Consider the following 121,896-nt stretch of genomic DNA (forward strand, 5'->3'; position numbering starts at 1 on the left):
CCTGTATTTAGAAAGAATCAATGTGCCTCCCTATAATGGATGTTTTGTACATATTTGGATTGGACCTGTTCATAAATAGCTTATGCGGCCATTTACCAAGAACATCTGCGAATATCATACACAAATCAAAACAGGTATGCCATGGAACTTCATAGAAAACAGAATGGAAAGGACTAGTGCTCGATTGTGAGCCATCAGAGCTCATTGCAAACCAGTAAGGAAGTTTTACACTATCTCTGTATATCTCCTGAAGTGGATGTGCTGGATAAACTGATGCCAAACTCAATACTAAGAACATGAACCATAGTAAGACTACCCAATACAAGAACAAGCCCCAACAATGAAAATATTTTAAAAGGATGTGGCATTCCCTCTACCAAATCTGGTGACAGGTCTTGGAAATGAAATGTTAACTGTTTCTCATTCTACACATGCTGCCTGACCTGCTGAGGACTTTTACCTCAAGCATGATTTTTTTTTAAATTTTCATCTCCTCTGGCATTAATCTTGTTGTATGGTTGTGCCATCTATCACCTGGGTAACATCGGTGATCCTGTTAATTTCCTAAAAAGTTCTGCAGACTGAGCCCTTGGTGAATTCTGCAGAGCACTTGATGAATCGGCTTTTTGAGCAGGGTGTGACTGATCCTTACACCTACTGATAGCGTAACTTCCTTCAGCTCACATGTCACGGACATAAAAACACTTGGTGGTGTTCCGTGGGGCTATGTCCTTTCTTGGGAGGCCTTGTACTCACCTTATGTTCCCTCCATCCCCAAAAAAGAACACAATGGAGAAATGTCATCAGATTTTCAATGTCAAATATCTAGGAAGAAGTGAGAACTTAACTTTTATTTCAAAACGTTAGGGACAACCTCTGACTTTATTTAATTGCGCATCTGATCTACCTCTGATTTTGCTGGCTGGTATTTTGAGCAATTACATGGGCACTCTATGTTCACAAAATTTACATCCACCTCCCCAGCTCCAGGCTGCTTGCTAATTATCATAATTACAGTGTAAAGCCACCTATAATTGTGCATTTAAGTAGCTTCATATCTCAGCGGTGGGGGGGGAAACATCACAAATCACATAAATCTAATCTATGGTACTTAAAATCAACCAGCCCCTTTTGAAAAAGAGTTGCACTGAGACTAAAACAGGTCCTAGCACACAGAAGACTGGGCTGTTGCTCCAAAGTCAAGCTCAAGCCCAATCACAGTAGTGAATTTAAATTCAAAAACTTAAATTAATATGCAACTAGGAAGTTCGTACTAATAGTAGCAACTATAAAGCTGCCAGAATGTCCTTCAGCCAAGGAAATCTATTGCCTTGGCTTTGTCTGCTCTACGTACATCTCCAAAACAAACAGCCCTCTAAAATGGTCTAAAATAACTCTGTCCGAGAAAGAGCTGAGGACAATGAAAATGCAAGTTTTGCCAGTATACCCATGTCTAAGCGATGAATAAATAGAATACGAGAAATTGTCCAGGGACCGATTGAAAATTGAAGTACAGCACAGCATGGAGAAGGATTTTGATGAAACATGAGAGGCCATAGTAGAGAAGGCTGTTAGAAGAAAAGATGAGTTCTATCCTTAGAGGTCCTCCTAACCCCCAATCAACAGACAATAGGGCCAGACGACATTGGTAACCTATGCCATGGATGCAATGCTACATGGACAAAGATAGTGAGTGCTTCTTGAAATGGAAAACTGCACTGCTGGACTCAGAAACTCTGTCATTTACCAACCACTGTTGTCTATCGCTACTCATTTCTAATGCTGATATGCAATAATGACAAAAGCCTCACACGTACATCGGAACTGAAAGCTACAGGAGCTACCTGGCAGAGGAGTTCCACCTTGCTCACATTCTATAAACTATGCAGAGCTTCACATATGCAGTTGTCATTTGTCACCACACCTCATCACAACTCTACCGTTGTCTTTTACACTTTATAGATATTCATTGAGCTAGGAATGGAAGGGTTATAGGAGAACAAGACAGTGATGAACAAACTTTGCCAATTGACTTCATACATGCTGTTGTAAGGAAGGATCTGAACAACTGTGGACTGTACTCATGGCTGGGATGGCAGAGATACAAACTCCTACTTTGCAAGGTTACATGTAATTCTACTGTAGAGAGTTTAGCTAAACTCTTCGAAGGAGTATACTACAGGAAGGATAGTATGTGTGCACAGATTAAATGTTTGGTGTATTAATAAGCTTGCAAGAAAACATAAAAGTAAGGTCAAAGAACAGGGGTGAAACTCAGCACCAACCTTGCATTGGAAATGGTTGTTTTGTAACTCCAAAACATACAAAGTAATTGGAAGGAAAACAAGGGATGTGAGTCTTAGTTCATTTTTACTTCATGCACACAGAATATACTATATGACTACAATACAGACATCCACAGCATAGCAAATTTTAAATTGTCCCATTCAGGCCTAAAGATTTAATCACTGCAGAGCCTTTCTTACTCTTCTGGGATAATGTCTTTCCTGACAAGGGTGATCACTCTGCTAGGCAGATGAGACTTTAGACTCGGGACAAACCTTTCCACCAAGTTATTTGTAGCTGACTGAATAAATCGTGTTACCATTACAGCAGGGACTCGCATGAACCAGACCATTGAAGATTTAAAGGTGAAACTTGCAGAAAATGCAACAATGTAGGACATACAAAGAGCACATTGGGCAAACAAAAATAAATGGACTGCACAGATAAGGGAAAAGATAAAAAATCAAATTTCAGTTTCAAAAAGAGCCAGACATGCCTCCATAGAGACGCTGGAATTTTGTTCATGCTCACTGTTATTTCTGATGCAACTCATTTATGTCTCTGCCTACCGTTTCCATTGATACAGCTATTTCAACTGCTCTTTTAAATATAAGTTGTGCTTCAGTTAGGAGCCATTTTGAGTGCTTTTTTTGTAAGATTCCAAAAACTAAATGATAAGCATCATTAAGCCCATTACCACACTGACAATGCCGACAATGTTCAGACAACTTCTTCAGTTCAGACACTTACACTAAAATTGACTTCTCTTCCTTTTGATTCTGCTTATGAAACTTAAAGGGTTCAACAATCAACAAAGTTTTCAGTTCCAAATGTTCCTGCACTACTTTCACGATATCAGCAAAGCTCATTTTGGCTAATTTGGTAGGAGCAGCTGAACTTCAAAGCAGACTGTATGCCTTTGAACCCAATGCACTCAGTAAAGAAGGGACTTGTTTCTCATTGGCTATTTAACTTGCTTTAAAATACTGTTCAATCCATTCAGTATATATTTTCTGTGTAATCTTCTGTGTCATCAAACTTGTCAATCTTTCCAATGTAGCCTGCCACTTCTGCTCTTTTTTGTTATTACCCGGTACTCACTGTTTATCAACCCATGAAATTAGCCTGTTTTATTGCCTTCTTTTTAACTTGACTGAGTCTCACATGCTGTGCTTTCTTTTACTGAACTCTTTCTCACTGTGCTTTTGTTTTAACTCAAACATCTCACTGCACTTCAACAGGTAGTTATCTCAGGGTTGTTTTAAGCTTCCTTGTTGCCACTGTTATATTTTGCAACTCTAAAACATAAAAAAACTAATTGAAAGGAAAACAAGGAAGCCGAGAGATGCAAGTCTTATTTCATTTTTACTTTTAAATGAGGTGCACACATCATCGCCTGGTATCATCATGACGTGTACAATGCAAATATTTTTTCATATAACCCATAAGGAATTATTTAAACAAATAAAGAACACTTACTCAAACAATCTGTTTACAATATTGCTCAAATATTAAAATATGATATATTAAAAACACAACAGAGATGGCTCAGAACTGATTGTCACTGGACTGGATTTCACTGTCAGCCAGTCAGCAGTTCCATGGAGGACCACTGATCACCACAATGCCAAATAATGTGGCACTATCCAAAATAATGTGTGAGTTCCATTGCTTAATGAATTCAGGGGCTGCACACAGTTATAAATGACACACATTCATTTTAAAAAGGGGTCATTAACCTTCATTATAAAGGTAAGTGAGAATAAGTGGGTTGTCTCTTAAAAAAAATTCTGTTTTATTTCCATATGTCCTTAGAACAAAAAAATACTAACCCTTTGAAATTTGAAACCATGCTAGTTCATAGATCAATCCTACTCTCTAATTTATTGTTGTAATCTAATATTTAAATTCATTTATACAGGTTAAATGATTTAAATTTCATTTATATTTTGTTAATAATTTAAATACTTAAATTATCTACATTTTTCTACACCTGTTTCTAAGTGTCTCTGATTGTAGAGACATTTGAAAACAATGAGTTCTGGTAAGTCAAGGACAAGGTCTACATCACCTACAGCTTTGTCAAGTCTCATGGTTGACTCTGCTTTGCAAAATAATTGAGTCTACAATGTCAACAAAGTCTCAGATCAGTCCAGCTACCTGGCTAATCTGGAAAGAACTGAAGTATGGGCTGGATCAAGTTCGATCTAAACCATCATATCCAGCACAGAAGTAGCAAGCTCCAATCAACTCCATTCTCCTGTCTTCTCCCAGCAACCTTAGACATTTTTACTCATCTAGAACCTAGCATCCGGTGGCAATGAATTACACAGATTAACCACCTGCTGGTGAAAGGAATGTCTCCTCATCTCTGCTCTGAAGGGTTATCCTTGTATTCTGAGGGGGTGCCCTCTGGTCCTAAGCTCTCCCACTATTGGAAACATCCTCTCCATGCCACTCTTTGGGCCTAGGACCCAATTGCTTCCATCATACTGATATGGTGAAGGTTAAGCAGAGCCCCAAAGTAATTCTGTCACACCATCTGCAGTCTCCTTCACTGAAAGTTAGCCATGTATTAACCACTGAGAATAACACTAAGTAGAGACAGATTGGTAAGATACCCAGAAGATAAGTAGTAAAGGATTAGAGAAAAATAATTAGTGGCAGTCATTTCTGTGTAACGTTAAGCAAAACTGACTTACAAACTTAGAAAGGAATGTTTATTTAATGTTGGCTTTCAATTTTGCATTGAAACTTTAGGATGGTCACTAACAACTGTAACAAAAGGAAGATAAAGAGTGAAAAGGAGGTTAGGATTAACATGGCACACAAATGTTTTACTACCAGATAGATTATTCTGCTAAATCTTGCCCCTCGTGAATCTTAAGAGCATTTGGTGACCACTGCAGGACACCAGCGGTATCCAAGGAGCCGCAACGTTGCTTCAGTATACAAAATTATGTACATTGATCAATGTAACTTTCACTATATTTAGGTTGTCAATGTATAATCGAGTTGCACAAAGTCATTAGCCTATTTACCAGAGAATAATCCTTTATGTTTCATATCTCCATTTGTATTTGCCACTAGAAAACTTGTCAAGGATGTTTTCAAAACCTCCCTAAAAATATATGCAGCGCAAACTTATTTGATGGATGTGGTGTATATGGCTCAAGTAAGCTGTTTGATGAAGGTCCTTAGGCTCATTCAGAAAGGAAGGAGGCATGGGATCCAGGGAAACTTGGCTGTGTGAATTCAGAATCAGCTTGCTTACTGAAGGCAGAGGGTGGTAGCAGATGAAACATATTTTGCCTGGAACTCAGTGACAGTGGTATTCCACGGGGATCTGTTCTGGGACCCTTGCTCTGTGTGAGTTAATAGTGAGGAAGTGGAAGAGGGTAGATTAGTAAGTTTCTAGAATATACAAAGGTTGGTGGCAGTGTGGATGAAGAATGTCATTGGGTACAATGGGACATTGATGAGATGCAAGCCTTCTGCAGAGCTGGTACTCACACTTGAAACACTGAACACATTGAGCAGTATACAGAATAATGCAGATGAACCTGTAGTGCAGTTGGAGATTGGCAGATCTGACAAGGGCATCTCTGAATCGTGGCTGGAAGAAGATCATATTTGGGAGCTCAACATCCAAGGATACACATTGTATCAAATGGACAGGCAGGTAGGCAGACGGTGTGGGGTAGCTCTATTAGTAAAAAATGAAAACTAATCCTTGGAAAGAGATGATATAGGATTGGAAGATGTAGAATCCTTGTGGGTAGAGTGAAGAAAATGGAAGGGTAAAAACATCCTGATAGGAGTTATATACAGTCTACTGAACAGTAGCCAAGATGTGGTCTACAAATTACAACAGGAGATAGAAAAGGCATAAAAAAAAGTCAATGTTGAAATAATCATGGGATTTTCTATATGTAGGTACATTAGGAAAATCAAGTTGGTGCTGGACCCCGAGAGAGGGAATTTGTAGAATGCCTACAAGTTGGCTTTTTAGAGTAGCTTGTGGTTGAGCCCTCTAGGGAAGAGGCAATTCTAGATTCAGTGTTTTGTAATGAACCAGATTCGACTAAGGAGCTTAAGGTAAAGAAACTCTTAAGAGGCAGTGATAATATGATAAAATTCATCTGGCAGGTTGAGAAGGAGAAGAGTAAAGGGAATTACAGAGGTAGGAGAGAGCAGCTGGTCAAAGTTGATTAGAAGAGGTGTCACTATTAGGGATGACAACAGAACAGCAATGGATAGTGCTTTTGGGGGAAATACGGGAGGTGTAGGGAAGATACATCTCAAAGAAGTATTTTAAAGGGAGGATGAGGCAACCATGGCTGACAAGAGAAGTCAAAGACAACACAAAAACAAAAAATAGTGGGAAGGTAGAGGATTGGGAAGCTCTTAAAAACTGACAAATTTTAAAAAACCATAAAGAGATAAAAGATTATATATGAAGGTAAGCTAGCCATTAATGTAAATGAGTACTCAAGAAGCTTTTTTCAGACATATAAAGAGTAAAAGAAAGACGAGAGTGGATATCGGACTGCTGGAAAATGGCAATGAAGAGTAGTACTTGGGGGTCAAAGAAATGGTGGAGGAACTTAATGAGTATATTGCATCAGTCTTCACAGTGGAAGACAATAACAGAATGCTAGAAATGTGAGAATGTCAGGAGCAGAAGTGAGTGTTGTGACTATTACTAAGGAGAAGGTGCTTTGGAAGCTGAAAAGTCTGAGTGTAGATAAGTTACCTGGACTAGATAGGCTGCACCCAGGATTGTGAAAGAGGTAGTTGAAGAGATTGTGAAGGCATTAGTGTACAATGTCCTGTGTATGTTTCTCAAAATGGCTTCTTTGGTTTGTTAAGAGTAGGAATGCTTCTTTGTCTGATAAGTGTTTCTCTCACAGTTGTTTAGCTTTAGACTTGCTGATATGGGGATTGTATTCATTTGTTAACCAATGGGGAATGTTATTTTGTCTTGTGAGGCTGGGAGCTTGGGGGGGTTTCGCGGGTTTTCAGGAGAGTTGGGAAGAAGACGCCGAGGAAGGTGGACGTGCGCTGCACTGCTTGGTTGACCACCGGGGGTGGTTCCAGGTGCGAAGACGAGGAGGTCGGAGGAAAGTGACGAGGGGTCAAAAGGTTCGATGGTTGAGCTCCAACGATGTGCACTAAACTGACTGAACTTTGATAAGTTGGTGCCTTTCGCTTTTTCCTTTCTTTCATATATATTGTATTGCCTAGTACTCTTTTAGTTTTAGTAAACTCTTTAAAGTGTATTCCATAACGGTATCTGGTGTGAGTTTGATATTGTGTGTGTACATGCGGCATAAACTTGATTCCCACAGCACCTGCGTGTATGGGAGGTGGGGTTGGTGAGTGGCTGGATCTCCTTTTCCCCTAGACATATACCAGCCTGTTGGGTAAGTGTTACATTTGTGGGGGCTCATCCGGGATTGGATTGTCAGGGGCTGTGGAATCGTGCAGGCAGCAGAGCGGAGATGGATAGAGATAAGATTGTTAACTTGTGTGAGTTGGAAAGTGTACCGGTGCAGTATGCCTGTGTAGTGAGTGGAGTGGATTTTCGAGATTCGGGAGACGCATTAGCGCAGGGGTTACGTTTGGTGAACGGTATTGGGCAGGTAGAATTGGTAGCTAGACGGTGTGGTAAAGAGGTGGAGTCTAGCTGGGTGTTGGTTCGTACGAGTGCTGACGTCATGATGTTGGAACTGCCAGCGACGGTCAGTGTTCCGGGGGAGGCGGGGCCATGGGGGCTCCGCACTCTCTCCGAGGATGAGGATGAGGAGACACTGGAGAAGGGAGGCGGGACTAGGCCACGCCCCCCAGGTAGGGGGGAGGCCTCGGAGCTGGCAGCCGCACTTAACTCCCTGGTGGGAGTGGCTGAGAGGCCACGGCTGAAGCTGGGGGTGTTCTCCGGAGCCAAGCCTACTCCGGACAGGGAGGTGGACTATGAGACCTGGATCGAGCATACGTCTTTGATGTTAGAGGAGTGGCCAGGCTCGGAGGAGGAGAAGAGGCGGCGATTGGTGGGAAGTTTGAGGGGTTTGGCAGCCAAAACAGTCCGGGAGTTGAAAGCTGAAAAGCCTGGGGCTTCAGTGGAGGAATGCATAGAAGTTTTGGAGGGAGCGTTTGGGTTTTCAGGGGAACCCTGGCTGCTTTTAGCAGAGTTTCAATGCCTGGAACAATGGAGAGGGGAAAAGCTCTCCGAGTACATATTTCGGATGGAGGGGATGCTCTCGGGGTTGCGGCGCTGGGGGGTAGTGAAGGTGCCTGACGTGGCTAGCGTGAGGATGAGTCAGATATTCAGTGGTGGCTGGATGGAGGACTGAAAACCCCCAGGAGAGTAGGGACACCCCTCTGGAGGGGAAGGACAGGGGAGGTACTCACTCCAAGGGGCGACCAGTGTAGTGGGTTGGGAGCGGGAGCCGTCCTGGGAGAGGAGGGACGGCAGGCAGCGTGTGCTTTAACTGTGGGAAAGAGGGGCATTTCAGGCGGGACTGTGGGTGGCCAAGGGTGTGCTATAGCTGTGGAGAGGAGGGACACTTTAGGTGGGATTGTGAGAGACAAGGAGTCCCGCGGAGGGCAAGCCCCCCTGCGACTAAGAAGGGAGAGGTGTCAGGAAACTTAGGAGAGGCTCAGTGAGGGAACAGACTGGAGCCTGTGGAGGAACACATTCCCAGAGATCAGCCGAGGGTCCACCGGGTGCCCAGGCCTCTATTCCGAATGGGCTGGTAGAACCCCATCCCAGTGTGGGTCTACGGATAGAGGGAGTTTACGCAAAAGCTGTTCTTGATACGGGATCGCAGGTGACCTTATTGTACCGGTCTTTCTACAACCAATATCTAAAGCATTTGCCCGTAACCTCATTTGACGCCCTGCAGATTTGGGGTGTGAGCGAGGGTGATTACCCGTATGATGGGTACCTATCGGTGTGATTGGAGTTCTCGGAGGGCGATGTGGGAGTGTCTGAAGCTATTGAGACGTTGGTGTTGGTGTGTCCTGACCCAGTGGAAACCGGTGGTGCTGGCTTCCTGGTGGGGACTAACTCCCCCGTTGTGCGACGGCTCCTGGGAGCTTGTAAGGAGAAAGGGGGGAAACACTTTCTGGAGACCCTCTCGGTGCATCCAGTGTTTCGAGCAGTATTCGAAGAAGGGGTTGCCCCCAAGGGCTGGACCCGGAGTGTAAACGAGGGATGGTGTGGTGTACTCAGGCGAGGCCCAAGGTGATTTGACCAGGGGAGGGAGCACTCGTGATGGGGACCCCCAGATTCCCCGGAGTGCCGACGGGCAAAGGCCTGTTAGTAAACGCCCCGGACGATCTTGAAGGGGAGACATGATTTCCGGCGGGGGCGCTGGTGAAGCCCGAAGTGCAGAGACCAGGGGTGGTACATGCGAGGCGTATAACCATAAATGTCAGGAACACTACGGCAAGAGAATTCACCTTTAAGAGGGGAATGTCGCTGGCACATCTGTTCCCAGTGACGGTAATGTCTAGCACACCAGTGAGGACCCCTAACGGGGAGGGGTTGGAGCATCAAAGGGAGCTGACCGCTGAAGTCTTTAACTTCGGGGATTCCCCTGTGTCACCGGAGTGGAAACGCAGGCTAGTGGAAAAGATGCTGAAGATGGAAGCTGTTTTTTCTCGGGGCGAGTTTGATGTGGGCTGCTCCAAAAGCACTCGCCACACCATCCGGGTGACGGAGGACACCCCGTTCCGACAGAGATCCCGGCGGCTGGCCCCGGCAGATGTTGAGGACGTGCGGCAGCACTTGTGCATGTTGAAGGAAGCTGGAATCATAGCTGAGTCTCAAAGTCCTTATGTGTCCCCAATAGTGGTGGCACGGAAGAAGAATGAGCGAGTGCGCATGTGTGTTGACTACAGGACTTTGAATCGGCGAACTGTCCCTGATCAATATACTGTCCCGAGGGTTGAGGACGCGCTGGCCTGCCTGAGTGGAGCGAAGTGGTTCAGTGTGCTGGACTTAAGAAGTGGGTATTACCAGACCCCGATGAGTGAGGGCGATAAAGAGAAGACAGCCTTTATCTGCCCGCTGGGGTTCTTTCAGTTCGAACGAATGCCCCAGGGCATATCGGGGGCCCCAGCCACCTTCCAGAGGCTCATGGAGAGAACTGTGGGGGATATGAATCTGTTGGAGGTGCTGGTGTACCTGGACGATTTGATAGTGTTTGGATCGACTTTGGAGGAACATGAGGAGAGGCTGTTGAAGGTGTTAAGCCGGCTTAAGGAGGAAGGGCTGAAGCTTTCCCTGGACAAATGCCAGTTCTGCAAGTTGTCGGTTAGCTACGTTGGCCATAGCATTTCGCAAGAGGGAGTGGCTACTGATCCAACCAAGATAGAGGCCGTGACCACCTGGCCGAGACCCCAGAAAGTGAGCGCTCTGCGCTCATTTTTGGGGTTCTGTGGGTATTACCGCCGATTCGTGAAAGGATACGCCAAAATGTGTGACCCGTTGACTCAGCTGTTGTGTGGATATCCCCCAATGGGAAAGAAAAGGAAGGAGGACCGGAGGCAAGACATTGGAGGATACTGAAACCCGGCGGAACCTTTTGGCTCGAGATGGGATGATCGATGTGAAGAGGCATTCCGATCTTTGAAAAGGGCGCTGACCCAGGCCCCGGTGTTGGCTTTTGCCGATCCCCAGAAGCCATATGTGCTGCACACGGATGCCAGCCGAGAGGGTCTAGGAGCTGTTCTGTACCAGGAGCATGGCAAAGTACTGAGACCGGTAGCATTTGTCAGCCGAAGCTTGTCGCCATCTGAGAGAAACTATCCCACTCACAAGTTGGAGTTCCTGGCGCTGAAGTGGGCGGTGGTGGACAAGTTGAGCGATTACCTGTATGGAGCCAAGTTTGAGGTGAGAACGGATAATAATCCTCTCACTTATATCCTGACTTCGGCTAAGCTGGATGCCACAGGACATCGGTGGCTGGCAGCCTTGTCGGTATATGATTTCAGTCTGAAGTACCGCCCAGGAAGCAGGAATGTCTATGCGGATGCTTTGTCACGTCGGGAGCCGGGGGAACAGGAGAAGGACGAGGAGTGGGAGAGTGTCCCTGCCCCTGGAGTGAAGGCGATATGTCAGTTTGCTATCACCGTGAAGGCCAAGGGAAGAGGAAGGCTGGAGTGAGCCGTGGACCAATTGGGGGGTTTTGACGACGCCATACCCCTAGCTTACTGTGACCTGACCGCACTGCGGACTAAACAGTTGCTGGAACTGAGTCCGGGGGAAGTGGCAGCTGCTCAGCAAAATGACCCAGGTCTTGGCACTGTGTGGAGAGCGGTAGAGAAGGGGGAGGTGGAGTTGGCTGAGAAGGAGTGGCCTCAGTTAAAGTTAAAGACCAAATCTTGTACCGGGTAATGGCGCCTCCGGACCAACCCCGCCGTTGGCAACTGGTCCTGCCGGAGAAGTATCGGCAGACTGTACTCCAGGCCTTACATGATGATTCTGGACACTTGGGGTGGAAAAGACCTATGGATTACTCAAAGACCGGTTCTACTGGCCCCGGATGAGGGCCAAACAAAATCAGAGGAATAAGATGCGGTATGACCGAAAGGTGACGTTTGTCCAATTATTGCCGGGTGACCGGGTCCTTTTACGGAATTTAGGACTCCCTGGTAAGCACAAGTTGGCAGATCGATGAGTGAACAGCCCCTATGTAATAGAGAGCCAAATGCCGAATCTACCAGTTTACCGGGTGAAACCTAAGGATGGGAATGGGCCTATCAAAGTACTCCATCGGAATCACCTGCTGCCCCTGGGTCAAGCGGTGCGGGTGGACAAGGAGCCAGAGTGGGAGGCTGTGCCTAGTACAAGGACTCTGCGAGGGCGCAGAGCGAGGGAAGAGGCCGCTGCTGAAGAGCGGCGACGGGTCCCTAACCCGGGAATGGATACCGATTCGGAAGATGACGACTCAGATGAGTGGCCCCTGTTCCCATTCGCTGGCGCTCCAGTACCAGAAGAGGAGGCTCCTGGCCCTTCCCATACTGAGTTGGGTAAGAGGAGGGAAGGTATTGAGGGTCAGATGGAGAGGCAGCCAGCGTTGGGGGGAGAGAGGGTGGAACCCGAGCGTGAGCTGGAGGGTTCTCAGGTGAGGGGGGAACCCCGTGAGGGAGGGAGTGAGGATCTGACAGGTAGACCTGGGGTGTCCGAGGCAGAGGGTTCACAGGTGAAGAGGGAGCCCAGTGAGGCGGAAGGGTCGGCAGAAGGGGTACGGAGATCTCAGAGAAGTAGGTGCCCCCCGGTGCGGTTGACATATGTGGTACCAGGAGAACCGAGTGTGATTTCTACTGCTCTGGGTAGTTATGTCGCTGCTTTCTGCACCTGGGTTGGGTTTTGTGTGTTGCAAGAAGCTTTGGGGAACTCAGGTAATGACATTTGCTGATGGGGGGAGAATGTACAATGTCCTGTGTATGTTACTCAAAATGGTTTGTTAAGAGTAGGAATGCTTCTTTGTCTGATAAGTGTTTCTCTCGCAGTTGTTTAGCTTTAGACTTGCTGATATGGGGATTGTATTCATTTGTTAACCAATGGGGAATGTTATTTTGTCTTGTGAGGCTGGGAGCTTGGGGGGGTTTTCACTGGTTTTCAGGAGATTCGGGAAGAAGACGCCGAGGCAGGTGGACGTGCGCTGCACTGCTCGGTCGACCACCGGGGTGGTCTCAGGTGCGAGGACGTGGAGGTCGGAGGCAAGCGACGAGGGGTCAAATGGTTCGATGGTTGAGCTCCAACGATGTGCACTAAACTGACTGAACTTTGATAAGTTGGCGCCTTTTGCTTTTTCTTTTCTTTCATATATATTGTATTGCCTAGTACTTATAGTTTTAGTAAAATCTTTAAAGTGTATTCCGTAACGGTATCTGGTGTGAGTTTGATATTGTGTGTGTACGCGCGGCATAACCTTGATTCCCACAGCACCTGCGTGTACGGGAGGTGGGGTTGGTGAGTGGCTGGATCTCCTTTTCCCCTACCAGCCTGTTGGGTAAGTGTTACATTAGTAACGAGCTTTCAATTATCACCAGACTCTGGAACAGTTTCTGAGTACTGGAAAACTGCACACATCACACCACTCTTTAGGAAGTGAGGAAGGCAGAAAAAAGGAAATTATGGGCCAGTTAGCCCGACTTCAGTAATTAGACAGATGTTGAAGTCTATCATTAAGGATGAGGTTTCAGGGTACTTGAAGGCACATGATAAAATGGGCCAAAGTCAGCATGGTTTTCTAAAGGGAAAACTTTCCCTGACAAATCTGTTGGAATTCTTTGAGGAAATAACAGGCAGGATAGACAAAGGAGAGTCAGTGGATGTTTATTTGTTTTATTCAGAAGGCCTTTAACAAGCTGCCATACATGAGGCTGCTTTACAAGATCCCTGGTATCACAAGAGAGGCACTACCATGGATGGAGGCTTGGAAGAGCGGCAGGACACAAGGAATGGGAATAAAGAGGAGCTTTTCTGGTTGGCTGCTGGTGACTAGTGGTATGCCACAGGGTTCCGTGTTGGGACCTTTACACGTAAGGTGTCAATGATTTGAATGAAGGAATTGATGGCTTTGTGGCCAAGTCTGTAGACAATATGAATATAGGTAGAGGACAGGAAGCACTGAGAAAGTAGAATGCCTACAGAAGGAATGAGACAGATTCGGGGAATGGGCAAAGAAGTATAGGAAAATGCATAGTCATGCACTTTGACAGAAGGAGTGAAGTCATGGACTATTTACTAGAAGGAGAGCAAATTCAAAAAAAACAGATGTGTGGAGGGCCTTGGCAGACCTTGTGCAGTATTCCCTTCAGATTAACTTGCAGGTTGAGTCAGTGGGAGGAAAGGTAAATATAACGTTAGCATTTATTTTGAGAATGTTAAAGCAAAAATGTAATGCTGAGGCTTTATAAGGCATTGGTCAACCCACACTTGGAGTGTTGTGAACAGTTTTGGGCCCCTTATCTAAGAAAGTTGGTGCTGGCATTGGAAAGGGTCCAGAGGAGGTCTACGAGAATGATCTCTGGAATGAAAGGGCTAAAGATGAGGAATGCCCAATAGTTCTGGGCCTGTACTCACTGGAAGTTGGAAGAGTGAGGGGTGATCTCATTGCAACCTATTGAATATTAAAAGGTTGAAATAAAGTGGATGTGGAGAGAATGTTTCCTATAATAGGCAAGTCTAGGACCATAGAACACAGCCTCAGATTTGAGGGACAATAACTTAAACCAAAGATGAGGAACAAATTTCTTTAGCCAGAGGGTAATGAATCTGTGTAATTCATTGCCACAGATGGTTGTGGAGGCCAAGTCGTTAAGTATACTTAAAGTGGAGGATGACAGGCTCTTGACTAATCAGTGCGTCAAAGGTTATAGGTAAAAGGCAGGAGAATGGAGTTGAGAGGGATAATAAATTAGCCATGGTGGATCAGATTCAATGGTACAAATGGCCAAATTCTGCTCCTATGTTTTATGGTCACACGGTCACACATTGTCCCATCTGTGACAAAGTCCACTTAACCCACAACAAGCAAGAGAAAATCTGCAGATGCTGGAAATTTGAGCAATACACACAATGTGATGGAGGAACTCAGCAGTCTGGCAGTATCTAGGAAAAAAGTACAGTTGATGTTTCAGGCCGAAACATTTTGTCCCGAAACATGGACTGTACTCTTTTCTTAGTTGCTGGCTGGCCTGCTGAGTTCCTCCAGCATTTTGAGTGTGTTGCTCCACAATAGGATTAATAGATGCTTTTTCCAGACTTTAGAATTTGACAACTACTTTTTCTTCGTTACAATTAAATGTCATCTGTTTTACTGTTTTTCTGTTTACTCATTTTCACTGCGAAACTGCTGCCTAATTTACATATTATTTCCAAAGCTTTCTATTTTTATTCCATCCTTCCACCATATCTCAGTTTCTTTATTAATATATCGAGAATGCTTGCTTGGGTAAATTCAAATGTCAATGCCCTGTGACTACGATAGTCCAGAGATTTTAGTTTGAACAATTAATTAAATTATATTAATTATTTTTAACTTGCTACAATATTTTTCAATGTTTTCTTGATACTCATTCAAAAGTCTTCATTGTGGTTTGGTTACATGCCATCTTGTGTTGCTGATAAACATTTTCCACATTTAATAGCAAAAAGATTTACCTTAGATTTCCATGTCAAGCTTAAACTTTGTTTAGTATTACAAGAGTTGTATCAGGTGTTCAGCTTTGTGTTTCTGACAAATTCAGATAACTAATATTTTAGTGACAGAAGAAAATAAACTGTAGGTTGCTGTCTAACAGTCTGGGCTAGAACTGATGTACACTTGTGTAAGATAGAGCTTGACTTCATTTGCTTTCTTCCCTGCTACTATCAAATAGCATGTGGGCCATCACAATCTAGAGTTAAAAATGAAGAACTAGCCCTAGTGAGGCCACTGCCTAAGAGATACGTAGGTGACACAGAATCATATCCCATATGTCAGAAAATAAATTCAAGGAAAAAGATGAACAAGCAGCAAACAAAAAATCTTTGGTAATTATAATGAATGCAGCCTTAAAGATAAGTTCATGGTCTTTCAAAACTGATTAGGCTCTAATTTCTCCTGTATACAATAATTTGACTTGCCTCCATATATCATTTCATACATTTATTTAATTTTGTACACAAAGCTACAGAAAATAAAACAATATTCCACACAATCAAACAAAGCTCCTGCAAGATATTCTTGCCATTTGTGGTTTCTGTCCGGATGCTGAATGTACTGACCAAAAGCGGTTGTGTTTCTTCAATTATAAATGGAGCAATAGGTAGGAATTTTGGATTTAATAATGACCAGACAATCCTGCAACAGAAATAGAAAATCAGAGTAATGTTTTAAACAATTACGCCTTTTCAGTTCACAAGAGTGAAGCTTCAGCCAATGCCACTTCACAATTAATCAGAGATTGAGGAAAATTGTAGGGTTACAACCCTCTGATTTTGTACCACTTACTTGCTAACTTCATAAGATTACGAAGCACCGTACTAATTAGGAACTCACTGTGCTAGTTCTTAAAATACAAGACTATCTTGTTTATTAATCAAAAATAAAAATCACGTTATAGCATAACTGTCAAATGTTCTGATCAAGGGTACTCCAGGTACTTTCAATACTTTTCAGGCTCCAATTTGCAGTATGTATAAAAAAAAAACCTTGGATGTTAGAACTTGTTTCCTTTAATGGGAATAAAGGGGAGGAAGAAGTGAAGATTGAACTGGACTGGATCATCCTGCAGCTTGGCTCACTATCAGGCGTTCCCACTGAACCCATTTTTTTCCGATGCAGAGGGCTGAATGAGTTCATTGCTCCCATATGATGGGACAATAATGAGGCAGGATGGGCCCTTCAGGGCACATTGAGGGATGGGTGCCCAGAATGCACCAACAGCTTTTGACAGTCTGAATACCAAAGATATTATCAGATTTTTTTTCTTCAATTTATTTTCAGGGAAATGAATGTCACAGGGAGTAGCTTTTGCTGTTATTCTCCAAATGCCCTTGCAGATGATGTTGACTTGCTTATTTTGAATTAATGCAGTCTTTTTCCTCTGGAAAGGTACTCCCAACGATGTTGATAGAAAGTCACCAGCTTTAAGAACTGTTTACAATGAAGGGATGGGGGTGCATTCCTAAGTCAAAACAGTGTAATTCATGACAGAATCCTGCAGAGGGTGGTTTTCCCATCTGCCAGTTGCTCTTGCCCTTGATGGTAGAAGATATGGGCTTGGGAAGGTGTTGGTGGTGTAGCCCAAGTGAGTAACTGCAGTACATTTTGTAGGTGGAACATGCTACACCTGAAATGGCCCTGGTTAGCAATAGTTTTTGAATATTTTAAAACCACACTTGCCAGACTAGTGAAAAGTATTTGATCTCAACCTGGTTTGTGCTTTGTGGCCTTTGGGTACAAGTAAGTGAATCACTTTCTGCAGCATACACAGCCTCTAATTTGCTCTGGTAGACACAGTATATTAGGTGAGTTTCAATTCTAACCACCAGTATGCTTATGGTGGTGGAATCTCATCGATAGAAATGCGATTCAGTATCATCAGTGTTTGGGTTCTGTCAGCAGGACGTCTACACCTTACTGCACGCAGACCTGCATTGCTTCAAATCTTTATCAGGGTTTTAAGAAGATGGAACTCAATATTATGAAATCATTAGCAAAATCACAAGTTAAGAGTGTAATGGAATTTTCTCCTTTTTCCATGATGAATATAGGGTGGGTATCAAATACAGGTATACCCCGCTTTTCGAAAGTTTGCTTTACGCCACTTTGCTTTTACAAAAGACCTACATTAGTATCCGTTTTCGCTAACCGAGAGAAATCCCAAGATTTTCGCTTTTACAAAAAAAGGCGAAAAACGAAAATAGCGTTCAACGTTTGTTTTGCAGCGAGCCGTCAAAGAGGCAACGATAAGTGAAATTACACTGTACATACATTATTTCTACTTTATATAGACTGTGTATTTATCATATCATTCCTACTTTTACTATATGTTAGTGGTATTTTAGGTTTTATGTGTTATTTGGTATAATTTGGTAGATTATTTTTGGGTCTGGGAATGCTCAAAATTTTTTTCCATATAAATTAATTGCTTCTTCGCTTTACGCCATTTCGGCTTACAAAAGGTTTCATAGGAACGTTCTACTTTCGGATAGCAGGGGGAAACCTGCATTGACCTTGCCTGCAATGGTCAGATCCTGAAAATGAATAAATAAAATATCAGGCTGGGGCTGGGAGAAGTAGCTTAAATGGAAACAAAATGTTGAAGAACACGTAAGTAAATTGTTAAAAAAATCTGCAAAGAATGTTACCATTGCAGACAAAGCAGTGACTATGTTCATCTAAACAGCACATCCCGTGTAAATTGCACAATTACTGGTACGTTCTGTTCACATGGAAGATCACTCTTGTGCCTGGGGATGAGACTATAATATTATGCACAAGCCTCCTCTTACATAAAGGATTATCTACTGGGCTGAACAATGGTGGTAATAGCATGTAGCTGGAGGAGATTTTGAATCAATGTCACTTTATTTAGTTAAATGACCAAAGCTTAAACTAAAACAGAAAAATATTAGATATTTCGTGTTTCATCAGATTAGACATCCCATTGCCTAAAACTCCAGATTTTTATTAGTTTGACTAGACTTGCCTTTAAAAGGATCATGAGAGACTAACGGTTGCAGCTTGGACTTGCACACAATCTGCAACAATTACCTCTTTGGCCCTAGAATGCGTAATGTAATCTTTCACATTAACCTTTATCCAAACAAAACTGGCTGAATCATCTAAATGTAACCATTAAATAACATTCAATTACTGAAAAGAACAAAGACAAAATCAGGGACTTCTGAAATAATTCAAGACTATACTGCATTCTGGTAGTTGGTCAAATGCTTCACATTAACAATTACTTAATACATGACCGGCAATACTAGAATGAAGAAGGAGTCTGCACAAAATATAAAGTGGGTAATTTTGAATTATTCTGTATCTGGCCTGGCAATAAGTGGGCTAGCTGAAGTCAGTGTGAGGTTTAATCCATTTACATGCTGAACCTCATTAACATGCAGGGGATGTTCTTAGCCACCTACAAGTTAGGAACATAAAGGAGAATTCTGAAAACCTCAGAAAAATAATTGGAAAAGATGTTTTCATTTTGGGAGTGGTGTACAGAGTATTATTTCAAGGGTAACTAATTTGCCTGCTTAATGCTGAGTTCCAGTGGTTGTAGCACCTGAAACTTGGTGCAATGGAAGGGCAAAGCTAAATAGTCATTCAAAGAATCTCTTAGGAAAGTGAACAGGAATTACTTTATGCATTTCTGGCAGAATCCTTTAACACCACCACCAATGTTCTCAGCAGAATGATGGTAAAACAAATGTCCACCTGAATATACGAGACAAGGTATTCCATTCATTTGAAACTTGCATGACAATTCAACCAATATATATCCATTTTATATCCACTTCTCAGAATATTGTATTTTAGCACAAGTTACAAACTCCCTTCTTCAGGAACAAATAATGACTTTTCATCCCAAATTATACTTTTAGAAAGCAAACACGAGGAAATCTGCAGATGCTGGAAATTCAAACAACACACACAAAATGCTGGTGGAACACGGCAGGCCAGGCAGCATCTATAAGGAAGAAGCACTGTCAACCTTTCGGACCGAGACCCTTTGTCCTGATGTCTCTCTGAAGCTTCCGACTCTCTAGGCCACTCAGCCCCACGCTTGGTTCGAGCAGGCTGAGGCCCAGTTCAATATCGGAGACATTACAGCCGACGCTACACGGTATTACTACGTGGTCAGCGCGCTTGACCAGGAGACGGCAGGCTGGATCATCGACGTCCCACACCAGCCACCAACGGAGGACAGGTACACTAAGCTTAAGGAGCTCCTGATCCATACCTTCGGACTCTCCCGCCGCGAACGGGTCGCGCGGCTCCTTCACATGGACAGCCTGGGTGACCGCACGCCATCTGAGCTCATGAATGATATGCTGGCACTCATGGACGGCCACAAGCCGTGCCTTTTATTTGAACAGTTGTTCCTCGAGCAAATGCCAGAGGCCATTCGCCTCCTCCTCACGAGTGAGGATTTCAGCGGCTAAAGCAGTTGTCCTTTGGCAGAGCAAGCAACGTGGAGCAGCCTCCATGGGCCAAGACACGATCGCGCACCCCAAAGCCCAGGCCCCGCAACCAAAGCCACCGAGATGCACGGGGGGAAAAGACGATAGTTCAGAACAATGGTTTTTCTATCACCAAAGATGAGGCTCAGGAGCACGTCGCTGCCGTCCAGCATGTGCTTTTCCAGGAAACACCAGGGCCAGCCGTCGCTAATGGCTACGACAGCTGGCCACCGAGACAGCCTCCTGTACCTCTGGGACCGACAATCCGGGCAGCGCTTCCTGGTAGACACCGCGGCCGAAGTCAGCGTACTCCCCCTGTCGAATATAACCACTTGTAATGCGGTCCCAGGCCCCGAACTCACCGCCACAAATGGCACCAGTATTTGGACGTACAGCCTGCGAACTACCGCACTGCATTTCGGGTCCAGCTATTTCACTTGGACTTTCACGTTGGCAGCAGTGCCACAGCCACTACTAGGGGCAGACTTCTACGAGACAACTGCCTCTTGGTCGACTTGAAAGGCTGGGCATTTGGTCCACACTGAGACGTTCCAGCTTTCCAGCTCGGAGAAGCCAAGCTACCGGCCCTCCACCTGGATTCCGTGACCCTCTCGGGTAATGAATTTGCCAGGGCGTTGGCGGAATTCCCCTCCGTAGTCACCCAGCAGTTCTCCACGGCCGACCCCAAGCCATCCCCATGCAAGGACCGCCGCTGCACGCCTGTGCTCGCAGGCTCTCACTCAACAAGCTCCAACCTGCCAAGGAGGAGTTCCGTAAGATGGAAGAGCTGGGAATTGTACGCCGCTTAGACAGCCCGTGGGCATCCCCGCTGCACATGGTGCCCAAGTCCACAGGAGGATGGAAGCCCTGCAGAGGGCTCAACGACGCCACAACCGCCGACAGATACCCAGTACCCCACATCCAGGATTTCACGGCAAACCTGCACAGAGCGACCATCTTCTCCAAAATCGACCTGGTCAGGGGATACCATCAGATCCCAGTGCACCCCGACGACGTGCCCAAGACAGCCCTCATCACCCTGTTCGGCTTGTTCGAATTCCTGAGGATGCCTTTCGGTCTCAAGAATGCAGCCCAAACTTTCCAAAGGCTCATGGACTCGGTGGGACGCGGCCTGGATTTTGTTTTCATTTACTTGGACGATATCCTGGTGGCTAGCAGTTCGCACCAAGAGCACGTGGCACATTTGCGCCAGCTCTGCCAACGCCTGAGCGACCACGGACTGGCAATCAATCCAGTGAAGTGCCAACATCCGGAGATCGACTTCTTGGGCCACAGAGTCAACCGACATGGTGCAGTTTCCCTACCGGACAAGGTCCAGGCCATCTGCCAGTTCCCCAAGCTCAGCACGGTCAAGGGCCTGCAGGAGTTCGTAGGGATGGTCAACTTTTATCATTGGTTTGTGCTGCCGGCGGCCCGCATCATGAGACCCTTGTTCAGCCTGATGGCCGGCAAGGCCAAAGAAGTGGCATGGGACACGGAGTCCACAGAGGCGTTCGAGCAGGCCAAGAAGGCTTTGGTGAAGGCGGCCCTCCTAGTGCACCCGAGAGTCGATGTACCCACGGCACTCACAGTTGATGCTTCCGACACGGCAGTCGGCGGAGTCCTGGAGCAGCTCGTTGAGGACCAGTGGCGACCACTCGCTTTCTTCAGCCAGGGAGGGTGGCGGTTCGCACAGACGGGTCTCGAACCGCCATCGGGAGCCGCAGGCAGACACGTGGCCCGCTCGGGGCGGACCTTCCGGGGAGGGTCTGACATCACGTCCGCCCCGCTGGTCGCAGGGACCCGTGGGAGGGGAGAGTTAAGCGCGCGAGTTTGAATCAGTAAAGTCATTCCGAGTTCAGCTCTCTCTGCCTCCGTGTGTTCCTTTCGTAGCGCTTTGCACGCGACTACAACTTAAGTATTAAATACACAGATTACCTATCAAATGTACCTGCTGAGTTCCTCCAACATTTTGTGTGTGTTGTATCAAATGTAATATTTAAAACACAGCACCTTTTTGTTTCTAGAATCTCATTTATCTACCATGTCTGGATATCAACTCTCATTCTCTCTTTGTAAACAGCACACAAGCATAAAATTAATTATTACCCAACTTTAAACATATAGTAGAAGTACATAGAATGGCACAAGTAACAATTGATGTCAATAGATCTCATTCATGGATAGGGAATGGCCTATCCCTATATCTGACAAAATACATCTTCAACTATCTGAAATCAGGGCCTGCAGTGGGCATAGGCATCGATTCAATTTTTAAAAAAAATTGAAATTCAACATTTCTGTCTGGTTTCAAAACACCTATGGGTGGCAAGAACAGAGAATTTTGTATGCTTACAATTAACTAAGAATTTCAGTCTGAAATCTATAAAGCAAGGTAAGATAAAGTGATTGAGTTTGTTTGAAACTATAGATGAACAAACATACCTTTCCACCATGTTGTTCGAGTCTTTGCAGGGCATCTGTGATCAGCTGCTTAAGATTTTTATCCATCAGTCTTTTTGACAGCTTAATGCACATTAAGAAAAATACATTGAGTTGTAAAATTTGGAATGCAATATACTCAGAAACAAAGACTACAGTGTAAATAAAAGCTCCTAAAACTCAAGAGAGGTCCAAGTTGACTACTTAAACAGTCCTTTAACCCTGTTTAATGGGAACAATAGTGGCAAAACTACTGGTTCATTGCCCCGTGAAACCAACAGCAACTTGAGGATTTTTGCAAATATGTGTCTGTATTTGGAAATCCAGCAGTATTCATGATCTCCATTTTCTCTAAAGCAATCGAGTTAAAGTCACTTGTCTCTAAGCCATTTATCAATGACTGCCACTTCATAGTACCCCGAAACTCTTACTACATAGTAACAAAATTTCAGTGAATTTCTAAAATGGCATCCCAAACCATAATTACCACCTGGCAATGTACTTGAGTCACCTAAATGCTTAGTAATCCTTTACTTTATGTGCTAGAAACAGTTCAAGGAAAGCTACCAATCCACGCACACCTCAGCGTTAAGCAGTGCCTCAGTGTTGAATTTGGTATGAAACCACATTTCAAAAGACCTTAGCAAGGGTAGCAAATAGTCTCAACAACTAAGACATGGCTGGAAATCTGAAAAGAGTATCGTGACAAGAAAACCCACAAATACTACTGTAATATAGTAGCTCAAAACATAATGACAAGGCAGAAGATAATTATGGAAAATGTTTCTGTACTGGTGCAGAGAAACATTAATAAAAAAATAATCAGGAATTCTACAAGAAAATATTAAGACTGAAGAATGGGAGTGTGAAAACCTACTGCTACAGATCAGATTGATACAATCTGGATAATTTATTTAACTACTGTACATTAACTGTGCAAATACTACTAGTGATTAAAATGATCTATTCAATAACTGTATTTAAATTCTGTAAAATATTGTCTCCTGTTCTTCCTTAGCAGGCAGATATTAAGTAGTTAAGTCATCACATCTTGAGTTAATCCCACTTGCAGGCACGAATCCAGACATATGGGCACACTACATAACAAGTACATGGCAATATGGACACAGCATGGAATCATGGGAGAGACAGCATGGGTGATAATTAATAACAACTAACCTGATAATTTGAGGTCCACCAAGCTGTAAATCTTTCATAAGATATAAACCTTAGCCAACTTTCTTTAAACTTTTAATACTGGAACTTCTAAAATTGCAGCTATGGAGTTACATGGCCTGAAGTGCATTTTTGCTGCTATTATCCTCTCATTAGCATGCATGCACCTATTGCGTAGGCTGGCATATTTATTGGTAACCTAAAATGCGACTGAAATTTATTGTGAATTTTGCAGTTGGTTGGGAAAATGAGTTTCTAGGTCTGTTTAGTGTAAAATTCATGAGAAGAATTAACAATGTTAAAACACAACAGAAGTCATACCAACAGCCACTTTCTTAAAGCACAACTCCAAATACTTACACTAGTCAACAAATGTTTAAGATGATCATTCACAGCAGGGCCAACAACAGCACTTAACTGGACTAAACCATGCAATCCCCTCTCAAACACCTCAATGTCTGAATGTGCCTTTAGGGAGAAAAGTAGCAATTTTAGAAACATTCACCAACTGTCGAGATCGAAAATTTATTAATATTTATCAGCACCCAACTCAGATTGCATGCCAATGTACATGCATGATCAAAAGCTCCTTACACATGGTTAAAATGTCTTCTTCACCCTCATACAGTTATAACAGGAAGAGTGATGGAATTGACAGTATTAGAATGGAGTCTGTAGGTTTCTTTGTTGGTATTCATGTCTTTGGCCCTCCCAATATCCATGTGAGGAATCTTAAAAGGGACAAGCAATTGTGGTGAGGCCACTCTGGATGTCATTAACGGAAATATGGAACCATATAAAATACGGATGAGAAAAGAGAGAGATTGAAAATAAATCCTTAGATAGTATCCCAGACAGCACTATCTAAAGGAGAGCTGGATTTATGAAAGCACACTAGCTCGTCTCATACCTTTATGAGAAGGTACAGTACTGTGCAAAAGTTTTAGGCACATATATATAGCTAGAGTGCCTAAGAATTTTGCACAATTCTGTATTTGTCAACATGGAGCAGAGAGCAAGTTTATAAATCTGGTGAAGCAAAGGATGTTGGGTATGGTGAGGGAGGAGTGCCACAGGAGTGGTCTGGGACAGGTGGCAGAGGAGTACCAGGGGAAGGGGTTGGCACAGGTGCAGACACACACAGCCCTGACACAACAGACAAGATCATTTGATTCCAAATAATTGGCTTACTGATCATTACAGATCACCTCTGTGATACCTTGTGTTCCCTCCCCTCTCCCCCTTTTCCCAACTATGATTCCCTCTTCCTGTCCCCTTCCAATCTCAGTCCACAACAGAAACCCATATCAGAATCAGGTTGATCATCACTCAATATGTAATAAAATTTGTTTGTTTTTGTGGCTGCAGTACAATGAAATACATAAAATTACTAAAGTACTGTGCAGAAGTCTTAGGCACCCTAGCTAAATATATATGTACCTTAGACTTTTGCACAATACTATATCTGTGTGTCCTTTAGCGAAAAGTAAACACCCACTCGGGTTGCTGTGATGGGAACTAAGTGAACACTGCTATCCTGCTGCAAAGGTCAAATGCAGTCATTTGCTGTTGAGGTTGTAATCCTGGAGAGAATTCTTAGGTTTAGAAGATCTGTGCAGCAAAATTATGCCACAAACTGAGAAAAGAGATAATTACAATCACAAAGCTATGAAAAAGGGTAATGGTAGTTACTAATTTTAAGTTAATGCAACATTAATGTTGTACTTGTGAATATTTTAAGAGTTTAACATAATACTTTGCAATGAAGCCAAATTTTCTGTTAGTTCACATCCCAATTGCAAAGAAATATTCCCTACAAAACATATAATGACTGAAAAGAAGTATGTCTGTTATTGCTACAAATCAAAATTTTCAATTGCGAAAGATTCACTGATAACTTACCAGAGCAGCTTTTAACTTTGGAATCACCTTTGGAACCAATGGAATAGCTTTTTCAGCAGCATCTTCAACCTCCAGCAGTTCTTTGAATCCTTCTTTGGTTACAAACGTGTAAGGGTGTTTTGTTTCTCTTAATCCCTATATAAGGAAACAGGCAAATTACAAAGCCAAATGCTGGTGTTTCCCAACACAATCTGCCTCTGTCTTTATAATACAACAACCCCACCAAGTGGTCAAAAACTATTTCATAACTTTAAGTATTACAGCAAACAATGCAATATCAGAGAAATATCCAATAGCAAATATCACTAGAGTGTTAATCTATTGGAGTGTATTTAGGGTGGAGGATAAAGATAATTCTTAGAGCATACCAGAAATTTACCCTATGTTTTTAAACCACATGGTGAAGGCTTGTAAATTGTAATCAATTTGCCTGAAGGAAACACAAGTAAGAAATTATTGAAGATCGGGGAAAGAGGAAAATAAAGACAAGCTGCAACTGCAAGATAAAAATCATCATTGCTATAAATCCAGAATAAAAGAGAATGCTTAAGATGTTCAGCTGATCAGACAGGAACTTTAGACAGAGAAAAACAGAGTTAGTTACATTAGAATTGGCCAGTTCTGGAGAAGTTACCGGTATTTGTATCCTGAAGGTTCCAGTTTCCCTGGTTGGAAGACAAAGTGCTATTCCTTAAGCTTACACTGGGGTACATTGAAACTGTGTAAGAGACCAGAGCCAGAAGTCAGAGTGTAAATGGGATAGGCAGTTAAAGTCTCTGTCAATTGAAAGCTCAGTCACACGAATGGAGAACACATGGAACAATGGCAACAAAATATCCGAACTCCAGTCTCATTATTCACAAGGAATGAAGAACATCAATTGGAAGTAAACTGTCGCTTCATCTGCAATGTACTGTATATTTGGGTACCGAGATAATGGGAAAGGAAGACATAAATAGGCAGATGCTCTGCCTGCTGAGCCTGTAAGAAGTTCTCATGTTGAACTTCTTCACTTTACCCACCTCCTCTTGATCAGGTTATAGCTATAGGAACTACCATTGGTCCAAGCTACACTTATTTCTTTAATGGAAGTATAGGACAATTTTCATTCAGCTTGGGACTCCACTCTCACACTTTTTCTGGTACTTTGATGATTTCACTGTCACTGTTTCCTGCACTCAAACAAAAAACTGAAAATTTCATCTCTTTTTAAACATGACCCATCCTCTGACTCTTCCTTCCCTTTCTGGATCTCACCATCTCCACCTCTAGAGATCTGTTACCAACCTGCAGACTCCTGTAACTACCTCTTATATTTTCTCCCACCTTGCCACTGCTATAGATTCTGTTCCATTTCTCACAGCTTCTACATATCAGTCATTAATTAGTATAGATAAAATGTTTCACATAGATACTTCTCAAGTATCCTCCTTCTTCTTTAACTTATCCTTCCCCTCCACTGTAGGTGATAGAATCCTTAGCTATATCTCATCAATATCCAGAACATCTGCTTTCACCCCTCTCCTCCTAAATAAAATTAGAGTTCCCCTCATCCTCACTATCTGCTTACCAAAAGATCATCCTTCACAATTTCTGCCAGCTACAGTAAAATGTTCTACAGCCATCTGTGCGCCCTCATTAATTCATCAACTGAATGATTCAACTCATCATACCCAACACTGGTCTCACTTGATCAGTATTATCTTTCCTGTCCTATCTTCTCTGCAATATAAAACCAACTTCTTTTCTCATTTTCCCCCAATTCTTTGAGCTTCCAGCTGAAATGTTAACTGTTTTCCTTGGCACAGATGTTGCCTGTGTTGAAAACACTTACTTGGAGTTCTCAACATTTTCTGTTTCTATTTCACATTTCCCACACCTTTCACTTAATGTGATATGTTACATAGGCATAGGAAGAACAAATCCTCTTAATATTTAGCTAGATCAATAGCTAAATATTAATTTACATCTTTTTAATTAACTGGCTGCTTAACTGCTTCTTGTTCATTAATATTTTATCATTTAATAATTCCTAACAGATTAACACCTGCTTCAGCTGTCTCAGACCATACAATATATCTGTGTATATTTTTAAAACATTATTAAAATCATCTTAACAAAATGTTACTTAAAATATACTTATTTGCTTAAACATGATTAAAGAAAAAAAACAAATTTTTCCAATTCAATTTTTATCCTAGATCTAGATTCTTTAAGTAATGTTTCTGATGCTACGACACAAAAAAAGACAGTGATAACATGGGGGAATTCTAACAAGAACCCCGAGTACAGTTGAGCAGCACAGATGTAGAATCATCTGTCACATATCAATTCTCACACTTCAGCACACAGCAGTGCATGCAAAGATTTTCAAGACTTAACTGATAGATGGTGATTCCAAATGGAATTTGCCAATCTCTAAATTTGCCGATGACACAACTGTTGTTGGTGAATTTCAGTTGGTGATGAGCAGGTGTTCAGGAGTGAAATAGATCAGCTAGTTGAGTGGTGTCAAAACAATGACCTTGCATTCAACATCAGTAAGACTAAGGAACTGATTGTGGACTTCAAGAAGGCGAAGTCGAAGGAACACACACCAGTCCTCATTGAAGGATCAGCAATGGAAAAGTAAGTAAGCTTAACGTTCTTGGGTGTTGACATCTCTGAAGATCTATCCTAGGTCAAACATATTGATGCAATTACAAAGAAGGCACAGCAGCAGCTATATTTCATTCAGAGTTTAAGGGGACTTGGTACGTCATCTAAGACTCTCACAAATTTTTACAGATGTACCGTGGAGAGTATTCTAACTGGTTGCATCACCATCTGGTATGGAGGAGCCACTGCACAGGATCGGAAAAAGCTGCAGAAAGTTGAGAACTTAATTAACTCCATCATGGGTTCTAGCCTCGCAAACATCAATGACACCTTCAAAAGGCAAAGGCAATCTATCATTAGGGACTCTCATCATCTAGCAAATGCCTTCTTCTCATTTCTACCATCAAGGAGAAGGAGTCCTAAGACATACATTCAACCTTTCAGAAACAGCTCGCTCTCCTCATTTATCCAATTTCTAAATCGACAATGAACCCATAAATACTATATCACTAGTTTTCTTCTCTCATTTTTGCACTATTTATTTTTTTGTACATACTTCTTATTGTAATTTATCGTTTTTAAATTATTGTGTATTGCAATCTACTGCTGCCACAAAGCAATAGATTTCACGACATGAGCCAGTGATATTAAACCTGATTCTGAACTCCAATTCCAGTCCAGCAAGGTTTATTTGAAGAAGCTGTGATTTGTAATTTCAGGTAAATCAAGTAAAGAACAGAAGGAACTATAATGATACCAAGAGACTCAGATGCTCAACCATTCCATGAAGCAAACTATTTTAATCAGGAAAAATACATTGAACTAAACTACAACATCTCTCAACATCAATCCAGGGACTTGATGTGATCATTCAGAATGCAAAAGTACACTTGATAAACAACAATGGTGCCTCAAGGAACCCCTATTACAAGCTTATCTGTGGAATGTGACATATCCTGATGATAAAGAGTTTTATTTTCAAATTAAGTTATGACAAATAATCCAACTCTTGCAAAAAGCAGATGGAGGAGCATCTTCCTGTATATTCAGGGGTCAAGGAACCACTATATGGCTTCATCAGCAAAGAAAGATAGATGGAATTCACATTTAAATAATGACTGCTTAATTTGGAAAAAGTGAAGGGAATAATACACGATCCTAAAATGGAAAAAGGCACAGGAGAAAGTCACAGAGATAAGAGTAGAATGACACTCTGAAATAATTATAAATCTTCCTTCTTCATATGCATATTTCTTTGGTTGATTAAGAAGAAGTAGATTTTGAATTTGCTGCAATAGATAAATGGAGAGACAGATCTGTACAAATTGGCTTCTATTTACAGTAAAAATTCACAAGCCCAAAGAGAGGACTACTGGAGAATTAGAATCCAGAGGTAATTGGTTTCAACTGTGAAGAGAAATGAGCTGAAGTAGCCATTACAGTGTCATAGTTAGAGAATATTATGATTAATCTGTCCTAGACTAATTTGAAGCTCAGATCAAGTGTAAATGAAGTCTAGCTCAGGTCAAGATCAAGTTTCTCAGTCTATGAGGAAGCATTTGATGAAAAAGTGAGGAAATGAAAGGTAGGGTTCTTGGTTGGAACAAAACTCTTGCTAATTTTGCAGGAAGCTCTAGTTCTTTCACAACTTAATTACAGACAATATGATGATTGCACAATTAAACATGATCATGGAGAAATAAATCTCAACATTCATGTGGAAGCTTACATTATCCCTATGAAAAATGTTTACAAAAAGCAAATTAACGAAGAAATTATTTCAGAGTAAGAAGGCTGCAAGTGAACTGCTGATTTTTCGGAGCGAAGGGAGTTTTTCTTACTACTCACATTAAAGAGAGGTGAGTCTGTGCAGGCACGTGACGTTAGCCAGTAGAGCACGAAAGGTTCAAAAAGAAGGCAACCATATCCAGCGGGCAGTGGAGTGAGAGGCAGCAGAGTGGTAGGGCTTTGGCTCAACGGGCTTAGGTGGTAACGGAACGAGGCGAGGTAGGAAGTATGTGTGTGAGGCCAGTTTTCTGTGCTCAGTATCAGATGTGGGGTGTCCTGGAGTCTCCCAGCCTCCCGGACGACCATATCTGCACCAGGTGTGTCAAGCTGCAGCTCCTGAGGGACCAAGTTACGGAACTGGAGATGCAGCTCGATGACCTTCACCTAGTCAGGGAGAGTGAGGAGCTGATAGAGAGGAGTTACAGGCAGGTGGTCGCACTGGGGGCACGGGAGACAGACAAGTGGGTCACAGTCAGGAGGGAGAAGGGGGAGAGTCTGGTACTAGGGAGTACCCCTGTGGCTGTACCCCTTGACAATAAGTACTCCTGTTTGAGTATTGTTGGGGGGGCAGCCTACCTGGGGGAAGTGACAGTGGCCGTGCCTCTGGCACAGAGTCTGGCCCTGTCGCTCAGAAGGGTAGGGAAGGGAAGAGGAAGGCAGTAGTGATAGGGGACTCTATAGTTAGGGGGTCAGACAGGTGATTCTGTAGATACAGGAAAGAAACTCGGATGGTAGTTTGCCTCCCAGGTGCCAGGGTCCGGGATGTTTCAGATCACGTCCAAGATATCCTGCGGTAGGAGGAAGAACAGCCAGAGGTAGTGGTACATGTTGGTATCAATGACATAGGTAGGAAAAGGGAAGAGGTCCTGAAAAAAGACTACAGGGAGTTAGGAAGGAAGTTGAGAAACAGGACCACAAAGGTCGTAATCTCGGGATTACTGCCTGTGCCACTCGACAGTGAGTATAGGAATAGGATGAGGTGGAGGATAAATGCGTGGCTGAGGGATTGGAGCAGGGAGCAAGGATTCAGATTTCTGAAGCATTGGGACCTCTTTTGGGGCAGGTGTGACCTGTACAAAAAGGATGGTTTGCATTTGAATCCCAGGGGAACCAAATTCCTGGCAGGGAGGTTTGCTAAGGCTACTGGGGAGAGTTTAAACTAGAATTGTTTGGGGGTGGGAACCAAACTGAAGAGACTGGGGAAGAGAGTGTTAGCTCACAAATAGAGAAAGCTTGTAGACAGTGCGAGAGGGAGGATAGGCAGGTGATAAAGAAGGGACGCGCTCAGACCAACGGTTTGAGATGTGTCTATTTAATGCAAGGAGTGTTGTGAACAAAGCAGATGAGCTTAGAGCATGGATCAGTACTTGGAGATATGATGTGGTGGCCATTACAGAGACTTGGATGGCTCAGGGACAGGGTTGGTTATTTCAAGCGCCGGGTTTTAGATGTTTCAGAAAGGACAGGGAGGGAGGCAAAAGAGTTCGGGGCGTGGCACTGATGATCAGAGATAGTGTCACGGCTGCAGGGAAGGTGGATGCCATGGAGGGATTGTCTACGGAGCCTCTCTGGGTGGAGGTTAGGAACAGGAAGGGGTCAATAACTTTACTGCGTGTTTTTTACAGGCCGCCTAATAGTAACAAGAATTTTGAGGATCAGGTAGGGAAACAGATCCTGGAAAGATATATTAATAACAGAGTTGTCGTGATGGGAGATTTTAATTTCCCAAATATCGATTAGCATCTCCCTACAGTGAGGGGTTTAGATGGGGTGGAGTTTGTTAGGTGTGTTCAGGAAGGTTTCTTGACACAGTATGTAGATAAGCCTACAAGAGGAGAGGCTGTAGTTGATTTGGTATTGGGAAATAAACCTAGTCAGGTGTCAGATCTCTCAGTGGGAGAGCATTTTGAAGATAGTGATCATAATTCTATCTCCTTTACAGTAGCATTGGAGAGAGATAGGAACAGACAAGTTAGAAAAGTGTTCAATTGGAGTAAGGGGAATTATGAGGCTATCAGGCATGAAACTGGAGGCTTAAATTGGAAACAGATGTTCTCAGGGAAAAGTACGGAAGAAATGTGGCAAATATTCAGGGGATATTTGTGTAGAGCTCTGTATAGGTATATTCCAAAGAGACAGGGAAGTTATGATAGGGTACAGGAACCGTGGTATACAATGGCTGTAATAAATCTAGTCAAGAAGAAAAGAAAAGCTTACAAAAGGCTCAGAGAGTTAGGTAATGTTAGAGATCTAGAAAATTATATAGCTACTAGGAAGGAGCTTAAGAAGGAAATTAGAAGAGCCAGAAGGGGCCATGAGAAGGCCTTGGCGGGCAGAATTAAAGAAAACCCCAAGGCATTCTACAAGTATGTGAAGAGCAAGAGAATAAGACGTGAAAGAATAGGACCTATCAGTGGGAAAGTGTGTATGGAACTGGAGGAAATAGCAGAGGTACTTAATGAATACTTTACTTCAGTATTCACTATGGAAAAGGATCTTAGTGATTGTAGTGATGACTTGCAGCAGACTGAAAAGTTTGAGCATGTAGATATTAAGAAAGAGGATGTGTTGGAGCTTTTGGAAAGCATCAAGTTGGTTAAGTTGCCGGGACCGGATGAGATGTACCCCGGGCTACTGTGGGAGGCAAGGGAGGAGATTGCTGAGCCTCTGGCAATGATCGTTGCATCATCAATGGGGATGGGAGAGGTTCCCGAGGATAGGAGGGTTGCGGATGTTGTTCCTTTATTCAAGAAAGGGAGTAGTGATAGCCCAGGAAATTATAGACCAGTGAGTCGTACTTCAGTGGTTAGTAAGTTGATGGAAAAGATCCTGAGAGGCAGGAATTATGAACATTTGGAGAGGCATAATATGATTAGGAGCAGTCGGCATGGGTTTGTAAAGGGCAGGTTGTGCCTTACCAGCCTGATTGAATTTTTTGAGGATGGACTAAACACATTAATGAAGGAAGAGCAGTAGATGTAGTGTATGTGGATTTCAGCAAGGCATTTGATAAGGTACCCCATGCAAGGCTTATTGAGAAAGTAAGGAGGCATGGGATCCAAGGGGACATTGCTTTGTGGATCCAGAACTGGCTTGCCCACAGAAGGCCAAGAGTGGTTGTAGTTGGGTCATATACTGCATGGAGGTCAGTCATCAGTGGAGACCCTTACTCTTCATGATTTTTATAAATGACATGGATGAGGAAGTGAAGGGATGGGTTAGTAAGTTTGTTGATGACACAAAGGTTGGAGGTGTTGTGGATAGTGTGGAGGGCTGTCAGAGGTTACAGCGGGACATTGATAGGATGCAAAACTGGGCTGAGAAGTGGCAAATGGAGTTCAACCCAGGTAAGTGTGAAGTGGTTCATTTTGGTAGGTCAAATATGATGGCAGAATAGAGTATTAATGGTAAGATTCTTAGCAGTGTGGAGGATCAGAGGAATCTTGGGGTCCGAGTCCATAGGATGCTCAAAGCAGCTGCGCAGATTGACTCTGTAGTTCGGAAGGCGTATGGTGTATTGGCCTTCATCGATCATGGAAATTGAATTTAGGAGCCGAGAGGTAATGTTGCAGATATATAGGACCCTGGTCAGACCCCGCTTGGCGTACTGTGCTCAGTTCAAGTCACCTCACTACAGGAAGGATGTGGAAGCCATAGAAAGGGTGCAGAGGAGATTTACAAGGATGTTGCCTGGATTGGGGAGCATTGGGGAGCCTAATGAGAATGGGTTGAGTGAACTTGGCCTTTTCTCCTTGGAGCAAAGGAGGATGAGAGGTGACCTGATAGAGGTGCACGAGATGATGAAAGGCACTGATGTGGATAGTCAGAGGCTGAAATGGTTGCCACAAGAGGACACAAGTTTAAGGTGCTGGGGGAGTAGGCACAGCGGAGATGTCAGGGGTAAGTTATTTACTCAGAGTGTGGTGAGTGTGTGGAATGGGCTGCCGGCAACTGTGGTGGAGGCAGATACAATAGGGTCTTTTAAGAGACTTTTGGATAGGTACATGGAACTTAGTAAAATAGAGGGCTATAGGTAAGCCTAGTAATTTCTAAGGTAGGGACATGTCTGGCACGACTTTGTGGGCCGGCGGGCCTGTATTATGCTGTAGGTTTTCTATGTTTCTACAAAAATAGAAGCAAATTAAAGATGGGCAGTTGCAAGCTAAGACTGGAAGAAATATACTGGTTAGAGATTTGACTGGCTGCATTCAAAAAGAAAGTGTAAGAACAGAACAAGTACAAGTTCTCAGCATCATAGGGCAGTCCCATCACTCCCTGGCAGCTGGGTCAGGTGTGGTTATCAGCAACAGAGAAGCAAAGTGAGGTTAAGGCTGAACACCAGTGGAATGGGAGAAAAAGTTAATGAATCAATACTTTTCAAAAAAATGCCAAAAGAAAAAGTCAATAAAGCCAGATGTACTGATAACAGGCTAAAAATGGAATGAATACTTTAATCTCTACAGTCAAATTAACCTCATAAAGGATAACTGGTATCACCAGCTGCATATTGGCAATTACAATGATGTATATTTCAGGGCTTCCAGAAATCCTTTGATAATGAGCCTCAAATGAGTGGAGTAGAACTTCTTGCAATCCATCTGGTTAGACATTTTCCTCAACCTTCATCGCCACAAGGTATTGTCCTACAGGCTGCTGGAACTGCAAGCAGACAATGACTCAGCTTGGGCGTCAAGACATAAAAAGTAGATGAAGAAATAATCCATTCAGACCATGAACCTGCTCTATTATTGAGATCACAAAGACATAATACATTACAGGAAATTAGGCCATTCAGCCCATCAAGTCTGCTCTGACATTCCATCATGGCTGATTTATTATCCCTCTCAACTCCATTCTCCCACCTTCTCCCCATAACCTTTGATGCCTTGACTAATCAAGAACCTATCGACCTCTGCTTTAAACATACTCAAAAGACATGGTCTCCACAGCCATCTGTGGCAATGAATTCCATTGATTCTTCTTCATTTCTATTCTAAATGGGTGTCCCTTAATCTGAGGACATCCTCCCTGGTCCTGGACTCACCCACTATAGGAAACATTTTCTCCACATCCACTCTATCTAGGCGTTTCAATCAGATTCCACTCCCCCGCCCCCCCATTCTTCTAAACTCCAGTGAGTACAGGCGCAGAGCCATCAAATGCTACTCATACATTAACCCTTTCATTCCCCAAATCATTCCTGTGAACCTCCACTGGACCCTCTCCAATGCCAGCACATAAAGGGTCTAAAACTGCTCACAATACTCCAAGTGCAGTTTGATCAATGCCTTATAAAGCCTCAACATTACATCTTTGCTTTTATATTTTAATCCCCTTGAAATGGATGCTAACATTACATTTCCCTTCCTTACCACTTACTCAACCTGCAAGTTAATCTTTAGAGAATCCTGCACAATAGCTCTCAAGTCCCTTTGCATCTCTGATCTTTGAGTTTTAGAAAATCGTCTGTACCTTTATTTCTTCTACAAAAGTGCACGACCATTCACATCCCTGCACCATTTGCCACTTCTTTGCCCTTTCTTCCTATCTGCAGACTCCCTGCTTCCTCCTCAACTCTACCTGCCCCTCTACATATCTTTGTATTGTCTGTAAACCTGGCCACAAAGCCATCAATTTCATCATTCGAATCACTGTCATATAATGTGAAAAGAAGCAGTCCCAATGCCAACCACGATAGAACACTACTGGTCACTGGCAGCCAACCCATTCTTTGCCTCCTGTCTGTCAGCCAATCGTCCATCCATGGTAGTATCCTTCCTATAATACCATGAGTTCTTACCTTGTTAGGCAACCTCATGTGCATCACCATGTCAAATGCTCTCGGAAAATCCAAGAAAAGAAAATCTATCGATTCTCCTTTGTCCATCCTGCCTGTTAATTCCTCAAAGAATTCCAACACATTAGTCAGGCAAGATTTCCCCCTAAGGAAACCAAGCTGACTTTGGCCTACTTTAGCATGTGCCTCTAAGTACTGCAAAACCTTATCCTTAATAATGGACTCCAACATCTTCCCAACCACTGAAATCAGGCTAACTAGCCTCTAATTTTCTATCTTCTGCCTCCCTCCCTTCTTAAAGAGTGGAGTGACATTTACATATTTTCCAGTCCACCAGAACAATTACAGAATCTAATATTTCTTGAAAGATCATTACTCCATAATCTCTTCAGCTACCTCTTTCAGAAGCCTTGGGTGTAGTCCATCTGGTCCAGGTGACTTACCCACTTCAGGCTTTTCAGCTTCCCAAGCACCTTCTTCTTCATCGTACTAACTACATTCACTTCTGCCCCCTGACATTTGCGAACTTCTGGCATGCTACTAGTGTCTTCCACAATGAAGACTGATACAAAATACAGGTGGCCCCTGTTTTTCGAACATTCGCTTTGCGACACCTCATTGTTACGAAAGACTTACATTAGTTACCTGTTTTCGCTAACAGAAGGTGTTTTCACTGTTATGAAAAAAGACAGCACGCACCCCAAGCAGCCGAGCTGCTCCCCCGGAACTGCATTCTAGCCGCCATAGCTTAAACACATGCCTGTGAGCATCTGTGCTTTATGTCGATTTATTTTGTGCATCCGTTAGTAAGATGAATTCTAAGGTATCGGAAAAGCCTAAAAGAGCTACACTTAACATAAAACTAGACATAATTAAGCGTTTCGATCGTGATGAACGAAGTAAGGACATTGTCTGCGTGTTAAAACTTGCCTGCGTCCACCATTCGCACTACAGTATTTATATGCAGAGAGAAAGAATCTTGAAAGCTGCCAATGTTACTGTTGGTTCTGCTCTTGGCAAAGTGGTCTCTCTTAGTCGGCATCCAACAATGGATAAAATGGAAAATCCACTTATTGAGTGGATTGATGGGTGTACAAAGCGTGGTGTTCCGTTAAGTTATCTTATACTTCAGGAGGAATCACTCAGTCTTTTTAATAAGCTGAAACAGAAAGCACTGGACGATGGTGATGCTGCAAAAGTGGAATTTAAAGGTAGTCATGGGTGGTTTGATCTGTTTTTGAGGCGAGGGCAGCTTCATAGCTTAAAGTTTACTGGAGAGAGTGCTTCGGCTGATACTGAAGCTGCTGAAAATTTCCCAGCAGAACTGAAGAAGATAATTACAGAAGGTGGTTATTCATATAAGCAAGTGTTTAACTGTGACAAAACTGCAATTTATTGGAAAAAATTACCGAGCACACCAACCTCCGATGACTCAGCCTAACACACCGTCATCAGTGTGCTCACTGTCTTCCTGATTCCGGTAAGTGAAACTACACTGTACATACACTATTTCTACTTTATATAGGCTGTGTATTTTTATGTGTTATTTGGTATGACTTGGCAGCTTCATAGCTTAAAGGTTACTGGAGAGACTGCTTCCGGGGAGACTTTCGCTACGTTAGACAGTGCTGCAATGATTATAGAAAAGTATTTTTACTTTATATAGGCTGTGTATTTATCATTTCATTCCTGCTTTTACTATATGTTATTGTTATTTTAGGTCATATGTGTTATTTGGCATGATGTTGTAGGTTATTTTTTGGGTCAGGGAACGCTCACAAATTTTTCCCATATTAATAAATGGTAATTGTTTCTTCACTTTATGACCTTCCTGCCTACAAACCGTTTCATAGGAACGCTCTACCTTCAGATAGTGCAGAAAACCTGTACTAAAGTTCGTCTGCATTTCTTTGTTCCCTTTACTACCTCTCCAGTATCATTTTCCAGCAATCCGATATCCATTCTCACTTCTCTCTTACTTCTTATATATCAGAAAAAGCTCTTGGTATCCTCGTTTAAATTACTGGCTATTGTACCTTCAAATTTAATCTTTTCTCTCCTTATGGCTTTTTAGTTGCCCGCTTTTGGTTTTTAAAAGCTGACCAATCCTCTATCTTCCCACTAAGTTTTGCTCTATTGTATGCCCTCTCTTTTCCTTTTATGCTTTGACTTCCCTTGTCAGCCATGGTTGCCTCACGCCCCCTTTAGAATCCTTCATCATCTCTGGCAAGTATCTATCCTGCACTTGCAAATTGCCCCAAGAAACTCCAGCCATTGCTTTCACCCATGATAGTGTCCCCTTCCAATCAACTTTGGACAGCTCCTCTCTCTATAAATCCCTTTATTCCACTGTAATAGTGATACATTGACTTCAGCTTCTCCCTCTCAAATTGCAGGGTGAATTCTATCATATTATGAACACTGCCTCCTAAGGGTTCCTTTACCTTAAGCTTCCTAATTAAATCTGGTTCATTACACAACACACAAACCAGAATTGCCTTTCCCCTCATAGGCTCAACCACAAACTGCTCTATAAAGTCATCTCATAGGCATTCTACAAATTCTCTCTCTTGGGATCCAGCACTGACCTGATTTTCCCACTCTACCTGTATACTGAAATCCCTCATGGCTGTCGTAACATTGCAAGTTTTACATGCCTTTTCTATCTTCCATTGTAATTTATTTCCCACATCGTGGCTACTGTTCGGAGGTCTGTATGTAACTCCCAACAGAGAATTGTTGCACCTGCAGTTTCTTAACTTTACCCACAAGGATTCACCATTTTCTGATCCTTTATCACCTGTTTCTAAGGGTTTGATTTCTTTTTTTTAAACCAACAGAGCCAGCCTACCCCCTCTGCTTACCTGTCTGTCCTTTCAATACAATATGTAACTTTGAATGTTATGCTCCCAGCTATGATCTTCTTTCAGCCACTACTCAGTGATGCCCATAACATCATATCTGTCAATCTCTAAATGTGCTACAAGATCATCTACCTCACTCTGCACACTGCTTGCATTCAAAAGGGACATTTATATCTCCCTTCCTGATGTTGCTCCAATGCTACACTTCAACTCATCCCACCGACTGCACAGTCTCACTACACAATGAATTGACTTGTATGCCAACAGCCCCATCCTCTGCCCTATCACTCTGGTAGCTACTCTCCTTCCTAGTTAGTTTAAACACTCCCCAACAGCTCCGGCAAACCTGCCCATAAGGATATCGGTCATCCTCCGGTTCGAGTGTAACCCACTTTTTTGTACAGGTCTTACTTTCCCAGAAGAGATCCCAATGAGCCAAAAATCTAAAACCTTATCCCCTGCACCACTTCCTCAACCACTCATTCATCTGTACTATCGTCCTATTCCTGTGCTGTCTACCACGTGAAACTGGGAGTACTCTAGAGATTACTTGGTGGTCCTGTTCTTCAACCTCTTCCCTAACTCACTGTGCATGACCTCTTCCCCCTTTTTACCTATGTCATTGGTGCCAATGTGCACCACAACCTCTGGCTCCTCACCTTCCCTCTTGAGAATATTCTGCAGCTGCACTGGGACATCCTGGATCCGAGCAACTGGGAGGTAACACATCATCTTGGCTTCTCATTGTGACCACATAATCTCCTGTCTGACCCCCCAACGAGTCTCCTATCACTATCACTCTACCTGACTTCACCCTTCCCTTCTGAGCCTCAGAGCTGGCCACAGTGCCACCGGCCTGGCTGCTGTGCTTTGCCCTAATAGGTCACAAACCCCCCCCCACCGTATCCAAAGTGGTATACCTGTTGAATGGCAACAGGAGAATCCTACGCTTACTGCTTACTCCCTTTACTTTTATGGGTGGTCACCCATCTACTATATGAAGCCTGCACTCTGGGTATGACTACCTCTGTAAAAGTCACATCTCTGAGGTTTTCAGCCTCCCGGATGGTCCTGGGTTTCATCCAGCTCCTGTTCCAGTTATTCGATCTTGTCAGTCAGGAACTGAAGTTGGGTCCACTTCCCACATCAGGGAGACCATTAGTTACCCTGTAATCCCACTTCTTACAGGAGGAGCATTCCACTGCTTTAACTACCATACAGACCTGTGCTGCATTTAAACCTCGTGCTTCCTCACCAGGAAACCACTGCTCATGATGTTTGCAGACTGCCAAAAAGTTCCAAAAGGCTCAAGCTCTTTTTGGAACTTCTTTTGAAATTGCCTTACCAACAAATGAGTTGATAAGATCATAGCCATTCTCTTACCTCATTGCCGCCTTTGCTGCATTAACCCCATTTTCCTAGATTCCCCTAATATCCATTCAATTTCAGTCTTTAACATAGCCAGGGGCTCAACTTCCATAGCCCACTTCAGTTGAGAGTTCATTCTCCATTCAAGGGTTTTTCCCCCTTCACAGTTCTGAATTGTTGACCCTTATTTCGAGAATGAGCCTCAGATCTCAGCACCACAGCCAAGAGAAAACATCATCATCATATCCACATTATCAAGCCCCAAACTGTGTCAGGTTCAATGAACTCATTTCTCAGTCTATGAAACAACTGAGTATAGCCTGGTCTCCTTTAATTTATCTTCATGGGACAATCTGCTATCTTTCGTTTGCAAGCATATGGTTCCCTTGGTAAGGAAACCAAAACTAAACATAATATTCTATGTAACACACACAAACATAGTTTATTTAGGATCTTATGTAATTTCAGTAATCGCTTGTTGTAGCTGGACGTTGACTTACACTGACTTATTGATGTAAACACTAAGGACCCTTTTCAATTTCTCATCATTTATTCTTTTTTCTACTTTACTGCAAAGGCAGGCAATTTCACATCTTTCCACATTATGTTCCATTTGCCATGCTCTTACATTGTCTATACCCCACTGGAGCCTCTCTCATTATACTCAAAAGTCATTGTAATGCCCTATTTTTTTAAACTGTTATGCTGTTCTGTATTAGATTTTTGTGCTTGTTTGGGTTGCTGTTGAAGATAAGAGATAGGAGAATTGTGTGCCATTCAATTAGGGGAGGTTTCTCTGGTGAGGGACACAAAGGTTGGGCTTAGGGTCTGTTTATGAAGAAGATGAAGAGAGAAGGCGCCGAAGAGAAGAGGTCATAGGATTCAACCGGGAGTGGGGCCATGTTTCCACAAAGCCCGGGATGAGATCGAAGGAGGATCGACAAAGGGTAAACTGTGAGCTCCAACTGGGACACATTAGACTGTTTCATTAAAATGAGCCTTTTTCTTTTTTTTGCAACAAACACAAGATGCTGGTGGAACACAGCAGGCCAGGCAGTATCTATAGGGAGAAGCACAGTCGATGTTTTGGGCCAAGACCCTTCGTCAGGATGGTTGTACTTCTTCTTATGGATGCTGCCTGGTCTGCTGTGTTCCACCAGCATTTTGTGTGTGTTGCTTGAATTTCCAGCATCTGCAGATTTCCTCGTGTTTGACTTTTCTTTTTTTGTTCTTTCTCTACTAACCCTGTAATCAAATTAAGAATTATAAAGCTAAATCTTTTAATTGTATTCAGTGTACTGTCTGTTATTTTGTGGCACTTATTTGTAACAGGGTAACGAATCACTTAGCATCCACACAAACAGGGGGTTTTGGGGTGGGCTTGCACCTCAATCTCACACGTTTGGTGTGACTGGAGATTGTCTTCCCTGGACTTACGCAGCCGACAGAACCGGAGTGTTTCATCATTATGCCAACCAGCTTTGTCTGAGAGTAAACAGGGTATTCAACATTAATTATGAACTGCTGGGGTCTCAGCAAATCAAATTAAATCAAATTTAATTATCATTCATCCATATGTGGAGACAGCCAAATGAAACAGCAGTCTTCTAAGGCCAAGATACAAAACATACACAACATATTCAAAAATAGCAAGCTTTAAAAAAAAGCACATTTTTTGTCATGCAAAAAAAAACAAATATGTACCCCAAGACACTGAACAACGTGTCCCGCAAATTGATGGTGCAGTATCTGACAGTGCGCAGATGCATGCAATCCAGCCTGTCATTCCACCAATCAAACAGTGGAGGGCAGCTCCGACCAGGAGAGGCCAGCCCCCAACACAACACGGAAACCACACTGCACCACCTCTGGCATCTCCTCTCCTGGACTGCAGCAACAGTCAAGCCCATGGCTTGAGGCTTTGTCCTCACTACAACCGATGTTATGTAGCTTCCCTGCCACCTTTCGCACCACCAAACAAGGGAAACAGGCCTGCAGCATCTTACATTACCAGTATCCAACAGGATTTTGCGATCGTAAGAGAAATGTCCAAGGAAATCACCCTTGGTTACATAACACACCGCCTTTGCACACCAGTTCTGCTACCTTCAAGTTGTAGGCAACTCCTCCAAACTCAATCCAGCTCCCACAACATGCCAACCAGCTCCTTCAACACCCTGGTTAGATACTCCGATTAACGAACATCTCACTGATACGGTAGACCTACGATACCCGAAGTTCTTGGAGTCCAATATTGTCTGTGATAATAAGAATCATACTTAACCAACAAAAAACATACCTTTGGTTGGCCGCCGAGAAGCTGCTGCAACCGAAAGTGCTGCCCTCTTCCACAAGTGTCATCCCATACTGACTGTTAATTCCATGTATGCTGCCCATTAACAAATCCTTAATCCATATCAATATATTTTCCAAATCTCACAGGCTCTGATTCTTCTGTGCTATCTTACTGAAAGAATTCTAAATATCCAAATACACTACATTCACTGGTTCCCTCTTATCTAGCCAGTTACAATGTCAAAACTCCTGACATAAAATCCCTTCCATAAATTCAAGTTAGCTCTGCTCAATCCTGTTTTGTGTCCCTATCTTTGATAAAAAGATTCCAGCATATTTCCTACTACTAATGTCAGTCTAACTGGCCTATAATTCTTGTTTTGTCCCTCGTTTATTAAATAATGGGTTACATTTATTATCTTCCATACTGTGAAGCTGACAACCATTAACTATCACAATTGTCACTTCTTAAAATCTAAGGATGCTATTCATTGAATTTTATATTCTGCTTCCAGTCACATTTTTTTTTCAGTACAACATTTTAACTAATGGTAATTTCTTTGAGTTTCTTATTAACTCCGAGTCTGTGGTTATCCAAAATTTCTAGAAATTGTTTTTCTGTTTTCTTCCTCAAAAAGAGGCAGACAAAATAAGAATGTCATTTCTTATTCACTAAATAATTTCTCACATTAATTTTTGTTAATTTTCTCCTTAGGAGTTTTTATAATTGTTTTAATACTTCTTGCTTTTTTTACTTGTGTAATGCCCTGGTTAAGATTTCTATTGCTATGCTGTAGGTATTTCATTTCAGCAGTTTTCTGCAAAAGCAGTGTGTCCTACTGGAAGAATGTTTTGGTCTCGGCTAAAGATAAGGAGCCATGTTGTTCAACTTAGGAATGTGGCGTCAGCCAATCAGGAAGTTGGGATCGGGAAAAAGTTGTAGAGAGAGCTGGGCGGAGAAAGATTTGTGACAGACAGCGGTCGAGTTCATGTCTTTTGGCAGGAGATGCGGAGAGGAGAGCATCTGGGAGGAGGCTAGGGGGATCCAATCCAAAGCCGAGACCCTAAGGCAAAGAGTGCTTTGTGAGACGAAGGAGTCCATGAAGGGAAGTTTTACCTGTGATTGGTGATGAGAATTCAACACCATGAGTAAAGTGATACACCCGACCATTACAGACACATCATGGGCTCCAACATCGTGTGCACATTCAGATTGATTTAATTGTAATGAACCCTTTTTTTTTCATTTCTTTTTTCCTATTAACTGTTTGCTAAAGCTGAAATTGATAAATATAAAGAATGTATATTTATATGATGCACAATCTGTATATTTCTTGCTAAACAATAACTGTACATGGTCAGTATTTACACAGCATTTGCTCACATTGAGGTTCCTTTAATTGTAATCCCCAATGTTCCTGTTTGGTTAAATCCCAAATCACACCAACCCTAGATGTATATTGCTTATGAAAGGTGGCTCTCTCAATGCTGAGTCATGTGGCTGTTAGCAAATGAGGCAAGTTAGCTAACCAGGCAAGTTTGTATACAAGCCCTGGTGAGAGGATTACACTTGTTTTCTACTTTCATAAACATTACCAGTTTCTTGGTCCTGTTTTAGTGAGCTGTGAAATTTCCAATTCTTAAAACTAATGTTTTTGACAACTTTCTAAGCCTTTTCTTTTGATCTGATACTGTCTGTAACTTTTCAATTGGACCACCTTTCCTGTTTGTTTTGCTACAGTATAAGACAAATGCTAAAAGTGATAGCGACTACTCTTGAGTGAGCTGGGTGGCTCAGCACAGCTCAAATGCTGAAAATTTGCTGATGACACAACTGTTATTGGCAGAATTTCAGATGGTAACAAAGTGTACAGGAGTGAGGTAGATCAGCGGGTTGAGCAGTGTTGTAACAATCAGTAAGACCAAGGAATTGAGTGTGGACTTCAGGAAGGGGAAGTCAAGAGAACACACAGCAGTCCTTATCGGGATGTCAGCAGTGAGCACATTCAAGCTCTCAGGTGTCAACGTCTCTGAAGATCTATCCTAGGTCCAACATATTGATGCAATTACGAGGAAGGCACACGAGCAGCTATATTTCACTGGGAGTTTTAGGAGACATAGTATGTCACCAAAGACTCTAGCTGCATTCTAACTGCATCACTGGTATTGAAAGGCCACCACACTAAGAAGCTGCAGAGGGTTGCGAACTCAGCCAACTCCATTATGCCTCTCTAGCAGCAAAGACGTCTTCAACAGCCGATGCCTCAAAAAAGGCTGCATCCATCATTAAGGACTACCATCCTAGGGCATGCTCTTTTCCTATTACTACCATCAGAGAGGAGGCACAGGGCCTGAAGACACTCAATGTTATAGGAACAGCTTCTTCTCCTCCATCAGGTTTCTGAACGTACCATGAAACAACCCATGAACACTACCTCACTATTTTTGCTTTCTTTTTGCACTACCTAATTTAATTTTTGTATTTCTTTATTGTTGCAATTAATATTTTTATGTACTGCACTGTACTGCTGCTGCAAAACAAACATCATGACATGTCAGTGATATTAAACCTGATTGTGAGTTGCACAATACTTAAAGATGGATCACTATCATCACCCACTCTTTTAAATAAATACCAGTGCATAGACTAGATACTTTATTCTTTCAGAAAATATCAGAAAAAAACTTCCAATGCTGGAAATCTGAAATAAAACAGGAACACCAGAAACACTCAACAAGATAAAAGTTTACATTTCAGAACTTGTTCTGCATGGGTAAGCTATTTGTTTAAAATAGGGCTCTTTTAAAAAGTATTTTAAAACCCTGTATCTTCCTTACAAACTACATATTAAACCTTTCAGTGTTAGCTATTACTGGCTACTGTCAAATCTATCACTGCAGCTTCCCAATCTACTGTGGCAAACTCATACTTCAGGTTTCATTACTCACTGTTCAGAATTGAGACTAGCTTTGGACTAAATTAAATCAGCTCAAATCATAATATAAAAACCTACAATATAAGCACTTATCCTTAAAGGCTCCTCAACAATTAGGTTATTAATTGATCCTTTTTCATTAGAATGCATTAGATCTAAATATTCCTGGTTAGTTTTTTAATGTACTGATCCATGAAATAATTTGTGAACAGCTTCATTCTATTCACACTATTACTAGTAATTTGATATGCCCAATCTTTATACAGATTAAATCCCTCCACATTACATTACCTTTTTCACATGCATAACAAATTTTCTGAATTATACCACTGCCTATACTGTATTGCCAGTATCTTTTCTGTAGTCTAATAGACAACACTCAAAGTTCTCTCGCTCTTGCTATTTCACACCTCAATCAAAACTGATCCTACTTCTTGGAGATACAAGTATCTATCTCTTGATTTTCCAAGCAAAACCTTTCCTTCCTCTGTATTATCCCATCATTTATGATTGGAATTACCCTTCCTCCTTTGCCTTTAATTTTTCAGTTTTAAATATTAGGAATCCTGTAATATTTAATTTCCTTATTCACTTTGTATGCACACATCCAAAACGGCCGATAAATTGAACACATTTATTTCTATTAACTCTTACCTCACCCTACATAATTACATTTTTTAATTGCCTTACAGAAATGAAACTTCATACTTTGAACAGTTCATTTTATGAACCAAGAAGAGTAATTTCAAATTACTGCCACTTACCATGTGGCTAAAAGGATATTAAGACATTAAAGCAATTAACTCCCAAACTCCCAAAAAACTCATTAGCAAGTTCAATGGGCAATTTTTGTAATTTAATGGCTGCTTAAGGGCATGATGTCTTTTCCATAAGCCTAGCCACAATGTGACACAAATTGTCCAGTGTCTTATCCAGTTCATGTTTTTTTTTCCTTCAGATTACAGATGTTTTGCATATCAGTAATAATGTGAGTTAGTCAGACAATTTTACTTTCTGCAAATTCTAGCAGAAGTCCTTAAGGAAGAGTAAAATCCGAAGTAGCCATGCATCTTAGGTAAAGTTTTGATGTGTTTAAAGTGCTTGAAAGAGAAGAGACAGATGTTGCTAACTGTAGAAATTGTGCAAGGCTGGGTGAATATACTGATTAAAACCTTCAAGGGATTGATACCAGAATCATGTAGTTTAGTGAAATATAGACTGAAGTCATGGAAAAATTTTGCCAATCTTACCTCAGCTAAGATGATAAGGATTGGGTCAAATGGAATGGTCTCGGGTGGCTGCTCCCATTGCAGTTTATGACTGACTGAGCCATGAACCAATCTGATGGGAAAAATCTATGCATTAAAAATAATATTTAAGGAATCTGGATTTTAATACTGCTGCTATAAACAAGAATTTTCATTTATAAACTACTTTATCTCTTCAAATTGTTTCAAAGCATATTATACATAACATTTCTGACTTTGAGTCAAAAATAGATTTATTCTCAGCAATTAAATTAATGACCAACATAATTTCCGATTATTAGTGCAAACAACTTTAAAAATTGGGAGAGAAAATAAATAATCACCTTCTTGATTTTAACTAATACAATGCCTTAATTTGAAAAAGTTTCAAATTACAGTTACTAATGAATGAATTCATCTAAGTATGCTATAGACTTGCTTGTTTTTAAACCCCAGATTGAGTAATTTATTTAAATTTATGCAGTCATCCAAAAATGGAACACATTTGTCATTTTAGTTACTCAGGTAACATGACAAACTGTATAATATTTCTTCCATGTTGTCCATACCAGGTAGCTTGCTTTTGATATCAGAAAGTAAGAACTTAGTGCATGGTGCAGTATGACTAGGCCAATTGTTCTTTTCAATACAAATCCAGTGTCAATTATGCATACTCATCTTCAATATAAACTACTTAGCCCGCATAGTGTTTTGTTGCAATTATTGGCAATCTTGCTGTCAGTTTGGCAATGATCTAATGAGAGATGAAAGAACAGCATTCCATCTTTTTTCTCAATTTCAATGTGTCAAGACAACCATCATGTATTTTCAGCAACACTTTGATATTTCTCCATGTAGTACACACTACTCCACATACAATAGTTAACTATTTAACTATATAGTTAACTAACTGAATTACAATAGTTAACTATGGTTATATGGTTAATAGTTAACTAAAGGCTATGTATTGTAAATTAACATTAATTAGAATTAATCCCACCATTGAATTATTTTGTCAGAGATATAATTCTTGCTTTAATTAATTACAGTCAGAACGTGGTGTGCACAAATAGATATACAAACATAAATGATACGACAAATAATTCTAATTGGCAATATCAGTTTGATAACCTTTATCAATCAATTAATTGCATTCAATTGTTTGGAAAGCTACTGTTCATAATTGACAAAAGTAATAACTATTGTATATGATATCTAGTTATAGTGTTAATGAAATCATACTCCTGACCAGAAAGCTCTCTGATGGGATAAACCATTATGTAATATTAATTTGTAATACATGCTGTCTAGTTACTAATCATATTTACTAGACTGAAACAAAATCGCAATGCTGGGTTGAAAAGTGTCAAGATACATTTGTTGCATATGTATTTTGCATAATAAACAAGAAGCATTTATTATTTAAACTTGTGCCTACATTGCACAGCACTGAAAATTCCTGCAGCTTTTCATATGGATGTGTGAGAAACAAAGTGGTATCTGAATATTGCAGAGAATACTTGATAGTTATCCTCTCAGTTTAGTTATAAATGAGGAATTGAATAGAATGCTGAACTTCCATCACCTGATAGATCATTTCCAATCAAAATCTAATACCTAAATCTCAATATACTACATATTTTAAATCACTTTCATTGTATATTATCAATAAATTGTGGATACATCAGTGTGCAAATCTCAAATTTTACATGCTTCTTGATACAGTTCCATTAATTTTCAACATCATGCAAAACAACATTGATACTACAAATTACCAATATTCATTATACAAGATAAGAGAAACTTGAAGGTGATACAAGGATGTTTGGTCTTATCTGAATATTCTTTAGATAACTGTAATTCATAAGATAACATGAATTAATTACCTGCAAGGAATCTCTCTTTTAGCATACGCTGTAGCAAATGCAGATTTTTGGCTCAATGGGTTGCTGAACTGAAAGATAATTCTGACATGTTAAACAAGAGTAATTACAGTAAATCACATGCCAACACAACATGATATAGTATATAACATAACTATTTCAATCTTACCCAGTCACACAAAGTGGTGAAATACATTTTAATCTTTGTTCTAGTCACATTATTGATTAATTCTTAGATTAAACTGTTTGTTATTTTCTTTGCAGTTTAACAATTAATTATCTGCTTATATATTAAGTAGTTCTTATATGCATAAATAGTTTAATATGCTTCTAGTGGCTAAACAAGGTATAATTCTAGAGAGCTCTGGAAGCTTTTTAGTTCTGCTCTATTTAAATAAGTGCTTTCCCAGTGGTTAACTTGGGACTGGTATTTGAATGATTACTTTCTCATTGGTAAACCCTTATCTACAAATAAGAATAAAAATTTTCCTTATCTCTGTTTGTAGAAAAATAGCTGTTCCATGCCACACACCTGTATTCCAATACTCTCATAATAATGTCTAACACACCACTGTCCTTCCAAATTGATTACTATATCTGCACATTGGCTTTCCATTATATACAATCACATCTAGGTATCTCTGAACATCAACATTTATGCAATCATTTTAAAAATACCCTGCTTTTCTTTTTTTTTGCATGGAAGTTGATAACTTCACATTTATTATGCTTGCTGATAATTTTTCCTACTCATTCAGCTTGTCAATTTCACCATGATTTGCTTTATATATCCTCCTTCCTATTAATAATTCCACCCTCATTTTGTATTATTGGCAAATTATAAATATGACATTTCACTTCCTTGGACAAGTAATTAATGTAGTTTGTGAATTACTGAGACCCAAACATTGATCCCTGCAGTACCCCAACAGACACAACCTGACAAAATAAGAACAATCCATTGAATTTTGCTCTTTCATTTCTGTCTGATAATCAATTTGCAATTGATGTCAGTGTACTACAATCAATTCAGTGACTTGTTTGGCTCAAACTTTCCCGAGAACCAACTGGAAACCTTCTGAAAATCCAGATATACTATACACCATTTCATCTATCATTTCCTACTCTGTAGGTAATTGTTAAATGAAGTCTTTTCTTCTTGTGACCATTCCAATGCAACAGTGAGAAGTGAATTGTGAGACATAAAAGGGACATTCAGCAGCAACCTGCAATGTTTCAGAGAAACTGAGAACGATACTAAAAGCTTTTTCAAGTATATAAAGAGTAAAAGACAGGTGAGAGTAGATTTAGGACTGATAGAAAATGATGCTGGAGACCATTGTAATGGGAGATAAGGAGATGGCAGAGGAACTGAACGTGTATTTTGCATCAGTCTTCACTGAGGAAGACATCAGCAATATACCGGACATTCAAGGGTGTCAGGGAAGAGAAATATGTGCAGTCACAATTACGACAGAGGTACTCGGGAAGCTGAATAGTCTAAGGGTAAATTAATCTCCTGGACCAGATGGAATGCACCCTCGTGTTCTGAAGGAAGTAGCAGTGGAGATTGCGGAGGCATTAGCAATGATCTTTCAAAAGTCGACAGATTCTGGCCTGGTTCCGGAGGACTGGAAGGTTGCAAATGTCACTCCGCTATTTAAGACGGGGGCAAGGAAGCAAAAAGGAAATTATAGACCTGTTAGCTTGACATCGGTGGTTGGGAAGTTGTTGGAGTCGATTGTCAAGGATGAGGTTACGGAGTACCTGGAGGCATATGACAAGATAGGCAGAACTCAGCATGGTTTCCTTAAAGGAAAATCCTGCCTGACAAACCTAGTGCAATTTTTTGAGGAATTTACAAGTAGGCTAGACAAGGGAGATGCAGTGGATGTTGTGTATTTGGATTTTTAGAAGGCCTTTGACAAGGTGCCACACATGAGGCTGCTAAACAAGATAAGAGCCCATGGAATTACGGGAAAGTTACATATGTGGATAGAGCATAGGTTGATTGGCAGGAAACAGAGAGTGGGAATAAAGGTATCCCATTCTGGTTGGCTGCCGGTTACCAGTGGCGTTCCACAGGGGTCTGTGTTGGGGCCACTTCTTTTAACGTTGTATATCAACCATTAGGATTATGGTATAGATGGCTTTGTGGCTAAGTTTGCTGATGATACAAAGATAGGTGGAGGGGCCGGTAGTGCTGAGGAAACAGAGAGTCTGCAGAGAGACTTGGATAGACTGGGGGAATGGGCAAAGAAGTGGCAAATGAATTACAATGTCGGAAAGTGTACGGTCATGCACTTTGGTAGAAGAAATAAATGTGCAGACTATTATTTAAATGGGGAGAGAATTCAAAGTTCTGAGATGCAACAGGACTTGGGAGTCCTCGTGCAGGATACCCTTAAGGTTAACCTCCAGGTTGAGTCGGTGGTGAAGAAGGCGAATGCAATGTTGGCATTCATTTCTAGAGGAATAGAGTATAGGAGCAGGGATGTGATGTTGAGGCTCTATAAGGCACTAGTAAGACCTCACGTGCAATACTGTGTGCAGTTTGGGCTCCTTATTTAAGAAAGGATGTGTTGACATTGGAGAGGGTTCAGAGAAGATTCACTAGAATGATTCCAGGAATGAGAGGGTTAACATATAAGGAATGTTTGACCGCTCTTGGACTGTACTCCTTGGAGTTTAGAAAAATGAGGGGGGACCTCATAGAAACATTTCGAATGTTGAAAGGCATGGACAGAGTGGATGTGGCAAAGTTGTTTCCCATGGTGGGGGAGTCTAGTACGAGAGGACATGACTTGAGGATTGCAGGGCACCCATACAGAACAGAGATGCGAACAAAATTTTTTAGCCAGAGGGTGGTGAATCTATGAAATTTGTTGCCATGGGTGGCAGTGGAGGCTAAGTCATTCAGTGTATTTAAGGCAGAGATTGATAGGAATCTGAGTAGTCAGGGCATCAAAGGTTATGGTGAGAAGGTGGGGGAATGGGACTAAAGGGGAGATTGGATCAGCTCATGTTGAATTGGTGGAGCAGACTCGATAGGCCGAATGGCCGGCTTCTGCTCCTTTGTCTTATGATCTTATGGACTGTGACTGAGATCTTCAAGAAAAAAAGCAGTCTTGGCCAATATAAAAGCATGTAGTTTAGGTCAGAGGCAGACATGGATCTCAGTCAGATCAAAGTTTCAGCATTTAGTTGGAAACAGTAATAGCAAAACCTGATTGCCCTGTGAACAGATAAGAACTGTTATTTTACAGACCAGTGAGGTTGAAAATACCACTGCAGACTATAATTGATTGTTACATGACTGTTGGCATTTGGGAGAACTTTTGCTGGAATCATGCTGTTGATGTAACCTAAAATTCAAGAATCAAACTTCTCAATAGATAATAAAACATCCAAAACCACTCTACTCCAGGCTATGCCAATTATATGGAACTGTTTTCATAATGTAGATTTGTGCAAAGGGGTTTTAGGTTTGTCAGCTCAGTAACTTTTCACCCCAATATTCCTGACCGGAATAATGTTCAGCATAACTGTTAGGTCTGAAGTCTTCTTCCTCCCAGTCTCCAGCACTGAACTTTCAATTTAATATCATTAATTGTACATGAAGGTAGTTACATCCACTCTAGGTAAGAGCTAAAATAAATGTGTGGAAACTTACTGGATTGATGGTTTTAGGATTCAGTCGATCACTGGGTCTTGGATGTGGTTTAATTGTAGAAGTCACAGTACTACTTGTCGCTGATCCTGGTGCCTTCTTCCTTTGTACATCAACTTTAGATTTCTCATGAAGCAGCGACGACATTATTTGTGCATAACTTGAAACCAAAAGATAAAATATCTGTATTTTAAATAAGCATTCCCCTCATAGTCGATACTGTATGTTCTGGTGAGAAGCAACAGGATGGCCTGTCTCTTTATAAAATTCAAGATATATTAAATTGTACAAAGTTGTTATTAAATTCATAACACATTTTATAACAGTACAATGTCATTGATAATTAAGTACTCATTTTAGACCAACTTTGGATATAGATCACAGAGGGAAACAGCGATGGAATCATCCCTTCAGTACATTTGTCTAATTCTGGTTGTTAACGCCTCGGCTTTGGTAGTCATGTGCTGAGCCCTACCAGTTCTGATGATGAGTATTGCATCTTGGAACATGCTCTTACGATTAGTTAATTGTCCATCCCCATTGCCTAGATGTGGTGGAATTAAAGGGTTATTTAACAACCACATACATAGTCTTGCATTGCAATCACACCTCATTTTTTTGGTACACCTAGTTTTATTCCTGGCAAGTCCTCCTACATTCCTTATTGAACCATGGTCAATCCTAAGTGAATTCTGAGTAGATTTACCTTTGTTGCAAATCAGAAGGGCAATTCTGACAATTTGGGCTGCCTTGTCTTCTAATGCCTGAAATGCTCTACAGAAATGATCAGGTATAAAATTTACATGAGCATAATGTTCATCATGGTCCTTGAGCACTAAGGGTGTTATATTGTTGTAATCTGAAAGCAAAGACCAATATGGAAGAATATCCCTTAAAAGAGTTGTCAATAGAAAGATTCACTAGGATTAGAAGTCAGTGAACTTGTATTAACGTTGTAAATATATCCATGATGTGCTGTTTTATATACACTGAGCCTTAGAAGAAAAAAAGAAAAATATCCCAGAGTAATTGCTAGTTTTAAAAAAAAAATTCTACATGCATTCTTATCATTACATAAACAAGCACCAGGTTACCAAATCAACACTTTTCTGTAAATAGCTACAGAATATTACAAGAAGCACATTTGATATCTAGGTCAAAGCTAGAAGTAAAACATAGAAGTACATCTTTTGAACATTTCTAAATAAAAATCGTGAGATAAAACATAAATAAGGTGAGTTAGAATGAAACAATGAAAGCACAGATATAGAAAGAAGTTGCAAAACTTACTTACAACTATTCCAAATAACTATTTCCCAAACAAAATTCCCTACAGGAAAAGTTATGCAAGAAATGGAGTTTTGTTTTCTTGAAAAAAAAACACTAATATGTTCTCTATAGCAAAGCATAACTGGGTTCTTCCTTCATTATTTGTTTTTTCCAACTTTCTCTGCAAACGTGAAGTTGGAGATTAAACTTTAGCGCCATCACATGGAAAAACAATGTATTGACCTAATAGAAAAAATTATCATGACAACATAGGACAAAGCTCTTTGCAAGAGTGTATTTAAAGCAATTATCCAATTAGTTTGGCTATATCAGCACCAGTGCATTTTGGCGCAATTAAGCAGCTGCCCTAATTAGTTGAAGTTTCATGGAAATAGTTAAAAGGCAAAAAAGACAAACAATTGTTTAACTGAGTAACAATTTATGTATTTAAGTGAAATACAGAACAAATGAGAACAGTACCTATACCTCTACAGCACTATAAAACTGCGTATTAGTTCCTAATACTTATCATTGGAGGAATTCATCTGCCATGTTCTTTTGATCGACTGTAAGTGAACAAAATTAGCGCAGACACCTAATGCAGATAATGGACTGCCTTCATACAATGCTTTAGACAATTCCATCCTCCACATCTTCATTTTCATCGTAACATTCAAGATGATTATCGATAATCATTTGTAATTCCTTACTCGTTGAAGTAGTAAAATCATTTCTTTTCACTTCTGGCCTTTTCTGGCATCTCCAAACCTCAATGCTTGAAACTGCAGTGAGCCAAACAGTTCCAAATTGTCTTACTACTTATTACTCGCCAACCAGCAGTGACAAAAATCATTGCTTTCTGAACACATATACACACACAACTGATACTAGTTAAAAACTGTTCAGTATCTCGCTCCAATCAATTTGCATAGTGTCTCAAATACGATGTCCCAAAGACAACCTCAGATGTTTTCTCAATTTAGCTTTTGTTCTTTTAAGAGTTGTCCCAAATAAATGCCTGTACTGATTAACCAACTGCCCAATCAACTGGAATCCACTGTATATGAAAGTAGTTTTTATTACGTGATAAAGCAAAAGGTCACGAATCTAAGGAAAGCATTAAAGGATGGAAAAAGGTGGGGAAAGGACTGAGGAAGCAGATAAAGATGCAAGTCCAGAGAATTTAAAAACAAGTGTTACAAAAAAAATGACAGAAAATTTACAGGAGGTTGCAGTGATGGGGCAAATCTTGGTAACACCCCTGTGCAATAATTATTTAATGTTGTGTATTAAAATGTAAAGACAGTATGCAAATAAGCAAGAAGAGGGACCAAACATAGGTACTTGAGGAACTCCAGAAGTAACAGAATAGAGTTAAACAAAATGCCATTCCTAAGCACTCTTTAGTCAAGGCATTGTCACTCAGTTGGACAAAGAAAAAAGGCATGGAGCGAGAAGTGACATGCAACCTTTTATGTCAAAGCTGTCGAGTTCAAGAAGGATGCAAAGGAGGGCTCAGCAAAAATCAAAAGAAATACTTAGTTATTCCCAATGAATCTCCATATACTTGAATATCAAAATTCAAATATGGTTAGGGGAATATTGATAATCAAAGTAATCTTCAGAACAGCAAGTAGTTTTAAAAAGACAGGCCAGGGCTCCACGTCGCTCAGCCAGGCCTTGCAATAAATTCTCAAACAATGTGCACAAATAAACTTAAATTTGTATCCATTGTAATTAATAGGGAAAAATGAGTAAACAGAAAAAGAGAATGGTATTTTCTCATACTAAAATGATGCAGCCTGAATAACTAATTAATCCTAAGAATCTCATTATCTACAGTACATTTCAATCTTCTGAAAGAGGTGGCAGTAGATATAGTGTATAATTTGGTTAGCATTTTCCAAAAATCTATAGATCCTGGAATGGTTCTTGCATAATAATGGATGCTGCTTCAGAAAGGCAGCGTCCATTATTAAGGAGCCTCAGCACCCAGGGCCTGACCTTTTCTCACTGTTACCATCAGGAAGGAGGTACAGAAGCCTGAAGACACATATTCAGTGATTCAGGAACAGCTTCTTCCCCTCTGCCATCTGATTCCTAAACGGACATTGGACCCGTAAACACTACCTCAATTTTATGTATATTATTTCTGTTTTTGCATGATTTTAAATCTACTCAATATATGTATACTGTAATTGATTTACTTGTCTATTCTTTTCTTCTATATTACATATTGCATTGAACAGCTGCTGCTAGCTTAACAAATTTCACAACACATGCCAGTGATAACAAACCTGATTCTGATTCTGATCAGAAGACTGCAAGCATAACACCACAACTGAGAAAGAAAGGGAGGAAACAGAAAGCAACTGAACTTATGAGCAGATCTGAAAATGGACCCTTTTTGAGTTGGTAGGTTGTGACTTGTGGGGGACAACAGAAATCAATGCTAGGGTTTGCAACTACTGAAATTAATTTAACTGAATAGATCAAAAGTACGATTTACAAGTTTGCTGATGATGCAAAAACTAATTAGGAACTTTGATATGAGCCAGCAATATATAAAAAAATCAAAGAGATACATACAACCTAAGTGAGTAGAAACCATGTAGGAGATAGAGCACAATGTAGAAAAATGTGGGATTTTTCATTAGCAGAGAAAAAAAACTAAAATATTGAGTACTTTTAAAACAGTGAAAGCTTGGATCAAAAAGTCCTGAGCACTTGCTTCACAAGTGTCTGAAGCAAACATAGAGGGCAAATAGGCAATTAATATGGCAAATTGTCTGTTGACCTTTATAGAAACATAGAAAATCTACAGCACAATGCAGGCTCTTCGACCCACAATGCTGTGCCGACATGTACAGGTATTTACTTTAGAAATTAGGGTTACCCATAGCCCTCTATTTTTCTAAGCTCCATGTACCTATCCTGGAGCCTCTTAAAAGACCCTATTGTATCTGCTTCCACCACAGTCGCTGGCAGTCCATTCCACGCACTCATCTTATCGCAAAAAAATTGAAGACATGTTTCCAAATGTACAAAAACAAGTTCAAAAATCAGCTATCTTGAACAGATTTCACATAAGATTTAAAAACAAAGAGACTAAAGAGGAATTGAGACTAAACTAACGTAGCATTTCCAAGTCAGGTGTCAGAAAATGATTCAATCTGAAATCAATGCATTAAAGCTAGATATCAAATGATGAAGCAATAAAGATACAAATGCTGTACAGAAACCCAGCGTAAATTTTTGGATCTTTTCTAAATTGTTTGCCCCTCTCCATGCCATCTCATCTCACGCTCATTCCTTTACTGTCCTCAACATTTCACTGCCAAACACTGCCCCGCCCATTTTCTCCTCCTGTTCCCCATTATACCGTTTTTCTTTCTTCCCAAACACACTTCCTCCCCTCTCCGTCTTTCAATTCAGTGACCCTATCAACCATCTTTCTCATTCCTCTCTCTCTACCCACTACTCCACCATTAATTCCCCTCCCCTCACAAAGCTCTCCATGCACATCCCTTTTCCCACCTCTCCTTTCCCCAATAGTCCCCAAACCTGTCCCCCATCTTTCCATCGTCACACGCATCCCAGCCTCTTTCCCTTTTACGATGCTTTGCATCTTCCTCCCTAATATCTTCATCGGAACAGCTCTCCCCATGATCTTTATCCACTCCTCACTTCACCTTTCCATATAGCTACCTCCTTCCTCTGTATCCTGAAATTCCGCACACCCCTTCTCCATCTTCCCCGTGCCCACACTTTATTTCTCCCCGTTCCTATCCCCCTCTCCTTCCCTTTTTCTCCTATCCCTCTCCCTTCATCCTTCTACCTTCCCTATTCCCGTTATAGTTCCTCCCTTCCCTCCCACTTCGATGATTTCCCCCTCTCCTCCGCCTCACCTTTCGCCGCTTCCCCGTTGCTCGGCAGCGGTTCCCTACCTACGGGATCCGCCACGCTTCAACTCTGAACGCGATTTCAAAACTATGCCTATCCCCTCTCCTGCCCAAAACACCGGTTTCCTCACTTTCGTTTACACTTCAGTAAAACTTTCTTCCCTACGACTGCGCACAGGTCTGTCTTTTCAGTGTGTTTTCTCCGCCTTTCCACCAGTATGTTCTGCTCTGTAGTGCGGGCAACTCATTGTTGTAACCCATAAAATAAAACACTTTGAAACTTGTCTCACAAACAAGAGGAAACAAGATGTTAGAAATCCGAACAACACACACAAAATGCTGGAGGAACTCTGCAGGCCAGGCAGCATCTATGGAAAAAAGTACAGTCGACGTTTCGTCTTAATGTGGACAAATGCTCCTGTGGGCAAAAAGATTGGCGTGGACAGCACAGAAGGATTCTGTGCTGTACAGCTCTATGATACTAAGAAATGCGGTATATAAACTACATATCCCCAGAGCTTCGTGTAACTGCTCCGGGAGGTTCTGCTATTTTTAAGTGTATCAGAGAAAGTAGAGTAAATTGAATTTAAGGTAGGAATTAGGCATATTGCAAGGCTCCTTAGACGACTCTTTCCATATCCACATTCTCTATCAAACTGAAGGATATGAGCTGAAAGAAAATCCTGATTTGAAAATATTTCACTGTTCCTTCACAATCGGAACTCCCTTCCAAACAGCGTGGTGGACTGTTGCAGTTCAAGACCGCACTGAATGTTCCTACTTTAAAAGCAGTGTTGGATCAGTACATTATTTCTGCAAGACTGCAGGAAACTTTCGAACCCATCTTCAAAGCCATGCTGCATTCTCAGTTCTCATAATGTAATTGGACAAGAAATTATGTAATTCACTGGAAGGGAAAACACTGGGGGTGGGGAAGTAGTTAACCATTCTGATTTTTTTTCACTTTATAGTTGTTGGTGTTTTCAGCAATCACACTGAAAGGACTTTGCTGATATTAGGGTAAAACTTTGTGTTTATTTCACAGTACTGTAAGGCAGATAAGTATCTGCCTACCACAGTGACAATTTAGGCAGCACATTCATGCATATTTAAAATTGGATAATTCTGCTGGAATCTACCTGATGAAACTCTCAACAAAGCCATCTTTTTTAACTACTTGCTGATCTTGGCTTCCAGACTGTGTAATTTGGCTTACCTCATTTCATGTAGAAAGCATATCTTCTCAGACAAATAATTACTAAAGGAGGCTGCCAAGCCAGTGCTCAGATGTTCCTCCAAATTTAAAATTAAATTATTATGTATATACTCAAGAATATGAAGCACATCATCAAATCCAAAGTCATCTAGAATTTCACCTCATCCTTAGACTTCTATTAATAAATATTCTTTGACTAACTTTCAAACATTTCACTTTGTCTTCTGCCATCCTGCTATACAATTTGTCTATGCTCCTCATGTTTCCATTGTTAGCCGCCATCTGTCACTAGTTGCTATTATTTCACTTGGCTGTCCCAGCACTGTGATATTAAAATAGCATTTCATCCTTCTGCCTACCATGCAGGAATTAGTTGCTATTTTGTCGAATGTAAAATAATCAGACAATGAGCAACAAGCTGTTCACAGCTGAGCAAAAGGTTGCGGGTATAATCAGTCAGGAATGGATCTTGGAAGAGGCAAATGCTAATAATTGTGTAAAAGTCATAGAGAAATACAACAAGGAAAGTGGTATTTTATCCCACAGGGTCTGTGCGGTCGTCATTTACAGTAATCCTACATTCATCTTGTTATAAAATTCTTTCTACATTCCCAACAATTCCTCCTAGATTTTACCACCCAAGCAACACACTGGGAGTAATTTACAGTAGCTGATTAAACCTCCTAGTCTGATTGTCTTTGGAGTGTGGGAAGAAACTGGAACACCCAGAAGAAACCCCAGCAGAGGGAAGCTGACAATCAACTAATACATAAGTTATCAGGGTCAGAGCACACTTTCATGGGGAATCTGCTTCAGGCACGACAGTCACATTTCTATGTTTTTTGATAGATACCAGGCACAGACAAATCATGATAGATGATTGCTTATATACAAAGTCATTATGTTTGTTGTCTGCCAAAACTTCTTAAGTTGACCCTTATACACTACCTGTTGTATACAGACTCTTGGAGAACTTAAAATAAATTTTCCATTCTATAAATGGCATACTAATCCCAGGTCAGAGCAAAATAACAGTCTTCATTCCTCCCTGACTTAAGACCAAATTTCCTTGCCATAAATATGTAATATAAAAACATTAAAAGAAGATAGCTTTCATTCTGTACGAAATCTATTTATTTTCTTCAAGCTTGCTAAATGCACATGGCCACAAATACAGCCATTTGTGGGCATGTGCATTACATAAGAACATAAGAAATAGGAGCAGGAGTAGGCCATCCAGCCCATCGAGCCTGCCCCGCCATTCAATAAGATCATGGCTGATCTGTCCGTAAACTCAGCTCCATCTACCTACCTTTTCCCCATAACCTTTAATTCCCCTACTATGTAAAAGTCTATCTAACTGTATCGTAAATATATTTAGTGAAGAAGCCTTAACTGCTTCCCTGGGCAGGGAATTCCACAGATTCACCACTCTCTGGGAAAAGCAGTTTCTCCTCATCTCTGTCCTAAATCTTCTCCCCTGAATCTTGAGACAATGTCCCCTAGTTCTAGTCTCTCCTACCAATGGAAACAATTTTCCTACTTCTATTGTATCTATCCCTTTCAAAATGTTGCATGTTTCTATAAGATCCCATGTCATTCTTCTGAATTCCAGGTGACTCAATCTCTCCTCATAGGTTAACCCCTTCATCTCTGGAATCAACCTGGTGAACCTCCTCTGCACTGCCTCCAAAGCCAGTATATCCTTCCTCAAGTATGGAGACCAGAACAGCACACAGTGCTCTAGGTGCAGCATCACCAGTACCCTGTATCATTGCAGCATGACCTCCCTGCTCTTGAATTCAATCCCTCTAGCAATGAAGGCCAACATTCCATTCGCCTTCTTAATAACCTGTTGTACCTACAAGCCAACTTTTTGCGATTCATGAACAAGCACTCCCAAGTCCTTCTGCACAACAGCATGCTGCAATCTTCCACCATTTAAATAATAATCTGCTCTTCTACTATTCCTTCCAAAGTGGATGATCTTGCATTTACCAATGTTGTATTCCATCTGGCCTTTGACCCACTCACTTAACCTATCTATATCCCTCTGCAGACTCTCCACATCTTCTGTACAGTTTGGTTTTCCACTCAGTTTAGGGTCATCAGCAAATTTTGCTACACTACACTCAGTCACCTTTTCCAAATCATCGATTTAAATTGTAAACAACTGTGGGCCCATCACCGACCCCCACAGCACTCCACTCACCGCTGACTGCCAACTGGAGAAAAACTCATTTATACCAACTCTCTGCCTTCTATCGGTTAACCAATCCACTATTCATGCCAATGCACTTCCTCTGACTTCATGCATCTGTATCTTATTTATAAGTCTCTTGTGCGGCACTTATCGAACACCTTCTGGAAATCCAAATATACGACATCCACCTGTTTCCCTCTATCCACTACACTCATTATGTCCTCAAAGAACTCCAGTAAGTTTGTCAAACAGGACCTGCCCTTTCTGAATCCATGCTGCATCTATCTAATGGAACCACTCCTTTCTAAATGTTTTGCTATTTCTTCCTTAATGACAGCTTCAAGCATTTTCCCGACTACAGATGTTAAGCTAACTGGCCTATAGTTGCCTGTGGTGTGACATTTGCTGTCTTCCAATCTGCCGGGACCTGCCTAGAGTCTAGAGAGTTTTGGTAAATGATTACCAACGTGTCTACTATAACCTCTGCCAATTCCTTCAGCACTGTGGGATGCATCCCATCAGGACCAGGGGACTTATCTACCTTCAGGCCCTTTAATTTGCTCATCACTATCTCTTCAGTGACAGTGATTTTATCGAGGTCCTCACCTCCTATTTCGTCCATAACACCATTACAGGGAGCAACCAAACATTTAAAGCAAGAATATTTCAAGGCTAGGCCTCTCACTGCACCCCAGAGACTTTACTGTAGCTGCTTCCATGATGGTGGCAGGCATGCTGCTTCCATGCAATAACATTCACCCTCACATCTGGATGAAGTAAATATTAGTTTTGGCAGACTATTGGCAGTCAATCCTGGTGGTAGAACTATGTTAGCAAGATCATTCAGCTATTCCCACCGACATCTTCCAAATATAGCTCTTGTTGCTTAGCCCATTCACATCCACTTTTGGCATGTACTTTCGATCCACCTTTGTTCCACTATCTTGCTGTGTATTTGATTGAAGCTATTAGGGCTCTCAGCTCTAATGAAAGAGTATTAAACTAAATCATTAGTTTTCTCTACCATTACAGTAAACTGGTTCAGTAAACTAAATATCATGTAACGTTATATCAATAACAATGCTGATGTTTCAGAAATAAAATTTGCAAGCCATCAAATACTTTTTTGATGCTTAGATAACCTTTCACTGTGAGTAGGATGAACAAACTACTAATAACCATCTCTTCTCTCCAATAAAATATTCTTTCATGACCAAATTGCAAAGTACAGCATTTACAGAGTTTCAAGTGTGAGTCAACATGCATCTCAAATTTAATAACAATTCTATTGTTCTTGTTTCAAAAAATGAAAATAAAACTATGATTTCATTAATATAAAAAGATGCCAGTAGAAATGAAGTAGAAATATTATTGATGAGACCATCTATCATATTTGATGGACTATAAAACTCTGCTTGCTTAACATATGTGAGCAGTTGATTTATTTCTCCATTTACTGTATCAAGTTACCTCTGAATTTGGAAAATTATTTAATTCAGAAGAATAACCTGCAATTCCACATACTGCATGATCAGAATGTAGTAAAAGAATTAGACTGAAGTAAAATGTAACACTTAAATTTACTTATGGAATGAGTCTTTAGTAAGTTAATTTTGTTTTAGAGAAGTGTAATTTGGAAAAAAACAAGAAAGATAAGGTTACATAAATATTAGAAAATAAGCATAAATGGGGAAGTGAAGCAAAGAAATTTAGATCTAGAAAACACTATAAGTAGCAACACAATTATTAAGTAAGTGAACCAGGCACAAGGGATTATCTCCTGAAAGATAGAATGGAAAAGTAGTTACTTTACAGTGGTACTGAATTTTGGTTAGACATGCTTGGATTAATGAGAAATGTTTAATATAGAAATACTAGAAATGATGAAAAGAAGATTTATCAGGATGATACCAGAATCATGAGTTGTTCTTTTTTGGAATGGATAATTAAGTTCAGTTGTCTCATGAAAAAGCAGCTGGAGAGTTATTAAGGTAGATAGAGTAGATATATTTTGATAAATATATGTGAATATAATTATAAAATATGTGATGAAAAATGTTCAAATGGAAAATAGTTTTTGACATCGATAAAGTACTTTGTGTTCCATGTAAACCTAGGAATTATTAATATAACTTGGTCATTGATAACATCAGGAGAACTCACTGTACTGAGATAATTGTAAAGATGTGGGACTTACGTTTCCCATCCAAACAGACAATTTGGCAAAGTTTGTGTTGTACAACCTATGCCGTTGTATATCAGACATTAAGCTTAGTCCACTGAACAGAAAGATAAAACAGTTCTGATCACATTCCAGCCTTAAGGAGTATTAGGCAACAGGGTGCTATAGTGTTTCACATTGCTACCTCACAGCTTGAGGGAGCTAGTTCTGGGTGATATCTCTGTGGGTTCTTCACATTTTTCCCATGAAACATGGGCTTCTTTTGGGTGCAGTGGTTTTCTCCCACACCCTGCGGATGACTGATACATCAAATGGCTGGTATACATTACTCCTTATTGAAGTAAAGGCTAATTGAGGGATAAGCAAAGCATGAGACAATGAGTTGTAGGGCAAAAGGGAAAGTATGAACCAGGAGAGTGGAATGAAAGTGGTTGCTCTATTAGCAGGTTAGGAACTGACATGAATCTGATTGTCTAAACAGCCACTCACCAAATTTCTTGGTGTTCACCCGGCGGAGAAAACTCACCTGGTCCCTCAACACCAGCTCCATAGCAAAGAAAGCCCAGCAGCGTCTCTACTTTCTGCGAAGGCTAAGGGAAGTCCATCTCCCACCCCCCATCCTCATCACATTCTACAGGGGTTGTATTGAGAGCATCCTGAGCAGCTGCATCACTGCCTGGTTCAGAAATTGCACCATCTCGGATCGCAAGACCCTGCAGTGGATAGTGAGGACAGCTGAGAAGATCATCAGGGTCTCTCGTCCCGCCATTATGGACATTTACACTACTCGCTGCATCCATTAAACAAACAGCATTATGAAGGACCCCACACACCTCCCATACAATCTCTTCTCCCTCCTGCCATCTGGGAAAAGGCACCAAAGCATTCGGGCTCTCACGACCAGACTATGTAACAGTTTCTTCCCCCAAGCTATCAGACTCCTCAATACCCAGAGCCTGGACTGACAGCTTACTGCCCTATTGTCTTGTTTATTATTTATTGTAATGCCTGCACTGTTTTGTGCACTTTATGCAGTCCTGGGTAGGTCTGTAGTCCAGTGTAGTTTTTTTCTGTGTTGTTTTTTTCCATAGTTCAGTCTAGTTTTTGTACTGTGTCATGTAACACCATGGTCCTGAAAAACGTTGTCTTGTTTTTACTATGTACTGTACCAGCAGTTATGTTTGCAATGACAATAAAAAGTGACTTGACTTGACTTGACAATATTGTAATAAGTAAGTTAGGTAACAGTTTTCACTTCCTTGGCAATAGCTAGTGACGTGGATCATCCATTTTTCTTTGTAGAACTCAGCTCATCCATTTGAATCAATAAAGATAAATCACATTGGCCTCCTGATGGTGGCAATCTAGTCTTTTAGGCAACTGCTTCAACAAACGGGGTCTGCACGGAAATTAACATACCATTGCTTATGGAAAAGCATATTAATTGTATTCATATTAAGTTTTCTAACTCTGATAATGAATCTAAAGATGGAATCAGAAAATTTGTTCATTCTGTATTATATTTTTAAATGCCATTTGCTTTAAGAATGTTGCATTCAAAATGCAAATAATATATTGATTAGTCATCTGTGGGTACTAGAATAAGCAAATCACTATGATCAAAAAACAGGAAAGAATTGGTCCTGAGTGTGGGGAACAATGAACAACTTTCAACAAGCAGGTGCTTTCATTGCAATACCAATCAAATTGCAATTTGTTATGGCAAACAAGGGCTGATGCATTTGCCTAACTTTAATTAAAACTGAAAACTTCCAAACTTGCAAATACATGAAATGACATTCCTGAAATTAAAAACAGTGATAGAATCGTTCAAGATATCAACATGATGTACACATGCACGCAAGTATGTGTGCGCATGCTTCTGATTAATGGATGGCTTGTATTGCTGCTTGCAAGCCCACTGCAGTGCCAATGTAAAAGAACATAGTCTATTGGCTCTGTATTTATAGGAATGAACACTTTTTTCTCCCTAGTTTATCTCCAAATCCTAAAGACTTCGCTGTGCCAGTGTCTTACTGTGCATTTTGCTTGCCTGGCAAGTTTAGATTTCTAACTATAAGTTGAAATATTTTATCATAAAAAAAGAGAAAGGAAGTTGTAATATCTTTATTCAAGTTGCAGAATCATTCACAAATACAAATAGGAAACTATTTGGTCAATTGCATATATGCTGGTCAAAAGGATTTATTTTCCCCCAGAAGTATACTTTCTATTAAATTTGCATTTACATTCAAACATCACCATTCACAGTACAGAATGAAACTCTAGTTCTTGGAGCATGACTGGTGACAGATTGCAGAAAATACAGATCGGAGAAATTACCCCTAACAGCTTTCGCTGAGCTTGTTCTGTTTGAGAATAGATACGTCCCAGGCCACAAAAAGCATCTGTAATCTGACTTTTCCATAAGTTGGAAACACTGTCAGCTCAGGTTGCAAAAATATTGCATTAGCTGGTTAGTTAGCTAACATCCTAATTAATTTCAGGTCTGAGTTAGAATTAGTTACATTGTTATAGATTTATATTACTGATTCAAATCATGCCAGACCACAGAATGCTGGACTAGAGAGTTACACTCCTACAGGACACTGTATAACATTGCATTTGCTCACAGGAATTGCATTATGTCAACAAGCGACCCCATTTATTTTTTATATCCGCTCCATGAGGAATGAGGTTTTTATATATTCTCAGTGTGCAGTGGCAGAAGGTCCTACTTACTATACTTCATTAGGAGTTTGAAGAGATTTGGTATGTTAACAAAAACACTTAAAAACTTCTATAGATGTATCGTGGAGAACATTCTGACAGGCTGCATCACTGTCTAGTATGGGGGGTAGGATCAAAAGAATCAAAAGGATCAAAAGAAGCTCCCGAGGGTCGTAAATTTAGTCAGCTCCATCTTGGGTACTAGCCTACAAAGTAGCTAGGACATCTTCAAGGAGTGGCATCTCAGAAAGGCAGTGTCCATCATTAAGGACTCCCGGCACCCGGGGCATGCCATTTTCTCATTGTTACCATCAGGTAGGAGGTACAGAAGCCTGAAGGCACACACTCAGTAATTCAGTAACAGCTTCTTCCCCTCCACCATCTGATTCCGAAATGGACATTGAACCCATGACCTCATCTTTTTTTACTGTATATATATATATATATCTATATACACTTATAGGGGTGTATTATGGACCACCTAATGGGGAGCGAGAATTGGAGGAGCAAATTTATAAGGAGATAGCAGATATTTGTAGTAAGCACAAGGTTATGATTGTGGGAGATTTTAATTTTCCACACATAGACTGGGAAGCCCATTCTGTAAAATGGCTGGATGGTTTGGAGTTTGTAAAATGTGTGCAGTATAGTTTTTTGCAGCAATACATAGAGGTACCAACTAGAGAAGGGGCAGTGTTGGATCTCCTGTTAGGGAATGAGATAGGTCAGGTGACGGAGGTATGTGTCGGGGAGCACTTCGGGTCCAGTGATCACAATGCCATTAGTTTCAATATAATTATGGAAAAGGATAGGTCTGGACCTAGGGTTGAGATTTTTGATTGGAGAAAGGCTAACTTTGAGGAGATGTGAAAGGATTTAGAAGGAGTGGATTGGGACAATTTGTTTTATGGGAAGGATGTAATGGAGAAATGGAGGTCATTTAAAGGTGAAGTTTTGATGGTACAGAATCTTTATGTTCCTGTTAGGTTGAAAGGAAAGGTTAAAAGTTTGAGACAGCCATGATTTTCAAGGGATATAGTTTTGAAAAAGAGAGAGATCTACAATAAATATAGGCAGCATGGAGTAAATGAGGTGCTCGAGGAATATAAGGAATGTAAAAAGAATCTTAAGAAAGAAATTAGAAAAGCTAAAAGAAGATATGAGGTTGCTTTGGCAAGTAAGGTGAAAATAAATCCAAAGGGTCTCTACAGTTATATTAATAGCAAAAGGATAGTGAGGGATAAAATTGGTCCCTTAGAGAATCAGAGTGGACAGGTTTTTGTGGAGCCAAAAGAGATGGGGGAGATTTTGAACAATTCTTTTCTTCGGTATTCACTAAGGAGAAGGATATTGAATTGTGTAAGGTAAGGGAAACAAGTAGTGTAGTTATGGAAACTATGATGATTAAAGAAGAGGAAGTACTGGCGCTTTTAAAGAATATAAAAGTGGATAAGTCTCTGGATCCTGACAGGATATTCCCTAGGACCTTGAGGGAAGTTAGTGTAGAAATAGCAGGGGCTCTGACAGAAATATTTCAAATGTCATTAGAAACGGGGATGGTGCCGGATGATTGACGTATTGCTCATGTGGTTCCATTGTTTAAAAAGGGTTCTAAGAGTAAATCTAGCAATTATAGGCCTGTAAGTTTGATGTCAGTGGTGGGTAAATTAATGGAAAGTATTCTTAGAGATGGTATATATAATTATCTGGATAGACAGGGTCTGATTAGGAACAGTCAACATGGATTTGTGCATGGAAGGTCATGTTTGACAAATCTTTGACAAGTCTGCAGAATGACAATGAGAGGCACAAGGGTGGCAGATCCACCAGAAATGATGCCATCAAAAGTGTCCTGCGTTAAATGAGGAGGAGCTATATTTGCCTTGCTACGCATCATTCTTCTTTAATTAACTAAGGTTTTCTTCTTCAATTTCCAAAGCAAAGCAATACCAATAGCATTCAGGAAAATTTAATGTTCATTCTGGTCACATCTGACTGCACTACCCTTCTCTCAAAGGGTGCCCCAACGGGTCACCCTGTTGTCTAGTTATTTCTGTTTTTGCATGACTTTTAATCTATTCTATTCAATATACATATACTGTAATTAGTTTATCTATTCATTTATTTGCTTTTCTTCTATATTATGTATTGCATTGAACTGCTGCTGCTAAGTTAACAAATTTCATGACACATGCCAGAGATAATAAACCTGATTCTGATTGTGATTCTGAGCCAGTGGCTATACCAATCTTAAGTGTTTCCCTCAGCATATACTCCTGCACCATAGAAAGCACAAACATGTTGGTCAAAATAAGAGCCTTATTAAAAAAAACTTAAGTCATAAAGTATATACTTATGCAGCGCAGGATATTCCATTGCCTTCATTTCGTATACTCTACACCTCATCCTATTTGCTTAAAATATTTACAAAATGCAAGCTCAACAAAGACCACATCATCCTTGTCCAGATCTTCTTGACAAGACACATTTCAGACAAATTTGGATGTTGGTATCATCCACACAAGAGCTTCTCTGAGGGCAACATACAGTGTGATTGAGACTCCAGCTGTCCCTGAAAAATCTGACCAAGAGCCAAATTGTTTGAAAAATAATTATTGAACCTAATCCCATCTTTCAGCACTCTATCTGGTACCTACAGGTTACAGCTCAGTAAGTACACAAAGTACACAGTACATTGTCTATTATTCCTGCAGATGGTGAGCTTCAGAGCCCTACCACCTGCTGACTAAAGGAAATAGTTACTCTGTCTAGACCTCTCAATTTTATACATTTCAACTAAATCTCTCCTTGGCCTCTTCTATTCCAAAGAATATGATGCCGTCCTGTCAAATCTCACATCTAAAACGTAACAGTCATAATAGCATCCTGAATCTTTCCTGCATCCTTCAGAAATGTGTTGAACAGAAATGTGCACAATGTTTAAGTTGTACGTTAATATGCATGATTTGCAATTTGAATAGAAACTCACAAGTCTTACATTTACTCTATTAGACATAAGAAATAGGAGTAGGAGTAGGCCATCTGGCCTGTTGAAGAGGCTCCACCATTCAATAATCTCATGGTTGATCTGGCCGTGGAGTCAGCTCCACTTACCTGCTGTCTCCCCATAACTTTTAATTCTCCCACTACACAAAAATCTATCTGTATCTTAAGTATATTTAATGAAGTGACCTCTACTGCTTCCTTGGCAGAGAATTCCACAGATTCACTGTTCTCTGGGTGAAGAAGTTTATCCTTATGTCCATTCTAAACCTGTTGCCCTGAATCTTGAGGTTATGTCTTTAGTTCTACTTTCACTTACCGGTAGAAACAACTTTCCTGCCTCTCTCTTATCTATCCCTTTTCAGAATCAGAATCAGAATAGAGTTTAATATCACCAGCATGTGTCATGAAATTTGGCATCTTGAGGCAGCAGCACATTGCAATACATAATAATAATAATAATAATAATAATAATAATAATAATAATATCTATAAATTATAGAAAGAAGTGAGTATAAAAAATAAATAAAAAGTGCAAAAGTGTTCATGGATTCATTGTCCATTCAGAAATCTAATGGCGGAGGGGAAGATGTTGTTCCTGAAAGGTTGGGTGTGTGCCTTCGAGCTCCTGTACCACCTCCTTAATGGGAAATGAGAAAAGGGCATATCCTGGATGTTAGGGGTCCATAATGATGGATGCCGCCTTTTTGAGGCATCAATTTTTGAACGTGTCTTTAGAGGCCAGTACCTATAATAGAGCTGGCTATGTTTAGAACTTCCTGCAACCCTTTTTTAATTTTATATGTTTCTGTAGGATCTCATCCCATTCTTCTGAATTCTAACCAGTATATTCCCAGGAGACTCAATTCGTCCTTATAGCTAAACCTTCTTGTCTACAGAATAAACCTTATGAACCTCCTCTCCACTGCCTTCAAAGCCAGTATATCTTTCCTCATGTAAAGAGATCAGAAATGCACACAATAGTCCAGGACCCAGCACATTTGCAGCATAACCTTCCTGCTCTTAAATCCAATCTCTCTAACACTGAATGTCAACATTCAATTTGCCTTTTTAATAACTTGTTGCACCTGCAAGCCAACCTTTTGAGATTCATGCACGTGCATTCCCAAATTCCTCTGCATAACAGAATGCTGAAATATTTCGCCATTTAGATAATAATATGATCTTTTATTTTCCTTCCAAAGTGGATGACCTCATATTTACCAATATTGTACCCCGTTTGCCAGAACCTTGCTCATTCAAACAGTTAACCTATCTGCATATATCTCTCTCCAGACTCTCCATGTCCTCTGCACAATTTGCTTTTCCACTCAGTTTAGGGTCATCAAACTTAAATACGCTACAGTTGGTCCCTTCCTCCAAATTATTCTGCTCGCCATTATCATTCAGAGAAATATACCTATCCATGTGCTCTGTCTTCTATTGGTTAACCAATTGCCTATACATGCATTATCCCCAACACCATGCATCCTTATCTTATGGATAAGCCTTTTATGAGCCTCCTTATTGAATGCCTTCTGGAAATCCAAGAATCCAAGGATTCAACATTCACCTATCGACTGCATTCATGATATCCTCAAAGACCTCCAGATAATGTGTCAAACTGGCAAAGATGTGCAATTATAGCCCAAGTGCCGAGAGAGACAACTGAAGTTGATCAACAGCTCACTGACCTTTAATAGGAACTGTGCACAATAAAGGAAAAAAAAAACACTATACCAACAGTGCTGATAAATAAAACTATCAAACTGTGCAGGAAGGCACAGAGTCGAATGTACTTCCTTAGAAGGTTGGCGTCATTCAATGTCTGCAGTGAGATGCTGAAGATGTTCTATAGGTCAGTTGTGGAGAGCGCCCTCTTCTTTGTGGTGGCGTGTTGGGGAGGCAGCATTAAGAAGAGGGATGCCTCACGTCTTAATAAGCTGGTAAGGAAGGCGGGCTCTGTCGTGGGCAAAGTACTGGAGAGTATAACATCGGTAGCTGAGCGAAGGGCGCTGAGTAGGTTACGGTCAATTATGGAAAACCCTGAACATCCTCTACATAGCACCATCCAGAGACAGAGAAGCAGTTTCAGCGACAGGTTGCTATTGATGCAATGCTCCTCAGACAGGATGAAGAGGTCAATACTCCCCAATGCCATTAGGCTTTACAATTCAACCGCCAGGAGTAAGATATGTTAAAGTGCCGGGGTTGATTGTATTTAATGTATTTAAGTAAACTACTTAAGAACTTTTTAAAAGCTATTATTAATGCTTTTTGAGAGAGTGATTTAGATGCATATCATATTTTTACTGAGTTAAGTATTGTATGTATTTAGTTTTGCTACAACAAGTGTATGGGACATTGGAAAAAATGTTGAATTTCCCCATGGGGATGAATAAAGTATCTATCTATCTATCTATCTATCTATCTATCTATCTAAAGCTAATGCCAATACAGCTGCTTGGCAGAAATAGCTTTATAATATTCTTATAATAGTCTGCACTGTTGTTCCTTTAAACAAAATGCGTTATTGTATCGATGTGCTACATACAGCGCTGAAATAACAACATGCAGTCGGTAAGTCGTTTCGAGACTAGTTTATTCAAACTTCGCGGAGCTGGCATTTAATCCCTAGCGCACGCCCTCTTCGAGCAGAAATTACGTCAGAGGTGCATTACCAAAGTCTCCCCCCGCGCGTTGGCTATTTGTGAGCCGGTTCGCCTGCGCAGAAAGTGGGTCGCCACATTATCATACATTTTCCAGCACTGTATTCCATTAGCCACTTTTTTGCCCATTTGTCCAATTTGTCTAAGTCCTGCTGCAATCACATTGCTTCATTGCAGAAGGCATTTGATAAGGTGCCTCACATGATAAAATACTATGTTGTTACAGAAAATATACTGCCATGGATAGAGGAATGGCTGAGACAGTGAGTGAAAACAAAAGGGGCCTTTTCTGTTTGGCTGCTAGTTACTAGTAGTGTTCCTCAGAGGTCAGGGTTTTTCAGACTGTTTGTCAATAATTTAGATAGTGGAATTGATGGCTTTGTGACAAAGTTTTCAGATGATACAAAAATAGGTGGAGGGGTAGGTAGTGCTGAGGAAATAATGTGATAGCAGCAGGATTTAGCCAAATTAGAAGAATGGGCAAAAAACTGGCAGATGGAATAGTGTTGGTAAATGCATGATTATGCATTTTGGTAAAAAGGAGCAGTAGTGCAGATTATTATCTAAATGGGAGAAAATTCAAACATGAGGGGTACAAAGGGACTTAGGAGTAATCATGCGAGACTCCAAGAAGGTTAATTCACAGATTGAGTCTGTGGTAAAGAAGGTAAATGCAATATTGGCATTTATTTCAAGGGGAATAGAATATAAAAACAAGAAACTTTATAAGATGCTAGTCACGCCACACGTGGAGTATTGTCAACAGTTTTGGGACGCTTATCTCAGAAAGGATGTATTGTTATTGGAGGGAGTCCAGAAGAGGTTCACAAGGATGATTCTGGGAATGAAGGGGTTAATGTATGACAGCTTTGGGCCTGTACTCACTGGAATTTAGAAGAATGCATGGGGATCTCATTGAAATCTCCAGAATGTTGAAAGGACTGGATAGGGTTGATATGGAGAGGATATTTCCTATGGTGGGGGTATTCAGAACTAGAGGGCACAGCCTCAAAATTAAGGAGCAGCCCTTTAGAACAGAAGTAAGGAGGAATTTTTTTAGCCAAAGAGTGGTGAATCTATGGAAGCTCTGCCACAGACCGCAATGGAGGCCAGGTCCGTGGGTATATTCAAAGCAGAAGTTGATGGATTCCTGCTTGGCTGGGGCATCAAGGGATATGGTGAGAGGGCAGGTGCATGGGGTTTAATGGGGTCCAGGATCAGCCATGATGAAATGGCGGAGCGGACTCAATGGGTTGAATCACCTAATTCTGCTCCTATGTTTTATGATCTTGTACTAAATAAATACCGCTCAACGTCAGTCTTCAGTAGTCTTCTTTCCTGGAGCCAGGATAATGGTAAGCAGTGAGCATTGACTTTACTCTGCTTTTGGTCAAGTCTCGATAAGACTGAAATGTGGGGAAGGGATTTATATACCACAAAATTAAACCCTAATTGGCTGGAGTGTGATTGTTAAACCCGTTCTGCAATTTGCCCAGGAGGGTTAGCAGGTCCTGTGGCACAACATCGAGGGCTGAAGGGCCTGCACTGTGCTGTAGTATTCTAGTGTCTAGCGTCCTGTGGCAGAGTCTGTGGCTGTGCACATGCAGGCTCTGCCATTTTGAATCCATGCTGTGCCTGCCTGATTGAACCACCTCTATCCAGATGTCTCACTACTTCTTCCTTAATGATAGCTTGATGTGTTTTTTGACTACAAGTGTTAAGCAAACTTCCCTATAGTCACATATCTATTGCCTACATTCTTTTTTTAAGGAGTGGCGTGACATTCACGGTTTTTCAATCTACTGGGACTTGCCCTGAGCCCAGAGAATTTTGTTAAATTATCCACCAACACATTTACCATAAATTCCACCATTTGTTTCAGTACCTTTAGATGCATCCCAACAGGACCAGAGGACTTGTCTACCTTTAGGCCTACAAGTTAACTCACCACTACCTTTTTACTGACAGTGATTGTATTGACGTCCTATCACTTCACATCCATACATCTCTCCTTGGCACATTAGATGTGTCCTCCTCCATGAAGACAGACACAAATTTACCTTTCAAAGCCTTGGCCATTTCCACATTCCTCCACCTCATTATCCAAGGGATCTATGTTTATTTTAGCCACCCTTTTCTACTTCAAATAAGAACTTTTACTTTGTGCTAGTTTACTTTCATGATCTATCTTCCCTTTCCTTATCACTTGCTTAGTATATTATTTTGCTTTTTTTTAAAGTTGTCCCAATCTTCCAGTTTGCCACCATCCCTGATGACTTTGTATGCATAAGCTTTTAGTTTCATGCCTTCTTTTATTTCCTTAGTTATGCAAGCCTGCCTCTCGTCACCCTTACTGCCCTTACTTTTAACTGGAATACACTTTTGTTGAGCAATATGAAAAATTGCTTTGAAGGTCTTCCACTGTTCCTCAACTGACCCATTGGCCAATAAAGGAAGTCATCCATTATGGTCTTTTTCTCTGCCTTTAAAGATCTGTGTGCTCCACAGTTTCTAGTGTTTACATCTTCTAGTGTAAACATCTTCTGTTTACTCCTTCCATTGTGGTACTTTGCCAAGTGTAATATCTTGTATTTCTCCAGATGGTATTCTTTTTGCCACCTTTAGGTCCACCTGAACAGACCAATTATGTCCTCCTACAGTAAAAATTTTACTCCTCCTTGATAGCCACAGGTCCAGTTTGTGCATCAACTACAAAATTATTTGTCATGCACTGTTGGACCACTCCACTTAAGTCTAAATCACTAGCATGTACAACAAATAGCAAGCGACTGAGGACTGATACTGCTGGGACACTACTTACATTATCTTCAAGTTCACAAAAATTTCCATGGTACTGAAACAATTTTGAAACTAATTTATCAGTCTCCGTCAGAACCAATGTGCATTCACTCTTTCAATCAACCTGCTAAGCAGGGCCTTGTTAAAAACATTTATGAAATCCATGTAGAGCTCATCAACTACACCACCTTATCAACCCTTTTGTTCCCCCTTCAAAAAAAAATCTGTTACAGCTTTTAACAAATGCTCAGCCAAATTACTTTTGTGTGCATTGAATAGAACTACTTATGTACAAAAAATTTTCACTGAGTTTGAAAACCATTTCAGGTGCAAATAAACATGATACGTGGCAGATACCCATGGACGGATGTTAAGCCAGTGAGTGCTATGAGTAAAGACCAGCATTCCCCGTGGTCAATGACCAAAGTTAGCAGGCCCCATGGATGGGTTCAGGTGATCTCCCAGGTCGGTGAGTCCCAGGATTGGAGGTTCATGTGTGCAGGAGACATGAGAACCAGTGAAGCCTGTGCCCAAGTTGTAAGGTCCTATGGTCAGAGGTCCATGTGATCCCCGTGGTCAATGATGAAAGTCGATGGGCCTCATGAACGAGGGCTGTTGACCTCCAAGATGGGCAATGCTCCTGGGATGGTGGGTCCTGGAATTGGACCTCTGTGCAGGCAGACAACATGAGAGCAGTAACTGCCCCCCCCACCCCGCCACCACCCAGGTTGGGAAATCCCGGGCTTGGAGGTCCTTGCAAGACTTGAATTCAGGGCCAGGAGTTCAGGGTCCTGTGATTGATGAGTCCTGGGGTCAATTATGAAGATTGAAGCCTGAAGGTTGAAGAACTAAGTCAGTGCATCCAGAAGTTGAGAACTGATAGTCAAAGCCCGGTATCCGGAAGTCAGGGGCTCAATGTCTGTAGTCTGTGAGTCATCAAATCCATTGAAAGCTGAAGCCTTGATGGCATCCAGTCCTAGGGTTGGAGGCCTGCCTGTGTATGTGTGTGGGTGCGCGGGAGGGAGGATAAAGGCCCCTTTTGCTGTTGTTGCTTCGGTTTGTTGTATTATTGTTATTGCTTATGTTCTTCTGTTGAACTTTGTGGGCATGCTATGTTGGTGCCGGAATGTGTGGCCCCATTTGCAGGCTGTCCCCAGCACATCCTTAGTTGGTTGTTAACGCAAACAACGCTTTTCACTGTATGTTTCCATGTACATGTGATAAATAAATAAATCTGAACCAAGCTTAATGAAGTTTCACAATTATGCACATAGCCAATTAGTTATTAGTTTGTAGCTAACTAGAAAGGCTAGCATGGCATAATTCTATTTATGATATTTAATTTTACCTTTGATGCTTGATATTTTTAAGGTAGCAAATAACTGATACCAACTGATACAAAACACAAAGTTTGTTAGCTTATTGTCTATGGCAAAGTATTCAGTCCACCTTGTGGTTGCATAAATTCTTTAAAAATACCATAGACCATAAGACTATGAAATATAGGAGCAGAATTAAACCATTTGTCCCATCATGTCTGCTCCACTATTTCATCCTGGTCTATCCATTTCCCTCTCAGTCTCTATCTCCCGCCTTCTCCCTATATCCCTTCATACCCTGACTAATCAAGAATCATCAATCTCTGCCCTAAATATACCCAATGACTTGGCCTCCACAGCCACCTATGACAATGAATTCCACAGATTCACCACCCTCTGGCTAAAGAAATTCCTCATCTTTCTCAACACTTCCCTCACCACTGACTCAACCTACAATTTAACCTTTAGGGAATCCTGCACAAGGACTCCCAAGTTCCTTTGCACCTCATATTTTTGAATTTTCTCTTCTCTTTTACTTCTACTCTTTCATTTCTTCTCCCAAAGTGCACGATCATACATTTCCTGACACTGTATTCCATCTGCCACTTCTTTACACATTATACTAATCTGTCTAAGCCCTTCTGCAGTCTCTCTGCTTCTTCAAGACTATTGCCCTGCCACCTGTCTTCGTATCATCCTGAAATTTGGCCAAAAAGCCATCAATTCTTTAATCCAAATCATTGACATGCAACGTAAACTGAAACGATTCCAACACTGACCTCTGGAACGGCACTAGTCACCAGAAGCCAAGCTAAAAAGGCTCTCTTTATTCACACTCTTTGTCTGCAGCCAGTCAGCCACTGCCTTATCCATGCCAGAATCTTCCCTGTAATACCATTGGTGCGTAGCTTGCTAAGCAGCTTCATGTGTGGCACCTTATCAAAGGCCTTCTGAAAATCCAAGTACACAACATTCACTGACTCTCCTTTGTCTATCCTGCTTGTTATTTCTTCACGAAATTCCAACAAATTTGTCAGGCAAGATTTTAACTTAAGGAAACCATACTGACATGGCTTATTTTATCATGTGCCTCCAAGCACCCTGAAAACACATCCTTAACAATTGGCTCCAATATCTTCCCAACCACTGAGTCAGACTAACTGGCCTATAATTTCATTCCTTCTGCCTCTCTCCTTTCTTGAAGAGTGGAGTGATATTTTCAATTTTCTGGTCCTCTGAAACCATGCCAGAATCCATAGTTACTTGAAAGATCATTACTAATACCTCTACAATCTTATCAGCCACCTCTTTCAGAACCCTGGGGCCATCTGGTCCAGGTACTTTTCTACCTTCATACCTTTCAGTTCCCCACACACCTTCTCCCTCACACACTTATGTTCCCTGATACTTTGGAACGTCAGGCATACTGCTAGTGTCTTCCACAGTGAAGACTTTCTCAGCTCTTCCACTATTTCCTTGACTCCCATTACTACCTCTCCAGCATCATTTTCCAGCAGTCTGATATCTACTCTCGCCTCTGTTACACTTTATATATCTGAAGAAAGGTTTTGCATTCTCTTTAATATTGCAGGCTAGCGTAACTTTCATATTCAAACTTTTTAGTTGACTTCTGTTGTTTTTTAAAAGCTTCCCAATTCTCTAACTACCCACTATTTCTTGCTCTATTATATGGCCCTCTCTTTAGCTTTAACTTCTCTTGTCAGCCACAGTTGCGTCATTCTGCCTTTAGAATACTTCTATGTTGGGATGTATCAATCCTGCTCCTTTGGAATTGCTCCCAGAAATTCCAGCCATTGCTGCTCTGCTGTCATCCCTACTAGTGTTCCCTTCCAATCAATTTTGGTCAGCTCCTCTCTCGTGCTTCTGTAATTCCCTTTATTCCATTGTAGTACTGATACATCTGATTTTAGTTTCTCCTTCTCAAATTGCAAGGTGAGTTCTATCATATGATCACTGGTCCTTAAGCGCTCCTGCACATTAAGCTGTCTAATCAATTCCAGTTCATTGCACAACACCCAATCCAAAATAGCTGATCTGTTCTGGTGGGCTCAAGCACGAGCTGCTCTAAAAAGCCATCTCATAGGTATTCTACAAATTCACCCTCTTGGGATCCAGCACCAACCTGATTTTCCCAATCTTCCTGCATATTGCAATCCCACATAACTATTTTAACATTACCCTTTTGACATGCATTTTCTATCTCCCGCTGTAATTTGTAAACCACTTCTTTACTACTGTTTGGAGATCTGTATATAACTCCTATGATGCTTTTTTTTAATCCATGCTGTTTTTCAGTTCTACCCAAATGAATTTTACACCTTCCAATCCTATGTCACCTCTTTCTAATGATTATTTCACTTTTTTAACCAAAAGAGCCACCCCACCTCCTCTGCCTACCTGCCTGTCCTTTCAATACAATGTGTATTCTTGGGCTTTAAGCTCTCATATATAATCTTATTTCAGCCACAATTCAGTGATGTCCTCAATGTCATACATGCCAATCTGAAACTGTGCTGCAAGTTCATCTACCTTGTTCCGTATACTGTGTGATATTCAAATATAGCACCTTCAGTCCTGTATTTCAATTTTGTCCCTGTTTCACACTGGAACTCCTTGCTAGCAGTCTCACTACACACTGCCTCTGTTTGTAAACCAACTACCCCATCCTCAGCCCTATCACTCCAGTTCTCATCATCCTGCCAAATTAGCTGAAATCCTCCTGTTCAGCTCTAGTAAACCTATCCATAAGGTATCGGTCCCCTTCGGGTTCTGGTGTAACCCGTCCATTTATACAGGTCAGACCTTCCCCAGAAGAGATCCCAGTGATCCAGAAATCTGAACCCCTGCCCCCTGCACCAGTTCCTCAGCCATGCATTCATCTACCAGATCATCCTATGCTTATTCTCACTGGTGTGTGGCAGAGGCAGTAATCCAGAGGTTGCTACCCTGGCATCCTGCTTCTCAGCTCTCTACCTACCTCCCTAAAATCTCACTTGTCCTACCTATGTCATTGGTGTCAACATGTGCCAAGACTTCTGGCTGCTCGCCCTCCTGTTTTAGAATGCTGTGGACCCAATCCGAGAGGTCCCTGACCCTGGCACCTAAGAGATACAAACAGCTACAGTATATCACAGTGCTCATTCCCCTACACCAGAAGTTTAACCAGCTGATGATCAAAGATGGTATCTAACAACAGAATTCCCAGAAATTAAATGCCCAATTAAATTTTATCCTTTACAGATAAGCCTCAATATCTGGTAATACACCTCAGCTTAGTCAAAAGGCTTACAATAAAATATTTCTGCAGTGTTAGTATTATCTATGGAAACCCCTTTTCAGTGCTATTTGCACTGTATTTACAACATCCAAAAGAGGGAGCTGTTATACCACAGAAAGTAAATTAGTGATTTCTTTGTACATTGTCTAATTGGATATTCAATCCACTTCACCTGCATTCACAAAGTTTAAAATTACCCCTAAGATCTTTGGTTTTGGAATATTTCCCAAAATGTACATTTGAAGCAGAAAATAAGTCCCAGGTAAAATGTCTTTTGGTTGTCTCATCCAATAAAAAAATTCACCAAGCATGCAGACATTCCTAAATAAAAAACCTGTTACTCTTTATGAAGGAACCTGCGTATTTAAAATAAAATAGCCAACAATCGACCACCGGGAGTTGAAAGAAAAGAAAATGAACGAACTGTTTTCAATAATCATTTTGACTTCCTATTCACTTATGTTGAGATATATACCTAGAAAACCAATAAAAACTAGAACATGAGGATATCTGCAGATGCTGGAAATTCAAGCAACACACACAAAATGCTGGTGGAACGCAGCAAGCCAGGCAGCATCTATAGGAAGAAGTACAGTCGACGTTTCGGGCCGAGACCCTTCGTCAGGACTAACTGAAAGAAAAGATAGTAAGAGATTTGAAAGTAGGATGGGGAGGGGGAAATCCAAAATGATAGGAGAAGACGGGGGGAGGAATGAAGCTAGGAGCTGGAAAGTTGATTGGAAAAAGCGATACAGAGCTGGAGAAGGGAAAGGATCATGGGACAGGAGGCCTCGGGAGAAAGAAAGGGGAGGGGAGCACCAGAGGGAGATGGAGAACAGGCAGAGTGATGGGCAGAGAGAAAGAAAAAAAGAGGGAGGGGGGAAAACTAAATATATCAGGGATGGGGTAAGAAGGGGATGAGGGGCATTAACAGAAGTTAGAGAAGTCAATGTTCATGCCATCAGGTTGGAGGCTACCCAGATGGAATATAAGGTGTTGTTCCTCCAACCTGAGTGTGGCTTCATCTTGACAGTAGAGGAGGCCATGGATAGACATATCAGAATGGGAATGGGATGTGGAATTAAAATGTGTGGCCACTGGGAGATCCTGCTTTCTCTGGCGGACAGAGCATAGGTATTCCTAATTATTTTCTAACTAGACTTATTTTCTTTAAATAAAGAGATAAAAGTAGCTAGTTTTATCATTTTGGACCAAAGTCAGGGTTTATTTAAGCCTAAAGGCCCAGCATGGCCTCATCTCTGCCATTCCAAATGTCACACATCCAATTCATTCAATGTTTATCATACATCTGATTCACCCTACGTTCATTTACAGTGTGTTTGGGAGATTAAGAGGTGGACAACTTCTGGTTTTAGAATACCAAGCAGACATTATCCATGTACTTCAGTGATCCAAAGTCTGAAAGGAAGTGTTTAAACATTCATTAAGCACCATCAAGGCAGAGCTAGCTTGTCTACATTTGCCATTACATCCGTTCATCCGTTTTGAACAAGGCAGCTATGTTTGCCTTTCTACTGTCTTCTGGTACTACTCCTATAATCTAGAAGGAATAGTAAGATTACAGAAAGTCTTTTTGCAATCTCCATATCCGTTTTTTCACACCACACTTGGGTGGACCCCATCTAGACAAAATGTTTTATTTATGTTACGTAATGTCAGCTTTTCTAATACTGCTTCCTTTTTAAATTTCTTCTGCACCAATTATCATTACCCACTGACATTTAGCAGATTTCCTTATTCTTGCTGAAAATCAATGTAAAGTACTTAAGATTTTAGCCATGCCCTCTCCCTCAATACAGTGATTAGCTACTTGGTCCTTCATCAGCACTAAATAGGTATTGGCTTATTTATAAGGTCAAGTCCTTACCTAATCTATATTCCTGTGCACCTGCAAGATTTTGCTGCAGACATCCTGTTTCAGTATTTGTTACAAAGCACGCACTACTCTTTCTTACAGCAGGATTACAGCAGGTCCACAACATGGATAGACAGGAAACAGTATGTCCATGTACGTAGCTGAACTGCATCACCTTCTGAACATAGCCTTCTGCTTCATTCTATATTGTGCATTTATCTTGATCTTCAATGAATGCAGTAATCACTTCATGCAGTAGCAAGTTCTACATTCTCATTGAATAAAAAAAAGTTCCATGTAAAACAGGGGTGTCAAACTCATTTTAGGTCATGGGCCAGATTGAGCAAAATGCAGCTTCATGCGGGCCGGATCAGTCGGACGCGTGCGAACGCAGCTTTCGTTGCCTCCGTTTTTTCAGCCTGCTCTCATGTGTCTCAGTCTCTGCTATAACTACAAAGTGTTTCACTTTACAAATTCCGTTTCTTATGAAGAAGACTGCCGAATAAACACTAAAAACCCTGAAAACCTGGTACCTGAATAAACTCAGCATTAACCATATCATACGCCATAGGCGCTTCGATTACTGGGGCCAGCTTTAATAGTAATTAGATATTATCTCGCGGGCCGAAGATAATTCCACCGCGGGCCGGAATTGGCCCGCGGGCCTTGAGTTTGACATATATGATGTAAAACTATTGAATGCATTAATAATTACTACATTTATAGATATTGATTTTTGCACCACTGTGCATCTCCACTTCTCCCTTCCTGACAACTTTAATAATCTTATAAGGTCACCTCTCAATTTATTTATTATTTATTAAAAGTTTCAGCTGTTCTATTCATTATTTCCAATATGGTTGTAGATCTCAGTTCTTGCGTTATGTGTGCATTTAAATATATTGCCTGGAAAAGAAGCTTGTGGTTATAAAGACAGATTTGATAAGCTGTGTTTATTCTCACTGGAATGTAGGAGGTTGAGGGGCAACGTTAGCGGTTTATAAAATTATGAGGGCAGTTTTATTTTTAATATTTCAATAACATTTGAGTAACGTCATAAACATAATGTTTGATTAAACATTCTTTATTTAAATAACCCATTACAGGGAAAATGTGAAAATACATCAACGGCATACATCATTACACCACCAGATCATATGCGTGCACCTCGCTAAAAGTGAAAGTGAAGTTATACCTGGCTCTGTATTTTCCTTTCAATTAAGTAGCAGCAGTGATGAGGAAGTTTTAAACAAACCTGAGATGACTGCCTTTCTATTGAACTACAGAGAGATGTTCAAGTAAAAAAAAAGCACATCACTTGCACCTTCGGGAACGGGCAGAGAAACAAGAGTTAACAAAAAGGCATAAACAGTGAGTACGGCAATGATGATAATAATACATTTTAAAAAGCAGAAATATAGAGCAACACACACAAAATGCTGGTGGAACGCAGCAGGCCAGGCAGCTTCTATAGGGAGAAGTACTGTCGATGTTTCGGGCCGAGACCCTTCGTCAGGACTAACTGAAAGGAAAGATAGTAAGAGATTTGAAAGTAGGAGGGGGAGGGGGAAATGCAAAATGATAGGAGAAGACCGGAGGGTGGGGTGAAGCTAAGAGCCAGAAAGGTGATTGGCAAAAGGGATACAGAGCTAGAGAAGGGAAAGGATCATGGGACAGGAGGCCTAGGGAGAAAGAAAGGAGGAGGGGAGCACCAGAGGGAGATGGAGAACAGGAAGAGTGATGGGCAGAGAGAGAAAGAAAAAAAAAGGAGGGGGAAAAAAACTAAATATATCAGGGATGGGGTAAGAAGGGGAGGAGGGACATTAATGGAAGTTAGAGAAGTCAATGTTCATGCCATCAGGTTGGAGGCTACCCAGCCAGTATATAAGGTGTTGTTCCTCCAACCTGAGTGTGTCTTCATCTTGACAGTAGAGGAGGCCATGGATAGACATATCAGAATGGGAATGGGACATGGAATTAAAATGTGTGGCCACTGGGAGATCCTGCTTTCTCTGGCAGACCGAGCGTAGGTGTTCAGCAAAACAGTCTCCCAGTCTGCGTCGGGTCTCATCAATATATAAAAAGCCACACCGGGAGCACCGGACACAGTATACCACACCGGCTGACTCACAGGTGGAAATGTCACCTCACCTGGAAGGACTGTCTGGGGCCCTGAATGGTGGCGAGGGAGGAAGTGTAAGGGCAGGTGTAGCACTTGTTCCGTTTACAAGGATAAGTGCCAGGAGGGAGATCAGTGGGAAGGGATGGGGGCACGGATGGACAAGGGAGTCGCGTAGGGAGCGATCCCTGCGGAAAGCAGAAAGGGGGGGGGGAGGGAAAGATGTGCTTGGTAGTGGGATCCCGTTGGAGGTGGCGGAAGTTATGGAGAATTATACGTTGGACCCAGAGGACCCGTTGATTCGAGCAATATAGAGCATTCAATTGCACGAATGATAACTATCTGGTGCAAAAGGAATAGTCAAAGAAAAGTGAGTGCCAGTTGTCTTGAATGCAATAGGTGTAAGAGCATACAGTTTGCTTAGAAATTTGACCGCTCAAACAAGTCAAAATTAGTTTTGCTGATAACATGAAAGTAACGCAGGAGCATTTAGAATGAAAACCATTGTTGATTGTAGAACGCTTTAGGTTTCGTAAGCTGAACCAAAAGGAAGAAGATTCCATTTCAGCATACATGGCTGAACTGAAGCTGTCTCAGTATTGTCAGTTTAGTAATGGGCTTAATGATGCACTGAGAGATATTTTAGTTTGTGGAATCTTACAAGAAAACCATTAAAAATGGCTCCAAACTGAAACACATTTCACATTTAAAGGAGCAGTTAAAGTTGCTGTATCAATGGCAACTGCAGTCAGAGTTGTAACTGAGTTGGAGCCACGAAAGAATCTGAATAAAATTACATCATCATAACAGAAACCTGCCTGGCCTAAGAATTGTGCTACTGTTGTGGCAGGGGCTCACACACACCAGACCAATGCAGGTTTAAAGGCAAAACTTGCAGAAAATGCAAAAAAAGTAGGACACATACTAAGAACACGTCAGGCAGACAAAAAATAAATGAACTGCACAGGGAAGAGAAAAAGATAAAAAGTGAAGATGAAGTTTCAAAAAGAGCACTATTCTGCATGCTATTGGTGAAAAATCTGATGAGACTGACACAGGACTGATTAGCCTTGTGTAACACTTACCCAACAGGCTGGTATATGTCTAGGGGAAAAGGAGATCCAGCCACTCACCAACCCCACCTCCCGTACACGCAGGTGCTGTGAGAATCAAGTTTATGCCGCGTGTACCACACAATATCAAACTCACACCAGATACCGTTATGGAATAAACTTTAAAGATTTTACTAAAACTAAAAGAGTACTATGCAATACAGTATATAAGAAGGAAAAGAAAATAAAGCAAAAGGTGCCAACTTATCAAAGTTCAGTCAGTTTAGTGCACATCGTTGGAGCTCAACCATCGAACCATTTGACCCCTCGTCGCTTGCCTCCGACCTCCACGTCCTCGCACCTGGGACCACCCCCGGTGGTCGACCGAGCAGTGCAGCGCACGTCCACCTTCCTCGGCGTCTCCTTCCCGCCTCCCCTCAAAAGACCGCGAAACCCCCCCAAGCCCCCAGCCCCTCAAGACAAAATAACATTCCCCATTGGTTAACAAATGAATACAATCCCCATATCAGCAAGTCCAAAGCTAAACAACTGCGAGAAAAAAACACTTATCAGACATAAAAGCATTCCACTCTAGCAAACCAAAGAAGCCATTTTGATTACATACACAGTACATTGTACACTTGAGATCCACAATATGAAAACTAACACAAGGCAAGCTATATGACTTACACCAGAAGTACATGGCAAATTGATTAAAATGGAATTGGACACTAGCTTGGTGGTCTTGGTCATTCCAAAAAATGAGCTTGAACAGCGTTTCAAAGATACTGAACTGAAGCCTGCAGATATCCAACTAAGATCTTATACAGGCTAAAAGATAATTCCTGTGGGAATGACATTTGTAACGGAGAAATAGAATCAGATTTATTATCACCGGCATGTGTCGTGAAATTTGTTAACTTAGCAGCAGCAGTTCAATGCAACACATAATATAGAAGAAAGAAAGAAAGAAAGAAAGAAAGAAAGAAAGAAGAAATAAATAAATAGATAAATAAACCAATTACAGTATACATAGATTGAATATATTAAAAATCATGCAAAAAAAACCAGAAATAATACGTATTAAAAAAGTGAGGTAGTGTTCAATGGTTCAATGTCCATTTAGGAATTAGATGGCAGGGAGTAGGAAGCTGTTCTTGAACCGCTGAGTAGGTTCCTTCAGGCTTCTGTATCTTCAACTTGATGGTATTAGTGAGAAAAGGACATGCCCTGGGTGCTGGAGGTCCTTAATAATGAATGCTGCCTTTCTGAGACACCGATCCTTGAAGATGTCCTGGGTACTTTATAACCAAGATGGAGCTGACTAAATTTACAACCCACTGCAGCTTCTTTCGATCCTGTGCAGTAGTTCCCCCCCCCCCCCCATACCAGACAGTGATGCAGCCTGTCAGAATGCTCTCCACAATACATTTATAGAGGTTTCTGAGAGAATTTATTGACATACTAAATCTCTTCAAACTCCTAATGAAGTATAGTTGCTGTCTTGCCTTCTTTATAACTGCATCGATATGTTGGGACCAGATTAGATCCTCAGAGATCTTGACACCCAGGAACTTGAAATTGCTCACTCTCTCCACTTCAGAACCCTCAATGAGGATTGAATTGTGTTCCCTTATCTTACCCTTCCTGAAGTCCACAATCAGCTTTTTTGTCTTACTGACGTTGGGTGCCAGGTTGTTGCTGCAACACCACTCCACTAGTTGGCATATCTCATTCCTGTACGCCCTTTCGTCACCATCTGAGATTCTACCAACAATGTTCATGTCATCAGCAAATTTATAGATGGTATTTGAGCTATGCCCAGCCACACAATCATGGGTATACAGAGAGTAGAGCAGTGGGATAAGCACACACTCCTGCGGTGCGCCAGTGTTGATTGTCAGTGAAGAGGAGGTGATATCACCATTCCACAGAGGCTGTGGTCTTCTAGTTAGGAAGTTGAGAATCCAATTGCAGAGGGAGGTACAGAGGCCCAGGTTCTATAACTTCTCAATCAGGATTGTGGGAATGATGGTATTAAATGCTGAACTAGTCAATGAACAGCATCCTGATGTAAGTGTTTGTGTTGTCCAGGTGGTCTAAAGCCATGTGAAGAGCCATTGAGATTGTATCTGCTGTTGAGTTATTGTGGCGATAGGCAAACTGCAATGGGTCCAGTCCTTGCTGAGGCAGGAGTTCATTCCAGTCATGACCAACCTCTCAAAGCATTTCATCACTATAGATGTGAATGCTACCGGGTGATAGTCATTAAGGCAGCTCACATTATTCTTCTCAGTCACTGATAAAATTGTTGCCTTTTGGAAGCAAGTGGGGACCTTCCATCCGTAGCAGTGAGAGGTTGAAAATGTCCTTAAATACTCACGCCATTTGGTTGGCACAGGCTTTCAGACTGCCAGGTACCTCATCTGGACCTTCTGCCTTGCGAGGTTTCACCCTCTTTAAAGACAGCCTAACATCGGCCTCTGAGAGAGATCACAGGGTCAGCAGGTGCAGCAGGGATCTTCACAGCTGTAGTGGTGTTCTCCCTTTCAAAGTGTATATAGAAGGCATTGAGTTCATCTGGTAGTGAAGCATCGCTGCCATTCATGCTGTTGGGTTAGGGTTGTAGGAAGTAATGTCTTGTAGACCCTGCCAGAGTTGCCATACATCTGATGTCGCCTCCAACCTCATTTGAAATTGTCTCTTCGCCCTTGAAATAATGTTGAAAGACAGCTTGCAAGTGGTAAAAATAAGAGGGCCAGCATTGTGGGGTGTGATTTGCTAAACAATTAAAACTTGATTGATGATTCATCCACCATTTACATGCGACATCCTCTGCAATAAAGTCAACTGAAAGTGAATTAAGAAAGGTACTGGATGATGGCATAGCAGTGTTCAAGGATGGTATTGGAATACTCAAACGTATCAAGGGTAAAATAGTGTTAAATGAAACTACTACACCCAAGTTATCCAAAGCCTGTCCAGTTCCCAATATCATCTGTGATAAAGTAGCCAGTGAGCTAGATTGCATAGAAGCTGAAGGAATTCTTTTCAAGTTTGAGTGGAGTCCATGGGCAATGCCAGTGGTCCAAGTAGCTAAGAAGAATGGATCTATCAGGATCTGTCGTCATTTTAAAGTTACCATTAACCAAGTAAATCAATGCCCTCTGCCCAAGATAGAGGATACCTTTGCAAACCTTTCTGGAGGAAAACATTTCAGCAAAGTGGCTTAGCTGAGGCATTGCAACAAATGGAAATGGAAGAAGAATCCCAAGTGTTTCTCACCCTGAACACACACACAAAGGACTTTATCACTATTTTTGGAGTAGCCTCTGCACTTGCAGTCTAGCAGAAAGCTATGGATCAGGTGCTGCAAGGTGCTAGTCAGTGTTACCAGTGAGGATGACAAGGAAGATCTCCAAAATGTCAAGACAGTGTTTAAAAGATTAGAAGATTATAGTCTCAGAGCACTACACAACAAATGTGACTTCTTTAAACCAAGCATCGCTTTCTGTGGTCACTCCATTGATGCATAGTGAATACACATGTGTGCTCAGAAAATTCAACCAGTGGTAGCTGCCCCAAGGCCAAAGGATGTGCCACAATTGTGGTCCTTTTTAGGATTTCTAAATTACTATAACAGATTCCTGCAAGACCTTGAACTCATGAGTACAAATCAGGAAGAATTGGAAATGGCCAAAGCAGTGTGAAGTGGCTTTCAAAACACAGAGATTGACAAAGAGGCCTTGAGTTTGGTTTGGGTGTAGAACTTTTCTACCAGTACTTGTATTGGAGAGGGTTTACCCTCATTATTGATCATCAACCTATGGTGTCTGTTTTCAATCCACAGTAAGGTGTTCCAACAGCAGCAGCACAAATGTAGACATAGGCCCTGTTTCTTGGAGGGCACAATTACAAGATCTAATTCAAGAGGATATTCCCACCAGTGTCCATAAGGAGTTCGTGCATTCATTCCCTGACTGTGTGGGTTTCCTCCAGGTGCCCCAGTTTCTTCCCACAGACCAAAGGCTAACCGGTTGGTGGGTCAATTTGTCATTGTAAATTGTCCAGTGATTAGGCTAGAGTTAATTTAGTGGTTGCTAAGTGGCACAGCTCGAAGGGCCAATTCTGCAATGTTTCTCAATAAATAATAAATATAAACTAATCATGGAAATGCTGATTGATTATCCCATTTACCCTTGCAAAAGGAAATACCTGAAAATTTTACAGAAGAGGACATTCCTCTTAACAGTTTCTCTCTAATGAAAATTGTAAGTCTTCCTATTACAGCAGAGATGGTCCAAAAAGGGAAACAGGAAAAAACCCACATTGTCTCACATCTACATGGCCAACCAAAGTGGCTGGAACGTGCAGCAGAAATTCTAGATCCTCCAGTTTTACCAGCACGGGATGAATTTGCTCTTGACAGAAGTTGCCTTTTGTGGGGATTGAGAGCTGTTGTACCATCCATGCTGAGAGCTAAAGTGTTGGAGAAACTATATGCCAGGCATCTAGGTATGGCCAAAATGAAAGCATTCACTCAGAGCTATGTCGGGTGGCCTCCACGTGGATTCTGCCAGACCATTCATGGGTACAAATTTCTTGGTAGTAGTGGATGCAACTACAAAGTGGCCAGAAGTGTTCCCAACATCCTCCACTAGAGTCTCGCACACTGTTGATGTGTGAAGAAGCCTCTTTTGTTCTGGAAACTGGTGTTCCAGAACACTTAGTCTGTGACAACGGACCACAGTGTGTAGCGGAACAGTCTCAGTCATTCCTAAAATTGAATGGAATAAGACATTGTACCTCCCAGCCACAAATTCCTTGGCAGAAAGGTTTGTCCAGAGTCTATGAATGGACTGAGCAACGTCAGCAGAACACTCTACTTTAACACTGAATCAGAAGCTCACCAAGTTCCTCCTTGCATATCGCAATGCAGCACACTCCACAACCAACAGCTCGTACAAGTATGAGTTTCCCATACAAACAGAGAGAGCAATAGTTTGATTTAATACCAGTGTATTATGCTAAAGGCAACATGAGTGAATCTGCAGATGCTGGAAATAAATAAAAACACAAAATGCTGGCAGAACTCAGCAGGCCAGACAGCATCTATGGGAGGAGGTAGTGACAACGTTTTGGGCCTAAACCAAGGTGGGGGAGCCCTGCCCCCACCACGGTTACTCAGACCACATCTCTGTTATGCTAATCCCAGCATACAGACCGCTGATCAGGCGCTGCAGACCAGTTCAGAAGCAGGTGAAAACCTGGCCAGCAGGAGCCATCTCTGCTCTTCAAGACTGCTTTGAGCACACTGACTGGCACATGTTCAGGGAGGCTGCAACCGATAACGATTCTACCAACTTAGTGGAGTACACAGCATCAGTGACCAGCTACATCAGCAAGTGCATTGATGATATTTTCTGTCCAAGACCATCACTATACGTGCCAACCAGAAGCCATGGATGACCGCAGATGTGCGTGCTCTGCTGAGGTCCCGCGACTCTGCCTTCAGAGCAGGCGACAAGGCAGCTCTAACAACAGCAAGGGCCAAACTGTCCCGAGCCATCAGAGGGACAAAGCGTGCACGTGCCCAGCTAATCCACAGTTACTTCCAGGACAGCGGCGACACGCGGCGCATGTGGAAGGGCATCCAGGACATCACCAATTACAGGACAATATCACCTGACTGTGCAGGTGATGCCTCCCTCCCAAATGCGCTGAATAACTTCTATGCCCGGTTTGAGGCAGAAAATGACATGGTGGCGAGGAAGACCACTCCTCCTCCAAATGACCAGGTACAGTGTCTCACCGTGGCTGATGTGAGAAGAACCCTGTGCAGGGTCAACCCATGGAAGGTTGCTGGACTAGACAACATCCCTGGTAGAGTGCTCAGAGGATGTGCAGACCAGCTAGCAGATGTTCTCACTGACATCTTCAACATCTCCCTGAGCAGCACCACCATTTCAACGTGCTTCAAGGCCGCCACCATCATCCCCGTGCCGAAGAAGTCTTCAATGTCCTGCCTAAATGACTACCGTCCCGTTGCACTCACATCCATCATCATGAAGTGTTTCGAGAGTCTCGTCATGAGGCATATCAAGACGCTGCTGCCCCCCTCACTGGACCCCCTGCAGTCTGCGTACCGTCCCAACCACTCAACAGATGACGCCATTGCCATCACCCTCCACCTGGCCCTAACCCACCTGAACAAAAAAGACACATATGTTCAGATGCTGTTCATAGACTTCAGTTCAGCATTCAACACAATCATCCCTCAGAAACTGATTGGAAAGCTGAGCCTACTGGGCCTGCACACCTCCCTCTGAAGCTGGATCCTAGACTTCCTGACTGGGAGATCTCAGTCAGTCCGGATCGGGAGCAGCATCTCCAACACCATCACATTGAGCATGGGGGCCCCCCAGGGCTGTGTGCTCAGTCCACTGCTGTTCACTCTGCTGACCCACGACTGTGCTGCAACACACAGCTCGAGCCATATCATCAAGTTCGCCAATGACACGACCGTGGTGGGTCTCATCAGCAAGAACGACGAGTCAGCTTACAGAGAGGAGGTGCAGCGGCTAACAGACTGGTGCAGAGCCAACAACCTGTCTCTTAATGTGAACAAAACAAAAGAGATGGTTGTTGACTTCAGGAGGGCACAGAGCAACAACTCCCCGCTGAACATCGACGGCTCCTCGGTAGAGATCGTAAAGATCCTGACGAAGAATCTCACCTGGTCCCTCAACACCAGCTCCATAGCAAAGAAAGTCCAGCAGCTGCGAAGGCTGAGGAAAGTCTATCTCCCACCCCCCATCCTCATCACATTCTACAGGAGTTGTATTGAGAGCATCCTGAGCAGCTGCATCACTGCCTGGTTCGGAAATTGCAACATCTCGGATCGCAAGATCCTGCAGCGGATAGTGAGGTGAGCTGAGAAGATCATCGGGGTCTCTCTTCCCGCCATCACGGACATTTACACTACACGCTGCATCCGCAAAGGAAACAGTATTATGAAGGACCCCATGCACCCCTCATACAAACTCTTCTCCCTCCTGCCATCTGGGAAAAGGCTCCAAAGCATTCGGGCTCTCACGACCAGACTATGTAACAGTTTCTTCCCCCAAGCTATCGGACTCCTCAATACCCGAAGCCTGGACTGACACCTTGCCCTACTGTCCTGTTTATTATTTATTGTAATGCCTGCATTGTTTTGTGCACTTTATGCAGTCCAGTGTAGGTCTGTAGACCAGTGTAGCTTTCTCTGTGTTGTTTTTTACGTAGTTCAGTCTAGTTTTTGTACTGTGTCGTATAACACCATGGTCCTGAAAAACGTTGTCTCATTTTTACTATGTACTGTACCAGCAGTCATGGTCGAAATGACAAAAAAAGTGACTTGACTTGACTTGACTTGAGAGGCTTTGGTGATAATTTAGCAAAGTTCTCTGGACTCTGGGCAGGTCCCAGCAGATTAGAAGATGGTGAATGTCATGCCACTGTTCAAAAAAAGGAGGTAGGCAGAAGGCAGGTAACTGTAGGCCAGTTAGCTTAACATGTGTTGTTGGAAAAATGCTTGAGGCTGTGGCAACCCACTTTCTGCGCAGGCAAACCGGCTCACAAATAGCCAGCACAGGGGGGGGGGGCACTTTGGTAATGCACCTCTGACGTCATTTCCGCCTGGAGAGGGCAGGCGCTAGGGATTAAATGCCAGCGCCGCGAAGTTTGAATAAACTAGTCTTGAAACGACTTACCGACTGCGTGTCGTTATTTCAGCGCTGTGTGTAGCACATCGCTACATTGGTGACCCCGACGGTCCAAACAGGATTTGGACCAAAGATGACCGACTCTTCATCTGTTCACGCAGTTTCGCTAAAACTGCCGACTTTCTGGACACTGCGACCACACGTGTGGTTTAGCCTAGCAGAAGCCCAGTTCCAGATTCAGCAGATATCTTCTGATTCCACGTGTTACTACCACGTGGTGAGCGCCCTTGACCAGGAGACGGCTGCCCAGGTTGCGGATTTCATACAGTCACCCCCGGAAGAAGGCAAATATGAAGCATTCAAAGCGCTGCTCATTGGGACCTTTGGCCTCTCACGGCGTGAGCGGGGTGCCCGCCTGCTTCACCTGGACGGTTTGGGAGACAGTCAGCATTGATGAACGAGATGCTGACCCTGGCTGACGGACACAAGCTCTGCCTCATGTTCGAGCAAGCGTTCCTAGAGCAACTGCCCAGGGACATACATCTGCTGCTGGCCGCCGCAGATTTCAGCGACCTCCGGAAGGTGGCAGCCCGGGCAGACGTGCTGTGGAAAGCTAAGAGGGAGAGCGTGGCGTCCATCGGTCAGATTACCAGGCCACGCGCCCAGCAGCAGACCAGGCCAGGCCCGGCAGGGGGCGCACACAGCACAGAGGCAGGAGCGAGGAGGCCAGTGAACAGTGGTGTTTCTACCACCAGTGGTGGGGCACAAAAGCCCGCTGTTGTCGCCCGCCTTGCAAGGGCCAGGGCCAGGGCCAGCTGCTGCTGATGACTATGGCAGCTGGCCACCAGGACAGCCTCTTGTACGTTTGGGACAGACAGTCGGGACGTCGCTTCTTGGTCAACACTGCAGCAGAAATCAGCATCTTGCCCCCGACGGGGTACGACACCTGCAACAGGAAGCCAGGACCCACCCTGAGGGCCGCAAACGGCAGCACGATATGGACCTACGGCACCCGCACAGTGCAGCTTCAGTTCGGCGCCAGCCAGTTCACATGGGACTTCATACTGGCCGCCGTGGCCCAACCACTCCTGGGGGCGGACTTTTTGCGAGCTCACAGCCTGCTGGTTGACTTGCAAGGGAAAAGACTGGTACATGCCGAGACTTTCCAGACATTCTCCCTGGGTGAATCCAATTTGCCGGTCCCACACCTGGACTCCATCACACTGTCGGACAACAAATTAACCAGAAACCTGGCGGACTTTCCATTGATTCTGGCACCGCAGTTCACGGCAGCCATGTCCAGATACGGGGTACAGCACCACATCCCGACCAAGGGACCACCCCTCCACGCCCGCACACGAAGGCTCCCCCTGGAAAAGCTCCGCCTGGCGAAGGAGGAGTTCAAGAGGATGGAGGAATTGGGGATCGCACAGAGGTCCAACAGCCCATGGGCCTCCCTCCTGCACATGGTGCCCAAAGCAGCCGAGGGTTGGAGACCATGCGGCGACTACCACAGACTGAACGAGGCTACCACTCCAGACCGCTACCCCGTGCCGCACATACAGGACTTTGCAGCAAACCTGCACGGGGCAAGAATATTTTCCAAAGTAGACCTCGTCCGGGGATACCATCAAATCCCGGTGCACCCTGAAGACATCCCCAAAACAGCATTCATCACCCCGTTCAGCCTGTTCGAGTTGCTCCAAATGCCGTTCAGCCTGAAGAATGCCGCACAGACATTCCAGCGGCTAATGGACGCGGTCGGACGCGACCTGGACTTTGCGTTCATCTATTTGGACGACATCCTTATAGCCAGCAGTTGTCGTCAAGAGCATCTGTCCCACCTCCGCCAGCTCTACTCCTGCCTGAGTGATTTCAGCCTCATGATCAACCCAGCCAAATGCCAATTCGGTCTCAATACCATCGACTTCCTGGGCCACAGGATTACCAAAGACGGGGCAACACCTCTGCCCGCCAAGGTAGACGCGATCCGCCACTTTGCCCGGCCCAACACGGTCAAAGGCCTGCAGGAGTTTGTTGGTATGGTGAACTTCTGCCACCGTTTCCTCCCCTCAACAGCCCGTAACATGCGCCCTTTGTACACCCTGATGTCGGGTAAAGGCAAGGACATTACTTGGGACGAGGAGGCCGCGGCCGCTTTCGTTAAAGCCAAGGAAGCCTTGGCAGATGCCGCGATGCTGGTGCACTCCAGAACGGACGTTCCCACTGCCCTCACAGTGGACGCATCTGACACAGCAGTCGGTGGGGTGCTGGAGCAGCTTATAGAGGGGCGCTGGCAACCCCTGGCATTCTTCAGCAAGCACCTACGACCATCCGAACTCAAGTACAGTGCTTTCGACCGGGAGCTGTTGGCACTGTATCTGGCAATCCGACATTTCAGGTACTTCTTAGAAGGCAGGCCGTTCACCGTGCTCACGGACCACAAACCGTTGACCTTCACATTCACGAAGGTGTCCGATCCCTGGTCGGCTCGCCAGCAGCGACATCTGTCCTACATCTCCGAGTACACGACGGACATCCAGCATGTCTCGGGAAAGGACAACGTCATGTCGGATGCACTCTCCAGACCAGATATCCAGGCCCTCTCCCAGGGGGTGGACTATGCAGCACTGGTGGAGGCGCAGCAGGCAGACGACGAGATGCCCAGCTACAGGACCGCAGTCTCGGGTTTGCAGCTGCAGGACTTTCTCTTAGGCCCAGGTGAGAGGACCCTCCTGTGCCATGTGGCTACCGGCCAACCTCGCCCCATCGTCCCGGCAGCCTGGAGGCGGCGAGTTTTCAACTCCATACATGGTTTGGCGCACCCATCTATCAGGACAACCATCCAGCTGGTCTCCAGCAAGTTCGCGTGGCACAGACTTCGCAAGCAGGTCAGTGAATGGGCCAGAACATGCACGCAATGCCAAACAGCCAAGGTGCAGCAGCACACTAAAGCCCCGCCGCAGCAATTCGAACCCACCCACTGGAGGTTCCACCACATTCATGTGGATATCGTGGGCCCCCTACCAGTGTCCCGAGGAGCGCGGTACCTCCTAACTATGGTAGACCGGTTCACGAGGTGGCCAGAGGCGGTCCCGCTCACCGACACATCTGCCGATTCCTGCGCCCGAGCACTGATCACAACCTGGGTAGCACGTTTCGGGGTACCGGCCCACATTACCTCCGACAGAGGCGCCCAGTTCACCTCCAGCCTGTGGTCGGCTGTGGCCAGCCTGTTGGGAACGCAGCTACACCACACAACTGCCTACCACCCACAGTCGAACGGACTGGTGGAACGCTTCCTCAGTCACTTGACTTCGGCTCTCATGGCCCGCCTGAGAGGACCTAACTGGGTGGACAAGCTTCCCTGGGTTCTGCTTGGAATTCGCACAGCACCCAAAGAGGATCTGCATGCCTCGTCGGCCGGGTTAGTGTACAGCACACCCCTGGCCGTCCCAGGAGAGTTCATACCAGTCCCAAGGGGGCAAGGGGAAGAACCCGCAGCAGTCCTGGACAGACTACACGAAAGGCTCGGCAACCTGGCCCCCGTACCAACTTCACAGCATGGACTGACCCCGACCCATGTATCCAAAGACCTGTAGAACTGTAAGTTTGTACTTGTACGAAGGGGCGGACACTGGGCACCGCTACAGCGGCCGTACAAGGGGCCGTTCAAGGTGATCAACAACAACGGGTCCACATACGTTCTGGACATTGGGGAGAAAGAGGAGGTTTTCACAGTGGACCGACTCAAACCAGCCCATGTGGACTTGGCGCAGCCGGTTGAGGTTCAGGCACCGCGGCGCAGAGGCAGACCTCCCAAACAGAGGCTGATCCAGACTGTGGACTTTGGGGGGTGTATCGCCGGTTCTGGGGGGGGGGGGGTTATGTGGCAACCCACTTACTGTGCAGGTGAACCAGCTCACAAAGCGAACCAGCTCACAAATAGCCAGCGCGCGGGGAGAGACTTTGATAATGCACCTCTGACGTCATTTCCGCCCAGAGAGGGCGGACGCTAGGGATTAAATGCCAGCGCCGCGAAGTTTGAATAAACTAGTCTCCAAATGATTTACCGACTGTGTGTCATTGATTCAGCGCTGTGTGTAGCAGTGCTGTCATAAGCATCGTTACAGAAAATCTTTCCTACCAAATGTAATACACATGTACAACGGTTCATCTCTGTGTGACAGGGGATCACACATTATAGTACCATAATCTCTGTTTTATTATTTTGTATATTATTATTGCACACTGGTAAATTGTTATTGTGTATACTATTATGTACATTATTAGTTAATATTATTATATTTACTATTATTGCTAAGTGTGTTTTAAAATGTCGCTGCTAACAAAATAATTTCCCACTCGGGATCAATAAAGTACTTATTATTATTTAGTTTACTGCATTTCTGTCTCTCTTATCCACACCTGCATCAGCTATGCCTCTTTTACGCATGGCTTTTTTTTTCCCCAAGTTCTCTTTTTTTGGAACAAAATTTGGCAAACCTCATTTTCATCCCTTCTGAGATGGAGCTTTGTAACATTACACCTTTGGGTTTAATTAACCTGGGTTACACTTGGTTATTTGCTTTTTATTTAGCTTGTCAATCTGCCTTGCTATTTTTAGCAATTTTTTTATCTATACCCTCGGACTCCTTTTACCCTCTTCTCCATGTAGATCTTTATTTTCCAAGGATTAGATTGCTTCTCTACTTAGCCTTCCAACAAGTACCACCTCACGCTAAAGTAAAGTGAAATTTATTTCCCAGATTTTGCATCCATTCTGCAAATTTGCTAATATTCTCTTTGCCTGCTGTGTCAGGATGCTGAAGCAGGGATCTAGTTGCAGACCCAGTACTCTGCGCACTCTGATATTTCCTGAGTAGCAAATCCCAAGGTGCAAACAAAGTCAGCGTCAAAGTTCAGGCAGAGATCAAAACATCCAGAGAAATCCAAAAACCAGAATCAGGAAACAGGCAGAGTTGATATTCAGAAGGACAGAGTTCAGATACAAATGCTGGAAAGGCTCAGGAAAATTCACTGGCGCAATCTGGCAACAAATAGGTGAAAACGCAGGACTGAAATACACTGAGCAATAAACAGAGAGGCAGATGATAGGTGGAGCACAATGAGACACAGGCGGCAGCAATACAGGTAATAATGAGAAACAGATGAGAGACGGAGTACTCAGTGATACAGGGGCCGGAGTAGAGCAGGAGTGGGGACAGGAGCACACGGCAATACAAAACCACAGACTGACAGCTGGGGGAGACGCACAAAAAGTCAGAGTTCAACTGGAGGTACAGACACTGCTGTGTATTCCTCTGTATTAAAATGTCATTTGAGGATCATCAATATTTACATAAACAATGCATTTGTCCTGGAAGTAATAATATGTTTTACTGTGACCCCCCCCAGCCCTCCCCACTTCACCTCAGAAACTCCATGAAAGAAATCAGATTGTAAATCAAAGAGCCAATTTTGATCTTCATATTTCCTAATAATCACACATTTACAGGCTTCGTTTCTGGCAATTTTCTCCCTAGATGGTAAAATGTTTCCTTTAACCTGCAACTTGGCTTCAATATTTGTTTCCAAATGTAATTGTTAGAGATTGAGACTGAGTATTTTCTCTCAGGCCCAATGAATTTGACACCTACATTACTTGGCTACAGGCAGCAGGTAGGTAGAGAACTAATCTCCTGGATCCAAGAATATGAGCAGTCTTTAGGGGTTAGCAGGAGTCACTGCAAGAACATCAAAGTCATGTGTATTGTCATATGCACTTGTACACACAGGGGCAGTGAAACCCTTGCAGCAGCATCATTCACAAGAAAAACATATTAAACAAATTGTACACAAGAATATTGAATGATGGAACAGGCTGGAGGAGTTTACCTAGAATATCAGCTAGAAATCGAGTTTTAGCTCCTTTTGCTTAACACCTACTCATATCTCTTGAAAAATACGTGAAATTGAGCATAAATCCTTGAAAGGAAATACTATGACATTTTGCATACAGAAGGGGCCAATGATCACCTCAGATTTGATTGGCATAAAAAAAATCATCAGATTTATTATCACTGACTTAAAATAACATGAAATTTCTTGTTTTCAGGCAGCAATACAACACGACATGAAGTTGTTATAAATTACAGAAGTACATAGTGATAAAAACAGACAGACAGCAGACATACTTTATTGATTCCGAGGGAAACTGGGTTTCGTTACAGTTGCACCAACCAATAATAGAGTAGAAATATAGCAAAATAAAACCAGAAATAATTAATGATAATAAGAAAATTATGCCAAGTGGAAATAAGTCCAGGACCAGCCTATTGGCTCAGAGTGTCTGACATTCCGAGGGAGGAGTTGTAAAGTTTGATGGCCACAGGCAGAAATGACTTCCTATGACGCTCAATGTTGCATCTCGGTAGAATGAGTCTCTGACTGAATGTACTCCTGTGCCTAACCAGTACATTATGGAGTGGATGGGAGTCATTGTCCAAGATGGCATGCAACTTGGACAGCATCCTCTCTTCAGACACCACCGTCAGAGAGTTCAGTTCCACCCCCACAACATCACTGGCCTTGCAAATGAGTTTGTTGATTCTGTTGGTGTCTGCTACCCTCAGCCTGCTGCCCCAGCACACAACAGCAAACATGACAGCACTGGCCACCACAGACTCGTAGAACATCCTCAGCATCGTCCAGCAGATGTTAAAGGACCTCAGTCTCCTCAGGAAATAGAGACGGCTCTGACCCTTCCTGTAGACAGCCTCAGTGTTCTTTGACCAGTCCAGTTTATTGTCAGTTCGTATTCCCAGGTATTTGTAATCCTCCACCATGTCCACACTGACCCCTTGGATGAAGAGTCTGAAATCAGGACGTAGCAGGCCAGTGAATCAATCACTCTCCATCAGCCAGACCTTTGGAGCACGGGGAGTGCAGAAACTATGTGCAAGACAATGACGTCACAAAGCAGACGCTATACATGGTGACTTATTTTCTGCATATTAGCATGATTTTTCTCTTTGTAAGCAATAGAAGTTATGAGTTGCAAAAAATGTTCCGATTTCTACTGTCAGTGGAGGAACCATGTGTGTGACTAGTACAATTGATCATGGGCAAATGGCAAACACTCTAAGAGGTATCATGTGTAAGAAGTGACTGGACCAATTTCACACTGGCTGCAGTTTTTCCAAAAGTGATCATCAAGATGATCCCTCTAGGATAACACCATTTATAAGGCAGTATTAATTTATAAAATTTCTAAGTTTGTTTGCCGTGTGAGTGGTACTGGTATCCCACAAAAATATTTATTTGTTAAATTTCACCATTTGCGACATTGATGCCTGTGAGAAAGGCCTTCTATGCGGCAGCAATATCCGAGCCTATCGGACTATTATTTGAGCTGTTTCATACTGCCAGCTCAGTAACTATTCCAAGACAATTACTTTAGTGATGTCATTTAAAATTTCTCTCTAAAAGCTTTTGCAAAGCCAATGATTCTCGAAAGTGAAAGCTAATCTGATTTCTTTCAATTGCTAAACATAATCCCGGTAAATGTATTCGTTCTTAGCAGTGAATTAAACAGAATGTACAAAATGAAAATTCTACAATCCATTTTATTTCTTCGCCTAATCCTTTCTTGTAGAAGTAATTGCAATTCATCAGTAAATCACTTTGAAAGGTAGTGTTAATCATCTCACTGTAAGTTATTACACAGCTCACTACTACACTAAAGTCACAATGCAATACATGTGAATAAAATAATACAACTGAGATGGGTAAACGAATATCTGGTAGTTCCAACCAATATATCATGCATTCTAGATACAATCAAACAGAATCATTTTGAAATAACTTGACTGTTCAAACAGATTTGCAGACCACAGCTGAGATGAATTCATATTCTGTGTGAATGTAAGATATTCTCGGTTTATTAACAGCAGCTAGATACAGTTTGGTTGAACCTGGTGTTACAACATGATGAAAATACTGCTTTGCTGCCTGTCTAGCTAGCTCATATTATTTACAAATTACCTGGTTAGTTCTCAGAATACTTTGCAAGTAATCAAGCAGTGCAAATGAGGTATGAACGTGAATGTGCATAAGACATAAGAGAAAGGAACAAGGCCATTTGGCCCCTCTAGCCTGGTATTCCATTCAATAAGATCTGAGCCAATCCAGCTTTCTTCGATCATAAACAAGAGAAGATCTGGAGATGCTGGAAATCGAAGCAACACACACAAAATGCTGAAGGGTCCTGATGAAGGGCCTTGGCCCGAAACGTCAACTGTACTCTTGTCCATAGATGCTGCCTGGCCTGCTGGGTTTGTCCAGCGTTTTGTGTGTGCTGCCATCTTTCTTCAAGTCCACTTTCTTGCCTCTTTCCAAAGTCTTTGATGTCCTTGCTCATTCATAAAACAAGTTTTCTCAGCTTATAATGTACTCAAAGTTTCAAACTTCTCAGCTCCCTGGAGCAAAGGTTGTTGTTCATTCATCAAAGATCCAATGAGAACAGGTCCAAGCTTTCGATCTTTTCTCATAACAGCGTCCCTCCAGACACAAGTTTATTCTAGTAAACCATTCTGAACTTTTCACAATGATAATATATATTTCCTCAATAAGCTATTCTCAGTGCTCCAGAAGTGGCTTGCTTCTAGTGATGTACAACTGTAGTATGACTTCCTTCCTTTTATACTCCAGCTGCATGAAATTAAAAGCCAATATTCCATTAAATAGTACTGTTCTTTTATAAATCTTTCTAAAAAACAACCTCAGGTTTTCCCACATGCCAACATTTTGTCACTCATTGAGTCTATCAATATCCTTCAGTGAACATTTTATATTCTCATTACAGTTTGCATTTCTATCTACATTAGTATCATCTGCATGCCCATCTTTTCCATCCACTATAGCATTACTTACGTTGTAAATAGCTATGGATCCCTGTAGTATCCACCATTACAGGTTACCAACCTGAAAATTACTTTGTTATCCTATTGCACCTTGCTAATTATCCAATCCTTTACCATGCTAACTTCTCTAAAATTATGATCACGGACATGTAGCTAGCCGCTAAACCTGCAGAAAAAGTGATAGGAAAAGAAGCTATCTTCACACGACCATATTATTGTGAGAAGTAGAACAACACAAATGATTTTAAATAATTATCCCAGAACAGAGGAATGGACAGTGTGAATTAACATTTAGAAGCTGCCACATACAAAGATGGTTAATTGTTTGGGAAGTTCTCCAAGAATGCTAAGAAAATATCAGCAAGGAGATGTATAAAAACATCGAAGATGTACACCACCAGCATCACAGGATGAACTATTCTGCTGCAAGAATACAGACAATAAAGACATTGGCTCTGTGTTTGTAGTAAAGAACAATCAGCCCAGTCTATGATGTCTCTAATCACATCCAAGGCCTTGCCATCAGGCAGAAAAGCTGATTGGTTTTTTGGCAATAAGAGATAATTAAAGGCTCAGGTTATGTTAGTGCAATAGCCATGTGAGAAATCTTGGTCAAGCAACCCACATGGAGAAGCTGTCAGAAACAATCATCAATTTATTTATTTTTATTTGGAGGTACAACACAGTAACAGGTCCTTTTGTCCCAATAAGCCCAAGCCACCCAGTTACATCTATGTGACCAATTAACCTTCTAACCTTTATGCCTCTGAAATAAGGGAGGAAACCAGAGCACCTGGAGGAACCCATGTGGTCACAGGGAGAACGTGCAGAATCCTTACAGACGGCAACAGGAATTGAACCGCTCTATAATAGCATTACACTAAGCACTATGCCACTGTGCTGCCTGCCTTTCTATGCTCCCCTGTGGCTGATGGACTCAGCTGGGATTTAAGGAGCCCCAATATTCAGAAAAAAAAACGTATAAGAACACAAAGAAGAAAGATTAAGTATCCTGGCAATTGACAAAGAAGAAGAGGAACATTGGATCTGGGATATGACCAATAGATAGAATCCATATTAAATCTGGCTAGTTTGGAGATAAATAATACTTTATCATTAACATATCTGTAATGCACTAGCTTAATGATTTGTTTAAAGAGAACAAATAAACAGATATAGGATATATTAAATATACAAATGATTTTCTCCAGGTGAATAAAAGACTGAATTTCACGGTGAATAACCCTAATATAGAACACAGAACGTTACAGGCCCTTCAGGCTACGATGTTGTGCAGACATTTTAACCTACTCAAGATCAATCTGACACTTGAGTTCCACATAGCCCTCCATTTTTCTTACCTCCATGTGCCTAAGAGTTGCTTAAATGTGCCTAATGTATTTCTTTCTAATGTTTCCACATGAGGTCTTATATTGTGTGCACCTTATCAATTTCTTTAATTCAATAATGACCTACTAAATATTCCACTATTAGTTGCTTAATAAATGATTTCAACAATTTTCTATTAGTGGAGGCTGATCTAACTGAACTCTTGATCACCCCTCTGGTTCCCCTCCTCTTTCCTTTCCTCCCATGATCCACTGTCCACTCCTATTACAGTAGCTTTCTTCTTCTTCAGCTGTTTACCTCTTCCACCTATCTCTTCCCAGCTTCTTACATCATATCCTCTCCCCTACCCCCTCACATGGTCTTACCTATTATCTGCCAGCTTGTACTCGTTCCCTTCCCCATTTTCTTATTTTTATTTCTGGTTCCTTCCTCTCTTGTCCTGGTGAAGGGCCTGAAACATCAACTGCTTATTCCCCTGCATAGATCCTGCCAGTCTTTCCACGATCTTCAAGAATCTGTAGAATCTCTTGCATCAACACTTCCTGAAACTAGATCATCCCTCCTGTAATTATTTCTCATCAGCAGAGCCACTCCCTCACATTTTTCAGCTTGTCCTTTCTAAAAGCAAAATATACTTGAATATTATTTCCAAGCTCTGGTCTCTTCATAAACAATGTCTCTATAATGATTATCATATCATACCTGTATATCACTATTTTTGCTGTTAATTCATTGACTGGTTTTCTTTTTAGATATTAAATGTATTTAGCTAGAGTGCTTTTAATTATATCTTTTCCTTGCATTAACTCTATCTGTCAGATCCATTGCGACGGTTTGATTCTCTCCATTCTTTATTCTTACCTCCTCTTTTGCTTTCATTTCCAACCTTGATTCCCTCCCCCCCCCATAAACTCTCTGCTCAGATATCCCAATCCCTTGCATATGTTTAACCCATCAGCAAACAATCCCATGAAGAGATTAATCCGAGTTTTCAGTGTGTAGCTCAGCCAATTTGTATTAATCTTGCCTTCCCCAAAATTACTACCAATGCCTCAGAAATCTGACTCACGCCGTCCTACACCACCCCTCTAGATGTACGCTGGTCTCATTTATCCTCCTATTTCTTCTCTTGCTGCAGGCAGCACTGGCAATTAACCCCACAGTTATGATTTTTGAAATCATTTGTTTGCTCTGGGACTTAGATGCTATCTTGTGTTTATAAAAATGGTGACATGCTGATACTTTTCTTAGTTCTTACATTCAGAATCAATTGGGTATATATTGATTAATGCTTACTAAAATTGCTTTGAAATATAAATCAACATTGGTTTAAACAATAGGAGCCATAGACTACACAAGATTAGAACTGCTGGAAGATTTTTCTTTTAGAATGTTCTTAACAATTATATGCAATCAAAAATTATCGTGAATATTAGATTTTATTTCCTTTACAATTAATTTTCTGCTAATACCCCAGCTTTTAAAATTGCTTTAATATTTTAGCACTTTGTCTTTGTCCCAAGCTGATGGTACACTGACTTAATTGGTAAATTTGTCAGTTTTCCCATCTCATGTTTCCAACAAAAATGGGATGTGGCATTAGCTTATATCACTGAAATTAATGTAGCCTAAAAATCTGAGGAAGACACTACTTAAGGGATTCAGAAATGAAATTCCTGATTGTGGGGCCATTGCTGTTGAATGCTTCACCATTGACAATTTGGAAGTTAAGTATTGGTGCTGTTTTGTGCAGATGCAGCCTGACCTGCTGAGCGTTTTCTGCATTTTCTTTTTGGAATTCAAGTGGGGAGAAGCAAGATAGGAAACAATTTGCATTAAAAATTGAAAAAACATTATTTCAAAGCATTGTCCCAACCTTTGATCTGATCTTCATGTGTTTATGTGAGTGGTCCAGTTGTTTTTCGTGTATAGTACCTTCTGAAAAGACAAGGATTTGGCAATAGCAAGTCATTGAATGACAAGGGTAGATGACTAGATTGCCTGTGGTTGGAGATAAGACCACAAGCAGAATTCAAGGAAGGCATATTTCACTTGTAATATAGAAGCATGTGTTTCTAATTAGGCAGAAAATTGCTTTATAACTGGAAGTTCAATGAAAATGCACAGTGTACAAGGTCATCAAATGCAATTGTTGCTTTGGTGTTTGATGCAAGCTTGATCTAGGAGTGCCATTGAGTGGCAATATGCTTATAGATATCAGTGAGGAAATCGAGGATAGTTAGCAGCTAGATGAAATGGACTAAAGACTAATCATATGGACAAAACAAAAATGATTGATTGTTTAGGAGAACCAGGTTATGATTTTGGGGAAATGACTTACAGACATTGTTTAAAAGCAACATGAACAAGGATTAAATGGCCCCCTCCTTTATTACAACCATGATTTATTTACATATATGTTGCATTAACAATGTTTATGCATGCTCAAAGATATTGCATTTTTTAAATGTAGGTAATTATTTTTTACTTGAAGCAGTGGCTAAACTTACAGTATAATACTCCATCAAATTCTGACAAATCCTATTATGATTACTTTAATGTATTAGAATTTTAATGCAATTTTATGCTTAGTTAGGAACACTTCACAAATAAAATATACCTTCCTTTAATCCAGTTTGGCGTTAAAAAGAAATCTGACCTCTGCACAAATAGTTCCAGTATTAACTCCTAACTGAGGAACTATTTTATTAAATATAATTACAATTTCTTTGTTAAACTAAGTAGCTGCTTATTTAATTATCTTTAATTGTGGATTAGAAACTAGTAGTATTAAACAATGAAACAAAATATGCTTCTTGTACAATGTAGTTATGCTGTTAACCTCTTCCATGATTTCAAAATATCAAACAACTCCAGCCTCTTAGTTAATTTCCAAGTCCTCACTGGGACTTGGAAATTAAAACCTGTGTGGATGAGTGTGTGCCTACAAAGACTTACTGTACATTCCCAAACCAAAAGCCGTGGATGAACCAGGAGGTACATCGTCTGCTGAAGGCTAGATCTGTGGCAATCAAGACGCAGGACTGTAACAGAAAACCAGGTATGATTTGCAGAGGGCTATTTCAAGGGCAAAGAGACAATTTCGAACGAGGTTGGAGGTGATATCAGATGCATGGCAACTCTGGCAGGGACTGCAAGACATTACTTCCTACAAAGCGAAACCAATAGTCCGAATGGCAGTGATGCTTCACTACCAGATGAACTCAACGCTTTCTATGCTCACTTTGAAAGGGAGAACACAACAACAGCTGTGAAGATCCCTGCTGCACCTGATGACCCTGTGATCTCTGTCTCAGAGGCCAATGTTAGATTGTCTTTTAAGAGAGTGAACCTTCGCAAGGCAGAAAGTCCCGATGGAGTACCTAGTAAGGCTCTGAAAACCTGTGGCAACCAACTAGCAGGAGTATTCAAGAACATTTTCAATCTCTCACTGCTACGGGCAAAAGTTCCCACCTGCTTCAAAAGGACAACAATTATACCAGTGCCAAAGAAGAATAATGTGAGCTGCCTTAATGACTATTGCCCAGTAGCACTCACATCGACAGTGATGAAATGCTTTAAGAGGTTGGTTATGACTAGACTGAACTTCTGCCTCAGCAAGGACTTGGACTCATTGCAATTTGCCTATCATCACAATAGGTCAATGGCAGATGCAATCTCAATGGCTCTTCACACGGCTTTAGACCACCTAGACAACACAAACACCTACGTTAGGATGCTGTTCATCGACTATAGCTACAGAAGACCACGAAGAGGAGTCTGGCATGCCTGCTGGGGTACTGGTGAGGCCCGAACTGCAGAAGCCCTCTGTTGTATAAGCAAACAGGATGGCTGTGATTGTAAGGAACACTACAAAGAGGGAGGTTTGTTCAAGCGGGGGATGTCCCTGGCGCATCTCTTCCCGGTGAAGGGAAGTAAGACGCTCAACATCAGTAAGATGAAAGAGCTGATTGTGGACTGCAGGAAGGGTAAGACGAAAGAACACATACCAATCCTCATAGAGGGATCAGAAGTGGAGAGAGTGAGCAGCTTCAAGTTCCTGGGTGTCAAGATCCCTGAGGATCTAACCTGGTCCCAACATATTGATGTTGTCATAAAGAAGACAAGAGAGCAGCTATACTTTATTAGGAGTTTGAAGTGATTTGACATGTCAACAAATACACTCAAAAACTTCTATAGTTGTACCGTGGAGAGCATTCTGACAGGCTGCATCACTGTCTGGTATGGAGGGGCTACTGCACTTGACCAAAAGAAGCTGCAGAGGGTAGTAAATTTAGTCAGCTCCATCTTGGGTACTAGCCTACAAAGTACCCAGGACATCTCAAGGAGCAGTGTCTCAAAATGACAGTGTCTGTTTTTAAGGACCTCCAGCACCCAGGGCATGCCCTTTTCTCACTGTTACCATCAGGTAGGAGGTACAGAAGCCTGAAGGCACACACTCAGTGATTCAGGAACAGCTTCTTCCCCTCTGCCATCCAATTCCTAAATGGACATTGAAGCTTTGGACACTACCCCACTTTTTTAAATATACAGTAGTTCTGTTTTCACACATTTTTAATAATCTATTCAGTATACGTAATTGATTTACTTGTTTATTATTATGTCTTATTTTATTTATTATTACTATTTTTTTCTCTCTCTCCCTCTCTCTGCTAGATTATGTATTGCATTGAACTGCTGCTGCTAAGTTAACAAATCTCACGTCACATGCCACGTGACAGTGAGAATAGGAATAGAATGAGGTGAAGGATAAATGCGTGGCTGAGAGATTGGAGCAGGGGGCAGGGATTCAGATTTCTGGATCATTGGGACCTCTTTTGGGGCAGGTGTGACCTGTACAAAAAGGGCGGGTATAACGGTCCCGACCGTTAATTCCTCTTATTATCCTGATTCCCTTTTACCCTGTGTTCTCCTCGGCTCCTTAATCGCGGCACCTGATTCTCTTCTAAACCTGCTGCATAAAAACCCCAGCTTTGCATCCACTCGTTGCCAGATCGTTGCTTCAGCCAGTGCAGCAATTCACATTCCCAGCCACTCAGAATGGTGTATTCGAAGTTTACCAGTACCGAGGTTTACCGGTGTAACTCCATCTCTATGTGTTAAGAAAAGTATTGTCTGCTGCTTGCCTTTGTACCCTCTGTGTCAAGATAAGTTTTGCCTGCCGCCTGTCTCCTGTTTGCCGTTCAGCTCCAGCAACCCCCTGTGTCAAGAAAAGTTCTGCCTGCCTCCTGGTCCTCCGTTCACCCACACTGTTTGCCTGTGTTAATTGTCTCTCAGCCGCTTAGAATTGTGTATTCCAAGTCCTGTCTCCGCACTCTTTGCCTGTGTTAACTCTGTCTGTCCGTGCTTATTGGAGCATTGCATGCCACCTGTCTTCCCGTTCGTCCTTCCGCCTGCGTTTCTCAAGCCATGCTCGCACCCTGCTCTGCACCCCTGCTCTGCCTCACTCTGCCACCCACCTACACTCTCCGTTGGCTGGGTGGTGAAACGCCGCGTTCCAACCATAGCGACATGGGTTCGATCCCCGGTCAAGCCTTCCTCGCTCCTCGTTTTTTCTTTGCCTAGTCTTCACTCCCCGGCCCTCCCTGAAACCATTAATAAACACTTTAGATTACTCTACCCCTCTATCTGTGTCCTGCATTTGGGTTCACCCCGTTCTCTTTGCAACAATGGGTTGCACTTGAATCCCAGGTGCACCAATATCATGGCAGGGAGGTTTGTTAAGGCTACTGGGGAGAGTTTAATCTAGAATTGTTGGGGGGTGGCAACTGAACTGAAGAGACTGGGGAAGAGGCAGTTGGCTCACAAATAGAGAAAGTATGGAGACAGTGTGTGAGGGAGGATAGGTGGGTGATAGAGAAGGGCGTGCTCAGACCGACGGTTTGAGATGTGTCTATTTTAACGCATTGTGAACAAAGCCGATGAGCTTAGGGTGTGGATCAGTACTTGGAGATATGATGTGGTGGCCATTACAGAGATGTGGATGGCTCAGGGGCAGGACTGCTTACTTCAAGTGCCGAGTTTTAGATGTTTCAGAAGGACAGGGAGGGAGGCAAAAGAGCTGGGGGTGTGGCACTGATGATCAGAGATGGTGTCACGGCTGCAGAAAAGGAGGACATCATGGAGGGATTATGGAGACTCTGTGGGTGAGGTTAGGAACAGGAAGAGATCAGTAACTCTACTGGGTGTTTTTTATAGGCCGCCCAATAGTAACAGGGGTATTGAGGAGCAGATAGGGAAATAGATTCTAGAAAGGTGTAATAATAACAGAGTTGTCGTGATGGGAGATTTTAATTTCCCAAATATCGATTGGCATTTCGCTAGAGCAAAGGGTTTAGATGGGGTGGAGTTTGTTAGGTGTGTTCAGGAAGGTTTCTTGACACAATATGTAGATAAGCCTACAAGAAGAGAGGCTGTACTTGATTTGGTATTGGGAAATGAACCTGGTCAGGTGTCAGATCTCTCAGTGGGAGAGCATTTTGGAGATAGTGATCATAATTCTATCTCCTTTACAATAGCATTGGAGAGAGATAGGAACAGACAAGTTAGAAAAATGTTTAATTGGAGTAAGGGGAACTATGAGGCTATCAGGCAGGAAGTTGGAAACTTAAATTGGGAACAGATGTTCTGAGGGAAAAGTACGGAAGAGATATGGCAAATGTTCAGGCGTTATTTCTGTGGAGTTCTGCATAGGTACGTTCCAATGCGACAGGGAAGTTATGGTAGGGTACAGGAACCATGGTGTACAAAGGCTGTAGTAAATCTAGTTCAGAAGAAAAGAAAAGCTTACAAAAGGTTTAGAGAGGTAGGTAATGTTAGAGATCTAGAAGATTATAAGGCTAACAGGAAGGAGCTTAAGAAGGAAATTCGGAGAGACAGAAGGGGCCATGAGAAGGCCTTGGCGGGCAGCATTAAGGAAAACCCCAAGACATTCTACAAGTATGTGAAGAGCAAGAGGATAAGATGTGAAAGAATAGGACCTATCAAGTGTGACAGTGGGAAAGAGTGTATGGAACTGGAGGAAATAGCAGAGGTACTTAATGAATACTTTACTTCAGTATTCACAATGGAAAAGGATCTTGGTGATTGCAGTGATGACTTGCAACAGACTGAAAAGCTTGAGCATGTAGATATTAAGAAAGAGGATGTGCTGGAGCTTTTGGAAAGCATCAACGTGGGCAAGCCGCCGGAACCAGATGAGATATACCCTAGGCGAGGGAGGAGATTGCTGAGCCTCAGGCGATAATCTCTGCATCATCAATGGGGACGGGAGAGGTTCTGGAGGATTGGAAGGTTGTGGATGTTGTTCCCTTATTCAAGAAAGGGAGTGGAGATAGACCAGGAAATTATAGACCAGTGAGTCTTACTTCAGTGGTTAGTAAGTTGATGGAGAAGATCCTGAGAGGCAGGATTTATGAACATTTGGAGAGGTATAATATGATTAGGAATAGTCAGCATGGCTTTGTCAAGGGCAGGTCATGCCTTATGAACCTGATTGAATTTTTTGAGGATGTGACTAAACACATTGATGAAGGAAGAGCAGTAGATGTAGTGTATATGGATTTCAGCAAGGCATTTGATAAGGTACCCCATGCAAGGCTTATTGAGAAAGTAAAGGGGCATGGGATCCAAGGGGACATTGCTTTGTGGATCCAGAACTGACTTCCTCACAGAAGGCAAAGAGTGGGTGTAGATGGGTCATATTTTGCAGGGAGGTCGGTGACCAGTGGTGTGCCTCAGAGATCTGTTCTGGGACCCTTACTCTTCGTGATTTTTATAAACGACCTGGATGAGGAAGTGAAGGGGTGTGTTAGTACGTTTGCAGATGACACAAAGATTGGGGGTATTGTGGATAGTGTGGAGGGCTGTCAGAGGTTACAGTGGGACATTGATAGGATGCAAAAACTAGGCTGAGAAGTGCCAGATGGGGTTCAACCCAGATAAGTGTGAGGTGGTTCATTTTGGTAGGTCATATATGATGGCAGAATATAGTATTAATGGTAAGACTCTTGGCAGCGTGGAGGATCAGAGGGATCTTGGTGTCTGAGTCCATAGGACGCTCAAAGCAGCTGCGCAGGTTGACTCTGTGGTTAAGAAGGTGTATGGTGTATTGGCCTTCATCAATTGTGGAACTGAATTTAGGAGCTGAGAGGTAATGGTGCAGCTATATAGGACCCTGGTCAGACCCCACTTGGAGTACTGTGCTCAGTTCTGGTCGCCTCACTACAGGAAGAATGTGGAAATCATAGAAAGGGTGCAGAGGAGATTTACCAGGATGTTGCCTGGATTGGGGAGCATGCCTCATGAAAACAGGTTGAGTGAACTCAGCCTTTTCTCCTTGGAGCGACTGAGCATGAGAGATGACCTGAGAGAGGTGTATAAGATGATGAGAGGCATTGTTCGTGTGGATAGTCAGAGGCTTTTTTCCCAGGGCTGAAATGGCTGCCACAAGAGGGCACAGATTTAAGGCACTTGGGAGTAGGTACAGAAAAGATGTCAGGGGTAAGTTTTTTTACGCAGAGAGTGGTGAGTGTGTGGAATGGGCTGCCAACAACGGTGGTGGATACGATAGGGTCTTTTAAGAAACTTTTGGAAAGGTACATGGAGCTTAGAAAAATAGAGGGCTATGGGTAACCCTAGTAATTTCTAAGGTAGGACATGTTCAGCACAACTTTGTGGGTCGAAGGGCCTGTATTGTGCTGTAGGTTTTCTATGTTTTCTATGCCGGTGATAATAAACCTGATTCTGATTCTGAACTGGTCCAAGATTTTCATTCTCTTTATTAATCTCTTTAATATCATCTGGGAGGAATGATTGGAGACAGCAGAAGCCATGGTCTTCATGATCTGCAGAACTAGAAGGGAAACAACCAAAGGAAACACTTTATTTTGACCAAATTCCCAACAAGCCTGGGGAAATGTCTCATCACATACAGTGTGTTTCAACTAGATAAGAAAACACTAAATTTTTGAGAGAGTCTTGGAAAGCATCCATTCACCATCTATTATTCCTAAACTGAATTAATCAAAAATAGGCACAGATTGGAGATAACTGACCACAGTTTTAGAGATTTTTAAAAAAGATTTAAAGATTAAAGATTAGCTTTATTTGTCACATGCAGATTGAAACATCGAAGTATCCAGTGAAATGCAATTCACAGCAGACAACTTTGAGGTTCTCAAAGGATTGGCAGTTTAATCACCAAGGAACATTATCTCTCTTTGTATTAAATACTGTAAAGAGTGAGATAGTTGTAAAAGTGGACATGGAACTGCTGAAGAAAGGTAGTTTGTTACACCCAGGCTCCTACTTGTATAGCCTAGTCTACTCCAATTCCTTAACCCAAGGAACAATGAGCAGCCCACCGCGGAATCTAACAAATAGATCAACTAGTATTCCCAACAACCGAAAGGTTAGAAGCAAAGGTACCAACAAGCATAGGAAGACAACCAGAGGCAGCCAAAAGAAAGTAAGCATGTTACTCCAACAAATATGCTATCAAAGGAGTTGGAACACAGCAAGGATGACTCTCACATGAGATCGACATCAGAAGTGGCAAAAGGAAGTGAGGCTTCACACATCCAAGACTCTAGATCATATGTGGCTATGATATTTGCAAAAGTCAGAGGAAATGGGATCACTGTGAGAAGATGATTGCATGGAGGCTTGATGTAGAATTCGAGGATGCAGCACTAATCCTGCAGAGCCAGGACACCGCATTTCAGCAAAAGGCCTCAGGGAACCAAAATCAGAAAGCTCTATAAATTGGGAAGGACATATTATGTTCCATTTTGATCACACTGATATAGGTAAAATGTCATTAAGGTGAAAAAAGAATACAGGAGACTCATGTGGATGTTGCTGGCACTTAAGGGACTGAGTTGTGAAGAGATGTTGAGCAGGTTGGGGCTTTATTCATTGGACTGTTGGAGAATGAGAGACGATCTTATAGAGGTGCATAAAGTTACGAGGGGCAAGCATAGAATAAATGTGCATACGCTTTTTCCCACGGTTGAGGAAATCAAGAACTAGAGGATATAGGTTTAAGGAGAAAGGAGCAGGATTATAACAAAAATAACAACAACCCCTTACTCAATGTCAGCAAGATCAAAGAGCTGAGTATAGACTTCAGGAGAAGGAAACCAGAGATTCATGAGTCAGTTCCTATCAGAGGATCAGAGGCAGAGAGGGTCAGCAACTTTAAATTCCTAGTGTTATTATTTTGGATGACCTGTCCTGGACCCAGCGTATAAAAAAAGCACAGCAGCACCTCTGCTTTCTTAGGATTTTATGGAGATTCAGCATGACATCTAAAACTTTGACAAACTTCTATAGATGTGTAGTGGAGAGTATATTGACTGGATGAATCACACCCTGTTACGGAAACATCAATGCCCTTGAACGGGAAATCCAACAAAAAGTAATGGATATGGTCCAGTACTTCATGGGTAAAACCTCCCAACCACTGAGCACATCTACATGGAACAATGTTGCAGGAAAGCAGCATCTATCATCAGGGACACCTACCACCCAGGATATGCTGTCTCCTCACTGCTGCCATCAGAAAGAAGGTACCTCTGGATTCACACCACCAGCTTCAGGAATAGTTATTACCCTACAACTATCAGGCTCTTGAACCAAAGAGGGTAACTTCACTTGCCCCATCACTTAAATATTTCCAGAACCAATGAACTTACTTTCAAGGACTCTTCTTCTCTTGTTCTCAGTATTTATTATTTATTTATTTATTTATTGGTTGTTGTTTTTTTCCCTTTTTTCTCTTTGCACAGCTTGTTGTCTTCTGCAATCTAGTTGGGCAGTCTTTCACTGATTCTGTTATGGTTATTATTTTGTAGTTTTATTGACTATATCCACAAGAAAATGAATCTCAGAGTTTTATATGGTGATGTATACTGCATGTACTTTGATAATAAAATTTACTTCGAAACTTTGAACTTTGGACTTTTCTTCTTCCTTCCCAGTCCCACTGAAGGGTCTCGGTCCAAAACATCGACTGTATAGATGCTATCTGGCCTGCTGAGTTCCTGCAGCATTTTGTGTGTGTTGCTTTGAACTTTGAATTTTGAATGAATATGAAAGGAGAAAGGTTCAGTGGAAACCTGAGAGCCAGCTTTTTCATTCAGGTGGCAGTCTGTACATGGAATAGGCTGCCAGAGGAAGTGATTGTCACAGCTACTTTAGGAACAGTTAAAAAGACACTTGGACAGATTCATGGCTAGGAAAGCTGTTGAGGGGTATGGGGCAAATGTGGGCAAATGGAACTAGCCTAGATGGGAATCTTGGCCACCAGTTGAGCTGAAGGACCAGTTTCCATGCTGTATTGCTCTATGACACCCAATGAATGAGTACTTCATGCCGGAAACTGGTCAGATACATGGACATTCTATTTTCGGGGGAATGCTTTCTTTTGCTTTTCATTATTAGATAAGAGATATTCAAAATATGTATGTTAAATGTAATACCGATCCGTGGACAATAATCCTTCCATTAAAACTGACACTGCTGTGCTGCTGCACTATCTGGGGAGAGTCCTGGAGCGGTTGTCTGAAAGTAAGCTGATATATACGTCTGCTGGCTCTGTAAAATGCTTCATGAATAAATAACTTAATTAACTTTAACTTAGTATTTCCAGCACTTCGGTAATGCAATGAACGATATTGAAATATTCTTCTCAAACTGAAATGAATTAGAATCAGTGAGTCATAGAAAAGTACAGCACAGAAACAGGCCCTTTGGCCCATCTAGTCCATGCTGAAACATTTAAACTGCCTAGTTCCATCGACCTGCACCCAGATCATAGCCCTCTATAGCTCTGCCACCCATGAACAGGACTTATCAAAACTCCTATTAATGAAATTACCTATGTTCTCTGTATAATCTCCACAAGAAAAACTATATGGAATTCACCTGCTAGTTTCAAAGCTTGTACACACAAAATATTCTTTCAACATGTGCAACCTGGTCAATTTCAGTGAAGGATATTAACCAAGGCTACAGCCTTAGCCAGTATTACCGTCTATCTCAGATTCTGAAACCAAATGTAAATGCACTAAACTGTCTGTCCAAACTCTGCAAATTCATGTTGGTTTATTCCAACATCCAACAGATAACGAGTTAAAGCAACGTAACTAAAAACTGAACAGGTTTTGTCTCCTGAGTTATTATCTCCTCCTTCAAAGCTGTCATGCTCAAACCCCCATGCAATTATGAATTGAAGCTTCAGTGGCAGTCGGGAACAAATGTACAATATGATATGCACCACTTCCAAACTCTAATTATCAACACCCAATGTATTCAGAATCTGACAAGTTGCTATTAAACTCCAATTAGTGAGGAAATTAATTCTGAATCTAACAGGAGGATGATGTCTTAAGTCAGGAGAGCATCTCTCTGGGCATATGCATAGGCCAGCAACCAGGTTTCATGTCTTAACACATGTGACCACTAAAACTGCCCAGAAACAATCTGACTCCCACCAAAGATGAACTCCAATAATTCGATCAAAAGCAGCCAAGAACCTCATGTGTGCCTGATTTCAAACTTCACTTCAGAAAACCTTGTTTAAACATCTCCAGATAGAGGTGTCCAGATTGGAGATTTGATTTTACATTTAAAAAAAGCATAGATGTTTTATATTGTTTTCCATAGTAGGTATGCTACTCTGTAGGAAAAAGTGAAGTTTTTGTTATGAAAGTTAAGCACAGTATGCTCATAGCATTGCATATATACATAGAGCAACACAGCACAGGAACTGGTACTTCAGCCCATGATGACTGTGCAAACTATGATGCCAACTTAAATTAATTTGTTCTGCATGTGTATGGACCATATCCTTCCATTCCCTGCACATTTATGCGTCTAAATACCACTTGTGTTGCTAGCATATTTATGCCCACCACTGTCTTGCTCCTCCCCACTGACAATCTTGTTCACTATCTACAACTCTGTGTGCAAACTTACTAATCCTACACCTACATTTTCACTGAAATCATAACACCGATAACTGAGATCCCAGCACTGATTCAAGTAGAACATTAATGCTCATACACCTGCAGTCAGAATAACCATGTCCACCTTCCATGGTCCTGAAAAGCCATTAACTTAATTCAAAGTGACAGGTGATTTTTAAAAAAAACCTGTTTCAAAAGATGAAGCAATTATTACACAAACCTTCATCCAGTTTAAAAGTCTCTCAGTGGCAGGTGATCCTGGTATCAGCTAGAGCTGTTACTTAATATTCAGAATCAGAATCAGGTTTAAAATCACTGGTAGAAGTCATGAGATTTGTTGTTTTGTGGCAGCTGGAGAAGGGGCAAAGGTGGGCTACTGGTGCTTTAAAACCAGTCACTTCAGGCAGACGCGGTTTATCAGCTATAGTTGACAGCTCATCTAGGAGAAGGAAATCTCTGATTTCAAACCTCCACCTTTGTGGCTACACGTGGCGCTGAGGCTGTGAGCATGCTCCCATTGCTACGCACTTCATATCTGCAAACTTCATGGTGATTTGCCCTGCTGTATGATGCACTGAGACCGAGGCTTTTAGGCCTACGTCAGCTGCTCTAGGGATTCGGGTCTACTTATTCAATTTTGTTTGGAATGCTATTGCTTGCTTCTATTGTTTGCATGATGTGTTCCTTCTCTTTATCTGTGCATTGGGAATTTGCCTTTTTTTTAAATCAGGTTCTTTCAAGTTTCTTGCTTTGTAGCTGCCTATAAGCAGACAAATCTCAAAGTTGTATAGCTTACATGTAACCCTCAGACAGGCCCAGCTCTTGTTCGTCTAGGGGAAACAGCCTTTGGCCCCGCTAAACTGAGAAATCACGTTTGTGTGGATGCTGTGTAATGAACTGCCCAGTTACAAACCCACAACGCAAAATATCAGACAGTACACCGTATGCAAATAAATGATTGAACTTTATGAATCTTAATCTGAGTATAGGGTTAGAAATGAAAATTAAAAAAGGGCTCAATTCAAGCAAAAGTCAAAAGTTCACATTGGAGCTCACTTGGTAGTCACTCTTCCACCATCGGTCTCCTCTGAGCATCGCTGATCTTCGGACGCTCAGATCCCAGTCCACTCCATCTGGTGCTCTACCAGCTCTCTCCACACGCGTCTTCCCTTGTCATCTCTCCTCGACAAAAAGACCGTGAGAAAACATCCTTCCAGATACACAAATCAAAGCAACAATCTCGGATTGGCGAACATGCATCCAACAGTGCTGTTATCTCCAGTCATAACCCAAACGTTGCTGCTACAGAGAAACCATTACCTCAGCAGTGAACATTACAGAGAAGCCGTTACATTAGCAGTGAATCCTTAAAGCGCTTTACACTCTCCCCCCACCAAATTTAGTCCTGTCCTCATGACATTGAGATAATTCGCCAACCCTTCCTGTAAAACACAAAGCCAGGTGCAAAAGGCAGTGACATAGCTCCCCAAAACAGTCGAGATCATGCCCTGTTCCCCAGGCACTATATAGGCCAACCTATCCGGTGGTCTCCTAATTCTCTGAGACCTCTGTACCTCCTCACCTAACTCTTCAGGCTACTGAGGATACTCTGGGTCTACTTGGTGAGTCCACCCCCGATCTATCACTCATGCCCCCCTGCAATTTGGAGCCCTCTGTCCCATGTCCAGGCCCCACTTCCTCGCCTTCAAGTTCCTGCTGTAACCCAGGCTGCCCACAGATGGCACTCCCCCACTTCACCTGACTCAGTGGGAGAAGGGCCAGGAGTCTCTTCCTCATTCAATGGGGAGTAAGCAAAGGCAGCATGTCCCACACATCCAGATCACCATCCTCCGAATCAGTATCCCTCTCATGGGTGGGGCCCGGCCCAGCCTCTCCTGCTGTGGGCCCTGCAGTCGCCCCGCATTTCCACAGAGTCCTCTTACTTGGTGTAGGCTCCAAGTCGGGCTCTGGGTCAACCTGCACCTCTTGTCCCAGGGCAACAGGTGGTTCTGATGGAGAATCTTGACAGGCCCATTCCCCTCTTCTGGTTTCACCCGAAAAACTGGCAGGTTTGGCATCTGGTTCTCCACCACATAGGGTGTGGCCACCCAGCGGTCAGCCAGCTTATGCTTCCCAGGTAGCCCCAAATTCCTTATGAGGACTCTGTCTCCCGGCAGGAGTTGGGAGAACCTCACTTTTTGATCATACCTCCTCTTATTTCCTCAATTCTGCTTGGCGGCCGGACCCCAGCCAATTGTTAAGCCCTTTTCAGCTCTCTTCTCATTTCAGACAATAGTTCAGATATGGCTTTGGTAGTAAGTCATCTTCATCAGTGCCAAACAAGGGTCAATGGGCAACCTCACCTCGCACCCAAACATCAGATAATATGGCGAGGACCCAGTAGCTTCAGTATGTTACAGTACAGCTGTAACAGTGAACCAGATGCCCAATATGTTGACTCCGCCTGCTCTTCTTGCTGATCTCCAGGGTCCTGAGCATGTCTAGCTAGGTCCGATTAAACCTCTCAGGCTGGGGATCGCCCTGCGGGTGATAGGGCGTAGTTCTCAACTTCTCAATGCCAGGCATGCCTAGTAACTCATAGATGAGTCTGCTCTTGAAATCCCATCCCTGATCACTATGTATTCACCTGGGAAGGCCATAATGCACGAAATACTTCTCCCATAACACTTTTGCCACCGTAGACACCCTCTGGTCCCTGGTAGGAAAAGCCTGAGTATATCTGGTGTAGTGGTCCGTGATGACTAAGACATTCGCCGTGTTGCTGGTGTCGGGTTCTATGGACAAGAAATCCATACACACCAGCTCCAGGGGCCCTGCACTCTGCAAGTGGGACAAAGGAGCTGCCCGTGTAGGCAGTGTCTTCCACTGTTTGCAGCAAATGCACGACTTGCAGTATTCTTCGACCTCCGAATTCATTCGGGGCCAGTAAAACCAGTCTGGACAAACCAGTACTAATGTATCAAGGACCTCAGACACTCCCACATCAGCCTCTGTGAACTCCAGTTTCACTGACAAATAACCATCGTATGGATAATTACTAGCACTAAGACCCCAGATTTCCAGTGCACTGAATGGTGTAAAGGGTAAATGCTTCAGATATCGGTTGTAAAACGAGCAGTACAGTAACATGACCTGCGACCCGGTGTCGAGTATGGCTTTAGCGTATATTCCCTCTATCCGTAGCGGTACACTGGAGTGTGGTCCCACTAAGCTTTCAGGAACAGGGTCTTTTGCTTTTGGAAGTTCCTTGGTACATTGCTGGAAACGTGTTCCCCCAGAGACGCCAGGCCGTTCCCACACTGGGTCTCCTCTAAGTTTCCCGACACTTCTCCCTGCTTAGATACCCGGGGGCTCGCCCTCCGAGGGGCTTCCTACTGCTCACATTCCCATCGGAAGTGTCCCTCTTCCTCACAGTTATAGCACACGCTACAGGCCGCCCCTCTTCTCACGGAACCCCAGCCATCCGCAGCCCTCTGCGTAGTCCATCCCCTTGGAGTGGGGGGGCCCTCTCTGCCAGTCCTATCATATGGAGGGTCCACACCCACTGTTAACACCCGGGACATCTCAGTTCTCAGCTCTGCCACCATCTCCTTTACCATTCCCCGGGTTGGGCTGGCCGCGGTCACTTCACGACAAGGGGCTACAACCGAGGACTGTACCCTGCTGACAGAGCCCTCTTGTGGCCCCAGCGCATTCTCCTCCTTCCACACTTCTCTGATCAGCTGAACAAAGGAGGGAGGGGGGCGCATTTTACGGGACTGCTGGAGACGCCAAGCAATCATGTCCTGGGACTGGTCGCCCTTGGCTATCTGGTCCATCCTTAGCTGATCCACTCCAGCCGCCTGAATGGCCCCCTGGCACTGCAAATAACTTAGTTGTCTCTCTAGCTGAGAAAGATATGCGGAAAGCTTCTCCCTCTTCTCCTGACGCATGTTTTGAAACCCCCTAGGAGCTCCAGTGGGCTCCCTGTCATACCAAAAGCACTCTCTAATGCGTCTAGATAGGGGAACAGAGGGTTGGTTAACTTTCACGGCTCTCACTACATCAGCCGGCAACCCCTTCGAACTTTTAACTAATCTCTGTTGCTTTCCGTCATCAGAGCACTGTGACTCGTCTAATAACTGCTCTACCCACGTCTCATACTCCTCTTCCTCCTTGGGGGTGGGCATTATTCCAGAGAAAATCCTTAGCTTCCGGCGGGTCCCTTTGCCTGTGCACTGGGCCACTTATTCACCAGTGAGGTAAGGGCTGATGCCAGCTCAGAATCCTCACTCTTCACTGGGGGATGGGGACTAATTAAACACTCCAAATCCGACCACTCTTTCCCCTCGCTCCTCAGAAATGATAGAACCCTGTCTCTGAAATCTCCGCCCCCAACTATGGGCAACTCAGCTTGTGTCCCAGCCTGCTGGGCTCCCTTCTCCTCCTCCCTGACAGTACGGACAGGCCATGGCCCCGCCTCATCTGGGTCACCGATAGGTGCTGGCAGTCCCACCGCAGTTACGTCAGCGCTAGTCTGAACTAAAACAAGGTCTGAGCCTGCCATTTTATCAAACCTTCACGCTACGATTTCAACTTTGCCAACAGCTTTAACCATACTCAAAAATCGAATTAGCAATTCATCCGGGGTACGAATATCCTCCCCACTCAACACGCATGCATGTTACTGGCAATCCCACATAGGCGCACCACTGCTCTACCCCAGCAACGTCCATACCAACACAGATTTATACAGGGCAATCACACAGCATCCCGAGCGTAGCCCCCACAATTGCAACCCTCTGACTCGCCCAGCTCTTGTTCATCTAGGGGAAACAACCTTTGTCCCCACCAAACTGAGAAATCACGTTGGTGTGGATGCTGTGTAATGAACAGCCCAGTTACAGACCCACAATGCAAAATATCAGACAGTACACTATATGCAATTAAATGATTGAACTTTATGAATCTTTATCTGAGTATAGGGTTAGTAATGAAATAACAAAGGGCACAATTCAAGGAAAAGTCAAAAGTTCACATTGGAGCTCACTCAGTAGTCACTCTTCCACCATCGGTCTCCTCCAAGCATCACTGATCTTCGGACGCTCAGATCCCAGTCCACTCCGTCCAGTGGTCCCCACCAGCTCTCTCCACACAAATCTTCCCTCTTCCTCTCTCCTCGACAAAAAGACCGTGAAAAAAACTTCCTTTCAGATACACAAGACAAAGCAACAGTCTCCGACTGGCTAACATGAATACCACAGTTCTGTTATCTGCAGCCATCACCCAAACATTGCTTCTACAGAGAAACCATTACCTCAGCTATGAACATTACAGAGAAGCTGTTACATTAGCTTTAGCAGTGAAACATTACAAAGAAGCCATTACATTTGCAGTGGATCCTTACAGAGCTTTACATATACATACTTTGATAATAAATGTACTTTCAATCCTTACGCAGACAAGGGGGAGGCTTCGGGAGTAAACCCCGAGGAGAAATCTGGAGCTGGAGTCCTACATTGAGTTCAATGCTGACTGTCAACTCTTGTGATGCTGCCAAACTGTATCAGTCTCTGCCTTTCGATTGGATTGATTAGCTGCACGGAGAGGGAGAGCCTGCTACACAGGCAACAGCCTGCTCTCCGTATTGTACTGCCCTGGCTTGCGTATCACATAGACAGCTGGGATGCAAAATCCTTTGTTGAACCTGACCAATGGAGGGCCTCAAGTTGTTAGCCATGAGATTAATTCTCATTAACAGCACAAATCCAACAATTTCATGAGGCATTTATGAATTTCAGTAAGAAGGGACCACAATCTTTTGGTTTTTGAAGGCTAAGGTGGAGGATCACAAACCATGCAACATTTTATGGACTATCAGAAATCACACTTTTTTTTGTAAAACAGTCTGCTGCTCTTTTCCATAAACTGATAGTGGCACCTCAACGCATTTGTCATTACTTCTCCCACATTTTCTGGCCCAATAAGAATAAAATAATTGAAAATATTTAATTATTAGAATCTTCATTATGAGCATTGATATTCAGAAGATATTCAATGCTGATAATTTGTGTTTATTTAATAAACTACTGATACAAATGATCTTTTTCAGACCAGTTAAAAACACATCTTCTAAAGAGGGTGCATATAGTCTTTGGTTCCATTGAAAAGTGTAATTTGGCTAAAATGAAGCTCCCTCATCAATTCTATTATTTACCACCTTGTGACAACTCCCAAATGAAGAACAGAATAGCTTATTTGTTAAAATGAATTAACTGTGGGGAATATTTTTCATCAGGCAGCTAGCCTCTCATGGCATCTACAGATGACCCATATTTTGTAATAAACCCTGTCAGGTTATAACAGTTTCCTTTGGGCAAATTTTCTCTCAAAGAGAGATAAAAACAGTGGCCTTAAATAAATATACAAAACTCCACAGAAGGTTGTCCTATAATGATATTATTGTGCTTTGTGTTTCCAGGCTAATTAATGTATGTCATAGTCTTTCTAAATGTCAGATTCTATATGTTCTTACTACAACATCTGAGACTTTCTGTACACACAGGCAGAGGGGAAATTCAAACACAGTTCTTTTTCCCTGACCTATAGAGAGAGGTGTAACTAGAACTTTCCTTCACCTCAAGTTCAAATCAATTGTTATTAGTTGCATTATTCACAAGTGGTGATGATACGTATTTCCTTACTAAACAACTTCAGCCATCCGGTGAAGATATTCTAGTAGAAAGCACTTTAAGATTATTATTCTCCAAAGACTTCTAGTCCTGCTTGTTGAACCAAATAGATTTATCGCCTTGATGACACTTGACACCAAGTATGAAATTACACAAGTTCAGTTGATCAACATAAGTTTTATATGTAGCCTTCTAACTGTAAAATCCCACCATACTAACTAAGAAGCAACATTCTGCACTCCTGAACCATTTTTGAACACAGATCAAACAGGTAGAATGATAGCCTTTCCCTCTCTTGTGCAATAGGATCTTTTTTTTGATCGGTATCAGTTCAGAATTAGTGCTCACTCACAGCATACGACTGCCTGGACATTCAACGCAAAGTGGTGGCAAATTGCCCATCTCATTTGTGTGGTTAGATCGGGAATTAGAAATAGCACATCGGTTCAGTGGTTACATATTCATGGTTGAGGTTAAGGAATGTTGTGGGGGCATTGTAAAACAAGTTTGAAATTACATCCGAAATGTTCTGCTCTGAGAATTATGAACAACTTCCACTCAGTAGGTCTCTGAAGGTTCTCAGTCATCCAGGTCATTGTATATCAAGGAGCAGTAAATCAAGGCAACTGGACTTGTTGTGTTGTCTAG

General features: G+C 42.1%; 1 protein-coding gene across 2 annotated transcripts; it reads right to left on the bottom strand.

The window, feature by feature from the left end:
* Positions 1 to 15,950: 15,950 nt before the first annotated feature.
* On the bottom strand, positions 15,951 to 119,656 carry LOC140737515 (PACRG-like protein). Of its 2 annotated transcripts, XM_073063968.1 has the most exons (9): positions 119,607 to 119,656; positions 115,613 to 115,766; positions 51,954 to 52,110; positions 48,284 to 48,351; positions 46,401 to 46,491; positions 25,505 to 25,639; positions 23,963 to 24,070; positions 22,430 to 22,510; positions 15,951 to 16,148 (listed from the first exon to the last, which is right to left on the bottom strand). In XM_073063968.1, exons 3-9 carry the CDS (start codon positions 52,095 to 52,097, stop codon positions 16,092 to 16,094), a joined length of 684 nt encoding a protein of 227 aa, XP_072920069.1. In that variant the 5' UTR covers positions 52,098 to 52,110; positions 115,613 to 115,766; positions 119,607 to 119,656; the 3' UTR covers positions 15,951 to 16,091. The 2 variants fall into 2 exon arrangements, with proteins under 2 accessions (XP_072920069.1, XP_072920068.1); XM_073063967.1 differs by lacking the exons at positions 115,613 to 115,766; positions 119,607 to 119,656 and adding an exon at positions 57,128 to 57,197.
* Positions 119,657 to 121,896: the final 2,240 nt, after the last annotated feature.

The sequence above is a fragment of the Hemitrygon akajei genome, chromosome 13, assembly GCF_048418815.1.
Source record: "Hemitrygon akajei chromosome 13, sHemAka1.3, whole genome shotgun sequence".
Lineage (NCBI taxonomy): Eukaryota > Metazoa > Chordata > Chondrichthyes > Myliobatiformes > Dasyatidae > Hemitrygon > Hemitrygon akajei.

Coding starts and splice junctions, on each gene's coding strand:
- LOC140737515 (XM_073063968.1), bottom strand. CDS start 52,097: ATGTCGTCGCTGCTTCATGAGAAATCTAAAGTTGATGTACAAAGGAAG. Junction 46,492..48,283: donor AAAAGAGAGATTCCTTGCAG/GTAATTAATTCA, acceptor TTTTCCCATCAG/ATTGGTTCATGGCTCAGTCA. Junction 22,511..23,962: donor TTAAACATTTGTTGACTAGT/GTAAGTATTTGG, acceptor ATGTGCATTAAG/CTGTCAAAAAGACTGATGGA.